Source organism: Sceloporus undulatus, chromosome 8 (genome assembly GCF_019175285.1).
Source record: "Sceloporus undulatus isolate JIND9_A2432 ecotype Alabama chromosome 8, SceUnd_v1.1, whole genome shotgun sequence".
Classification (NCBI taxonomy): domain Eukaryota; kingdom Metazoa; phylum Chordata; class Lepidosauria; order Squamata; family Phrynosomatidae; genus Sceloporus; species Sceloporus undulatus.
Window position 1 is genome coordinate 30,488,768 of NC_056529.1, and position 142,619 is coordinate 30,631,386.

A 142,619-nucleotide genomic window follows, 5' to 3' on the forward strand; every position below is an offset into this window, starting at 1 on the left:
AAGAAGCCAAAGCTAATACAGTATATGAATGCCTGCAAAGCTTGAAAAACCATCAACCTGATTTGGCGGTGAGCTACAAGTTGCTAGATACTCTACAGAAACAGAAAGACTTTACATACTCTGTGGTTTTCCTTGTACAACTGTGCAACTCTGGCTAGGCCAAGTCAAACAACATTGCTTCAGCGAGCACTTACAGCATTTTGAAAATGCTTGTTTCCAGCACATGAATTGGGACAGTTATTAAATCGACAGCAACTGTGCATGTCACACATCCTTTGGTTCAGGGAATGTGGCTGCAGTATTGTCATAGAGATTTCTTCGACAGTGCCCATAATGTCAACACAAATTACAGGTTCCAAGGTTCTTTTGCTTAGTAGTTTGCCAGCATGAACCTACTTACATTTCAAAATTTCAAAATATTCCTTCAAAGCCCTGTTTTGCTTTGGCTCACTGCTTACTTTTATTATTTAATTTAAATATTCATAAGCTGTCTTGGCAGGGATGCAGTGGCTTAGTGGTTAAGATGCCAATTCTGATGATTGGAAGGTGGGCTTGGCAGTTAAGGCATGATGGGATGAGCCCTGTTCACTGCCCCAGCTTCTGCCAACCTAGCAGTTTGAAAAGCAGCAATGCAAATAGATAAATGGTTACCACTTTCTCAGTGGGAAGGTAAACAGCATTTGGTACCGCATGATTACCACATGAGCACCGTATTCATCTCGGACAACATGGCTCTTGGAAATCAGTAACACCCTTACAGTCGGTTACAACTAGGACATTAATGTCAAGGCTACCTTACCTTTATCTTTAAGCTATCTTTCTCTATATATGTCCCCCCTGAAGTGACTAAGAATCTAAAGCATGGAATGCATAAATTAAAAACATTTTAGAACACATCCCAGCAATACTTTAAAATGTGAACACAATCCAAGTATACACTTCAATCTTCATTTGTGCTTTTTGCATCCGTCATGATATAATCTGCCTTTTCCACCCCTGTGCCCTCTAACGAATAATAAAATAATATTTGTTACCAGGCAGTCCAGTAACTTTTCCAGAATTGCTTTTTTATTCTGTGCATTAAAATGAAGTGATCTATTTCAATCTTCCTCAGGCTGGTTATAAAAGGGACACAGAGTGATCCGTAAATGATTCCAGATACTAGCACTAAAAGGAAGATTTAAAACAAGAATTCTGTGAAGAAAAATGTATCTCTCATAATACTGCAGACCCATTATGTGAGGAAGGGATCTTCATCCTCAGTCTCTCTCTGCCATTTTGGAGATATATTACTAATTTTGTTCAAAGTTTTGCAAAGATTACAATAAAATATGCATGTGAAGCAATTTGAACACTACAACATTTACACAGTTAGGTATTATTATTATTAAATGCATATGCTTTTGATTTTTTTATGTACCAGTAACTTCAGTATTTTTTCCGAAGATCATGGAAGAAGAGAAAAATTGGCACTGTAAGTCTCTATCATACTTCGTTTTCACACTTCACTCCTATTAAAGTTTTACAATTTGCTCCTATTAAAGATGATGAATTAAATTAAAAAAGAATAACTTACGAAGCAGCGCTAACAGGTTGGAAGTACAGATGTATTGGAAATGGCCCATTCCAAGCCAAGCAATTCATCTGTAATAAGATATTTAAATATCATCCTTGGCATGTCTAAATGTATAACAGGAACAATGCAACTACAAGTACAGGTATGCCCCAGTGCATTCCTGGGTATTCTTCTGTAACAGAAATTGGTGCCAGAGGCTGAAATACTATGGCAAGAATGGGGTAAATTCCTACACCAAAAAAAAAGCAGGTCAACGTTTCAGGAAACTTATTCAAACTAACAATGTACATAAAGGAAATGAAACAACCAGCCCACATAAGCTTGCCTATATATAAACCCACACATTTTGGATTTTATAGCACCATTGTAAGGCTCTTCCAAAATAATGCAGGCCATCCACAGATTCAACTTGCTTATGATTCCATTTTATCACCCAAAATTGTAGATCTATAATTTTTCACATGCGGGAGGAGTGGGAAGCAGCCTTATCTGCTCTCACTCTTCCCTGTTTTCTGTTCTTGAATACTTAGCAAGGGATTATGCTACAGCTGTGTTTACATTAAACTGTTTGTAGGTTAAGCACACCCAGCTAAAGTTGGACTGGTTTAGAATATAATCCCATTCTTTCCTTACAAGCTAAAAGCCAAAAGACCCCCGTTCCTCCTGGCCTTGTGTTATCTTGTACAGACAATGCAGGCCCCTGGCCTCAGACTGAATCAGACGGTTTGGGTGCCAATCTAGCACGTCCTTAGACCTATCTTTGGCCCAAAGCACCTGATCAAAAAAGACCATTGTTTCCATAGGTTTGCAGGAAATCTGTGGTGGCAATGGCAGATCAGACAGCCCCAAGATGCCCGGGCCCCTGTTGCATCTGTCCCAAAGGACCCTTCTGCAACTTTTCACAAGAGGACACCTGGCACATGAGGAAGAGGTACGACCATGATGGGCAAGTAGGGGCCATGGCAACAGTGACTCAATGTATGGCGTGGGCCGGTGTGAAAACAGCACCCATTGCCCGACCACGGCCCGGGACTGAACCGGGTTGGAACCAGGGGTAGGGTACCATAACTTGTCCCGTTGTATCCTGCCCATCTTCTCATGCCCTAATTCTTAGTTTGCCTTATGTATGCTGCTGCAAGCCAGCACCCAAGGTCTGTGTTTCTCCATCCCTCCCTGACAGATTCCCAGATAGATGGAGAAACAGAACTATAAGTTAAAATGCAAGAGTGCCAAAGGCAAGGATGGAGAAAGTTAACCCATTGCTCATAAAACAATGTTTGAAAATGGCAAAAGTCAGGATCCCAGAGATGACCTATCGCAAACAAAAATATACACTGTACTATGATGTTTTGTGTTTTTACCTGGTATGGTGAGAGCAATGAAGATTCTTTTCAAAAACTTTGAAAACGTTTATTTAAAAAAGAAATTGGATATACTTCTCAATTTGCCCGATGTTACTCCTTTCACCAATTGGTCAACACTGATTTGAGAAGAAAGTAAGCATTGGAGAATTCAGTAAGCATTTATGGATTTAAAATTTTAAGAAACATTTTAGGCTCGATTATTGCCAATTTAAAGATATGATTTTAACTTTACTGTTCTGTATGTCACAACATTATTCATTACATTCCTTGTATGTGGAAGACTATTTATGAATTAAGACTGATTCTTGACTCTCTGGTCCACAAATAGGAAACACAAGAATTAAATAATAGTAATCCTCAAGAGTAAAACACCTATTGAGGGGGCATGTGTTTTATATGTTGCATTGCTTGGGCTGCCAGATCCACAGAAATGGGAGCACGGAGGTATACCTCTTTCTCTAGACACACTGGTTAGGTGTTTGCTTCCTGAATGCACTGCTAGGGCTGCTTTAAGAGAGGACAAATTTTCAAGCATCTGACCCAACCTTAAAGAACAAGGAATGGATGCTGCCTCTTCTACACTGGTTTGTATTGTGTATTTGACTCAAACTACACGGATCCAACATCAAATTATCATGCATACCTTAAGAGTTCAGAAAAGAGAAGTCTTCTTTAATAATGATTCTACAGAAACAAGGCTGAAATGAAATTAATCTAGTCTTCACATTTAGGTTGCATATTATATATATATATGCACACACAAACCACACCCACACATACAAACGCCTATGTGGGGAAGGAGGAGATTATCCAACATATGTTGCAGTGTTGTATTATGCCAGTCCTAAGATGATAGCCACACCTGCCTTCTCCGCATATATTTGGGATCCCCATATTTCATATCTGGAGACATCATGACCTTGAGAGGCCACAATTCCTTTAGGAACATGAGTTCAGGTTTCCAAAAGGAATGAGTGAGACCCAAGGCATGTGTCATTCATTTATAGATCATCAAAGGGCACCGGCAGTCAGTCCTGAAGTGCCATGCCGCCAGCGATACTTAGGGTTAGGGACCGTTACACCAACTGCATGGTCCCTAAACCTAGCACAGCATTGCGGAGGCCTGATGGGCGGCATCTCGTCCACATGGGTGCCGCAGTCTTGACATAAAATTAGTTGCTGTGCATTGCTTACATCACTGAGGGTCCAGCGCGATGTTATGTGAAAGTGTTTGCGTGAACACTTTCACTACTTCTTCCAGAGCAGAGCTCTGGTGCCACAACAAACTACCATTCTCAGAATCCATAGCACTGAGCCATGGCAATTAAAGTAGTGTCAAACCAGATTTTTCTGCAGTGCAGATGCAGCCTCAGAAACACCCATGACGAAAAACCCATGCTCATCACTGAGCCTGATTCTCCTGCACCTTGCATCCACAAAACTTTAGTAAGAATATACCACAAAAATGATTCATTACCTGACTTGGCCTCCATTTCCTTTTTTTCAATAGGGAAGAGTTTGAAGCCCTCTCCGGTCCACAAATCAAAAGGACAGCTTTTGAAAAAAGGTTCTTGCATATCCGCAATCACAGATGACAGTTCTGTGGATGCAATAATCTTAGAAGAAGGTTTAAATAGGTGTGTTGTGTGCTCCAAGTCACTTTTGACTTATGGCAACCCTAATGCGAACTATCACTGGGTTTTCTTGGCCTGTTTCTTCAGAGGGGGTTGGCACATTGCCATCCCTGAGGTGAGAGAGGTGTGACTGCCCAAGGCCACCCAGTGGATTTTCATGGTTGAGCTGAGATTCGAACCTGGTCTCCAGAGTTGTAGTCCCAATGATGAAAACCACTACATCACGTTGGTGCTTCTCTCTCTGTTATTGAATATCTACCTTCTTCATTTTGCCTGAACAAAAGGAATTTGTCTGACGTTTAAAAGCAGCCATCTGAATATAGCTATTTGGAGGTCAATTGAAGAATTCATCAGCACTCAGTGAGAACAAGTCGTAGAGAATTTGCTCTGAAATGATGTAGAATCGCCATAAACAAGTTCCAGAAATGCATGACTCGATCAAAAACACTGTAGAAAATAATCCAGTTGAGACCACTTTAACTGCCTGGGAACCATGCAGAGTGTCCTGAAACTGTAGTTTATTGTTGCTCCGACTGGGAGACTAAATGTCTCACAAAACTACAATTCCCAGAATTCCATAACATTGAGCCATGGCAGTTAAAGTGAGTCAACTGGATTATTTCTGCAGTGTGGATGCACCATTGTTATCAGGTTAAAGATTAGTTCTCTGATGCTCTTTCAAGCTTTTGGGGAACTAGTGCTCTTGGGACCCTTTCACACTACACATATATAGCATTATATCCACTTTAACTTCCATGGTTGCATCCAAAGCATCCCAGAGTTTGTAGTCCATGAGGCACAACAGCTTTCCAGCTGAAATTTAATGCCCTTCCCTAAAGTCAAAATCCCATGATTCCATCGGACGTTGCCATTGCGTTTAAGTGGAACCGTAGTATTGATATAAAGTGTTTTCTATTGAAAAATGTGTGTATGCTGATTGATGCTTAAACAGCAGGAGATAGCTTTGAGACCCCATTTAGTTGCACATGTTGGACCTTGAACCGCCCACCAATCTCCCGCTATAACCTTTTGCGCTTACCTTCCGGGGATGCCTTGGCGTTGGGCTGGTGACAAATCAGCCTGCACGTTCAGCTATGTCCTTCATTACCTGGAGAGTCTTTGGGGTTCATGCTGTGGAATGACTGGGTGTCCCAGTGACCAAAGCACCCATCTGGCTGATATTATGAAAGGATAGCACCTACACGAGGAATGAAGGGAAGGCATGTGAGCAGATTAACTTTATCTTTGCAACAGTGTTTGGGCAGAGGCTCACCATGAATTGGGATTGACTCAAGGGCAGTTAAGAGTTAGGTTTAGAGAGAATGAATGGCCCAAGATCAACTAGTGGCTGAGCCATGCTGCCTTCTAACTCTTGCTTGCAGTAGGAGCAGCCAAATAGAGTTTGGAAAAGTAACTACTTCTTACTAGAGCTCCTAGAATCCCTTAGCCAAAGCCAGAACTTGACTGGGGCTCTGGATAAGTACCTCCTTGTTCCATTACAGTCTATCTAGTGTACCATCCTGTCTCTCTCTTGATCGTTCTGCTACAACCCATTACAATTTTTGTAACAAAAATAATCTGTCATAATATAAAACAAAATATAGTTTGCTTTCGTAGCAGTATGGAACAAACTGCTTCACAATTTGCTGATTTGGGTGAATTTAGCAATTGGATTATTTAACTGAGAAATTTGTTCCTGTGGGCCAAAATTTTAAAGCTCTTCCTCCCATTTACAATTTAATTTTTTTTAAATGAATCCACCAACGTACCTTTTCATACATCAGATATTTGCTGGATAAAATAATGATTTGGCTTTTTGCCCATCCAGAAACTTGGTTTAACGTTGGCATTGCATTGTGCACAGCCTCAGGGGAGAGAGATTCCAGCTGGCTGGTACTCAGTCCTACGACTGCATCCGAGAGTGAGCCAAGGGTGTCATTCAACGTCTGGTTATGCATCGCAACATCAAGCAGCTGGGATTTGAGCTGAAACCAGTTTGAGAAAGTTCCTTAAAGAGCTGATGATGAGATATTAAAAGTGATACATTTTGAAATGCAAGAGCCCATCAGAATGGTATAAGTTTGTGTGGGTGTGCATGTTTGTTTATGAATGACTAATATCCTGCAGCATCAGATGTAGCTACAATTATGGAGCTCCAGCATCATAGTTATGTCTGACGATGCCACACATCCCAAGCCACCTTGGGTCCAATGGGGTGCAGGGGGTGCGGACCTATGCAGAGATAAGGAGCTTCAAATGCCCTGAGCCCAAGCCATATACTGCTGGATCCTAAAACAGGACAGGTTTTCTGAGACCAGTATCATTTTATTTATCTGTCATTTCACCAGGTCAGCCTGCTTTTATGAAAAGCCCAGAGAGAAACCACCACCACTATTATCCTTCTACAAGATCAACATGACATGCCAAGGCCGATAAGAGTGAACTCTATACCGACCTTCTGAATGTCAGCTTGGAACCGTCTTAGCTGGTTGCATTTAATCATTTGGTGAAGTAAAACCCGAGCCACGCTGGCCTCCATCTGTAGCAGGTCATTGTAAAAACAAACCAACAAGCCCAATCTGTGTGAGAGAATGCAGAAGTTAGTTGTTATTTAGCACTTTTATTTCTAGCCTGCCTTTCCCTCCAAGATAGGGGCTCAAGGCAGCTTGCAAATTAAAATGACTACAGTGGGCCCTCAGTATTCACTGGGCTTTGTTTCCAAAATGAGACTTTTAAAAAGTTCCATTATAGACAACGGGGTAGTAAAATTATGTCTTCTATATAAAATGGCAAAATCAGGGTTTGCTTTTCAGAATTTTTCTTTGGTAACTATTTTTGAACCATGGTTAGTTAAATCTGTGGATACTGATTTCAGCGATACAAAGGGCCAACGGTACAGGGGCTTCCTTAAAGCCTTATCACACGAGAAAAGACAGCAAAAATGGAGTGAGAGAATAGTGGCTTTCTCCGTACCTCTTTGCATGCCATTGTAGCATTTCCATTTTCTTCCCAGGGAGACAGTCATAAAAGCGTGCCTTTTGTATCACTGGAAAAATCTGTTTGGCAAAAGGCATATTTTTACGACCATCTCCCTCATGAAGGAGAATGGAAGTGCTATGTATGACAGCATGTGGAGATGCATGAAGAAAACTGCTACTCTTCCATTCCGTATCGGCTTCCTTTTCTAATACGATAAGGTTCTTAGGCACATATGTGTAACTAAGGGCCCGAATGGAGAGGCCAAAATAAAGCTGCTTGCCTGTGAAGCGTTGATGTGTTTCTCATATCAAATCCTGATGCGTTTATTCTTTCCAAGAAAGCTTGTGCAAGATCTGGTGTGATATCGTACACGGTATCTAGTTGCTTTGTTGCATTGTCATAACTGATGAACAATCTCATCTAATTCATATATAAAAAAGGAGTGTGTTATCAGACGCTGAACCAACAAAGTACATTAAATATTCATATTCAGTGACAGATTAGATAGACAGACAGATTATATATATCTTGCAGCAAACCCCACAACAACCTCATTGCAGTGTTGTTAAAAGTTCAACTGGAATACCAGAGTTGGTGTGAAAAATTACATGCTGATCTGGTCCTGCAACAACATATCATCTGGAATTTTTAGTACTGTTCAATCAAAGAATACCTGACTAAATTCACTAGCAATGGGAAGACAGGTATGTTTTATTAGGGATGGAAACGAACTCCATAGCCTTCTAGATGTGGTTGAACTGCAGTTCCCAGCATTCCTCACTATCGACTGTACTGGCTAAGGCTGCCAGGAGTTGCAGTCCAGGACACAACTGGAGTATCATACAATTCCACTCTTGATTTGATGATCTTTTGAAGATAGCGAATTGTATATAAAACATAGGACGCAAACATTTTAAATCCAATACTTAAAGTATTTAATGTAGATGATCTAGCTATAATAGAAGTTTTCTAATGATCATGCTTCAACTACAGATATACTAGTGACATATATAGTTCACTTAATGAATCAACTTTCAGACACCTTTGTTTCCATTCATGCACATCAAATATTGTACAAATAGGACCTGTAATGAAATGTTGCAGTGTGGAGTTCTCCTGTTTGGCATTCTGGTCATCCATGCCCTCTTCTATTATAGTCTGTTCCATTCCTCCATCCTCCCCAAATTTTCATTTCCTCCCTTATCAATATTCCAGTCCTACTGAACATATTCAGTTCTTACTAACATGCAGGAGTAGCTGTGTTGGCCATTTAACAAATGCAAATAAAAATCCATCAGTGATAACATTATTGTCCAACCGAAAAGCACAATAAGTATATTGTGCCTTTCGGCAGTCCTTACTAAATTCACTTTCCCAACAGTATTTTCCCACCAACAAACCTTGCAATTTCCCCAGGCTTGCTCATATTGGCTCTTGTGTGCTGGTACTTCTGTTTCGGCTGCATAACCACTGAGGCTGGGAACCCAGGAGTTGGAATCTGTCGACATTCACAGTTGACGAACTTCAAACTCCATCAGCCCCAGCCCATGCTTATTCATGGGTTTTAAACCTTTTCAGAAACCGAGGGAATTCTGCAAATTATATTTGCACAAGCAATCTTTGGAAACAGAGTGTGAAAAGTTACTTTTTTGAACAATAACTCCAAGATTCTGGGGGTAGTTGTTTATAAAAGTAAATTCCCTGAGTTTTGGGATGTATGAGAATTGTGTCTACAGAGCACTATAGGTTCCACAAACATTATTCTGTTATATACTTTAATTTCTTACTTCATAAGGGCTAATTTTCCTGATTTCTTCCAATGGGAGATGAACCATATATCTTCCCAGAATCCAGAGGTTTTCTGCACTCACCCATGAAGTGAAATTTTCTGAATCTACGGGAAACACAACATGAAAACATTCATAAACAAGAATTAGAATACAATCCATATTATGAACAAATGTTAATGGGATCTGCAACTAAATGCGACAGTATAAAAGGATCTCATTTAGGTTTCCATAGCCAGCCAGTCATACTCTGTCATTATACTCTGTCCTTTCCTGTCTCTGCCATTTTTTCCCTTTCCTCTCTTCCATAGTTTTAGTGGACTTTCTTGGGGATTTTCCTCGTATAGAAAATAAACCTTTTAGAACCTTCTGTTGGTTTATTGATACTTAACCTACCACTGCTATTGTAGGATTTTTGTAGGATCCGCATCATCCAGTCATATAGAGCCCTTTGTGAACTTGCTGTTATTCTGTCATATAGATCTTTGAAAACTGAGGATCTGAAATATAAGAGGAGAGCGGGACAATGGATGGATTAGCAACATTTCCTTCTCTGGTCAGACAAAATGCGTAAGTACCTTCTAAAACAATTAAAACTAAATAAAGCCAAGAATGATGTGAAAGGAATCCATAGGGCCTGATTTAAAACCCATCATCACCTTCAGTTAATGACAACCGAGAAAGTAGCTTACAGGTTTCGAAATGCATCTTCCTGAAGATCTTTGGGAAGGTTCAATATGGTGTGGACTTGGAGATACATTATTGAAGATGACCGAAGGATCTGGCTTAATATGTCCACACATTCTGCAGGGTTCAAAGTTAGAAAGCACCTCTCCAAAGTAATAAGGAACAAGGTTCTGTTTCCTCCTGGACTTTGGAGAATTTTCTCTCTTATCGCCACCAGGTCAATAACAATGTCCCCCAGCTCCTGTTGGCACAAGTTATGTATGAATTAGCAATGGCAGGAAGAACCTACAACAAACTGTTGCAATGCCAACTGCTCACCTGTCAGCTGGTCATGTTCCTACACAGGACACTCCATTCCATTCCATTCTTCCCCGTTAGCAACCTTCCTCCTCACAGAGCTGCATCCGCACTGCATAAATAATCTGGTTTGACACCGCTTTAACTGCCATGGTTCATGGCTGTGGAATTCTGAGTACTGTAGTTTGTTGTGGCACCAGAGACCCCCCCTCCTGCCTTCGCTCTCAACCCTGCCTCCCTCCTGTTTGCCTTACCTGGCATGCTTTAGGGATTTTTAAAATTATTATTATTTCCCAACTTTTTTCATACTGCAGAGATCTGAAATTGTGCAAAAAAACTGGTGCGGAGGGATTAAAAAGACTACTGAAGGTCAATGGTATCGCTGGAGCAGTAAGTCATAGTGTCACACTCCTTCATTGACCTCCTTCCATTTCACACCATACAGAGTCCTTAGTAATGCTTTTTGCACTAATGTTACCTGTAAATCATACTTCCCATATACCTGTACCACTGAGTGTTATAATTAATAATTAATAATTTGTTTTATTTATATACCGCTATTCCAAAGACCATAGCGGTGAACAGCAAGTAAGCTAATTAGCAAGTAAGCTAATTTGCCCCCAACAGTCTGGGTACTCATTTTAGCTCCCTCCTCGGAAGGATGCAAGCCTGAGTCGAGCTTGGGCCCTTTTGCTGGTCTTGAACTCACAACCTTGTGGTTTTGAGTGAATGGCTGCAGTACAGGCATTTAACCACTGCGCCACCAGGGCTCTATTATGCTAATAGTTGTGACATAAATAGCTAGCAAAATTAAAACCATACCTTCAACTTACAGTATCATATGCACAGCCCAAATGTATTTACACACAGTGAACATTTGGGATGAAATGTTTGTAAAGAAAACGTCAAAAGAATACATTTTTAAAAATCATTTTTTATTTTTTTTGGTAAAAACTCAAAATTTGAAATTTGAATTTTAAAAGTTTCTGAGGTCTCCCCTTTCTCCTCCCACTGAGCTTCAGCCCACTCCCACCATTTCTTAATGCATTTTAAAGGGGAGCAGATGCATGCCACCACAGAGTAACACGGCTATATCTTTGACTTCTAAGAGATGCTGATTGACCCAATATCACCTGAAAGTTCCAAGGTGAAATGGGAATCTTGCTAATATATGTTATATAATTGTGGTGGAGAATGCTCGATCCTCCAAATCCTTTGGACTATAACTCCCATAACTTCTTCCCATTGGCCTTGTTAGTTAGGATGTTTGGCAATTGAAATCCAAAGCATCGGGAGAGCCAGAATGGTTCCTTGCTCCTGTTACATAGCGTACTATAAAAAAGAAACTAGGCCAATGTTGTTCCCATTTGGCGTGTGCTGTAACCAAAGCTGATTTACCAAATAGTCCTGCTTGTTGCCAAAGAGGTATTTCATTGCAGTCTCAAAACGTTGACGATTCATTTGTTGAAACTCAGACAGCAGCACTTTGGGGTGGTATAATAGGTTTTCCAGATAGTTTTTAACAGAAACCTAAAAAAAATATTATAGGATAGGGACAGGGGAAAACAAGGTTAATGTCTGATACAGTAATGTATGATTACAGTTTCCCAATTGTATTGAAAAGCTGAAGTAGGAAAAATATTAGAGCTACACAAACCTGTATGTTGCTGTAAGTAATTATAACATTCTGAGCATGGAAATATGCCAAGGCTTTGTTCAGGAGTTCTGTTGTCCACATATTAGTACTGTAAAAGGAAAGAAAAAGAGTCAAGAACAAGTATATTTCATATTTTATACTGCATGGATAATGGACCTAAAATTATATGATCATACAGTGGGACCTTGTTATCCGCTGAGGTTTGGTTCCAGGATCCCTTGTGGATAACAAAATCTGTGGATACTCAAGTCCCATTAAATATAATGGCAGAACAAAATGGTGTCCCTTATATAAAATGGAAAATCAAGGTTTGCTATTTGGAATGCATACATTTCAAGCGTCCTTTTGTTTGTGTGGACTTCGAATTCACGTCCCTTGCTTACTCATGAGGACTTAAATGGAGACCTCCATTCAAGCCAATACAGCTTGAATATCGGTGGATTTCTGTTTTCACGGGGGGGGGGGGGGTCCGTGAACGGATCCTCTGCGAAAACAGAATATTTTCAAGCCGTGGATGTTTGACTCCGTGGATAAAACATCTGTGGATAAGGAGGGCTAACTGTACTAATGTTTGGCATTACTACCATATATCCTCGACTATAACTAGTTATTTTCAAGCACCGCTCCCAACCAGTAATGAGACCTGAAATCTATTTCCCTCCCATTTTCCTGATGTTTGATGGGTTACAATTCTTGAAACGGATAAAATAAAAAGTGGGTAGTGATTCATGAAGAGCATAGATTAATATGTATCTTAAAATTATTTTGTTGTATGTTATCTTGATCCACTAGCATCTCTTCTAGCTTTATCATTCTCTAACTCCTATGTAATGAAAAGACTCTGATCATACATTACCTTTGGTAATGAAGTATATCGAGGAGGGCTACGGAGAAAAAGCACATTAAAAAAGTTAATATATGCACACATATATGCACAGTAGGAAGGAAAGTATCAATAATAAATAGAAAATTGGCACACATTTACCATTGAGATACTTTCCAGCTGTGACTTCTTCCTAAAAAGAAGAAGAAGAAATACATGCAATAATCCAAATATACATAGATTATTAAAGTGGCTAAAAAGGTAAAATGCTATAAAAATACTGACCACAATTTTTTGGAGTTGTGGTGGCAGATCTGGAAAAGAAAGTTTTAAAATGTGAGTCGAAATGACGGACATATCCACAGTTCAGTCCTAAATAATAATGCATTTTCCCACTGTCTTGGTTCTAATCTGCATCAAACATTTACCTGTCAAAAGTCAGTTACCAACTTCATACAGAATCTGGTACTTAGGTTCCCTAAATAATATCAAATTCCATTCTCAGCTATAGCATTCTTAATGCAGAAATGTTTTTAATTGTACAGAAGACATTTCATCTTACCTTGATTAATGTTCTGGTGTCTCTTAGCCTCTGCTTGGTTCATTAAAGCCAGCAAGAAAAATATCCTTAAGTGTGGTGGCATTTCTCTTGTTTGCTGGAGCAGAGACCTGTTAGATTATAGGAAAAGAAATGAAATATCAAACTAGGAAGAACTTCCACTAAACTCTAGAATGTACATAAATGGTATTTGTACTGTTTGCTTGGCTTGATAGTATTGCACAGGTTTTTCTCCTCTTATCTGATTCTTAATATTTGATGATCTTTGTTTAAACTTGCAATAAATTTATGACCCTAGACATAAATTTTGCTTTTCTGGAGCTGAAAGAGTGTGTGCCTTGCTCAAAGTCACCCAATGGGTTTCCATGGCTGAGCTGGGAATCGAACCCTGGTCTCTAGAATCATAGCCCAGTGCTCCAACCACTACATTATACTGGCTCTCAAAATGATATATAGTGTATTATGTATGCATTGTTATATAACTATATGCTGTCCTTTTAATTTTATTTTCAATTTTTATGTGTCTATATAGGCCCCATACAGACTGCCAAAATAAAAGCTGCTTCAGGTCACTTTGGAGATATGCTGTTTAAATGATGGATGCATCCTAAGAGTCTGGAAGCTGTGCCAAAGCTGTGCTCCAGTCCTAAGGACCAGAGTGTGGCTTTGGCATGGCTTCTGGACTCTTAGGACGCATGCATCATTTAAACAGCATACCTCCAAAGTGACCTGAAGCAGCTTCATTTTGGCCTGTCTGTATGGAGCCTAAGTAACCGCTGAAGAAGTGATCAGCCATCCAGTGAACCCCTGCATCTCCTTTTTCCCCCCTCTGGATTCCGACTGATCAATAAGCAATAACCCTGAAACTGATCAATAACAAATATAAATCAGTTCATCATAAAGGTGTTGCATGGTCCTTTTCTTTCTCCCTCTCCCTTTTTCCTTTTTGCGCTGCAACAGATGAACACATGTACTTCTTTGAGAAAACCTAAATCTGATTCATATTTTCATTTGCAACAGAAACGGCTACTCTTCCCATCAAGAGTGTTTTGGGGAAAGCGTATCAATAAAATAAAGTAGACATAAAGTCATAATTTAAAAAGTTAAATCCATTTCAGGGGAACAACTCTCGTAAACAGGCAAGCATTCAGTTCAAAATGGTTAAAGGGGAGAAGAAAACAACAGCAACAATAGTGCGATTGAAGATTAAAAGCATCTGATCTTGGGAACCAGCCTGGGTTTATTAGGCCCATCTGTCCTCACTGTGTTGAAAAGGTCCCTGTGCCTCTCATTCAGGGAGTTCTCCAGTCATTTATAGGTATCTGGTTCCCCAAACAATGGACTTGGTTGTGTTTGTTTCTGCCTTTGCCCTATTAATTTTACAGTAAGGTTTGCAATTACACCGCATGGCTTAACAAAATCCAATCCTCCACTGACTCTCATTCGTCCTGATTTATATTGCAATCCTGCACATATTTACTTAGAAGCAAATTGCACTGAGTTCAATGTGGCTTACACCCAAGTAAGCATGCACCAATTTGCAGGCACCATTTACCTAATGATGGTTGCATTTAATACAAATTCTTGCTTTCCTTTATAAGAACAAGAACTCTGCTAGGAAATGGCCAAGGGCATTTTATAAAATGAGTTTGAAAAATCATTTTCAGAGTCAAGATGAATGTGATGTCGTTCCAACACTTTGCAAGTGATTAAATTATTTTAAAGAGTAAATACTAATTGCAGGGCCTCCTGATCTGAGTTGTGTGTGTATGTGCCTTCCAAGTTCCCTCTTGACATATGGTGACCCCATGAATTTCATACAGCTCTGCAGTGATGTTGCCACTCACTTCCTCTGAGTTAGAGGATCTTTAAACCTTTGCCTCCTAGGGCTTTATCACACGAAGAAGATCGGGGGTTTATCCCATGAATATCCCAGAAAAGTTGCATAATTAAGTGAAATGATTTCACGCAACTTTGCACAAAACCCACCATTAAAGTGGTCGCAAAGAAGCATTATCGTACATCTTTTTACTTTGGGGATTTCAGCGGCAATGCATTTCCAATATCACTTTATTTGTGCAATTGTGTGTGATAATAATAATAATAATAATAATAATAATAATAATAATAATAATTATTATTATTCTTTATTTCCTTGTTTTGTTTTAAAAATAAATTCTCCATCCAGTAACGTATTCTCAATTTGCTTTCATTCACAGACTTCACTGAACTCTTCAAGTGCTCCTTGCTTCCAGGGGAATATCTTTTAAAGAGCACTGAACACAATCTGCCTTGTACCCAGAACTATAAAGTTTCCTTTGGGGGAAGTTTTCAATAGCAGTTTCAGAAGAGAGAAGGTAAGCAACTACGAGCTTTTATTGTACTTTTGAGGCCCGAGCGATAAAGCTAATGAATTCTTAGCCTTATCGCTGGATTGTTTGAGTAAAACAGTGCCCTCATGGAAACCTTAGTGCTGCTCTCTGGCTATGCTCAATGATACCCAAAAGGCACGATGAAGAATAATGGTGGATAGTGAACGATAGTTCCTTGCAATGTCTCCTTTCTGCCATTGCCAAATGAGTAGGAGAATATGAAATTTAGCAAGGCAGCTTTGTAGCTGGAGGGGATCAGGGAGAGGCAAAATGAGGGCATCACCCTTCCGTACGAATTCTGACTTCCAATGAAATTTTCATGCAGTCCCCACGTTTTTGGCATTATAGTAACTTCAAATTTTAGTTGAGTATTTAGACAAAGACTTTAGGCATGCCCAATCCTTGAACCCTCTGGTGTGGTAATACAATGTGCACTCACTCCCCTTTGCTTGAATCCGCATCACATGCCTTGCTTGGAATAGAACTGACTTCACTTCCCCCTCAATTCGGAAGGACAATGGAAAGGCAACCAGGTGTGGTAAAACATCACGTTTTAATGGGAATTTGCATTGCTAGACAGGAGTGACTCTGGATCTGGTGTGAAAAAACATCACGCTTTGCATTGCTAGAACAGGAGTGACTGCGGTTCTGAGCTGCAAACCCCCCACATGTGATAAGGTCCTAAGAATCTCTAGGTCAGTGATGGTGAACCTTTTACAGACCGAGTGCCCAAACTGCAACCCAGACCCCACTTATTTATTGCAAAGTGCCACCTCCCTCTGGCTTTCTAGTAAGAAACTCTGGCGAACTCTGCACTAGGGTGACAGCATGTGTGCCCACAGAGAGGGCTCTGAGTGTCACCTCTGGCATGCGTGCCATAGGTTTGCCATCACTGCTCTAGGTCCTGCAGTGCAGCACTGTGGTCAACTTCTGCCAGACATGGACCATACAGTCTCTCTAGAGGACCTACAAATGCCTAGAGAAGGGTTCTCTCTAGGGATTTCTAGGTCCTCCAGCACAATTTTATGGTCAACATCCAACCACAGAGTTGCGCTGTATGACCTAGAGATTCCTAGAGAGAACATTGATCAAATACACGAAGAATCAGATCCACAAAAGTCAAATCCACAAATGTGGAGGGCCAATTGTAGAAGAGCTGCAGGCATGGACTATATGAAATATAACTCTTTGCAATACTAGAAATTTGGGAACAAATGAAAATTTCACTTGGGGGTGAAGAATTTTTGAGTGGACAATGTCTTCATTTTTGCCTCCTCCCGCCATAGTTGTACTACTGGCAATGGGAGAGAAAACCATGGAAACTAGCTTATATTCTCCCTCTTTCCAGTTGCCTTTTCACACTACACAGTTATAGCATTGTGATTCCACTTTAAGTGCCGTGGCTGCATCCTGCTCAATCCTAGTTTGTAGTCTGGTGGGGCATGAATGCTCTCTGAATTAGGCTTACTATCCCTCCCTAAATTGCACATCCCAAGTTTCCACATGATGGAACCATGGCAGTTAAAGTGGAATCATAGCGCTATAGTTGCTAGTGAGGGTCCATGGGAAAGAGAGCATTTTCTGCCTAACCACTGGAAATTTCTAGCTGTGCTGACGACAATAAATTAAACAAATATGTCTTTTCAAATGAGAACAGATATCTGTTCATATTTTACTTCTTTTCATTAGTGCCAACATCCACAATGTCTCAGACGTCTCAGTTTAAAGTGTTTGCTCAATATTCTGAGCGACTCCCAGAAAATACTTCTTGTGATCCCAGTTCTTGTAATCTCATCCCCCTCTTCTTGTCTCACCATAGTGTCTGACAAAGAAAATAAATGGTTTTCATTTATATCACACATGGGAAGGAATTTTGTTTTGTGTACGATGGGAAAGCAAGCCCCTTACTATTGATTCTCCAGTGCCAGAATACAAAGTAAAGTGGGAAATCGGAGAATTTGATTGTATAACATACCGAACTTTTATCTGTAGCTGTTTTGTTTTAAATGGTTCCCAATTTTATGACGATTAAATTGCTTTTAAACTGTTGCATCCTGTTTAATTTTTAAACCATGTCTGTTTTAACTGTTGTAAGTCACCTTCAGTCCCAAAAAGGAAAAAATAGAGGCCGTTAATAATAACAATAACAGCAATAATAGCAAGGCAGTGGAAGATGCTAAACTGTGAACTGAGTGCCCAGATATTATATAAATGCAAACATACAAGAATCGGTATCAGCTGCATCACTGTCATCTCATAAATATCCAATTAAAAAAAAGTTATCACACAAGAAAGTTACAATTGCCCTCTGAAAAGTTATATTTTGGGAAGATGGTAAGTGGAAAGTGATTCTGACTCACCTTTTGCAAAATCCGTGAGGCCGGTCAAACTCTGAGGATCGCAGCAAGTATTTTGCTCAGGTCCACAGCTGCAGGTCGAAAAGGGTTACTTTCTGGAAGAAGAGATTGCTACAAAAGGCTAATTCTCTACCTTGAAAGGTGCTGAGGGAGAGTCTGAGAAAGGAAGGCACGGAAAGCGAGCCAGGAATGCAGAGGGAGAGAGATGGCTGTTGAAAGGCAAGTGAGGAGGTATGCAAGGAGGAAGAAGAAAAGAAGCACATGAATGTGAATCTGGGACCTGAGTGAGTGTGGAGTCCTACATTGTCTCTCTCACACACACCTGATTCTTGTTTGCTGTCTCTTTCCACGGGTGATCAAGGAATTGGGTGATCCTAGACCCTAAATCCAAGAAATGTGGACAGGCATGCCCCACAATGTACAATCCTATTCAGAATTTTGAAACATTTGCAGCTAACAACATTTAAGAGTTTTGCTAACTCAGACACCCAAACATTTAAAACGTAAGGCCTACATGTATGCAGAGTAATGATCTGATCAGGTTGCTTCCTCTCTTTCTGAGCTGCAAACTCTTGCTTTTATCTTAAGTGTCAATTATGTTCTATTTCATTATAGGAGGAAGCAAGCCCCACCATTAGGCACCATGAAGTGAATGCTGTGGATGCCCAAGGCAGTAGATTCTGGCTGCCATGAAACCCCTGACATGCAGGAATACACATTCAGCCTCTGTTTAAAAAAGGAGACCTTACCACTCTCCGAGGAAGGAGTGTGTTCTACTGCTGAACAGCTCTTACCATCAAGAAGTTTTTCCTAATGTTTAGTTGAAATCTAGCTTGATTCTATTGCTCTGGGTCCTAGTCTCTGGAGCAGCAGAAACCAAGCTTGATCCATCCTCGATATGGCATCCCTTCAAATATTTAAACAGGGCTATCGTATCACCTCTTAACTTTCTCTTCTCCAGGCTAAACATCCACAGCTCCCTAAGCTGATCTTCATAGCATACTGCTTCCAGACCTTTCACCATTTTGGTACCTTCTTTTGGACACATTCCAGCTTGTCCACATCCTTTTTGAACTGTGCTGCCCAGAACTAGACACAGTATTCCAGGTGAGGACTGACCAGAGCAGAATAGAGTGGCACTATTGCTTCCCTTGATCTAGACCAGTGGCTTCTGGCCTCTTAGGAGGCATACCCCCAAAGTGACCAAAAGCACCTTTATTTTGGCCTGTCTGTACCAGCTCTTAGTCATTATCTCACCAGCACAGTTTTTGTACCTGTATTCTTAGCCAAACCCAGAAGAAGCTGCTCTTCTTAGCCCCATATGTACCATATATAATCGGAGAACTTCGTGTATAAGTCAAGGGCAGGGTTTTTGGGCCAAAATTATGTATTTTGATATGACCCATGGATAAGTTGAGAGTAAAACTTAGGTTCATGTAACAAATGCTCTAAAAGATGAAGAAAAGGAAAACGATGCCAAAGAACTTACAAAATCCCAGCAGGCATAACTGTTTGTACTCACCTAAAGGCTGGATGGATGAGAGAGTAGAGTCAGTGCTTCCAGGACAGATTGCATTCACCAGGGATGGCTCCTTTTCAAATAAGAGTTAAGGTATGGTACATACATTGATCTATGGGTTGACTCAGGTTTTTCGAGGTCAATGTTCTACTAAAATTTCTAGACTTATACATGAGCATATACAGGAACTCATGAGGGTGCTAAAGATCAGAAATTGCCCCAACATTTATGTGTAAATTGAATATGACTCTTAAAAAAAAAGGGAAAGAGAGAGAGAGAATTTTATTTAATTGATGTATGCCCTTTTATTTAACACAATGACGGATCAGGAGGCAGCTGCTGCCTCTAGGATCTGTTGGTTGAGGAGGATGCCTTACTCTGCCTAACAGTAAGACTGGCCTCTAGGTCTGGATTATTCCTGACATTGTGTTCAGAGCCCTTACTTACGTAAGGTGACCCTGCAATTCCTCAAATTTACTAACTCTGAAAACAAATTCAAAACACTACAAACAACAGTGAGTTTCAACCTTAGGAGCCTTAAATCTTTTCATCTTAAGAAATGCGTAAAACTTAATCTTTTACGCCAGTCCACTCCATTGTGTTTCACCCCATTGTTTAAGGCAATCACACAGAAACTCTTGTTCGCCTTTTTGCCACAGCTTGTCCTGTATAAGAAAATAATTACTCAGCGTTTGCAGTACTGTACAGTACTTATAGTCACACAAAGCACAAAATATGAACGACACTGCCATCTACAGAGAAGGAAGCAGGATGACAGAGACTAAAATGCAAGTGTTAGTTTGTTCTTACGACTCTGGAGACCAGGGTTTGTATCCTGGCTTGGCCATGTAAACCCACTCGGTAACCTTGGGCAAGTCACATTCTCTCAGCCTCTGGAGGAACCTGCCAAGAAAACCTCATGATAGGGTTGCCTTAGGGTCGCCATAAATCGAAAACGACTTGAAGGTACACAACAACAACAATGGCCAATTTAGTAAGGTAGCAGATATCAAACCCAATGCACACATTTATTTGGGAGTAAGTTTGATGGAACATAGTGGTAAATCATGGTGTCAATTTCCTTGGGACGGTACCACAGTGAAGAATTGTGTTAACTATTTGCTTATTTAAAGATAAACTGAAGGGAAACAGATTCCAAAAATCTCCAAACAGATCTCAAGGCAGGTCTCAGTTCAAATGTAAAGGGGACGATGGATGTTATAATCACTGCTACTTAAAAGGTGACAGCACTTCAATCCTGCAAGCCCAGGATCTGCTACACGCTTGGTTGCAAGTCAGCATAGGCAACCCAGGGTTAGATGGACTAACTTGTTACAAGACAGCTTCATAACATTCATATGCATGCAGTGCACATAAGATGAAACGGCTCCATTTACACAAATAAACATTACACACAAGCTTCATGTCAAAAAAGTTTTATTAGGCATGATTAAAAACATGTGCTGAAGACCAACAGATAAAATAACTTCATAAACATGGAAGAAAATCTATCCCAACACTTCATCAACCCAAATTTTATACCAAGCAGACAGTTTTATGGCCAGTGTTCTTTTCCGATGTCCTGGAGATAAGCAAATGCACACTGGATCCGTTTTATGCAACATCCTGGCTATTGCTGGATTGTGAGTCCTACCGTTGTTAGGTATAAAAATATCTTCTAGTTATTGTTGGATTGCAGGAACCTCGCGGGGGTTTAAGAAACCGTCAACGGAAGAGCTCTGTCCTTTTTTGTTTAAAAAAGATGTCCTTTTTAAAAAAAAAACATACTACAAGGAAATTAGTATTTTTTTGACCTTTAGACTTCATACATGACGTCGATTTAGAATGGACAACCACAAATTTTCCTCCTTTTCTGTAATTAATAATAATAATAATAATAATAATAAAAAACAAAAAATTCGAAACGCTTCATTCACAGGCTGCTTCTTGGGTTTGACTCAGAAGATACATTTACACTGGTTTGAGGACGAAGACAGCATCATCTAAGACATAGTAGTCATTATACATATCGCCTTCACATAAGTAGGGCAGTCTAGTGAACGCCTCTATGGCAAAGCCAGCTTTCCTGAAAACGTCTGGCAGGCTGTTCACCTGTTCCTCCCATGTCTGTCCTTTGATTTCCAAAACTTCAGAAGGTTTGTCCCACTTGCCACCTACTGAGAGAAGACACGGACTTGGTTAGGCGTTTTGTTTTTTTGTATGTACAGAATATATAATAATAATCAACCTTCATCAAATGAGCCAAAATGTTTCAGAAAACAGAACGGTATGCTGTCATTAAGCTGCGTAAATACGCTCTTAGGAAGTTCCTCTGTTGAGCAATATGGAGAACGGTAACTAAGAAGAGTTTCCTACTTTGGTTCTATTTCAGGGTCGCTTAGTTCCACTTTTCGAAGCTGGAGCCCTTTCGGAGGAAACTCACAGGCAAAATGGCAACCTTCACAGAACGGCTTCTGATTCTGGTGCTTGAATTTACCTGGTTATCATGTTGTGCTGGTAAGGAATCTTTTTTCTTAATCCTTTCAATTATTATTAAGCTTTTTCATTTTTCTTGCTAGAGATGGGAAGAGATGCTTGAGGGATTTTCTGCTCAAATCAAAATAACTTGAGTATTATGTTCTCCAACTTGGATGGGGGACATTAGTTACCCTGCTTAAGCTTGGTCTTGGGTGCACATAAAATTCTTGCAAAGACTACTAGAATTTTACTGCTTTGAGTAAAATCTGAGCTAAAGTGAATGAAGCAAATACTCCTCTACTTTGAAACGATTTCCTAAGGTATTTCACAAAGATACATGAGGAATCTAGGAGGACACATCACATCCTGCCTCACCCTACCTTACAGAGCACTTCATGAATACACTGCACAGATGTGCGCAAATAAACCAAAAGGGTTCAAGGGGTTTGCTCCTTAATGAATATATTTGAGAGTGTACCACTAACATCAATAGTCCTACTTGGACGCAGTGGAAAAAGCAAGAATGACAGCAAATGTCAAACATATAAGTGACTTGGATGAAGGAATAGAGGGCATGCTTATGAAATTTAAAGATGACACCAAATTAGGAAGAGTAGCTAATAATCCAGAGGAGAGTATCAAAATTCAAAATGACCTTAACAGATTAGAAAGCTGGACCAAAAAGAACAAAATGAATTTCAGCAGAGAGAAATGTAAGGTACTGCACTTAGGCAGAAAAAAATGAAATGCATGGATATAGGATGGGGGACACCTGGCTTAACAAGACGACATGTGAAAGGGATCTAGGAGTGCTAGTAGACCTCAAACTGGACATGAGCCACAGTGTGATGCAGCAGCTAAGAAAGCCAATCTAATTCTCGGCTGCAGCAATAGAAGTACAGTGTTTAGATAAAGAAAAATAATAGTACCACTCTATTCTGCTGTGGAGGGGCCACACCTGGAATATCAGTTTAGGGCACCACCATTCAAAAAGGAGGTTGACAAGCTGGAGCATGTCCAAAATGGTGAGAGGTCTAGAAACCATGCCTTATGAGGAGAGACTTAGGGAGCTGGGTATGTTTAGCCTGGAGAAGAGAAGGTTAAGAGATGATATGACAGCCCTGTTTAAGTATTTGAAGGGGTGTCACATTGAGGAGGGAGCAAGCTTGTTTTCTGCAACTCCAGTAAACAGGACCCAATCAATGGATTCAAACTACAGGAAAAGAGATTCCCTCAACCTAAGAAGAACATCTTGACAGTAAAAGCTGTCTGACAGGTTGCTCCAAAGATTTTGGGGAGCTACAATTCAAAAACCTCATTTTCTAACTAAAGGCTTCAAAAGAGGCAGCTGGGCATAAAGCATGTGATTTTGGAAGGGCAGGGAACAAGAGTGCTTCCATACACATGACATTGAGGGAGAGAAAACAGCTGCATGAAAAGGCTGCAAAATGCCCCTTTCCACAGACCCTTAGAATATTCTACATCAGGAAAGAACTACGCTGCACAGTTGTTGTCATAAACAGAATTAGTTTGCAAAAGTGGAACAGACTTTAAACAGTTCTTGCCTTTCCCAGCCCAGAAGTTTATACTTCTAAAGAGAGAAAAGGTATTACAAAACAGTATTCACAGGCTTTGTGTGACTGAGGATGGAGGTAAGGACGTTGGTAGATCTGACCTTCAAAAAAGGAGTTAAAACAAAAATCCCCATATAATAACTGAAAAAGAATTAGCCTCATAGTTTTCAGTGGGTTTTCCAGGCTATGTGGCCATGTTCTGGCCTTCAGGGGAAATGCAGAATGCAGCCACACAACCAGGAAAATGCATAGAAAACGATGGATGCTGGCCATAAAAGCCTTTGACTTCACAAATTAGCATCTCTCACATATGCTCAGCCTGCATCCATATATTTAACATGTTATGTTAAATCTGAGACATGGGAAAAACAGTGTATTTGTCATTTTTAAAAAATGATTACTTTTTCTAGCTTCACAGTCTTTAATTTCCTATGTGTTGACAACAGACATTGCAATTGCTCTACTTACAATGGGAGAAAAAGCTCATACCTTTATATCTGGAGTCCTGAGATGGGCTGAGCATAAATATACAGCACTGAAACAAGTCTGGAGGTTACGTTTTTTAAAGACTACCACCACAGCCTCCAGGAAATCTGGGCGTTGCAGCTCAAAAATGAAACTTATCCATGTTCTTCACAGATCATATACATGCCTTAAAATACATCCTTTCAGAATAGTTGAATAATTAACACTTAAAGCTTCCCATTAGAAAAAAATGATCGTTGGATAAACACAGTCAAGGAAGCCACAGCCCTGAGTCTTCAGGACCTGAGCAAGACTGCTGCTAACAGGGGGTCTTGGAGGTCTCCCATTCATAGGGTTACTATAAGTTCAAGCCATCATGGCAGTCATTTACAACAAGGCCCCTGTCCTATGCATGGCTACTTTGGAGTAAGCTCACAGAATCAGTAAAAATAATTTCTCAGTGATCATATCTGAGTTTGTGTTAAAAAGTAAAATAGTGTTGGGCAGGAATAGAGCCTTTAAGTGTTGCACAGGTACATGAAATCAAAGCTATAATGCAAACTTATGCTTTCTCTGAAGATGCCAGCCAGAGATGCTGGCGAAATGTCAGGAATAAACTCTTCTAGAACATGGCCACACAGCCTGAAAAACCCACAAAAAACTAGGGATGCCAGCCATGAAAGCCTTCAACTTCACAAACTCATGCTGTTTTTGCTGTGCTGCAATTTTTATTCATGTTCTTTCTCATCAAGCTACACTTCTTCCTTTTCAACAGGTACTGATCGTTGTGATGTGACTGTAACACAACCTCAATTCATGGAGGCTTATAATGAATCCAGCAACATTACTATATCATGCACATTTACTGCTCAGTCTTGCCCCACATCTTCTCTTAACATTCTATGGTTTCGGTATCTTGCACAGACCCATGAGGATCTGTGTACCCCTATGTGCAACAACAGCAGCAAGTTCAAAGTTCTTCAGCCAGCAAAAGATCAGACGTCCCTTCAAATCAACAACCCCGGTGTGGAAGACAGTGCAATTTATTATTGTGGGATAGCATTTTCACATTCCAGTACTACTACCTCCAAGAAAACAGGGGCAGGAACATTGTTAGTGATCAGAGGTCAGTTGCACTTCTATTTTAAGAATGTTTAAATTTTATGTAAGATTTAAATTCCACCTTCCAGTCAAGGAGTGCACCCAAATATAGTTTACAGTATGTGTTTAGAAGCATAATCATACGGTACAGCACATGCTTTGCATGTAGAAGGCACTAGTTTCAATCTTTGGCATAACCAGCGAAAAGGTGATGGACAAAATTCCTTCCTGATACTCTAGAGAACCATTACCTATTGGGGAAAACCAGGGTGAGGAACCATCGCCTTGGATGTTTGACCTAAAACTCCCATCTGCACTATTCATTGTCATCAATGGTTTGGGACTATAGAAACCATAGTTCAAAACATCTGAGGGGGGAACATTCCCCACTCTGCAATATACTATTCCAAGTTAGCCAAGGCTAATGGACTAATCCTGTATAATAAAGTGGTCATATTGTCATAATGTGTGCATCTTTAGAGACCACATAACACTGGTCTATACCAACTGCTTGATTTCCAAGCTGAACTCAAGATGCTGGTATTGACTTACGTATCCTTAAACAGCCTGGAGGAAGGATATCTGAAAGGCTGCCTCTTGCCCAGATTTTAAGATCTTCAATGGAGGCTCTATTGTGTGTTTAACCACTTCAAATGACCATGCTGGTGGTTTCTCAGTAGAAGCACCTGGATTGTCCAGACTGCATTGATCTGCATAGCCTTCAGTTCTTCATTGTTTTAATTCCATGTATTTTTAAGACTGATTTTGCCATTTTATATAAGGGACACAATTTTTGCTATACCACTGTATTTAATAGGACTTGATCATCAACAGATTTTGTTATCCACAGGGTGTGTGTATCCTGGAACCAACCCCCAAAGGATAACAACATACTATAATTTATAAATTATAACATACTATAATTTATTTATTTATAATGATAATATTATTATAATAATAATATGAAATGAAAAACACACACAACCTGCATTCTTTTTTGTTAGTTATTAAAGAGGATAAGATATACTATAGCCAAGGAATTAACATCATGGTGGCCGTCTCATTGTTGCTGTTCTTATACCTCACTGCCATTTTGGGAATTTCAAAGTTCTTCTCCAAGGTATGTTCAAAATTATATACTATCTTTTTTTGATTCTGTACCAGTACAAAAAAATTAAAAAATAAAAACAAATTACAGTTGGCCCTCCATTTTCACAGCGGATCCATACTGGACTCCCTCACAAAAACAGGCTCAGGCATATTCAAGCCCCATAGGCTTGAATGGGGTGTGTGCCTGTGCATGCATGCCGGGCGCACGCCCCATTGAAAATAGTGGAGGCCACCCCTCTGCAGATTTTCGAGGACACAAATCCCAGGGGCAACTGTACACTGTTTTTGTAATGAATCTGAAAAAGTTAAATTTTTGGACTACAGTTCCTAGAATCCCTCAGCTAGCAAAGCTAATCTCCTTGTATGTTGTGTAAGAGATTCGTGTGTGCCTGTGGCTATGTACAAACATTTAGAGAAGGCATGTGACAATAATACCCTCTGCACTTCTGCAAATTCACTCTGTGGCATACTAGACCTCACAGCAGCAGATCGTCTTTTAAAAGCTGCAAATAAATGTTAAGAAAGCTCTCTTATGTAGCACAGGACTATTAGCCCATCTTCTTTGGACAACTGCAATATGCTGTCTTTCAGAACACACTTCACCGACTGCGCATCTGGCCCAAAATGTTCAGGCAAAACTGCTGCAAAGAACAACTTACAGGAAGAATGTGATGCTCTTGTTACAAAAATTGGCATCCCAAGTCCATTTCTGAACACAACCCTAACATCTTTGTTCTGATATTTAAAGCTCTAGGTGGCTTAGAATACAGATGGGGAAGGTGTGGGCTATGGGCCCCATATGTTTCCCGCATCCCACACTGGCATCCCCCAAAGCCTCCCAAACTTTTAGAACTGTTTTTGGCTTGTTTTTGCATGATTTTCACGCAAAACCTACACCCAAACATCCCCACATCACATGCAAATTGGGGTAGCAAATCCTCCCTCTCTCTCTCCTCAAACATCTTTCTTTAGCCAAAAATAGGCTACAAGTGGAACATCATCACTTATAATGTGCTGGGAAACACAGATGGAGCAGTGGGTGGAGAGGTCTGCAGAAGGCCTGCCCATCCCAGGTTTAGGACCCAGATATAAAGGATACCTGCTTCAACACTAGACCATCCAAGCATCAAGATCTGCAGGTGAGGTTCTCCTCCATGTCCTGTTGACCTTAAGAGCAAGGTGGCCAAGGACACGAGAGAGAGCCTGTTCACTTACTGTAACCAAACTCCTGAGAGGTTTCTTTGGTGGCATTCCACTGGGATGGATAAAAACCTCTCTATTTCAGGGGTGGTTTTTTTTGGTCATTGGTTGACTGATTTCTACTCACTGTTTCCTGCTGCTTGCAGATCTAATTTAATGCTATCATTGTTTTAGCACTAGTGGTCCCTCCTCGCTTGCTGGGGATAGGAGTGAAGGACCCATGTGAATGTGGAAAAACTGCAAATTAAAAAAGAGCGTATTCTTCATACCTATAACAACACCTCTCTAGGAATCTCCAGGTCCTCCAGTACAACTCTATGCTTAACATCTGCCAAAGGTTGACCATAAAATCATGTTGGAGGACCTACAAATGCCTAGAGAAGTGTTTTTTGTACGGTGAATTTCTGGCAGAGTTGCGTTGGGGGACCTAGAGAGTCCTAGAGATAACGTTTTAATCAAAACCACAAATAACCAAATCCACAAAAGTCAAAGCCTCAAAGGTGGAGAGCCAACTGTACTTACAATTTTGGTATATGACTTATGGTTGTTTTAGTATGTTTTAGTTTGTATTTCTTTTTCTTTTTTATAGCCAAAACTCAAGAGGTCAGAGAAAGAAGACCTGAGAGGGATGCACAATGTTTGTGTAAGTGTTAGTCATCTGAGAAACTGACAGCAAGTGCATTTTCTGGATGTGGCTTCTTTTGTAGCCCAAGCATCACTTGCAAAAAAGAAGGATTGGGAAAAAACAAGTTTAAAAAAAAAAACCCAAAATGCCGCAGTTTTGTTTGTTTGCTTTAATATTTTAATGATGGTGTAGAATTATGGGAGCTTCAGACCAGAAACCACTGGGAAAGCCAATTTCCTACCCTGGTTTACAGCATTCAATCCTCAGACGCCCTGTCAAAAGGCAACAGCAATCATCTTTCTTTTTAATTCTGCAACTTTCCCCCATAGTGTCTGTTTACACATTTCGGTGGGGAAGGACTCTATTCAAAATCTCTTTTAATTTCTCAGGCTAAAGGGAGCAAAGAAGCCATCTGTCAAGCAATCGCAAAGGAGCTCTACAAAAAGAAGCACAAAAGAAAGTTTTGGCCTGTAAGTAGCCAGAATAATCAAAATGAGTGGAACTGTGTTTACATGTATGTACAGTTGTCCCTGTGTATCTGCAGCAAGCGGTTATAGAAAAAACTGTGGGACTTCCAGTCCCACTGTCCCCAATCGCTGGCACGACATGCACACAGCTGTGTGCATGCACCTCCAATCAAAACAATGGGGCTTCTTGTCCACAGATGCTCAGACCCGCGCAAGAATCATGCCAAAACAATGAAAATGAATGAGATGCCTGTATTGCAGTTTGCTATCTGATTTCTAAAAAGAGTCAGAGAGGTGCAGTGGTTTGAGCACTGGACTATGACTCTGTAGACTCTAATCCCCGCTCAGCCACAGAAACCCACTGGGTGGCCTTGGGCATGTCACAATCTCTCAACCTCAGAGGACAGCAATGGCAAACACCATCTGAAGAGACTTGCCAAGAAAACCCAGTGACAGGTTCACTTTAGGGTCGCCGTAAGTCGGAAATGACCTGAAGGCACACAACAACAACAAACCTGGTTTCTACTATAGGGCAGGTGACACTCTGAAAACAGCATGATTCTTATTCTATCATGCAGCTCACAAATAAATGCATTCAGTATGAAAGGGAAGTAGGAATGCAAAGCAAGCAAAAATGTTGGCTTTTCCTAGAGCAAGTCCTGTGTAGGAATACTCTAAACAATAGCAAAAATTCATACAAAGCCGATATTTGGTTTTGTTGGTGAGTACTAGTGTGGTGTAAATGGGCCCTTGGTTAGTAGATCTTGGAAAATGTGCAAGCTCCAGAGTTTGTAATTTTGTTTGACTAATATAATGATGGTGCTGTATGTGGTATTTTTAAAATAACAAGTAAGAGGCAAAAAAAGTATGCTTTATTGCTGCAAATAATATGGTCCATTAAGATCATGCTACCTGATTAAATTGTAATTTAAATTGTTTGATGTTTTATTTATACTGTTGGACTCCGCTTTGATTCCTTTGTGAAAAAGCAGAATACAAATTAATACTGTTGTTGTTGAATGTGCTACTTTCTTTTCTTGCAGGGGAGTTTGGCTAACAGGCGTGCAAGAGATGAACCATCCTAGTTACTCCTTTTTATAGCAGAGTTCACACAGCTGAGGATGTGATTCAAATGCTGAACATTTGGAAGAAAAATCTGTTTAAAAACCGCTACTGGCCAGGATAGTATTTCACACAGAGACTGTATCCTATCTATAAAATTAAATAGTAACACAACATTTATCTGTTGGTCAGGAATTACCAGAACCAAGAGGCTTCATAGCTGTACACAGCTGCCTGGTGTGTAAGAGAAAAGACTAAACTATCAGACTTCTCCAGCTTAGTGCCTTCCAGATTTTTGTGGACTATTGCCCCAGCTAATATGGGGAATCAAAATATAGTCCAAAATATTTGGAGAGTGGCTGGGAAGGCACTGCCATAGTTACAAAAGGTCTTACATTCTGGAGTAACATGTTTAACAACTGACCAATAAAGGCTTTTATTCAGGCTTTCAGAAGCTTGACTTGGGAACAACATTTTGCCTCTTTATGATCTTTGCTTATTCTTTGGCTTTGATACTCTTGTATTGACATGTAGCTCTCTCACCTGATGGTGGCTTTCACATCAGTCCTATCAAATACATTTTAATTTTAATTACCCCTTAAACATTTTATTTGATGTGCATTCAAATCGGAAGAAACTGATATGTGAGAATTTGCATATGCGTGAACCACATAGTGTTTTTAAAACTATGGAAATTTAAACATGTCAGCATGGGATGTGGAGAGGAGGGTTACCGTGCAACTACAGCATGAATTCTTTGAAGCTGGAGAGATACTTCAGAAAGATAGAACATCAGACAAGAGCCTGTCCTTCTGTTCTGACTGTGGTCCATCATTGTCTGAAGCCTCTAAACAAAGGCTTTGTAAGGGCTGCTTTACATGTTATTCTAAGCAATGTATCTGCTTGTTCTATGGTCACTTTGATGCTATTCTGAGAACATGGTTTGTACTTCTTGGCATTAATTCTAAATGTTCCCACAGCAGTGGAGGAGCAGCCACAAAAGTGATGCCCACAGTGCTACCAGCAAAGCATAAAACAGCCTCAACTTGTATTCCACACCCAGTATTTCTCCATCTTCCTTTCCTCAATCATTTTCTCCTCGGACCCGCCTTTTATTTGGAGTGACACCAGTTTCTGAAACTTGTCTGACTGAACAGACTTAATATACATCCTGCTGAACTACATCCAACAAATAATAACACCCAGGCTGGACAGGCCTTAAGCATTATTAGAGACAAGGAAGCCATACTGTGACTAGGATAAAGCTTGGATGTTTCTAAAATGAGAATCGGATTAATTTAACCTGGTTATTTGCATAGGTTTGTTAGAAAAACATGAACTAACTTGTACTGAGTCATTTGGGAGTCAACTGTCCCTACGGCAAACAAAGTACGCCACACCTGAAGGATTCAAGGCATAGTCCTTTAACATGTAGCAATAGGAGGCAATGCTCTGAAGTCATGAGATAAATCAGATTTGCTGGACTAAAACAGTGATGAAGTTGAGTTAGCATCTAGATGGGAAACCACGCATGACTTAAGTCACCTTGAGCCCCAGAACAAGCAAAAGGTGATAAATGCAAATGCACTGTTTTACTACTATTTCTCAGAAATTTGAAAAATTTTCAGGGTGTGTTTTGTGGGGAGCCAAATCATTCGACAAGTCCTTTAAAAGCCACTTTGCATGTGGGATGAGGAGATAAATAAAAAAATAATGATAATAATCCAAAGAGGAAACTGCTTTAACACACAGTAAATAAAAGAGTGTAAGACTAAACACAACTAATAATTTTTCTTATATAGGGCTTGGATTACCATAGCCTTCTAAAAACGCTTTCATCAGAATGATAAGACAGGGAGGGAATAAACCTCACCTAGCAAGGAATTCTAGACCTGCTGCATTAGCTTTGAGAAAACCTTACTAGGCAAGCCTGACACCAGCATATGTCCTCTCATTTAGCCCCCTGGGACCTAGTATCCCAGGGTACTGCTTCAGTTACCTGCCCTGTGTATTCCTTTGACAAAAGGAGGGAAATGCCTGTGTCTGGGAGCTATTATTTTAATTTCCCACAATGCCCATGAATACCAGGCCCAACTGTCTGGTGTTACTGTTGCATAAGTTGGAGAAGCACTCAAGATACATGGCTATGGCAGGGTGTGATGGAGATCAACCAGAAATCTTTCAGTCTTGGTGGTGGCCTTGGCTGTTGTCCTCCTGACCAAATCCAAAGTACAGTGCACCTGCGTCATACGTGGGTGCCCTACACGCTTATTCTGAAAGCCACATGACAAGCAGGAAATGGCGAGTGTGTCCATTGGTGCGTGCATGCTACTGTGCCACCATGCCCAAGCCCCATTAGTTTCAATGGGGCTCAAGCATATGCGGAATTTGCCTTACATGAGGGGGGGGGAGCAGTCCAGACAAGGGCCCACTGTATAGATTAATCTGAGAAGTATTCTTCACATGTAAGAATTCATACAGCCCCTTTTTCCAACAAGCATCTTGTAGACACTTACCATTTTCCACATACGGATGAAAAGGCAGAACCAATGCCAGGATGACTCTGCCTCTTGTAGGTTCCAGTACGCTTCTAATATCTTTTAATACAGTCAATGGCTGATCACAGCGATCAAGCAGATTCAAGCAGCTGATGACATCGTACTGGAAGCCTGTATTTTGCCACTCGTTGATGCCAAGTACTCTGCACAAGTTTGGAAAAATGGACAGGTTTACACTTAGATAATGGCTGATTCTTCACTGGATATTCTGCTTACAGCAATCAGAAGAAGGTAAGGTATCTAAAGAAAGCGTTCACCTCATTACACTTAGGTGGAATGCATGTGAAACTTGACAACTTGAAGGAAATAATAATGTTTCCTTTTACATTATTAATATATATTAGCACTTGTAGCAGTTCTCAAACAAAAAAATTAAAAGAAAGAAAAACAACGAATTTGTAAATTCCAATCCATTTCATTTCACTATACATATACAGCCATCCATGGCCTTGCCATCCATGAATTTGAGAATCTGTGGATGGATATGAAGGTCAGACTGTATTAATAATTCAGTCCTCATAACGGTACATATAATAAAGGACTCTCCTCAAAGGAAGTTTTGGACTCTAAGGGAATTGACATTTAGTAAGTAGATATACGGCTTTCACATGTCAGTACTAACTGACAACTTTAAACACTTGGAAGACCTGTATTACCTGACATAGTTCTATGGAAACGTAGCCATGGTTACAATTTGCATCTTTTTGTATGCTATCATATTCTACCCCAGTCCCTATAATTGATTAATTGCACTTAAAATCTATGGCTTATCAGTTCATCAGGGCATCTCAGGAAGTGGACTGATATCCATGAAACCTCATGCTAATATAGGATTAGACTAACTAATTCATGTCAATCCAAAAAGAATATTTTTTTTGAACAGGGAATAAAATTATTGATAAGAAAATTTTAAAAGGAAGACCAACATTATCTGAATAATTGTTTCTTGGAAAGAAGTTCAATTCCTATGTCACCGGATTGTGAAACTCTTTCTAGTGCAAAAGTGTATTTCCCTGCCCACATCCTATTTCCAATCTATCACTGTGTTTCCTGCAGAGCAAGGAGCAATTTGACCTTCTTTGCATAAATCCTTTCTTTAAATGTTTTATCTTCCCTGGAAATCAGCAGCAGAATTATTGCAACAAGCTCCAAGAGAAGGCGAGGAATAAAAATAGCTAGGTCCCAATACTGATGCACTACCGATTTATGTCATACCTGTATTTCTTCTTCTGAAGTTGCCATATCATTGTTTCAGACAACTCTGTAGCATAGGTTTCTTCAAAATGGGGACTCATGACTTTTGTGACTTCTCCATCTCCGGCTCCTAAATCGAGAAGCCTGCGGGATTTCCAGTCTGGATTTATTTTGAGCAGTCTCTGAAATTGTTCGGGTGAAAACACAAACATTGAACCTCTTCCCAGCAACCTGAAATGTCAAAAGATACAGATTTATGTACTAATTTATTTATTTTGGAGGAAGGACAAATGCAGAATATGAATACTTAGCTTTCATTCAAGACAGGCATGGACTGAGTTGAGTGGCTGAGATACTGGATATTGCAAGATACAGTATTGGAACAATGTCTGAGAAGCTTACTCTTTTATTGAGTACAGCTTCCCAAATCCCTCAGCCTGCATGGCCATATAACTAGCTTTGGATTGGAACATGGGTAAAGAGATTAGAACATGCTGCTTTATGTCAGTTCAGACCAACCACTCATCTCTGGACTTCCCTGACTGACAATAGCTCTCCAAGCTTTCAATTTCTAGTTCCTTTTATGACTCTTATGGTCAGCTTCTGGCAGGAGCATACCATAGGATTACACTGGATAGCTAGAAGATGCTAGAGAGAACATTTTGTTGTCCATTTCAGGTTTTAAAAAAAGCATTCCAGATCATATATGAATTTCATATTACACAAAGGCACCTGAAATGGATCCCTCGATAATACAGCATCCAACTGTATTAATTTATTTTTAAAAAATTAATCCGAGTTTTCTCTTTGTACTCAAGGTACTTAAATAACAAGCAAACAAACCAAAATTGTGAAAATACAAAACCCAATTTTACATTGGGATAGCAGATCATATGAATAACGGTAGTGTGGAAGAGCCAACACCACACAGAGGAACACACTAAGCTTGTATTCACAAGGCATTTAGAGGCAGAAGAGAAAAGATCTGATTCAAAAGAGTGGCTTAAAAAAACAAAGGGACAAGGAAGATGTAAAAGAACAGAAACACCCAAGTGAAAGAGAGGCTGAAGGTGACATGGATAAAGCAGTGGGAGAGGAGATTAATATTTTAAAACGGTATAATCTAACAGCAAAGGACTGCAGTAGCTACCTGAGGCTCTCTTGTGATGGGAAAGAATGTAGAATAGCAAATGAGCTGTTCATTAAGGAATGTGTGGCAGGGGACAGGCAGGGTCTCTGTGGATCACGCCAAAGGCATCACGGCCTGCTCTACTTTGAAGACTATATTGTAAGATTACAGTAGCAGCGACAGAGGTTCAAGTGGATGAAAGGATACGCAGAATATACAGGGGGAAAGAAAATAATTGGTTAGCAAGAGAGACGAGAGGGAGCAATGCATTAGTTAGGTCGACCACAGCTAGAGAATCCAAACCGGAGTGTAAAAAGCAATTGGTGCCAAGGCATCTGCAGCTGCAAAGAGCAGATTCATGATCAAGGGAAAGGACAGAGGAAGGAGAAAGAATAGGTAGCGAAGACAATGAGGGCAGATGAAAAGTGAGAAAGCGCCATGGATTAATGTAGGTGGAATATAATGGTCCATAGGAAATGACCTGTTAAATGTTGATAACGGTGTTCAGGGAAAGCATTTTGTACAGAATACCACTCCGTTAAAAGACCAGCCCCCTGGCGGTACCTTTCTGTGTCAGATAAATTGGCTCAAGAACATTATTCCTAAAGCCATGGGGAGAAGGGGTTCAAAGCAACAGAAACCCTTTTTGAGCAGAGGAAAAATGACAAGGAAGGCAAGAGGGGGAAAGTACTACCTGACTGCTTACTCCACAGGAAATTTATAGCTGACAAGAATGATTGGCTCTCAATATAATATTCTCTCTCCCTCACACTCACTCACTCATTCACACACACACAGGCTTCAGCAGATCAAACTGCATAATAGGAAAACACGAAGAGGTGAGAAAGAAGGTCAGAAAGTGCAATGTGATAGTCATCCCGCTAAAGAAGATGTAAAACCTGCAAAACAGGATGTTTGAAATTTTAACAGGATTACTCAACATCCCTACATGATGCTCCACTGGGAACTTTATGCATTCCCTGCCAGCTAGGTGCTGTATGATGGCAGCCTTGGATCCTAGATTCAGGTTGCAAGGTAGGATCTTGGGAAGAGCACCTCAGGCAGACCCTACGTTCTGAATAATTTCCTTCCTTGCTCAGAACCTCTGCCCATAATGTTATTTTTTGGACTGGCCTGAATTGGTGCAGCAATATAGACCTCAGCAAGTGCCCAACACTGGAAATCCTTGCCATTGCTCCAGGTTACAAGGAAAGGATGGATCAAAAATGCTTTCTAACTGAGACAAAGGACAAAATGGTGCCTTGTTCCCTTCATACAGAAGCAAACTGGATTATCGGATGTTTTTAAACAATCTGATTTATCTTTAATTTACCTGTTCCTTTTTTAGTTAATGTTGTCGCAAGCTGCCCTTCTCCCAAAGGCAGCTTGCAACAACATCAACTAAAAACAAGTACAAGTCGAAAGCACATTATAATTGTGTTTTATAATGTTAAAACACAGCAATTGTAATATAAAAGAACAATGGAATTAAATGCAATTTAAAAGAACATCAATAAACAACAGCATAAATCCACACAAAAGTGTCTTCACTAGCAGGCACCTTTTGGGGAGAAAGTTTGGATGCAATTGCAATAAATAGATAAATAAATAGGTCCTCCTGAATAAAAAGGCTTCGCAACTGAGTTAGGGATTTGAATGTGGGTCTTTGCAGTGCATTGTGAAAATAATTTACATTGTGAAGAATGACTAGTGCATTTCAATCAAGTATCTGCCACAAGTGCAAAGGGCCTCCATTACCTTATTTCAGCACACCAAAATAAATAAATGAATAAATAAATAAAATGTGCAAAATGAACACTCTCAGAAACATAATTTTGTCTGTCAGAACAATACATGAAAACAATCTTATTCCAACATGTTAGATATTCTTCACAAAATAAATTTACTGCTGTCCCAGTCATGCTTCAACCCAAACGCTTCCAAATCTCGACGCACAATCCACTGCTTTCTTAAAATAAGATCTTTAGAGCAAATGTTGGGTTAGAAAAGGGCAAGCAATCCATGGCCCAGATGCTGGATGCCGCAACCCTCCAATTTCTACAACCTTTACTTCCTACTGTTCAGTTGGGTGGCACTGAAATCTGAAAGTGGTAAAATAAGGGGACATTTTTGGGTTAAAATAAGACATATACTCCCCATGTGTTTTGCTTCAATATAGAAATGGGATTTTAATGTGTTGTTATTGCCAGTATAGCATCACCTTCAGCTGTCTGTTTGTGTAGGCAATTGTTGGTGGATTACTGAAAGGACTAATTATCAGACCCACTAAGTTGCCCATCATGGATTAGATCAAAATGGGAAAATGTGGCCTCTGGGACACATGTAGCTTTTGGGGCCCTAACCTGCAGCCCCTGAAGCACCCTTAAGCTCCCAGACCTCTCACCAAAATTGGAAAAATTCAGGGGATTTTTCACCACCCAAAGCCCAAATGAGTCAAAACTACAACAAAACATGGCAATTTTGCCTCCACAACCTCCAAACCTCTCACATGTCTCAAAACCTTTAAATGCCCCCAAATCGGTTGAAAATCAGTCACAACTGAAACCAGAAGTGATATGACTTTCAAGCAAGAGTGAAAGCTCAGGATCATCCAAGACAGGTTGAATGACCTTATTGCAAGGGTGAGGGGCACTGTTTTTAGGGCCTACTTTGGTGTTTCATTTGTCTTTGTTTTTAATTAGAACCTCCGACTTCCACAAGCAGAGCCTGCTGCAAAAGAAATACATTTACAATTAAAGCAATCTGGTCTGTTTTGAGCACTAGAGCTGAGCAGAGCTCACAGTCTTTCTATACAAAAATATAATCCTGTCTGTCCTGGGATTTCTTCATTTCTGTATAACTTTGGGAAGGAAGTGTGTCATATTGTAGTAGTTATTAAATAACTGAATATTATAAATCTTTGTTGAGCTATTGAAGATCACCTTCTGACATAATGGTTAACAAGAACATTTTTTACTAACAAAAAAGCAGATCTCACAAGACTAACATTTGCATTAGAGGTTTACAAAGGTCAATTCTAAACGATTTAATCAGTAACTGACCTCCATCAATGATACTGAAATCACTAGAAATCTGCCTGATATCTGGGATTCTGATATAGTTCTCAGTTCAAGTGCACATTATGCATTATGTACACATAACACCGTTTGCCAGTCGATCCTGTGACTAGAACTTTTCCTGGCCCAAGCAGTGTAGTTATGTTACCTAGGGATGTGCTACAGTTCAGTGCACTTGCATAATGCCAAGCTGTCCCTTTGAATACTGACATGCCACAATAAGCTATGGGATGGTTTGCTGAAATCTGGCTTGTTGCAATGGGTCAACCTTTCTCAGAAAACTAGCTATGGCTTGTTAACCAGACTCAAATTAAAATCTGAGCCTACAGTTGTTTGTTGGTTTATTATCTCTGGTTTGTTTAAACCATGGCTTTTCCCAACTGTTTACCTTCAAATAGCTGAACTGGGCAAGAAGGGGAGGGAGACAAACCAGAAATGAGGTAGACAAGCCATGGCTTCTTTGGTCATCTGTCATGCAATCAGCAACTTAAATATAAATGGTTTCTCTTAACCAGTGTATGATGACATGCGACTGTGTCAAGTGGAGCAACCAGATGCAGTTTAGCCTAGACAGGTCACATAAAAGGCATGAAGGCAACAGCCCATCCCTTCTATGGCAATAACTGATGTTGAAAGAGATACTGCTTTTGAATATGGAGCTCTCAGACAGCCATCAGGACCAACTCAATTTATTCACTTCAGTTCAATTTGATATTTCTCCATGTGTTTTCCACAATTTTATGCATGTTTGACATTATAACAACATAAAAACTAATTAAAAATACCTCAATTTCCCCCCACTTACCCATTAATAGACGTCCTAGACATAAACAGGCTAAAAACGGAGGACACAAAAGAATGATAAAGTTGAATGAACAGCCAGCCAGATTTCTCAATGCTGTTATTTAAGAAGATCTGTGTTCCTTGGTCAAGGTAACTCTGGACGAAGACAGGCTGAAGAGATTCACATAGCTGCTCTGTATTGCACATGTACCACTACAGGTGAGCAAGGAAGAACAAAAAACAAGGATTATTATTCACATTTTGGTACAGCCAAATGAGAATCAACCAAAGGAAAATAGTCTTGAGAGCAGGGAGGAAGTGTGGCCCAACGCAGAGCATGTGTTTTGCACACAAAACTCCCCAGATTGGACCCTTTGCATTAATGATTTAAAAGATTAGGTAGCAAGGGATGGGTTAGAACTGTCTCTGAGAGTGAGTCTAAACAGTTGCTGCCAGTCAGAGCAGACAATATTGGGATGCATGGATACAGTTTGAGCTGATATAAAAGCTTATAAAGCTCAAAATGAAAAATAAATAAAGTTACATTGTAACATATATAATTATTATACTATTATTACATGCCTTTGTTTGTAAGCTGCTCCATTAGATAACAACTTTTAGTTACACACCTTCAAGTCAGCAATGCCTTGCAGTAACCCCATGTTCTCTCAGTATATATATATATTCAGAGGAGGTTCACTATTGCCTTCCTCGTATGCTGAGAGAGTGTGACTTGCCTAAGGTCACCCAGTAGGTTTTCATGACTAAGAAAGGACTCAAATCCTAGCCTCCCAAAGTCCTAGTCCAACATTCAAACCACCACACTAAGCTGGCTCTTAAATATACCAAAACATATATTATATAAAACATTTTTATTCCCTCTTTTTACCAATCTTGCCCAGGAAAATCCACAATGGAGAAATTTGAAACAAAACAGTAAATGAAATTCTATATAGCATACAGTCAAGACAAGCATACACACAAATATATATGTATGAATGCAAATAGAGTAGCTCCTCCCAATTCGAAAATGGCAACTTGCAAATATTCAAGTCCCATTGAAAATAGGTAACAGCGCGCATGCCAGCGCACACCACCATTTTGTCCCTCCCTGCTTGTCCCTCCCACAAAGAGCAAGACCGTGGACCTTGTGTTCACGAAAAGGGGGGGGGACAAGTGTATATGTTACTTATTTACTTACACACACCACACACACACACACACACACACACACACCCCAACAGCACTGAAATTAGAAGAAGACCATAATTTCACTAACATAAAAACTAGGGGAAAATAAAACAAAGATAAGCAGACAATAAACTGCCATTTGCTCACAATTAGTTTCAATCTCAATTTTGGTTACAGCATCAGAACATCTAGAGCATGAAGCTGACTCTTATGTCCAAACATACTGCAGAAATAATCCAGTTTGAGACTTTAACTGCCCTGGCTCAGTGCTAGGGAATTCTGGGAACTGTAGTTCTATGAGACATTTATCCTCCTGTCGGAGAGCCCTGGTGCCACAATAAACTACAGTTTCCAGTACTGCCTAGCATTGAGCCAGGGTTGTTAAAGTGGTCTCAACCAGATTATTTCTGCAGTGTGTTTTAGACCCAAGATTCCAGACTGCTAGAGAGTCCCACAAGAGACAGGCAGGAAGACTTAGACATCTTACTGCAAAGATCAAGAAGAAGCATCATTCAACTGTTCACATAGCATAGTTCACCTCTACTGCAGCAATACTACACAGACCAGAAGGGCAGAGAAACCTACAGACAGTTCTATCAGTCACAAAACAAAGCTTGGACAAGTTTGGTTTTGGACTACAGCTCCCAGAATCCCCAAGGAGTAAGGCAGATTACTCTCAAGGAAATGGATCCCTCAACAAAGAAAAGGTTCTTGACTGTTAGCTAGATGATTTAAATATAAGGCAGTTTTGAGCAACCTCAAATCATGCATCAAATAACCAAATTGTTTCAGCTGCCTCTTGATGAAAGTGGCACAGTTCTACATACCATCGCTGCTGAGGACTGAACTATCTCTCCTGGGCGCTAAAAAATGGTTCTAGTATACCTTGTCTTGAATTCCTTATATGTATGTAGACATGCAAATATATGTGTATATATATGCAAATATATGTACGCAATATATCTATATATATATATAGCTGTGACTCACGTTCCATCTCTCTAAGGTTCCCCATTCCAAGCAAGTGTGGACCCACCTTGCCAGCACTTCCTCTCAATGCCTGGAAATGTATTAATCTCTCACTGCCCACAAAGCTTGGAATGCTTCTGTCTTTGTCTAGGCTTTTAAAAGTAGGGGAGACTGGAATTTTACAAATAGCCTAATCAAACAGATTGGAGTTGTTACAATATCTCATGTGAGAAACTAACATTTACATACAACTAACATTTTTATCATTTCATCGTTTTAATTGACTTGGGGAATCTGTTTTATGTTTTAATTGGATTCATTTCACACGACGGTATCATCATTAGCCATCTTGAGAGCTGTACTTTCCAAAGCAAGGCGGGATATCAATCCGATAAATTAATAATCCCAAATTCTAATCCCACAAACTTCAGTGGCAGCTGGGAATGACCTTAATAAAGCAGGCTGGCATCCTGTTCAGTAGTTACAAGACTAGAAGATGGATTTACAATCTTGTAACAGCTGGGGATCCACATTTATGGGTCCTTAACATAACCCCCCAAAACTACCACTTTAACCTGGTAGCACCCCAACAGAAGAGTCTCCAAAGCACTACAGTCAGGGGCTCTGGGAAATGGTGTCTGCAATGCCCTCCTGGCTGTACAGTGCCTTGAGACAAGACCTTAAGGGGCCTCTCCAGCAGCATGCTTTCAATGTGTCCTGTGACTGGGAGAGCATTGGAGATGTCATTTCTCAGCGTCCCAATCTCCAGTACCTTAGAATCATGGAATCATAGAGTTGGAAAAGACCACAAGGTCCATCCAGTCCAACCTCCTGCCATGCAGGAACACTGAATCAAAGCACCACCGACAGATGGGCAAAGCGTAGTGGGGTCTCCTTCTTTAGAGGTCTTTAAACAGAGGCTGGATGGCCATTTGTCAAGGATGCTTTAATTGTGAGTTCCTGCATGGCAGAAGGGGGTTGGACTGGATGGCCCTTCAGGTCTTTTCCAACTCTATGATTCTATAACCCAAACTACAAGATGTGGGGGCCTTATCTACTGGGAAAAAGCTATCTAGACTTCTTCCTGAAATGCTTATTTTTTTACTTCCTATTCCAAATGGATGTCCTAGTAGCTTACAAGCCTCTAAGGCAAGCAGGGCAACTGTTGGCCACTGAATGCCACATTACCACCTCAAAGGGTCTTGTATTGACTAGACTCTAGAGAAAGGGGCCTGAGTACTTTGGAATGAGGCACTTCAATGAAGTGACCACTTCTGGTGATAAACCAGCCACCTGTATTTTGATTCTTAGTGCCATCCATCTTTGGACTATGACTCTCTTACTTTAGACAGAGACATAACTGTTATAAATTTTGGTTGTATATTTTAATTCATCGTGTTATTGTGACATCATTTCAGAATATTTCTAAAATGAAAAAGCAGCTGGATGTAGTGAGTATTCTCATAAATTACATATTGGCCCAAATACATTGCAATAAATTAAACTGCAAAGACAAATGTGTTTGACTATATCCTGAACCTGAAGCACTGCAGCTCAGATGAAAAGTTTGCTAGTGTCAAACAGAGAACTTAGGGCTGCATGTTGCAATGACTGGAGTAAGCCAAACTAAAGGTTTACAAGTGAAGACTGTTTATGCGCTTTCTTTCTGTGTCTGATTAATGTGATGGGTTATGGTCAAATAAAAAAAGAGAGAGATTCATAGTTCTCAGCTTTCACAAATGTCTTCTAACCTAGGTATGAGGAACACTGGGCCTCCAGATCATGGCAGACTACAGCTCCCATCACTACTGATGACTGTCTATGCTAATTTGGCTAGTGGTCTTGGACAACATCTAGAGAGCTATACTGTCCTCATCCATGTTCTAGCAAGCCACAGTAAGCCAGCTGGCATCTCTAAGAAAGAGGGAAGTCATATAGTCAAAACTACCAAAAATATTTACATTAGACAGCATTACATCACATTTCCCAGTTCATTTTTATCAGCTGAGAACAAAAAAAACCTGACATGCATAGATGTGGTTATGGGCATTATCAATGTGTCAATAAAAGCCCACAATTTCCCAATTTGTGCAATTCTATAAAGGATTTCAAGGGTACACTAAAAAGCACAAGAGGCTGTAACATTAACACACAGTTGAACAAGCCTGGGTTTAGACAACCAGAAACCATCAATAAAGTGCTTTAAATCTGACAAGACATCTGATTTGCAGAATGAAGATTGACACCCATAGCCTCTGACCATGTTATCATGCTCAGTATCACTGCTTCTCCATTTGGCTTGAATCTCTGCTTGGCAGTACGGAGGTGGTAGTGATCATGATAAGCATAACCATCCAGCCAGACAAAAGATTTCCCTTCATGCTTATAGGTGCCACACAATAGTGTGTGTGTGTGTGTGTGTGTGTGTGTAAAATCTACATTCTGCACCCTGCCTTATCACACATAGTTTCAAGGTGACTAACAATGTATAAGAAAATAATTGAATCAGAATAATAAATGTATCATAAAGAAAGAAAGCGGCTATCCTTTGAAAAATAAAGTCAGATACAAATGACTGGCAAGCAGGAAGGAAGGAAGGAAGGAAGGAAAGAAGGAAGAGTAAGGCAACAAATAGGAAAAAACAACAACCCCAGACCAGCTTATCGATAATAGATCTGGACAAACAGAAATGTTTTCACCTAGCAATGAATGCTCATGAACAGTTAGCTGGTGCTAGAAGAATTGCTCAGGACAAGGCATTCCAAAGCCTGGCTGTCACCATAAAGAATACCCAATCCTTGGTCAACATTCCTCACCTTAGTAGGAATTATACTCAAAGAAAAACCTCCCTAGATGTTCTCAAAGATTGAAGAGGATCATGGAGAAGAGAAGCAGGCAGGCACACTGATTTGATGCCACCACTTAGGACTGGAGTGTTGCTTTGGCATGTCTACTGGCCTCTTAGGACATATGCATCATTTAAACAGCATGCCTCCAAAGTGACCTGTGACAGCTTTATTTTGGCCTGTCTATACAGGCTCTAACTAAAGAAAGAAGTTGGCAGCATGAGTTTTCCTAGATGTAAGTCTACTTTCTCAGATGCATTTGGTCTATTGGGGAAGCAGACTCATGTCTACAAAAGCTCATGCTGCCAACTTCTTTCTTTAGGCCTGTTACAGACTGCCAAAATAAAGCTGCTTTGGGTCTCTTTGGAGGTATGCTATTTAAATGATGCATGGGTCCTAAGAGTCCGGAGGTCACGCCAAAGCCACACTCCATTCCTAAGCACTGGAGGGAAGCTTTTGGTGCAGCTTCCGGATTCTTAGGAGGCATGCATCATTTAAACAGCATACCTCCAAAGAGACCCAAAGCAGCTTTATTCTGGCAGTCTGTAACAGGCCTTAGTTAGTCTCAAGGGTGCTACAAGATCTCTCTATATACTGATTCTACAAACTAACATGGCTACATCTTTGAATTCTACCACTGTTGGTTTAAGTGTATACTTCACAGAATTTCTATCTCCATCTAAAGCTCCTTGGATTTTTTTGCTTGGAAATCTGCAGACTGAAATACTACCCTCCAAAAAACCCAAGGTCCAACAAAAATGTAGACTCCAAGTTGGTTTAGGTATTTTTCAACACAACTCCATTTGTCCCCACTTGGCTTTGAAACAAGTAACCCCAGTAGTCTGAATGTAATGTTCCACAGACTGGTTTCTCCCTCAGAGTTGCTCATTTACACCAAAAGGAGCCGAAGAGAGCCATAATTCACCTTTAGCCACATTAACAGTGTTTCCATTTCCTGGCAATGGCATTAGGTTTCCAGGTGCATTAAGTTATAAAACTCATGCTTTACAAACATGTGTCTAACACATTTCCATAATAAACCCCTCCTTTGCTGATTCTTGTCCTGTTTGCATATATCTCAATAGATCTCGGCCTACACATTTCTGCTGGGTAACATTATCCAGTATGACTAGGCTGGCTTGTGGGAGGCATATCTGAAGAGATGAATGAGACCACAGTCACCAACTCAAAGCAGAAAACCTGTCCCTTGAGAAAGGAGGAAATCTGGGGGCTTTATTAGAGGTTGGAGTGAAAAGTGGGTATACAAGACAGAGTGGCATAGCTATTGGACTACAGTTCTGGAGACCAGGATCTGAATGCCCACTTGCCCATAGAAACACACTGGGTGACTCTTGGCAAATCACACTCTCAGCCTCAGAGGAAGGCAAAGGCAAACTCCCTCTGAACACATGTCCAGACAACCTTGTGGTACGTGTCTTAGGCTCACTATAATTTGGAAACCACCTGAACAACAACAAGTGTACTTAGAATAGGCTGTCATGTTGAATTCACTCAAGGTGACAGTCAATCTGAGGTCCAAAACACACTGCAGAAATAATCCAGTTTGAGACCACTCTACCTGCTCTGGCTCAGTGCTAGGGAATCCTGGGAATTGTAGTTTATTGTGGCACCAGTGCCTCTGACAGAGAAGGCTACATGTGTCATAAAACTACAGTTGCTAGAATTGCCTAGCACTGAGCCACAACAGTTAAAGCGATCTCAAACTGGATTGTTTCTGAAGTGTGTTTTGAACCTTAGATCATAGATACATATAACTATCTGAGGCTGCATCCACACAGCAGAAATAATCTGGTCTGAAACAGCTTTAACTGCCATGGCTCAATGCTATGGGATTTTGGGAACTGTAGATTGTTGTACCACAAAGTCCAACAGAGGCTGGGTGACCATTTGTTGGGGTGCTTTGACTGAGAGTTCCTGCATGGCAGGATGGGGTTGGGCTGGATCAGGGCCCTTCTGGCCTCTCCCAACTCTGTGATTCTATGATTCCCAGGATTCCACAGCACTGAGCCATGATTGGGTTCTGAACATTTAGATCAATCTCTTTCCTTTCATTTCCACCCCCCTTTTTCCTCCTCTCCCCTAAACTTTCGTGGCGCATTCCCCCAAATCCCCGGAGGAGGTGCTCTAGTTCCGAGGCCCCGCTGCCCTTGGCTCCCAAAGGGTTCTGTGTGTTTGTGGGAAGGTTCTGACCAAGGAAGCCTTAGCCCTGCTTACCTTTTTGGCTCCGGGGGCCCCAAGGGCCACAGTCCCTGGCTTCCTAGGCTGCCCTCCTCCTCCCTCTCCTCTTAAGCCTGAAGACACAAAGCCAGACATCCAGAGCCCTTGCCCTCAAAGGGCCCACCTTCAGGCCTAGCCTGGGCGGGGGGTCCCCTTCCTCCCTGCCTGGGCCTCCGGGGACCTACCTGGTGGTGCTCCTTGGGGCCGGGCCCGCCCTGGCCGTGGCTGCCCATCATGTTGGCGTAGAGGGACCTGGACAAGGGGCTCCGGAGGGACCTGCCAGGCCCAGACCACATCCTCCTCCGCAGCGCCCACAGCGACAAGGTGTAGCAGCCCAGCCAGGCCAGGCACAGTCTCATGGGGGGCGTCCACCGGGGGAAGGGCCTCACCCCCGGCCCCCGCCGCAGCCGCCGCCGCTGCTTCCCTCCTTCTCCATGGCAGAGGCAGAGGCAGAGCAGGCGGCAGCCATTCAGCGACGCCCGACGCCTTCTCCGCCGCACAGCCGCGCACGCACATTCATTACAATGGCAACAGGGCGGAACCTGAACGCGGAGGGACAGGGACCCGGGCGGAAGGGAGAGAAGGGGACACGCGGTTGGCACGCACACCGCCACCGCCACCACGACGCCACGCTCACGACGGACGGACGTGCGCGCGCCCGCCTCTCCCGCTCAGCCAATCAGGGGGCGCCTCTGGGGGCGCCGCTTTTCAAACGCCGCTGAGGCACAATGGACGACGCTGCGAAATAAGGAAAAAGGGAGGGGGATGCCCGCGGGAGAGCGCGCCGCCGCACAACGCGCATGCGCAGAGGTACCTCTCTCTGTGGTTGGGACCATTCTCTATGGCAATCTTTGGTCCTTCAACTGTTTTGGACTTCATTTCCCAGAAGCTCTAGCCAGCTTAGCCGACAGACAGGAATTCTGGGAGTTGAAGTTCAAAACATCTGGAGAACTAAAGGTTGGGAAACCACTGCTCTATGGGCAAGCATTCCCCAATGATTCCCTATGGTCAGGTATTTCCCCAATGGTTCCTTATGGGCAAGCATTCCCCAATGATTCCCTATGGGCAAGCATTCCCCAATGATTCCCTATGGGCAAGCATTCCCCAATGATTCCCTATGGTCAGGTATTTCCCCAATGGTTCCTATGCGGCCAGCATTCCCAATTGATTCCCTATGGCAGGTATTTCCCCAATTGGTTCCCTAGGGCATGTATCCCAATGATTCCTATGGTCAGGTATTTCACCAATGCGTGACTTTATGGGCAAGCATGTCCCCATATGATTCCCTATGTTACAGGTTTTTCCCAATGGTTCCCTTGGTCCAGGTATTTCCCCAATGTTCCGTTTGTGGCGTCGCGCTATTGTCCCTTGCAAGCATTCCCCAATGATTCCCTATGGTCAGGTATTTCCCCAATGGTTCCTTATGGGCAGCATTCCCCATGATTCCCTTGGGCAGCATTCCCAATGATTCCCTATGGTCAGGTATTCCCCAATGGTTCCTATGGGCAAGCATTCCCCAATGATTCCCTATGGCAGGTATTTCCAAATGATTCCCTATGGCAAGCATTCCCATGTCCTATGGTCAGGTATTTCCCCAATGGTTCCCTATGGGCAAGCATTCCCCATGATTCCCTAGTCGGTATTTCCCATGGTTCCCATGGGCAAGCATTCCCCAATGGTTCCTTGGGCAAGGATTTCCCCAATGGTTCCTATGGGCAAGCATTCCCCAATGATTCCCTATGGTAGTATTCCCAATGTCCATATGGGCAAGATTCCCCCAATGTTCCTCTGGTCAGGTATTTCCCAATGGTTCCATATGGCAGTATTCCCCAATGTTCCTATGGGCAAGCGCTTCCCAATGGATTCCCTATGGGCAAGTATTCACAATGTCCTCTATGTCCAGGTATTCCCCAATGGTTCCCTATGGGCAAGATTCCCAATGATTCCCTATGGTCAGGTATTTCCCCACTGGTTCCCTATGGGTTTCCCAATGTGCATGTATTCCCCAATGGTTCCCTTATGGGCAAGTTCCCAATATCCCTATGGGCAAGCATTCCCCATGATTCCCTATTGGTAGGTATTTCCCCAGGTCCTTATGGCAAGCAATTTCCCATGATTCACTATCGTCAATGTGTATTCCCCAATGGTGGTGTTCCTATGGGCAAGCATTCCCCAAATGCTTCCCTATGGGCAGGTATTTCCCCAAGGTTCCCTATGGGGCAGATTCCCAATGATTCCCTATGGTCAGTATTTCCCCCATGTTCCTTAGGGATGATTCCCCATGATTCCCTATGGGCAGCATTCCCAAGCATTCTCTATGGTCAGGTATTTCCCCATGTTCTCCTATGGGCAAGCATTCCCAATGCTTCCCTTTATGGTCGGTATTTCCCCATGTTTCCTTATGGCAAGCATTTCCCCAATGATTTTTTTTTTTCCCTATGGGCAAGCATTTCCCAATGATTCCCTATGGTCAGGTCTTTTCCCCACTGGTTTCCCTTGGCAAGCATTCCCCACTGATTCCCTATGGTCAGGTTATTTCCCCAATGTTCCCTATGGGCAAGCATTCCCCCAATGGTTCCATCATTGACGTCTAGGTATTTCCCCACTGGTTCCTATGGAAAGCATTCCCAATGATTCCATATTGTCTTCCCCAATGGTTCCTTATGGGCAAGCATTCCCCAATGGTTCCCTATGGGCAAGCATTCCCCAATGATTCCCTATGGTCAGGTATTTCCCCAATGGTTCCCTATGGGCAAGCATTCCCCAATGGTTCCCTATGGTCAGGTATTTCCCCAATGGTTCCCTATGGGCAAGTATTTCCCCAATGGTTCCCTATGGGCAGGTATTTCCCCAATGGTTCCCTATGGGCAAGCATTCCCCAATGATTATGCAGTGGTTCCCAATCTTTGGTCCTTCAACTGTTTTGGACTTCACTTCCCAGAAGCCCTAGCCAGCTTTAGCCCACAGTCAGGAATTCTGGGAGCTGAAGTCCAAAACATCTGGAGGACCAAAGGTTGGGAAACCACTGCTCTATGTCTTCCCACCCGCAAAGGGAAGCCCTGAGGGGACCAACTGCAAACCCATGTGACAGTTGCCTTGTCTAGCCCACATTTGACAAGCTTGTTTGCAAGAATGTCATGGAGAACCTTGTCAAAGGCCTTGCTGAAATCAAGATATACTATATCCACACAGCATTCCCTTTATATATCAACTGGTTCAGTGGCACTCTATTATCATAAGGCTGCATACCTCCACAATAAAAAGGACCCTTTCCCCACGTAACTGAATGAGTTTACTTTAAGCCTTCACTAGTCTATTATCCCCTCTGTTGTAAGCCGCCCAGATTCCCAGTGATTGGGCGGTATATAAATAAAACCTATTATTATTACTAGTTACCGGTATACTACAATTTGTTCACTATTAATACAATTATTTTCTTAATATAGAAAACAGGAACATTACAAGCGGCTGGCAAGAACAAATTATTTATTGATAAACCAGAATAATTTATAGAGACGTTGAAATAATGTGTACGGATTTAGAAATAATTACTTTTTATATTCTCCACCTCAGTTCAAGTCAACGCTAATATATATAACAAAATCCCAAACCGATTCCCATAATTTAGGAGTTAAGTTTCTATTTTTTTTGTAATACACAAGTCGATTTATACAAATAAAAGGCACTAACGCATGAGTATTAGCAAATAAAAATGCAGAGATAATTGGCAGATTACAGGAGTGTGGCAATTCCATGATTGTTTGTGTGTACAAATTGCACTTTTGTGAACAGTTTAATTCAGAACATATAAACCTATGTTAAAAAGATACTGCTCAGATGTAGGATCTGTTCATGTTTTGAGGGATTTGAATGATAATAATTAAATGCGTTTCCTATGGATCTCCTATAATACACGCACAATAGCAAATCATTTTAGTTTACTAAGCAAATAGGAACATGAGGAAAAACAGTATTTTTCACAGAGTATCTCAGCAGCCAGACCAAAGTCCTTTAGACTACTGTTAGGTCCAACAGTATTTCACAGTATATTTACTTCTTTAAGAATGTGGAAGCAACCACCTTGGAGTTAAGCTAAGAAAAGAGGTAGACCGGCTTGCACTGCCTGACTGCGGGAAAGAAAACCCAAATCTCCTTTTAAACAAGCTTTCTAAGAAGTCATTTCCTTCTTCCGATGTCGTATTAAGAATTCAGCTTAAAAGGCTAGACTTTTTAAAAAATAAAATAAAGCACTGCATATATTAGGAAATGATTATATATAATCTATTGGGCCAAGATTAGGATGATAGGATTTATTATGGCATAATTTAGGCTTTGGGACATATCAAGTAGCATTAGCTTTTCATTAGTCATGAATTCCATCCAGAAAATGAAAACTGTAAATGTCTTTAACAAGGACAAATCCAAAGTGCTGTTTCCAGCTACTTGAAATAGTATAAGGGAAACTTGAAAGACATCGAAATAGTCTGTCAGAGCAAGTACAGAGTGTTATGGCATATCCCCCAAACTAGCCAGAGAGCCTTCCAGCCGCTAAGAGTATGCGTTGTGCATATATGCGCATGTACTACAAACTACCTCCAAGGGTTTTACCACTTGAGCCTCCTCTCCTGCCACAGTTGTGTTGTCTTTAAAAACGCTATTCAAGTAAGATTGCTTTCTTTACTATCACACCTTCATAACCACTGTGGGATTGTACCATATGATAGTCTTAAAGCCCTATCTCACAGCCTCCATGTTAAATTAACCTCTTTGGTACATGGGAGGGAACTGGGGAGCATGCATACATATGTGTACACACATACACACAAAATGCCCACCTAAGGCATGGGAACAGCAGGGAGGGAAGAAACTGGTCTATATGGATGAATTCCTTTGAATTATTTCCCCGATTGAGGGCTCCTGAAGGTGCAAGAGATGGAGAAGACAGGCCATCATCAGGGTCTATGAGATGGGAGAGACCAACCCAGCTGCAGCTTTCCAAGCCCTGGCTCCAATCCCTGGCCACCCTTCTCTTTCTTCTCCACTGTTACCTCAGGCTCCTTGCCCTGCTGTGCCCTCTGGTTGGAGAGGCATTTTGTGTGTATGCGCATCCCTGTAACTGCGCAGTCGAAGGAGTCTTGGAGTGTCCAATGCAATTCTGCTTTTTTGACCCACTGTTTCTGACAGGGCTGAGGTCCCTTAACCCCTTGAATAAGCAGGGGCTTCCTATAAAAGCACAATTGAAGTTTCACACTTAAATCGCAGCACATCCTAAGTGGGGCAAGAAGTCAACAACTGAATTTTTTTTAAAGTAAAAATAATAGCTTTTAAAACAATCTCCAATGCAGCAGCAGCAGCAGAAGAAGAACAGCAACAAGGTCATGCCATAGGCCAAACAGGGCACCATTTATACAACTGCAATTCTGCTTTACTTGCTTCATGTGATAAGCTCCTAAGAAAAACCTTTGAAGCCAATCCGCCTCCTCCAGTGTTACAGTGCCCTATTCCAAATAGTGTGATAGCAGGTTCGCTTTTCCAGATTTACTAGGTTTTAGAAGTCTCCCACCTCCTTTTAATTATTAAGCCTGCCCTATCAGGTTTGACAGAAGCTTCTGCTTTGTTTCAGGCAACAACCTGCCTTCAATCCTCCACCTGGATTTCCTACTTACTATCCTGCTTCTACTTCCTGCTACTCCCTTCCTTACAAATTGACACACTAATAAACTGTAGTGTTGCTAATGCAGAGAATTGTAACATAGGTTTTCCTGTATTTCCTCGAAAAATATGACATCTGATTTGCAAGTGTGAAAGCAACGCCCCACAGTTTTAGTGTTCAAATGCATCCTTTTGAGGTTATTTCAGGTCCTTACATCCTCTAAAAGGAATCAGATTTAAGGATGTGGGGACTGCTCACAGTATTCCAGTATGCCATTGTTTTTTAGTATGACACAGAAGCATTTTAGTATCCTCAAGTCTTTTTGAGATTTCTAAGATCTTTAGTTACCTGACATACTATTTCAACTAGAAAGAGATACTTGCTTCATGACAAGGTCCTCAATGACAGCATCTGCAGATCTAATAAGCAATAAATGGCTCAGTTTGCATTTGATCTATTCATTCACAGAAGTCCAGTGTTAGAGTTCACAGCTGAAAGTCATTGTCTGGTCCCCGATGGCCATGTTTACAATTTAGTAAGCAGACACTAGGTGACTATTCTGGATAGAAAAGCGAGTCCACGTCAAAATCTGTATGACTGCAATGCAAAGAGGAACCAGGCAAATCATGTAGAACATGGCATCATGGAGACCTAGAAACAATCTGGGGGGAAAGTCCAAATTTTTTAGAGTTCAGTAGTCACAGCACTCATGATAAAACCAAAGTAATTACAGTACATATATATCACAATTCTTTTCTCCTAACAGAATATTAAAAAGTCATATTAGCTTTCCTTTGCTGAATAAGTAAACAGTGCCTAAACGATGTGGAAAACATATCAATTCAACTTAAACAAATAATGGCATACTCAACTTTGAACAGGTAATGCTATCAAAGCTATGCATATAAATACATTTTTATAAAACATGTATTTCATCAAATTGTTTTTTTATTAATCTTTATTAAATTTTAATATATATAAAAATGAAGAAAGTCAAACACATTTCTATTCAATACGCTCATACATTATTCCTTTACTCTTCTCTCCCCTCCCCCCACCCCCCTTCCCCCTCTATTAGACTTGTGTTGCTGAGTTCTTAGCTATCCTTTTTTTAATTCCTCATAAAGTCCATCAATTGTTATCTCTTTATCTCTTATTTACCATTACTCTTCTGCTTTATTACTAAGACTATATTCCCGTACATCCTTTTCTTTCTCATTTTAACAAACCAAGTATTATCCCTTCACCTTACTTAATACATATTCTATATATTTACTATTATTTTTCTCTATATTGCTTAATTATTTTTCTATCTCTTATCAGATTGGTATATTTGCAGCAGCCTTGTCCAAATAACATTCCCTTCTTCATCTTCTTTCTCATTTAATGCCATTGTTAATTTATCCATTTCCCATACATCTAAACTTTTTTCTAACCAAATCTCTATATTTGGTACCTCTTTACTTTTCCATTGCGTTGCTAATACTATCCTTGCTATTGTAATCAGATATAATATGGTCTTCTTTTCTTTCCGTAATTCTTTATTTTCGATTATATTCAGCAGGCACATTTCCGGAAGCAATGGAAACTCCGTTTGGGTTATTTTCGTCAAAATCTTGTGTACTTTATTCCAAAATTTCTTAACTACGGGGCATGTCCACCACATATGATAGAAACTACCTATACCTTTTTCACATTTCCAACACAGTGCTCTGTCCTTTTTATATATTTTTGCTATTCTACTCGGGGTAAGATACCATCTATGTACCATTTTATAATAGTTTTCTTTAATGTCCATACATAATGTAAACTTAAGATCTTTCCCCCACGCTCTTTCCCAGCTTTCTAATTGTATATTATGCCCTATATTTTGTGCCCACTTCACCATTCCTTGTTTTATGTGATTTTGTTCTAGTTCCAACTTTAAAAAGATTTTATAAAATTTTGCTATCTTTTTATTGTTTTATAAAATATTTTCCCTATTTTGCTGACCTTGGATTGCACAGAAGAGTCCTGTAAAATGTGTGTCTAACATTTCATACAAATTATGGCATTCTCTGGAGGTGTATGTTTCTGAGATACTTGAGGCTTAGATAACAACATTTAGTGACAGTTCAAGAGAAGAAATTTACATCCCTGAATCATCACTCAGGACTGTTCTCTGACAAGAAGGAAGCAATTCTGTGGGGAAATGGAGCTTTGAATCAGGAACTCTTTTTCCCCCCAATTGCTGCAAACACAGGATTCACTGCAGTCATGGTCTGTATACAGTTCAATTTGCATTTTGGTTATGTGTTTAATATACTAAAGGACAGACTGGTCTGACTGCATTGAGAATGCAATTAGCTTATATGTGAATCTGCCTTTGGACTCTTAGTATTCTGGTAGTGATGGTGAAATCTGTAAGGTAATAAAACAAATCCCTTACACGTCTATCACTTACTGTGCATCAGGCTGAATGGCTTTATTATTCAGTTGCGCGTACCCAAATTGATTTAGTACTGTAACCACAAGCATAGGGGCTAAAGATTGGGCTGGTTTTGTAAACAGGGCATTTGTTCCAAAAACCATAGAGGAAAGTGGTGATCTGAAAAGTTAAGCAGAGATTTGTGTTATGAGCTATTATCACAGGAAATAAATTGTAAATTGTTATTTCACAATGTAACGATAATGGTTCAACAAGTATTAGAACGGGGGGAAATGTATCAGCCATTTGTACTTTAATGATTTGACCAACTAAGGCCCATTCACACTCAGAAATAACCTGGTGTGGAAACTGGCTATTTCCATGATTTGCCACGATTGAATCTCTCTGTGGCACTGATTTTCCACGATCGTGTCATTTTATCCCTAACTCCGTTCACATTGGCAACGGGATAAAATGCCATGGAGAGATTTGATTCTGGCAGGAGGGGGGGGGGGGAGAGGAAGAGGAAGAAGAGCGGAGGCGGTGGGATGCTCCGAATGGGATCACCTTTTGAGTTCCCATTGGCAGCTCCCGCAAAAACAACAACAACAACAAAAACCCAGTTCTTTTGAAAAGAACCACAGAAACCCCCATTTAAAAAAATCAGGTTAAGGGGGATTTGCACCATGCCCCCTGAAAACCAGGTCAGAAAACCCAAGCACAAGTGTAAATGACCCCCTAATTTGGGGCAGGAAAACTTGGCTCAAATGTGAACGACCCCAATTTAAACTGGTTTGGAGCCCAGTGTAAAATGTAGTGTGAATGGAGCCTAACTGTCCTTCTGAATGTGACCATAACCAAGGTCAGATATTGTTGTTGCTGCATGCCTTCACGTTGTCCACTTATGGTGACCTAAGGCAAACCTATCATGGGGTTTTCATGGCAGGTTTCCTCAGAGGGGCTTTGTCATTACCATCCTCTGAGGCGGAGGGACTGTGACGTTCCCAAAGTCAGTGCTGCACTCTAATTCTTCAAATCATGACAGAGGGGACATTTTTCTCTGAAGAATGAAAGGGCTACTTTTCCTCTCTAAGACCCACATAAAACAATATATTGTGTCCTATTGATTCCAATACATACATTTATTATTATCACTATTTTGTTATTGTTGTTAGCTGCCTTCAAGTCGACCTCGACTCATGGCGATTGTGTGAATGAGACATGTCCAAGACATCATGTCCTCAACTGCTCTAGTCCTGCACATTCAGGACTCTGTCCTCCTTGGTTAAGTCTATCCATCTTGTATGCAGTCTTTTTCTGTCTTCTACCTTTCCAAGCATTATAATTGCTTCTAATAAGTCATGCCTTATTAGAATGCACAAAATGCTCCATGCAAGCTTTCAAAGCTCCACTTCAAAAGCTTGCATGATGTATTTTGTTCATTTTTGGTTTGCCCAATAAAGCTATCACTGTTTTGTGCATTTTGGATATTACTATAAAAAGAAAAGGAAAAAATGTGTAATGGATTCCATATAAAGGAATTTACCAGCAACAGAATGCAGTGAGAAAAACTCTTCCCTGAGCTGGAACTTACCAATAGTACATAAAAAAATAATAATATAGCATTATTATCTATGATAAACATGTAGAAAGCATAAAAAACTTACCTTCTTTTATGTTTCTTTAAATCTTCATCCACAATATCAGCCAAAGGCAGATTAAACAAACTGAAAGAAGCTTGAACAATTACCCTAAACAAACAGGAAAGCAGGTTAGATATTCATTATTCTTGAGAAATAAAATTTGTATACCAAACATTTTAAATACCACAATATTTGCACTGTGTACCATTCACAAAAACATCAATAAAACTGAACAGCTGAAGATAAATATCAGAACTCAATTTGTAGCCAAAATAAACATTCCAGAACTGAGCAGATAAAAGTCCAAGGCATTTAAAATGTGTTAATCCTTGCTTTTCTAACCTCAAAATTTGTTGCTTAAATTTGTTGTGCTGCACTTAAATTACACGGTGAATCTATGTCCCTTATTTCCTTAAATTATCCCCAAAGAACAATAAATGGGGAAAGTAATAGTTAATACCCAGGAACTTTGCCAGTGATGCTAATAACTATTTACAATTAATATTTCCAATAATCAATATAAGAATATAAGAGTCCTGATAGTTCAGAGATCTTTCTATTCCAGCTTTCCACATCTTCCCAGGTGTTTCTGCCTATAATTTCCATCAATCCCAATTGCTGTTGTTGTGTGACTTCCTTCTGACTTATGGCAACCCTAAAATGAATCTACCATGGAGTTTTCCTGGCAGAATTTGTTCCCAGGAGATTTGCCCTTGCCTTCCTTTGAGGCGGAGAGAATATGACTTTCCCAAGTTCATCCATTGGATTTCCAGGACTGGGCAAGGATTCAAAACCTGGTCTCCAGAATCACAGTCCAACCCTCAAATAACTACACCATTTTGGCTCCCAGATTGTATGGCTAATGTAGGGATAATTGTATCTGTAGACCAAAACATGCGGTTTTCCAGAATGGAGGTGTCTGATCTTGTCCGGTACCCGTAGTCTGTTTCCCAAAAGTAGCCAAGGAAAAGTTTCCAGGAAGTTTACATTCAGGATATGAAAGCAACGGTCAATATTAAAGCCATCCAGAGGAACAGGTACAAACAGATCATTCCTATATGAATATGTCTAATCCCTTTTTAAAGGTACAGTGGCCTTCAGCAAGTAAATTTCTATACTGCTTATCAGTACACTTAAGCACTCCCTACGCGGTCCTGAATGTAAACTTCCTCGAAACTTTTTCTTGGCTACTCTTGCACCCAACAAGCTGGGTACTCATTTTAGCAACCTTGGAAGGATGCAAGCTTGAGTTGACCCTGAGCCCCTGGCTGATATTGAACTCACAATCTTGTGGTTTGTGAGTGAGTGGCTGCAGTACAGGCATCTAACCACTGCTCCACCGAAGCTAGGTCAATTAGCAGTGTAAAAATCATTACACATTGCCAGGACTAGGTATAGTACCAACAATATTCCCCACTGCCTGGTACAACTGTTTCCTCCACCATCCAGAGCACAGGAACCCACTGAGAGGATTTTGCTGAATCTACTACTGTGCCCCTGCAACCTTTAAGCTCACGGGGGCCTGTTACAGACTGCCCAGCCAAACCGTGCGACTCCTCTGCAAAGAAGGAGCGCGAAAATCGCGTTCCTTCCGGCAACCCGGAAGAGACGCCGCAAGTGTCAAAGCGTGCACTCGTGGCGTCACTTCCAGGCCACGACGTGCGGACGCAGAGCGTCCATTACATCAAAATGGTGGCGGCCGTGTGGAACAGCCGCCGCCATTTGTTACGGACTCTGTCCGTAACAGGGTAAGGGGCGTCTGGAAGAGACGCCTCTTTTTCAAAATGGGACGTCCTAAGGACTTCCCTTATGGCAGTCTGTAACCCGCCTTAGATGAGCTCTCTGAAGCGTGGGTCAAATAGCTAAATTCCTCAAGTGGAAAAATGCATTTTTACTTACATGTTTCCTGTGAGATAAATGGCCAAAATATAGTAGTGTTCTACGCCTAGAAAAATCATGGCAGCTGCAGCTATCCCTTCCAAGTAGAAGGAAAATAAGACAATCTTATAGTAACCAAATTTCCGCAACAATGCTTGACTGATGAGCACAAGGCACTGAAATGAAAGAGAAAATATTTATCTCTGTATGATGCTGTAATCTTGTTAAAGAGACGCTAAAGGTTTCTAGCGTTGCTTCACTGGATTTTAATAATTAAGAAATGTACATAAAAATATAGCTCAATAACAGAGAGTTCATCTCAGTAATGTGTCCAATGTCCCAGTATCAGGAAATAGGAAGTACCAGATGGAGTCACAGGAGTTTATCACACTGGGGCTAATTTCAGCATTAAAGAGAGATTCGGCTTACTTCTTTTACTATTTCTAAAAGGAGGGGGGGAGGTGATAGTAAGCTAGAGTTTTTCCCCTTGTAAAGGCTACATGAAAAGAAACAGATTATCTAAATTGATCACTGCAGGACATGTAAAAATTTAACAGCCCGTCTAATATCTAACTTGTGCCGTTTTCCCCTCCTACTCTCTCTTATAATTGGCACAAATGAATGCAAAATAACCGCACAAGGAAAATGGTATTAAAGGCTCCAAGAAGGCAATTAATGAATAACAGGAGGGTTCGCATTAGTGGCCCCTTTAAAGGAACTTATAAGTATCAATGCTACAGCTTACTTTCCAAGAGCAAGGGATGCTCCCCAACACTGCCACGCACCTCTTAAGCACATATGTTTTAGAATTTATACTTATTCCTGTCAGTCAACGGGAAGAATTTTCTGTGAATCAACACCTTTTCCTTTTAAGAGAAAACAAAGCCAGGTTTTCTGCCTACCTGAGGACAAATAAAGCCTGCTCCATACATGATGCTTCTGACAGAGGATGCAAGAACATCCTTTGGGATGAGGTTATCTGCAAAGATCATCATGAAGTTGTTGCAAAACGCCAAGTGGAAGACTTGGAAGAAGTTCATGGTCACAAACAGCAAAAAGTTCTTCTGAGTCATGATCTCCTTTGTCAACAAAATTACAGAAGACCAAGAGAGAGATCTCTCAGCACTTTCTGAAGCAAACTCCTCTGCCAAAGACTCCTTTTGTTCATACTCAGTAGTGCTATACAGTCCAGTGTAACACATGCAAGCTGTTGCTACTACTCCTACTAGAACGGTAAAGACTTGAAAAGAGATGAAGTTCTCCATGTTATCTGTAATTAAGCCACAGAAAAGGATGCTGGTCGATCCAACTAAGCTTGCTACCTGGTTATACTTAATAAGCTGGAGTCTACTTTCATGTCTAGTGGAAATTTCAGCAAAGAGTGCACATTGTGCGAGCAAAACAAATGTAAGGAGGCCATCAAAAGCACACAAAGCGACAATAAGATGAAGCCCGCTAAGCCAGTCATCTTCTTCATATTGTTTCCAAGGAAACCAAGGAAGCAGAAAGGCCAAGGCATACAACGGAGCTCCATATAAAATGGAAAGCTGACGTCTGGAGCAGCATGGTACTCTGGAGTTGTCTTGAATATACCCAAACAGAGGGTCATTAATGGCATTCCATATCATAAAAACAACCTGGGTAAAAACAAAATACAGACATTCATTTGTTAAAATGCTTTTCCCCACTTTGCAGAGCTCAACAAAAGTCACAAAGCAGCTTATGCAAATAAACACTGTATCAAAAAATGCAACATGAAATGGATTAAATAGATGAATTATTTGATACATTTGAGCAATTAAGCAATTCATCACTGATCAACAAAAACAGCAATATAGGCCTGTTACTGACTGCCAAAATAAAGCTGCTTTGGGTCTCTTGGAGGCATGCTATTTAAATGATGCATAGGTCCTAAGAGTCCGGAGGTTGCGCCAAAGCCACTCTCCATTCCTAAGCACTGGAGGGCAGCTTTGATGCAGCTTCCAGATTCTTAGGATGCATGCATCATTTAAACAGCATACCTCCAAAGAGACCCGAAGCAGCTTTATTTTGGCAGTCTGTAACAGGCCATAGAAAATATTAAAATGTAAAAAGAAATGTTAAAAGGCTTAGCTAATATTGCAACAATTTCTTGTAACACACTGTTTAATTCTGAATTCAAAAGAATTAACTGCTGAAAAATGAACGCACAAAAATCAAATGTGAAAGTTTAGTGTACCTGTGCTTGATGGAACGCGGCCTCTGAGATTTTGTATCGGATTAAAAACAGTTTAACGTAATAGAAATTGAAGATGCTATTCATCATCCCAGCGCCCAGCGTGGTCATGGAGTATGCCAAGGCATTGCGATGAATCCCGGAGATAAACTTCATTTCTCAAATGTGGTATTCTTTGTCTTCCCTAGGATAAAATATATACTAATAAAAAAGGCACAGGTGGTTGTAATTTCTATCAGTAGCTGAGCACTCAAATAATATTAGTCGCTCAGTCTTATACAGAAGTAAATCCTGCTTTGACAGAGGAATCAATAGAATACATAATACTGCAGTCCTGTGAGGGTTTACTTGGAAACATACGTTTATGTGTGCAGAATTCAAAGATCTGGCCATGGAAGAAGTCATAATGTGGACACTAGGGTTCAGAAAATGGTACAACATCAGAGAGAAGACAATCTAGCTGCACAGGCGGTGAAGAGAATGGTTGGGAATACAAGGCGCCATCCACTTCCCACATTTCAGACGGGAAAGATTGGTAACCTTGATAAAGGACCACTTCAGGAAAACAAGACAAAGTGTAGCATCATGCAACAGACAAATGGAGGTGTATCAATTCAGTAGATCAATTGCATCTTTAAGCCTTACAGAGAATCAGGTGATGAATTCTGAAGATACTTAAGACGTATGATGAAACAAAGCAAAATCATATTCAGTTACCATCTGAATTCCACAGCTTTTTTTTTAACTAGTAAACTTAATTGTCCATTAAAACAAAACAAAAAAAGATCTAGCCATGTCAGTCTGGAAAATCAGTATGTAAAGAGCTCTAGTCGCACCTTTGAGACTAACTGAAAGGAAGAAGCTGGTAGCCTGACCTTTCATAGACTTGAGCCTGCTTCCTCAGATGCATTTGGTGGAGTGGAGAGTTCAGAGACCAGAACTATATAAGCCAGTTGTGTTAGAGAACGTCAATTGAAATTCAAAACCTTGTGGGTATGGAGATGGACAGATATACAGAGCAAAAGGCTACACATGGCCACTCACTTAGAAAATGACAAATGAGCTCCTCGGAGCGCACAACCATTAAATGCATCGATGTAGCTATTTTGTGCAGCATTGGACAGATTGTGAAGCGTCAAGTAACACATTTATGTTAATAATAAACGTAACCAAGTTTGTGTGATCTTTTTACTAGGGACAATATGATTTTTATTATGAAGTTCCGCTATATGAATAACTTTCAGTAGCCTTACTAATATATTTTGAAGGGAGAAATTGTTGTCAGGAATGGGATTCATATTCCTAGTGGGATTGTACAATAAAGCGGCGACAATTCTGTCACAAATAAACAGTGTGACAGTTGTGGTAAAGTATTGCTGTATGTGACAGGATGTTGGGTTATGCTGCAGGCATACAAAGACAGCAGATGAAAAGGATTGGCAAGATTAAATTGGATGTATACATGATATATGATTTTAATCATCGCTTACACATGCTTTTCTTTTCCTTTGTTACTGCCCAGGTTTGAATATGGTGGAAGTGAAGTACTTTCCATTATCCTCGATGAGTTGAAACCATTTTTGCTTTCCCCATTTTGCTGCCCTAATCAAAGTGAATGTGGTCAGAACGGACATCTTTCCATAGTGACCCTCTGAACATGGTCCACAAGAGGGCAACATTTTCTCACCTATCTATCCTTGTAGCAAGTCACATTATGGACTTGGGGTCGCTATAACTCAGAAACAAAACAGTGTTGGTGAACCTGTTAAGAGACTAAGGGGCTCAACAGACTGCCCTAAAGGGGTGGCGGGACACCGCATGCCGCAGCCCTGATCTGGCCTTTCGAGGTCGCAAAAAGGGGCTTCTTTTTGCACCCTTGAACAGGTGCCATAACCGCGGCATGCGGTGGCACACTGGGGACGAAGTCAGGGCTGCGTCATCTGGACTTAACGCCCCAACTCTGCCCCCAGGCCGGTTTGTACAGGGCCTGAGTGCCCAAACTCAAAGACATTCCCGCATCGGATGTTACCCCGTGCCGAGGGGGGAGACATCTACCTTCTGGGGGCAAGACTTCCCCAGAGACAGTTGAAGGCCTGGGAGGGCAAGGGAAGAGGAGGAACAGAAGCACTCCTGCTCCTAATCTTCTCCCACCCTCCCGTCTCTCTGCATGCCCCCCAAAATGGCTTTGCATGCTGAGAGGGCACCCCGCGTGCCGTAGGGTCGCTACTATGGACTTAAAGGGAAAGGTGAAAAAGTCAGCCATAGATAGAGCATGAAGCATGTTTTGTGAAACAAGCCAAAAGAAAGATCAGATAGCAGAATTTATCTTTCTCAATACAGTCTGCCCTTGTCTCACACGGACTTTGCATACGCCGATTTGAGCGCATGTGGTCCACGGGTGGCAATGGGGAAAGCGCGCCACCATAACATTTAATGGGACTTGAGCATAGATAGTCTTTCCCACATGTGTGGGTGGCCCAGAAAGCATCCCATGTGTATGGGGAGAGGCGGGCTGTATTTAGATCCAATCTTAGGGTGAATTAGAGGCATAACAGCACCGACTGGACTGCTCTCTTTAAAGTGGTGCCGCCTGGAGGACACATTAAGAACACGGAACGCCATGGCAATTAGAAGTGGTACCAAACTGGATTATTTCTCCAGTATGGACAGAATTCTGCACCCCTAAACTGTATTATCCTCATAATTTTCAACACAAGTTAAGGAACATTTAGCGCCTTTTGGCCAAAACACGTGTCGCACCGCTCACAAAGCAACGCGACACGCGTTTAAGGGCCTCTATAAGCCCCCTTTTGGTCAAAGCTATGTACTCCCAAAAAGGCCTCAGTGCCGCCTGGGCCCGGTTTCCATGGCAACGGCCGCGCGACCCTCGCAGCCACCCTCCCCCTGAAAGCGCAAGAAAGCACTGACTGACCGGCTTTGTCGTTTCGAGCCGCGAGGAAAAACTCGGAAGGCGGGCCTTGGCATTGAAATCCCCGCCCCCTTTTATCCTATTGGTCAAGGGGAAAGGGGCTCCGCTTGTGATTGGCTGGAGGGGTGGTCCATGCCGGCGTGCGATTGGTCGCTCGCGGAAGGGAGCGGCGGCTGGGTTTTGAATCGGCGTCTCTGCCACGTTGCTGCTCGGGTCGGGCGTTCGGCCGTTTCCGGAAGCGTTCGGGAATCTTCGGGAGCGGCTTTAAAGGGGCGAGCGGAGCGGGGCGTCCCGGGCTGAGAGAAGAAAGAGGCGGCGACGGAGGTCCTGGCTCTCGGTCTCATCCTCCGCGATGCTCGCCGACAGTTTGGTGGAAGAGTTCGAGATCCGCGAGGATGAGCCTTGGTACGACCAGCAGGACCTGCAGCAAGGTAAGCAGGCGAGGGAGACAATGGGGCCCAGGAGGGAAGGGAAGGCAGGCAAGGAAGGAAGGAAGGGCCGGAGCCTCCCACAGTCTCGCTACATAAGCTGCGTCCGCACTGCAAACTTAACCCGGTTTCAGAGCGCTTCAACTACACTGTGCATTCTGGGAAGGGAATTGTGTGGCTGAGCCTCTTTTTCTCACAGAGACACACCTTTGGCATTGTCATAGATTGAATCCGCATTAGAGATAACCCGGTTTGGACCCGCTTTAACTGTATCTGGCTCTTTGCTATGGAATTCTGGGAGCTGGAGTTTGTTGTGGGGCCCTGGGCCCCACAACAAACTCCAACTCCCAGAATTCCATAGCAAAGGGACCAAACTGGGTTATTTCTAGCATGTGTCCGCACTAGAAATAACCCGCTTTCAAACCGCTTCTAGTCTTCAAGCTCAATGCGAGGGCATTCTGGGAACTGAATTGTGCGGTTGCGCCTCTTTTCCTCACCAACACACACCTTTGGCGTTGTCATAGGCTGCGTCCAGACTGCAAAGTTAACCCGGTTTCAGACCACTTGAACTTTCTTTCCTGTACATCAATTTTCTTGTATTGACCTGTTCTCCCACACTTTCATTCATATATTCCCTTCATGCTTCTCATACCCTTTGACTCTTTGGCAGCTCAAGCGGTCTCAAACCTGGCTATTTCCACAGTGCGGACATAGCGTTGTTTGTTTCACTTCATTCATATGCCATTCAGATCCTGCCCAGCGTTCAGATGCCCTTCAGAGAGAGAGAAAGTCCACAAGGGTCCCTGGAACAGATCCGATGATCCCACAAGGCGTTAGTGATGGACCTGAAGTGGATCTTGGGCCAGCGATCCCTCTCTTTCCCCAGGAGAACGGGAAGAGCTTTGGGAGGCAGCAAGCTGTGGAAAGGTGGCTGAAGGCTGGCTATGGAAGTTAAATGTGAAGAGAGTGATCTGGAGAAGAATTGGTGTGTTGTTGTCGAGGGAATCGCAAGGCTTAGTGCAGGGGAAGGAGCATTTCGGACCCACTGCCGTCGCCCTCAGGTAGTGGGGTCAGCGACAACACCACTCTGGAAGTTGCATTCTCAGACATCTGAGGGACCAACCGCTTCTTTTTGTCATGGTTAGCTGCCTTCGTGTCGACTCTGACTCTGACCCTCTGGATGAGACATCTCCAAGAATCCCTGCCCTCCTCTCAAAGACGGAGCTAGGATTTTAGGAAGGGGGGGTCCAGACTAAGTGCTACCATTATAATGGGGCTTGGGTGCGGTGGCACAGCAGCACACACCATTCATTTTTCTAATGGAAGGAGGGGGGTCCGGACCCCAAGAAACCCCCCCCCCCTTTGGCTACGTCCCTGCTCCTCTGCCTTGCCCAGATCCTGCCCATAATCCCCCGGATCGAGTCTATCCATCTAATTTGTGGCCATCCTCTCTTTCTTCTACCTTTCCTAGCAGCATTGTTTTTTCTAGCGATCCATGCCTTCTCATGACGTGGCCAAAGTACGACACCCTCAACTTGATCCTCTCAGCTTCCAAGGGGTCTGACCTGTTCAAGAACCCACTTGTTTGTCTTCTTGGCTGTCCATGGGATCATCCCAAGTACTCTTCTCCAGCAGAAACATTGGCCTGTTACAGACTGCCAAAATAAAGCTGCTTTGGATCTCTTGGGAGATATGCTGTTTAAATGATGCATGCATCCTAAGAATCTGGAAGCTGCACCAAAGCTGCACTACGGTGCTTAGGAATGGAGAGTGGCTTTGGCGCGACCTCCGGACTCTTAGGACCCATGCATCACTTAAATAGCATACCTCCAAAGAGACCCGAAGCAGCTTTATTCTGGCAGTCTGTAACAGGCCATAGCCAGGATTTTAGGAAGGGGGGGGCAGAGTAAGTGCCACCATTATAATGGGGCTTGGGTGCGGCGGTGGCGCAGCAGCACACACCATTTTTATAATGGAAGGAGGGGTCCAGACCCCAAGACCCCTTGGCTACATCCCTGTCTCCAGCATCACATTTTGATTCTCTTTCTATCTGCTTCCTTCTCTGCCCAGCCCTCACATCTGTATTCCATGGGGATGATGGGGAATACAGTGGCTCAAACTATTCTGACTTTAGTGCTCAGTTGTATGTCTTTGCTCTTCAGTCTCTTTTCCAGCTCTGCTTCCTACCCTTGGTAAAATCAAGTTAAAATGCCATGGAAGATGCAGTATGTTTTCTTCAGATACGCACTAGTTCCAGTTTGGGTTCATGACCATGAAGACCAAACTGTATTAATGAATCTGAGTTAACTTCTCTGGGAGGAAGCCTTCGCAGTTTTGCCTTTGTCCTCGCAACTTCATCTCAGTATGGCTAAATGAACAACACAAGGAATAAAACCTTTGTGTTTAGATTTAAAACTACCCCATGTATTTCATTGGGATTTCTGGATGTCTAATCTAAAACACAGATTTCCAAGGAATAAAATGGTAGGTGTTTATGGATATGCCATAAATCAGAGCTGTATGTACAGAGAAAAGGCAATGATATGAAGTCCGGAGGAGGCTTAGAGTCAGAACAAGTGCCTTTCGAATGGCAAATGCCGCTAATCCATTAAAGTGCAGCTCTGTGCTTGACTCTCTGAAGGACCAAGAGTTAGACTTTGCCTTATAACTAAGACGTCACAGAGAGCATCCCATTATCATGAAACCCTTGTCCTTGTTCACCTTTGGATGTTGAAGTGTAGCTCTTTTGAAATACTCTACCTGTGCAGATTTGTACCTATTAATGTTGCATAGGCTTCCACTAAAGGTGAGGTATAAAACCGATCCTTGTTCATTAGGATCACTTTGCACTTGATCTTAGCCAAAAGGCCAAGAAGCAATTGAGATAGCAATTAGAAGTATAAAGGAGGAGGGAAAATTACAAGGGATAAGGACCACTTCTTTACAACCTGTTAAGTTCCTGAATTAAACTGTTCATACTATGGTTGCATATACTTAAATGAAGTTGTCAGAAATCCTGCATGAAAACAAAACATGTGAAAAATAGATCTCTGCCAGGTAAGCCCACTTATTGTGGAGCCCCATTGAATATAATGGAGCTCATGCGCATGCCATTACTTCTTCCGGCGCAACTTTCAGCTTGTGTATATTGTGCCCGCATATGATGTGGGCACACTGTAATAGTGCCACTCTATTCTGCTTTGGTCAGGCCTCACCTGAAATACTGTGCACTGGGCACCACAATTAAAAAAGGATGTTGACAAACTGGAGCCATGTGTCCAAAGGAGGGTGACCAAAATAGCAAAGGGCCTGGAAACCATAAAGCCCTATGAGGAAAGACTTAGGGAGCTGGGGATGTTTACCATGGAGAAGAGAAAGTTAAGAGCTGATATGATTTAAATATTTGAAGGGATGTCATATTGAGGATGGAGCAAGCTTGTTTTCTGCTGCACAAGAGACTAGGACCCGGAGCAATGGATGCAAGCTGCAGGAAGAGCAATTCAACCTCAGCATTAGAAGGAACTTCCTGACTGTTTGAGACTGGAACACATTTCCTCAGAGGGTGATGGAGTCTCCCACCTTAGAAGTCTTTAAACAGAGACTGGATGGCCATCTGTCAATGGGGATGCTTTGATTCAGAGTTCCTGCATGGCAGAATGGGGTTGGACTGGATCAGGGCCCTTGAGCTCTCTTCCAACTCTAGGATTCTATGATTCTATGGCCTGTTACAGACTGCCAGAATAAAGCTGCTTCGGGTCTCTTTGGAGGTATGCTGTTTAAATGATGCATGGGTCCTAAGAGTCCGGAAGCTGCACCCTCCAGTGCTTAGGAATGGAGTGTGGTTTTGAGCAAACCTCCTCCGGACTCTTAAGGCCCTTGCATCATTTAAATAGCATACTCCAAAGAGACCCGAAGCAGCTTTTATTTGGGCAGTCTGTAACAGGCCTATGACTATTTAGGCATGGTCCAAACAATATGGATGAAGACTATAATATTATGATTAACAATTTACTAATGTAAAACTAAACTTTGAACTACTGAGCATGGGCAAATACATTTTAAGGAAGAATAATGACACAGTTCTATCTCAGACATCGGACTATTTAATTTTCTGCTATTGCCACTTTTCAGGGTGACATTTAAACCGCTGTGAGGTCTGCATTCTTTTAGCGGTTGTCTCCAAGCAAGTATGGCAGCAGCTGCATTCACGGCAGCTCCGAAGAATGTTAACAAGGATTGTGCTAAATCCTGACTTAAGATATCTTTTGAAGAGCATGAATGATCTTTACAGTAATTCTGGTGTAGGGAAAGGTTTGTTATTTATTTAAAGATGGTTTGACAGGAGGCAGCAGCTTTTGGCATCTCTGGCATTTTGGGTAATCCTTGTGGTTTTCCTGAAATTGTTTATGCTGCTCTTTATGCTCTTGTAAAGGAAATGCATTAAAGTGTCATTTTTGGAATACTTGGAAACTAGCCGTAAACTTGCAGTCAATAAAAAAGAATACAAAGCTATGGCTATGTTACTCTGTAGGATCAATATATAGAGAGAACACCTTTGAGACTCTCTGAAAGAAAGAATTTGGCAGCATGAGCTTTGGTGTTGTTGTTTTTTTTTACTGTGTCTACAAATCATTTGCAAACTGTCAACATTATAATAGGGTTTGCAATATTTTGGGACAAGTCTTGTCTTGAATGAGTTGCGTTAGGCCCTTTTCTCATGATAGTTCAGCCACAGATTCTCACAGTAGGAGCAGGGATGCTAGTGACTGGGAATGCCCTTCAGCTTGATACAAGTTAATGGGACAGGTTTTGATTTTACCAACTTCTCATGAGATCCTGAGCATGCAGGGTTCAGAAAATGCCTGCTCTCTGTAGGAAGGAACTTGTACGCACACACTTGATATCAACAGAAGTCAGCTTGTTTAAAAACAACTTGCATTTTCTAATATGGAGCCAGCACTTTGGGTCCGCACCAAAGTTTACTCAGCTAGGTAAGCGAATGAAAAGCACAGAGGTCTTGGCCGGGATTGAACAAATACTTGCAGGGAAAAATATATCCCAGGGATGAGGGAGCCATGTGTGTTGTAACAGATATGTCACCTTATGAACTAAAAAGTTTTATTTAGCCTAAGCTTTTGTTAGCAGCAGCCCAATTGTTTTGTTTCTTACAGTATAGTCAACTGAGTGCAAAGTATAGTATAGTAAAGTGCAAAGCAAGTTGGGAAGGAAATATGAAAACACCTGAAGTGCCGCCTTTTAAAAATGTATTTTTGCTGTATTTTTGACTTATTAAGGTGAACTTGTCACTGGGTTTTCTTGGCAGGTTTTGTACAGAGGGGGGTTTGCCTTTGTCTTCCTCTGAGGTTGAAATAGTGTGTCTTATCCAACATCACTCACTGGATTTCCATGGTCGAGTGGGGATTCGAACCCTGGTCTTGCAGTGTCCTACTCCAGGTCTCTAACCACTATGCCACACTGGCTCCAAAATGTATAGTAAGGAAATCTTTGAATGATTTCACTAAATGTGTACTTACTTTGATGTATTAGACCAGTGATGGCGAACCTATGGCATGCGTGCCAGAGGTGGCATGCAGAGCCCTCTCTGTGGGCACATGTGCTGTTACCCCTGCACAGAGTTTGCCAGAGTTTGTTACTAGAAAGCCAAAGGGACACGACACTTTGCAATATATAAGTGGGTTTTGGGTTGCAGTTTGGGCTCTCTGCCGCTAAAAGGTTCACCATCACTATATTAGACCAACCTTCCTCAGCTTTTCATGTCATCCAAAAATATGTCAAAATACATAATCCCAAAATCACCAGCCTTCATGCCCTAGTTGTACTTAAGGGACAAGAAGTATGTACCAAAGCTACTAACCTACAAAGAAGAAAATGGAGAAAAAGTCTTAGCTCTAATTAGTTTATCTCAAAGCATATACAGTGGTGCCTCGGGTTACGAAAATAATTCGTTCTGCGGCCGCTTTCGTAACCCGAAAAGCCTTCGTAAGCCGAATTGCCATAGGCGCTAATGGGGAAAAGCCGCGATTCCGTGTAAAATAGCGCCGAAAAGCACCAAAAGTTTTTTCGTAACCCGAAAAAACATTCGTAACCCGGAACAATAATTCCCTATGGGATTTTTTCGTATCCCGAAAATTTCGTAAGCTGGGTATTTCATATCCCGAGGTACCACTGTATAGAGGTTATTAAGGTGTAATGAGCAATAATCTGATAAAACAAACTTTACTGCTATAGTTCCATTTTTTCCTAGTTGTGAAACTTCAGTTTGGAATAAATGGATAGCCTTTGGTGTTAAGTAAAATGCTCATGGCTTATTTCAGATCTCCATCTTGCTGCTGAGCTTGGGAAGACGTTGTTGGACCGGAACACCGAGTTAGAAACTTCTCTGCAGCAGATGTATTCTACCAATCAAGAACAACTGCAGGAAATAGAGGTAACAACTCCGCATTGTCACATAAGAGGGACTAAAACAAGGCCGAAATGTTGCATTTTTTCCTGGTGCAGAGTGGCTAAAACTTACAGGTCCAAAACACAATGCAGAAATAATCCAGTTCGAGACCACTTTAACTGCTCTGGTTCAGTTCCCAAAATTGCCTAGCATTGAGCCAGGGCAGTTAAAACTGTCTCAAACTGGATTATTTCTACAATGTGTTGTGGACCCTAGTCTACCATAATCTCACTCAGTGGCCTTACTTAAATCACCCATCGAATCATAGAATCGTAGAGTTGGAAGAGACCACAAGGGCCCTGATCCAGCCCAACCCCATTCTGCCATGCAGGAAATCCAAATCAAAGCATCCCCAAAAGATGGCCATCCAGCCTCTGCTTAAAGACCTCCAAGGAAGGAGACTCCACTACACTCCTAGGAAGTGTGTTCCACTGTCAAACAGCCCTGTCAGGAAGTTCCTCCTAATGTTGAGGTGAAATCTCTTTTCCTGGAGCTTGCATCCACTGTTCCGGGTCCTGTTCTCTGGAGCAGCAGAAAACAAGCTTGCTCCCTCCTCAATATGACATCCCTTCAAATATTTAAACAAGGCTATCATATCACCTCTTAACCTTCTTTTCTCCAGGCTAAACATACCTAGCTCCCTAAGGTGATCCTCACAGAGCATGGTTTCCAGACCCTTCACCATTTTAGTTGACACTCTAATCCAGTGGTTCCCAAATTTTTGGTCCTTCAGATGTTTTGGACTTCAGTTCCCAGAATTCCTGACCTGGCTGGGGCTTCTGGGAGTTGAAGTCCAAAACACCTGGAAGACCGGAGTTTCGAAACCACTGCTCTAATCTTAAAATTGCAATATAATGCATGTGTAATATTCTCAACGTTCGCAAAGTCTATACCAGTATTAAAATTACTCCTCTTAAACTTGATTTGAGTAATTTATCTATAGCTCACGTTGATGTTTTAAACAAGGAGACCTTCAGTGCTGTTGTTTTTATGTTCATTAACTTTTGTATTATAAACTGTCCAGGAAATGTTAATAGAGAAAGGTGGGATATGACCTAAATAGCAGTGTATCCTACTGCTGAAGGAGTTGCTGGTGGTTGTGTTCTGCGTTCCATTTTAAATATGTCTGGATTAAGATTTTTATGCGCACAACGCAAGGCTGCGGTATGAGAAAAGTACAGAGTAAAATTCCAGCCCACTCATGCCTCAGTCCATTGTTCTAAGTAATCAGTACTAAAAGTACGAGAAGGTTAAGTAGAGAAAATAGGCCCACGTTGTACTAGTTGCACTTGTTCTTAACTGCATTCTGAAGCTTCTTAATTTGAAATAAAAGCCTAACTACTCAGTATGGGGTTCCTCCTACTAATATGTTCAGTATAAATACCTTTTTAATAGAGAATGCTTTGTTACAATACTGTCTTCCCCTTGTTTTCAGCCCAGTAGACGAAATTAATTTGTTTCAGGTTACACTAAGATTCTGGCTAATGCTGGCTTTGGCTAATCTCTGTTGTACACAGTCTGGTTATAAATGGCAACAGGTAATAGTGTCTAATTGACTCTCCTCGGGTGAAGGTTGTGGGTGGTTGAACTAGATCAAGGTGTAATCCTGCTTTATACTTTTCCAAATGTAAGCCTGCCAGCGTTTTTAATGAAGTGAACAGTCAAGTACCGAAGATTTGATTGCATAATCAATAGGCTACTTACAAGAGTAGTGACTCTGAAACCTTTAGGCTTTCTGAAAGGTTCACAGATTTCAGTTCTCACAGAAGTGGTGTTGGGGGGTTCAGATGCTGCAACTGGGTTTGTGCAACCTGTTTTGCACAGTTCATCTAAGAAAATATCCAAAACAGTACTGTTTCTACCAGGTATGAGAGAGACTAATGGAATTCTAGTGTATTTCATTCTCTCCTTCTTGGAACACAAGATTATGTAGTGTGAAGTGGAAATAGAAATCCAGGGCTTGACACTAAGGTGCCTCTTGCAAAGCAGCTTAAGGTTAAGGGTTTAGTGCTCTTACAGAGAAGACCTCTTAGCTGTGGCTTTCTGAAAGCAGTTTTCACAACTATAAACAACCTGTTGTGCTTCTTGAATAAAGAGGATTAGATTTCATACAGATTTAAACAAAACAGGAATACCCTGACTGAGATTAAAGAGACTATCTCCTTGAGTAATTCCCTCCAAGGGGAGGACAGGGACTCTTCTTTAGCTACTACAGGTCAGCTATAGGATGCTTTCTCATTTCATATAAATCGTGTAATATTTGTTGGTAAGATGTGAAGTGCCAGTGGCTCTTGTGGAAGTAAAAACTTGCTTAGCATTGGCCTGTTACAGACTGCCAAAATAAAGCTGCTTCGGGTCTCTTTAGAGATATGCTATTTAAATGATGCATGGGTCCTAAGAATCCGGAAGCTGCACCAAAGTTGCACTCCAGTGCTTAGAAATGGAGTGTGGCTTTGGCGCGACCTCTGGACTCTTAGGACCCATGCATCATTTAAATAGCATACCTCCAAAGAGACCTGAAGCAGCTTTATTTTGGCAGTCTGTAACAGGCCATTATTTCAGGTGTGCTCAGGAGGGGCACCTAGTGGGATCTTTTGTATTGAAACAGCAATATGTCAAGCCACTTCATCACCTTCCATTATAAATGTAGTAGCTAAAGAAGAGTCCCTGTCCTCCCCTTGGAGGGAATTACTCAAGGAGATACTGTACTCTCTTTAATCTTAGTCAGGGTATTCCTGTTTTCCATGCAGCGTAGAGCACATGCGGAAGAGGATCGTGTTTGGGAAGATCTAGTCAAGTGTCTCCTTGGCCAAGAAAAAGTACTTGCCTTTCTTAGGATCCTGGCTCTGATTTCTCTTATTATTATTATTATTAACTTTTATTTATAAAGCACTGTAAATTTACACAGCACTGTACATACAATCTTTTAGTTAGACGGTTCCCTGCCCTCAGGCTTACAATCTAAGAATTAGTATGCAAGCAGTATGCATTTAAAGCTGTAAAGGAAAAACTCAACATGTTTGCTTTTGTGTAAATCTATAGAGGTCTGTGAGATCACTCTGCCATATTTGTTTGAAGGTTACCTACATAGGCTGCATCCACACTGCAGAATTAATGCAGTTTGACGCTGCCTTATCTAACATGGCTCAATGCTGTGGAATTATGGAATTTGTAGTTTTATGATATTTAACCTTCTTTGTCAGAGGACTCTAGTGCCACTACAAATCCAATGAATCCATGGGATGGAGCCATGACAGTTAAAACGGCATCAAGCTGCATTCATTCTGAAGTGTGCCAGCAGCTTCACTGCCTCTTTGGATAACTTTATTCAGTGTTGTCTTCTGTGGAATACTCTTGCTACCATTATGTACCACTACAAGGAAAGCAGCAAAAATACTACCCATTTTAACTATTGGTTGAGTGGATATTTATCACGCTAATCATACATTACTTTTCAGTATCTTACAAAGCAAGTGGAACTTCTGCGTCAGATGAATGATCAGCATGCCAAAGTTTATGAGCAGCTTGATGTTACTGCCAGAGAACTAGAAGATACTAATCTAAAACTGGTTGCCGATAGTAGATCCTCACAGCAAAAGATACTAAGGTAACACTTGGTTTCCCCTCCCTTATCAACATGCACTGCAGCTATATACTGACAGAAAGGAAACCTTGTAGAATAGCTGTATTAAGGGGCTTATGCAATTGTAATACCCCCTTCCCTGGATTATTTTGGGGCTTGTTCCTTCTGTTAAAGGTTTTAGCAACTAAACTCTGAGATCAGTTTCTCTTAATGTGCATTTTCTCTCAAATGCTACGGGATGGAACCTTCTAGAAAAAGATAATCTTCCTGTAGTCAAGGGGCAAACAGGCCCTCCTGTCGGCAGCATAAGCAGGACTATGTGTAGGTTCTGCCTCCACATGTATTTTTTCAAAGCTAGCTAGTACCCACAAGCCCCTCTTCATCTTGCAACAACAGCTAGGGGACTCTGGGTTTGCCCATATTGGTTCTGGCTGTTCTTGAGCACAAAGAAAGGAAGGAACAGTGGGGTGAAGGCTAATCCTTTCCCCCTCAGTGCACAGGAGAAACCAAAATTAGACTAGCTGCACCCCAAAACTGATTGATGACTGGGAGAGAGCTATCCCCAGCAGTTTCCCAACTGTTGTTACACACTAGTTGGGCAAAGGGAATTGCCTCTCCTCATGCCATACCTATGGTGCTGGAAATGCGTTTTCCACCCTCATCATGTAAGATCTTGGTCCCAATCTCTAGTTAACCCAGAATCTTCTCCTTTGTTTACTGACCTTCTCCACATGTAGAAGTGGTGGTAAGGAAGGGTGCCTAATGTCTTCTCCCAGTTACGCTTTACACATCAAGTAATGACCAACAGGTCCTGCTAAATCAAGAACCTGAAACAAACATGTCTCAGAGAAGCTAGTCTGAAAAATTCTTGATGCACAAGTTACCCTGACAGCTTTTTGGATTCTTGTCATTACTTCTCTCTCTCTCTCTCTCTCTAGCTTAACAGAGACAATCGAAAGTCTTCAAACACACATTGATGACCTCCAGAGGCAAGTGGAGGAGTTGAAGAATTCTGGGCAAGGCCTTGTGAACCGTGAAAGGTCTGAGCAGCCAAGATCCGTTCACAGTTTTTCATGTCTAAAGGAACTGTACGACCTTCGCAAGTAAGGCACAAGCTTACTTTAAAAGCGTTTGCTTTCTGTGGAAGAAATTGTTTAAGTGTTGTTGTTTTTTGCTATGACTGAATCAAGAAACATGTGCAGAGACTGTTGCATCTTACAAAAGGTGAGTTTAATATGATTTCAGGATAGGAGAGTGGCAATAGGTAACACTTTTTAAGAACTGCGGTGCAGATGCTGCTTCTCTAAAGAAGAGTTTGGCTATGTTATATTGTTCACTCCAGAATGCTTAGCTATAAAGACAAAGCATGATCCTCTTGCTTTAGAGAGACAAAGTGCATCCATCCTACTTTAGTAATCATTTCCAGAAATAGAAGATTTTGGGGTAGGAATTGTGAAAAGTGGATTAATGCTTTTTATTGGCTCTTTTTTTAAATATCTGCCTAGGTATTTTGTTTATGATCATATCTTTGCGGAAAAGATTACCTCAATGGACAGTCAGCTAAGTCCTCTAGAGGAAGAAAACCAGAACCTAAAAAAGGCGGTAACTCTCTTGCAAGCTCAGCTCGGTCTGGAAAAAGAGAAGAGGATGACCATGGAGGAAGAGTATAGTCTCATGCTGAAGGAGAATTGTGATCTTGAACAAAAGCTGATGGATGTTGATCTGTACCGAGCCAGAGCTGAAGAGCTGGAGGTAGAAGTGGCAGAAATGAAGCAAATGTTTCAGTCTGAAAACACATTTGTTAATGGGGTGGAAAAGCTTGTTCCAGAGTCCTTCTTCATTTCCTTTAAAGACTCTATAGAGAGAGAGCTGAGTCAGAGCCCTTCAGATGGCTTGCCTTTTGCTGTCCCAGAACTTGACAAACGGGCTCTTAAAAGAAGCAGCAGCGAGACCTTCCTTGCTAGCGGCGCAGGTGGGGACCTTCTAAAAGGCCACGAAGAAACCTGTATTCGACGGGCAGAAGCTGTGAAGCAAAGGGGCATTTCTCTACTTAATGAGGTGGATGCACAGTATAATGCTCTGAAAGTCAAGTATGAGGAGCTCCTGAAGAAATGTCAAATGGACGAAGAGTCGCTGAAACATAAGGCTGTGCAGACCTCAAAGCAGTACTCCAAAGATGTAAATGTGGGGAATGTATCCTCGGACCCATGTACTAGAGCACCCGCTTCTACAAGTGCTGACCCAAACTGCTTATCTCCAAGTAGTCCACCTGAATACAAACTTCTCTTTAAGGAAATCTTCACGTGTATCAAGAAAACCAAACAGGAAATAGATGAACACCGGGCAAAGTATAAATCTTTCTCTTCTCAGCCTTAATTTCTTTCTTAATGAATGTACACGTTAATATTGCATTAGGAAACAACTTGTTCTTGAAATTGCCCTTTAACGTTTTGTATGAAATACGAGATTGCATGTTTGTCTTTTCCCAGGGTATGAGTAGGGTTTTTTTTGGTTAGGGTCCACCAGGATAGTTACGTCCATTTGGAACCATTGATTCCACTATATTGTAACCCAAGTTGCTCAGGGTCAGTTACTGACACTCTTTAATGAGCAAAGCTGAATTAATAAGCTTTCTCTATATGTAATTTCACCCTAAATTGCTTATTTAATGGTTTGAAATAACTGCTGTAGTCAATTTGTAAGAGATACGAGAACCAAGCAGTAGTTTCGTATGTACAGAGTTGTCACTATTGAAAGCCTGGGCTTAGATTTTTTTTCCCCCTGTGTCACGTGTTGAAAATTAGAAAGTCTTAAGTAGTATTCAGTGGCAATTCAGATGCCAAGCATGGTGTACCTTTACGTTGTTTACAAGACTGGCACTACTTTTATTTATTTTTCTCTCTGATTTAATGTTTGGCTCTGAATATTGTATGCTTTCGTCAGAAATACTATTGTAGAAGACTATGGCAAACAATTCCAGACAGATCAGCTGTTTGCTTGACTTGCTTAAATCGACGTGATATTGTTTCTTCTAAAAATCCAGTCTCTTCCCTGTCTTAAGAGGCAGAGGTATTCATAAGGGAATTCAGAGTATGGCCAATGATCCATGTTCATCTTTGACTTGCACACTTTAATGGTATTTCTATTGAATGTTTCTGAGTACTATAAACTCAGAATTGCTTCTGAAGGCAAGCAAACTGTCTCTATGTCTTACTAGGGTTTTGGAAACGCTTTTTGACCCACTGAAGAGGCAGCAAAAATTCTTCCTGTGAAGGGAGGGCACTGCTTTTTGTGTGTGTGTAGATAATGTGAATTAGGTCCCAGTGACACATCCTCAAACTCTTCCATTGCCTAAATAATTTGAACTGAGTATCTGATACTGGTATATAAAAATGCTAAGGGTGTTAACACACACACTCTAATTTCACAACAGATTAACAACTTAAGTTTATGAAAGCTATCTACCAGGTGGCTAACTTTAGCCTATGATCAGTAATGTTTCCTAAGTCATGATGCTCCAGCACAACCTGGGGAAGTATTACTGCAGTCTCAGTTAGATGTAGATTAAACCAGTAACCATTGCTCCTGTGCACTTGAAATGCCATTGTTGTAGCAAATGTTTCGCATGTAAAAGGGATTATGACGTAGTTATTTGAGGACTGACGGCAGGGGTATGGCCCAGTAGTAGTTGTTGTCCATTAGCCATAGCTAGTAGCAATGGGAGCTGTGTTCCAGGAGCACCTATAGGGTCACAAGTTATCCATCCCAACTGAAAGCCAAAGATGGACCCTGTACACAGTTCTAGTTTTGCTGCTAATGGGGCACTTGATGCAAAGTCTGTTTGGTTCATTTTTAGTGGTTTAAAAAAACAACAATCCTGCGATTAATTGAAGATGGGAAATAGCTTCCTCTTACACAGAAGGCCTTGAGAAAAGCTGTAAAAAGGGAGTAGGTACATTTTAATCATACACTATGTCTTGGCTGCTGAACCTGGGAGTACAGTTCGAGAACATAAAAGAACAACCATACAGTTATTGAAAAATTACTGGATATGGAGCAACTTCAGCAGGTAGAGGGTATGTTCTCAGAATACAAGAACAGGATGAGAGGACTTGCTCAAAATGAAGTTTAAAAAATTAGAAGGTGGAAAACAGTTAACTAGCACTACGAAGGATGAGTTGTTTTTTCCAAAACCGAAAACATGCTACACCTGCCAACAACAGTGATGCATAGTTATCACTTTCCTAGCTAGGAACAAGATGAAACTTGAGCTGCCCCAGAAATGGTATTGCAGCTTTAATTCAGTTGCTGCTATTTGCAAATTTCTCTGCCTTATGTACAGTGTCAAATGAGAATTGCGTGTTCCATTTGAATTAAGCTTTCTGTGTATGGAAACGTATCCCAAACGGCTTATTTAAGTTTATTTAAAGTGTTGTTAAAATATTGTGAATATTTTGTAAAAAGCAAATAAACCCCTTCAGCCACTAAGTTAGTGCTGCTGTTTTTTGTATGTCGGCACACAGGAGCCTAGGTAAGGTTTTTGGGGGACAAAAAGTGAGATTTCAGGTCAGACTCCGCCGATTGTATGCAGTATATTAAAAGCAATAGTACTCTCCTACATGGATTACAATGTTAGCTTGCTTGGCTTGACAAGTGGGCAATCTTTTAAATTTGCTGTCAAAAGGCCACTTGTACTGACAGATAAGCAAGTTTTCCTCCTATTTAGCGTTCACTTTTAACTAAAGTGTAAATATAGCTGTCTTACGTCAAAGTTATTTATTTACCCACCCCACCCCTGTTGTAATGTTTTTTCTGCTCTGATTCATTTCAAAAACAGACTTTTATAGCAAGGGTGGAAATGGTGACGGGGGAAACTAGAGCGACCAATGCTATGGCCATGCACATGCTCTGAGAGGCTGCTGGAGTGGTCTGACCACTTAGGATCTGAATTGAAAGACATTAAGGCAGGCCCTCACAAAACCCTCACAAAAATGGGGTGGGGGTGAGGGTGGTATAAGCAAATCAAATTGGATCATATGACTTACCTGCCTATTTTCTGGGCAATGATAGGTGGAACCCCTTTAGTCTGCAATTGGCACGGAAGATGTACACACTTGGAACCTACACAAGGTGAGGGGAGCAGCAACATGAACATCCTTCCCTGAAGAAGCTGCTTCTATAGAGAGCCATCTGGTTCTTCAGTGGCTGCCTTTGGTCTTTGAAGGCAAGTGCCTTGGGATTGAGGCCCTAAGTATTCCATCCACCAAAACTAGACAGGATCTTGGTTTTCACTTTCTTACGCTCTAGTGGAGTCTGTGAAAAGTCAAGCATAGGATCCAAAAGTCATAGGAGTTGGTATATTCTGCAACAGGCTAGGGAACTCCTGCCCCTCTGCTGCTCTTGATTCCAGCTCCCAAGTCCCAGCCAGCATAGGCAATAGTGGAAGTGCATTTAAATTGCAGCCCACATGACAGCAGTGGGGCAAAGGGTCCTACTCATGCTTTACTATGTATAGCTCTAAGTGACATTCAGGCAGTGCTCTCCATTATATTTTCATCACCCACTTTGAGCTGTCATTTATCCAGCTGGAGACTGTGTCACATACCATGCTAGGATTATCTCACATAGCATGGTAGGATTAGCTCTCATCTGTTCACAGAAAAAAGGGAGGAAGCAGTACACCTGAAAAATAATTCTCTCTGTAAACTGATTCTCTGAACAGAAGAAGAATGTAATACGATACCCCAAAACTAATAAGCATCACAACACAGCTGTTCTTCTCACCCACATACTTGCTAAACCGACACAATGCAAGAATTCTAACAACTTAAGTTGCAGAGTACAGTACATCTCTCCCTAAATCAACAAGCAGGAGTAGTAACCAAAGTCAGAATATTGGTTTTTTTTTATAAAAAATCTATATAAGTGTAAACTTGCAATTTATTGGCATTAGTTACAAAATAAAATGTTAGTTCATGATCTTTAACATTTGGGTCAGTCTAAGTTTTTGTTGTGGCTGTTGCTATAATCAGAATGAGATGCAAAATATATTAGGAATCCCAAACATTTCTAACAGGTTATCAAGGCCCACAGTTTCCTCTTTCTGTTCCATGGTGGCATTTCAGATGCCACGCAGACATGAGCAGCGCTGGGTCCATAGCGCCCTCCATCCACAGGGCATGAGCTGAACCAGTTCTGTCCTGTATGAAGGGAAAAGTAGGTAGGACGTTGGTGTGCTTTTCTTGTCTGCTCCATTTTTGCCTCTGGTCTTGGGAGTTAACCTGATGCAACAAGAAGCGAAGCCCATCTGTCAAGACTTTGGCTGTTGCACTGTCCCTTTAAGGTACCACATGCCGCCCTGACTTATGCAGCAGTCCTAGGAGAAAGGAAAAAGCGTTAAGAAGCATTCTTTATAATCTAATGTAATCGTGCCGAAAAAGAATTCTACTTCTAATTGCCTACTTCTAGAAATCAGCTCACTGACTAGTGCAGTGATTCCCAAACTTTGGTCCTGAATTTATTTTGGACTTCAACTCCCAGAAGCCTCAGCCAGCTTGACCAACAGTCAGGAATTCTGGGAGATGAAGTCCAAAACATCTGCAAGACCAAAGTTTGGGGATCACTGGACTAGAGAGAAGCAAAGAGAATGAAAAAGTAGCCAGTGTTCATTTCTACTTAATAGGCCAAGAGCAAGGGCTTCCTTTCAATGACATTAAGGCACAATTTTAATCACAAACTCTATATGACGCTTGGTGTTTTAAGAACATATATACCAGTTTGACAGCTACTCCAGATTCTAGGCACCATCAAAAACTGGGGGAAAGTCCTGACTCCTTAACTGGGTATGTTCCCTTTTGTTTCATTCTCCAAACGACATCTCAGCTATTGAAAGGAGATGAGAAAAATCTATTTCTCTCTCTATATGAAATATCTGTGTGCAGCGGGAATGGCTTTTCAAACCATAACACCCTGATTAAAATGCTGCTTGCAAGAGCTAGAAAGGAAACAGAAAGGATCCCAAGGGACCTATTTTCAGAGGGTGGCTTGACTGATCTTGGAAAGTGGTTCTTTTCAAAAGGATATCCCTCCCATTAACTGAAAATCTTGTGGAAGAGTAACAGCAATGAATTTGTGAGCATACTGCCTCTCCTCACTATGCACTTCAATGGGGAAAATTTTGCATGGGCTCCTGCCAGAGAACCTGCTGATTTTATGATTCTTTATGTATACATCTCTAACTTGTATGGCTGTAAAGGAACCCCTTATCTGGGTTACTGTTCCCCAAGAACAATAATGGGGGGCTCCTTTAAGAGACAAAGCATTCTCCGAAAACCACAAAGATAGCATGATGACAGATAAAAACAATCCTTTGGGGCTTGCAGATGACGGCAGACGGTAACTACAGTGATCCTCTGAGAACGCAACACGCTGCGTAACATTTCCAATGGGAATTGTTTGACGATCTCTCCTTGAACAGAAATACTTCAGCCTCAGTGTTTAAACTGATACCTAGTTAGCAGTGTAATTAGAGACAAGAAACCCACATTAATCTGCTAATTGGTGCAATTAACAAATTAACACTCTTAATGCGTAGGTCTTTTTCAAACAACCGAGGGCGCGCACATGTATTCTGAAGATTGTATCAGCCATCTGGGCTTTCCTGTCGCCTCCGCTGTCTGAAAGCTTAGAGCTCTTTCTTTATAGTTTCACAGGATCTGAATCTAGAGAAGTAGCCAATCAGATTAATGTACAAAACTTGAAATATCTTCCAAGATACTCCATTCCTTATCCCCTTTCCATCCTCTCTCTGGCAGCATTCTGTGAAATTCTTGTTCCTGTTGCCCTTAACAAAGGGAAGATGATATTGCCATGGTGAAAGGAATCATGGCTCCCAGATCGCACTGGGATCGCCAAAATGTATCTCCAAAAACATGGATGCTAGAGTCATGCCTTCTAGAAATAAAAAGACATGATTCTCTGTCCACTGTACATACAGATCTGGTGTGTTTGTGTGTGTGTGTGCACATGCATCTGCCTTTTCTTCTAACGTTTTGCTGCAATTCTCCCAAGCTTAGCAATACTTTCTCCCATGCATGGATGGTTCTGTGTTGGTTCCACATTATAAAAGAGTATCTTATACATAAAAACCCTGTGAGGAGGATCAGCCTGAGGGAAAATGACCTTCAAGGTCTTCTAGGGATTTCAAAGAGGGCTTGAAATACCACTTGCCAGCTGGCCTTAGGGCTGCTGCTTAAAAGGAGAAATAAATAGTCTTTAAAGGTGATTTTAATTAAAGTTTTCAAACTGTTGTTGCAGCAGGTAAAAGTGTGCAAATGCCACTGAGGAGATGGGATTTAATTTCAAACGGCGGCAGGAAAATCTTTCGGGCAAAGGAATCCAATAATCAAGCTAAGCGTGTTAGAGCCAATACCACCCAACTTATAATTGAATATACACAAGCGTGTGCATACACACCCCGGTGAGGATCGTGTTTTGCATCTGAAAGTGGTGGTTCGTTTGATGTCATTCCATATTCAAAATTATTAGGGATGAAAGCTTAAAGCTCAGATACATGCTATGCATACAGAAGATCCCAGGTTCAATCCCTGACATATTTAGGTGGGGCAGGGAAAGATTCCTGAGATGTGGGAGAGCACAGACAATACACAACCATGAACTAACTGCTATTTCCTTGATATGTTATATCTAACTCCCCTACTCTTCTTTGCAAAGCTGAATGCACACACTTTTGGTTTCTTTAATCCTACAAGGAATCCTGCATTCAACAAGAAAACTTGTAAACAAGCTCTACTTCAATGGGTCATAGGCATTTCAAGTTTCACTTACAAGCACACAGATTATTACCTTCAAGACTTTATCCACCTGCTGCTTCTCTAGATCGTCTCCATATTCCTGGGCCAGCCGACTCTGAATGACATTTCTACGCACTCTGTAGTTTTTGGAAAAAATTTCAAGCAAAATTTGCCTGTGCTTTGAGATCAAAAAAGAAGGAGAAAAGAAAGTAACTCCAGGTTAATATATATATAAAATAGCCTGTCAGAGGCAAAGAAGAAAGGAAAACTTGTGTATGCATAACACAAACCCTTGTGGAATAAGTTATCAGTTGCCTGCTTTTCTTTTTCTGGAGCATGCAGTTCTGTGATTAAACCAGGATACCATTTCAGAGCAAATGACCTGAAACTACTATCTGAACTTGGTTTAATATCCCATCTTGACTTCACCCAAAATTGATAACCACAGTCTGAGGATTGGAGCATGGCTTTGGTGTGGCTTCCGGACTCTTAGGATGCATGCATCACTTAAACAGAATACTTCTAAAGTGACCCGAAGCAGTTTTATTTGGGCCTGTCTGTTTGGGCCCTAAATGTTTATACTTTGCTGGAGGTGTCAAAGCACGGAGTCCGCTAGAGCTTACCTGGTCATACATGTCACCAGCTTCCCAAAGTGCAAAGACCTTTTGTTCATCCGGTAATGCGGCCGTCTGTGGAGGAAACTAAGAGCAGGTTGCACCAGTTAGGATTATTGGCTTTAGGGTACTTAAAAAAAAACAGGACAGGAAAAATACTAATTCAATTAAGATTTTGCATGAATCTGTATGCAGAAGGCAAAACAGAAGAGTTTGCAATCTCAGCTTCAACCAAATGCAGGAAAAACAACATAACATGGTATAACTCTCTTGTTTGGGAACAGAACAATCTGCAATCAAGTGTAGAACACATGTGAGCTGATCTTGGAGGCACAGAGAGAATTTAACGGGTTCACACCATTTCTTTTTTGGGTTCCAAGGCAAAGGATAGTCAATAACTCTACCTGTGTCTCCCCAACATGGCTTGCAGAACTTTCCTGACTGCTACTCCCATAATAGCCAAGGCAGCAATGGGCATGGTATTATGGGAGTTGTAGCACACAGAAAAATATTTCCAAGTTCTGATCCTGTCACATAGTATTTTATTCTTTTAAATGAAGAAAAACAATCCACCCTGATTAAAACAACCACAGACCACGTGGCTCCACGTTAACATTGGATCCTACACAGATCCAACACAATTTCACTCTGTTCATATTAAACATCCCTCACCCGTGTAGACAATCGGATTTTATACCCAGCACCCAATTCGCCTTGAACCTGGCTGAAAAAGGATTGGAAAAGATCTGCTCCTTTTTTGGCCGAGGAAAAGATGGCTTTGCTGTGCTGCCCCTGCCGCAGCCCCATGGCATGTCAATGCTGCGCCTGATGTTCGGGCACCTTCACAACGTGCACCGTCTAAATGCTGCACTCCAAAGCCACCTGGACCATGGCTTAAAAGGGCCATCTGTTTGGGCCCAAAGAAGTAATACGATAGCCCTGTTTAAGTATTTGAAAGAGTGTCACATCGAGGAGGGAGCAAGCTTGTTTTCTGCAGCTCCAGAGAATAGGACCCTGAACAATGGATTCAAACTAGAGGAAAAGAGAGCCCACCTCAACATTAGGAGGCGCTTCCTGACAGCAAGAGCTGTTTGACAATGGAACACACTCCCTTGGAGTGTGGTGAAGTCTCCTTCTCTGGAGGTTTTTAAACAGAGGCTGGATGGCCATCTCTTGGAGGTGCTTTGATTGTGAGTTCCTGCATGGCAGAATGGGGTTGGATTGGAGGATCCTTGAGATCTCTTCCAACTCCATGAGTCTTCCTATAAGGTGGCAAACAAACTAAAATGTCTTCAACCAGCCACTTTTCTGTTTTGTCCAAACTGGTTAAGAACTTTGGAACAAGGAAAGATATTAAATAAACAACAGTCGCCCCTTCTTTCTCGCAGACTTGAGGTTTGCGGTCTTGAATATTCATGGAAGGGTGACCTGTTACTTTCAATGAGGCGTGAGCACGTGCCTCATTCAAGCCTATGGGGCTTGAATATAGGCAAGTCTCCATTTTCGCAGGGGTGGTCCAGACTGGATCCCCCGTGAAAACGGAGGGCCGACTGTACAGTCCCATCAACATTTCCTAAAAATGGATCTTCACAAAGCTGAATGGATGCAAATTTATTTTTTAAAAAGAGGCAAATGCTAACAAACCCACTGCTGATTTTTTAAATAGAAGGGCTGGCACCCTGTTCAGCAATTACAACACTGTCAGCTGGACATAAAATATCGTAACTGCTAAGGATTCATGTTTATTGTTATGAACCACCCAATGTGACATCCTAAGCCACCGACTTCTGGAGCTTGGCAGCATCCAGACTAAAGTGTTTCCAGCAGGAACTGACTTCTAGCGTTTTGATAAGAATACATTGCCATTGTGGGTAACTCTCCTACCCTCTTTTAAACAAACACCATTTACATCTTGCATTTTGTATAAAACTAGTTTTTAGATCTCTGAAAAGACACAGATACACTCTTAACTATACCTGCTCGACTTTTTTTCTGATTTTCTCTGCTAAAAGCAAATTTGTATTATGTCTTTTCTCCTTCAGTGCAATTCAGGCAACATATCAAACTAGGATTTGAAAAAACAACAACCCATAGATTAGCCAGGGGCTTCAGATGAAACACCAAACTTAATATCCAAATCAGAATCATCTGACAACTATGGCTTGTAAGCAGCCACTGAGCCAGAAACTGTTTTACTTTCTATGAAGGTAACTTGTACCCATCAGGTTTGGGCAAACTGTAATTTGGAGGAACATACTAGCTAAGCAACTATGGTTTGGTCACTGCTTTGCCTTTGGAGTTCACTGCTTGGGACAGCTTCCTGGGATCTTCAGGGAAGGAAATGGGGCAAATTTAGCCATCCACATATCTGGAATATAAAGTAAAGTCTAAACTAAAACATGAATAACAAAGAATGGTTTCTTGTTATGCCTGAACAACTTGCAGAGAGACAACAGTTTAGAGTGGCTTGACTGTTTTTCTTTTCCATCAGCTTAGCATCCCATTTTCTGTGATGTCAGTCTATATAGCTTGGACTGTTAATGCAGCCTGTCAGTTCAAACCATTATGGCAAGCCACAACAGGTACCCAAAACAAAATCCATTTCAAACCATGACGTGTGTTGACATGACAGCACAAGTGGAAAATTCCACACCTGGCCTCAAGTGACAGGTCACAATCAAAATGCAGGAACACAACAGATGGTTTATTCAGTGTCCCCAAAGGAAAAAAGATCCTCTCAGCCACTTTCAGTAACAGATGCGGCATAAACCCCAGCCATAAGGTGTGCATTCTTAGGCTCCTGCACCTCCGGTAAGCCTGTCAGCTACTTGTGGCTGCCGCACACTTACTCATTTGTTTGCAAGCTGGACGTTAAGTGGCTGGGGGGCTCCCTGAAGGCATATTTAGGCTTTGTCTCATCTCCAAGATCTCATTATGTACATGCAAATCCTAAACACTTCTGGTCCGAAGCATTTTGGGTAAGAGGTACTCAACCTGTACTTTCCAAGAAAACACAAACAGAACCTTCCCTAGGTGACTCACAATCTTGTAAGATAACAGAGAAGAGAAAATGAAAGAACAAACAATATGCAAAGATACAAACACTGTATACTGGTTTAGCACAGCAACTAAGCCAATGGGCAGCCTGAAAGACTGTATCCTCACTTCTTACAATGGCTCCAAGTACACTTGCTACAGCTGTCGTTCTTAAAACTGTAATCTTTATAGCCTAGTGGTTCTGTATGCAAACCTGTTGTAAGTGAAGCGACACACCTCTCTCAGACTTAATGTATACCTTCTGAAGTCCCAGTCCCTACAATGTCTTGCAGAGAGAAGACACAAGTGAAGAGGTGTCTCCCCAGAGTCAGACACAAAATGATTACAACAGAACAGAGAACTCCTGGAGTCCTTGGAAAGTCTTAGTGCTGCTGTCATCATTTTTGTGTCTGGTTATGGGGACACAGCCAGATGGCTCCTCTGATCCTGCCCACTCTCCATGAAGCACAGAACAGCTTGTGTGATGGAGCCTCAGAGTCTGTATGGTAAGTCTGGGGTTGAGGGGGCAATGGGAGGGATGGTATACCAATTCCCAGTGTCCAAAAGAGGATATACACAGACATAAAGGAAATTGACATATACATATGCCACTATCAGGATGCCACTTTCAATCTGCTATTGTGATAGTAAATAACAGTAAAATAAAACATTAAAATAAAAACACTTACAGGCACCATTATTTGTTTGCAGCCCATGTCCAACACCATGTCCTGCAACATTTTGTCTGAAATACCGCTAAATAAGAGATTCCCAGGAGGCAGACTAGCCACGTGGAGATTGAACAACCGTTTCAGCTCATTCAGGGTTAGAACATATTGTTTCCTAAATGTTCCCACCAAAAAGGCTCTCAGTTCTTGGGTGACCCTTTCTTGGACTGGCAAGTGGCCGTTCAAGGAGTCCAATGAGTTCTCATCCAAATGGATACCATTGGCCAGTCCATTCAGGCCGTCGCAGACTGATATGTCCATTGGCTCCTCATCACTCACTGGCTCCTCCTTAATACGGACTCCAAGAACATCCATTGGGCAGGAGGCCTCATTTGCCCTACTTTCGGCCTTCCGCTTCTTAAAGTCTTGCTCCAGTTGTCCGTAGTTCTGCTTGACTTTTGCTATTGCCAGGTTGATCCTCTGTTCTCCGGAAACCAGCAAGGGAGCAGCTACACACAAAAGAAGAAAAGATGCCAAGGAAATTTAGGCAGATAACCTGGGAGGTTAAGCAGTGAATTCATTGCATCTAGTGAGGTGTGAGACTCATAACATCAATCATAATTGCAATTTGGTCACAAGAAGAGCTGCACTGGATCAGGCTGAAGACATATCCATTCTGGTCTCATAGCAGCCAACCTGAACCTTTAAACTGAAGAAGAGACGGTTAAGAGATAATATGATAGCCCTGTTTAAATATTTGAGGAGGTGTCATGCTGAGGATGGAGCAAGCTTGTTTTCTGTTGCTCCAGAGAATAGGACATGGAAAACAGATGGAAGATACAGGGAAAAAGATTCCACCTCAACATTAGGAGAAACTTCCTGACAGTAAAGAGTTGTTCAACAGTGGAACACACTCCCTCAGAGAGTGGTGGAGTCTACCCCCTTGGAGGTCTTTAAACAGAGGTTGGATGGCCATCTGTCAGGGATGCTTTGATTCAGAGTTCCTGCATGGCAGGGGGTTGGACTGGATGGCCCTTGAGGTCTCTTCCAACTCTATGATTCTGTGAAGCCTCTGGGTAGCAGATGAGCAGCATGTGAGTGCAACAGCACCCTCCAATTCAAGTTTCATAGTAATGGATAACTGCAAGGCATACTGCCTCTGATACTGGAAGTTATACACTGCCAGGATGATTAGTAACCATGGACAGACTAAGAAGGATGGAGGAACTGATGTCTAATGTGTCAACTAAATGACAATTCGAAACAGCTAAAGAAAGGAAGATGGCTTCTGGTCCTTTTTTGCCTGCTGCTCCATCCATAATCCTTTCGCTATTAAGGACATTTTTTTTAAAAAAAGGTACTATATGATACCAGAGATTCTCATCAAGCTCCCGTTTTCCTTTTTGTCTCTGACAGAGATTGTATAAATGAATTACAAGCAATCTTGACTATCCACAATGAGTTTGTTTTTGAAATGGAGGAAGAAAGTCGCATTCAAAAAATGATGTAGTGAGAATGACACTACTCTTTTGGGAGAGAGGATGTAACACTGTTCTGTTACTTTTAATTATACTTTTAAATGGCATTTTTAGAGGAATTTTGAGTGGAATTTTTCAAGCATTATGCCATTCTGTCACCCCTATAATGATGACATTGTCACTACTTCTTACCTAGTAGTGCCACCAGTGTATAATGAATGAATCCTGAAAAGCCTTTGCTTGGCTCACTGCAAAAATAGCAAGTAATAGAATGGGGGGGAAAAGTATGCAAGCAGTTCCTGCAAAAAAGTATTGTGTCTGTCTGTGTTAAATAATTTATTGGGGGAGAGCTTTGCAATCAGTTACATAATCAATGCTTTTTAAAAAGCAACTTCCCAACTCCAGATTCTGTCAGTCGTGCATGACTATTTCCTATCACACTTCCAAACACAGAAGAATTTCAAGTCTCAATACCATGGGAGCTGAAGAATAAAGCAACCGCCCTTGATAAAAGCTCAAGGTATATACGCAAGATAGACTCGCTTTAAGCCAGGGTTGCCATTAAGACTGCTAATCGCCTTTCAGACTGCCCAACTACTTAATCCTTCCAAGCAGATTTTGGGGGATGGTGGGAAGAAAAGCAGCAAGGGCAGAGAAGGAATAAAAGCAAGGTCCATTCATGTGCTCCATGGGATAATTCTCCTTATAGCCTCCAGAGACTGGAAAGGAGCCAAATGCTGAATTAGAAGTCGCCACATTCACTTATGTGAGTTCTATACTCAACTGCCACAAGTTCATTATCTTCTCACTCTGCTTTCAAAATCTCTCCCCAGGGAAGAGTAGCTTCGTGTGGGAGGAATGCTTTTGGAGACACTGCCCACTCCCACCTCCACAAGACCCTTGGCAAAGGACTGGTTGTTAAACCAATTTACAGTGCAAATGTGATTTATTTATTTTTAAAAAGAGCTTGGTTCACATTATGAAAAATAGTCATTAAATTTTCTTCTTCTTTCCCAGGAAAAGCAAAAGCAGAGCATGCTGGCATTCATGGGAAAATGGCCTCCATGTTTGACATTCACTAAATTCTCCTGCCCACAAATCAATTCCTGACTCCCAGGATGCCTTACCTGCTTGAGCAACCTGTTTCTTTGGTGCCATGTGTTCTTTCGCCAGGCTGTACACCTTTTCTAGCCTGAAGAAAAGACAAAAGAGTGTATTCGTTGTTGTGTCTCTTCAACCAATTTCTGACGTATGGCAGCCCTAAAGTGAACTGAGTGAGGATGCTTACTGTTTGATTAAACTAATGGCTTTCCATTGGCCCTTCAAATAAATTTGCCAATCTAGGCCCACCACCAAGTCTCCCTGGCACCAAGACAGATACTAACATTTATCACTCTCCCCTGCATCCCCTCCTCACCCCATTCCCTGTGGAAGGGAAAGCAAATCATTTACTTGGCTTGGATACCCATCCAGAGCATCTGCTGCCTTTGGACCACATCTGGATGCTTCCTGACAAAATCCTCATCGTACTGGAGCTTGAATTCCCAACCTCTGTTTATTCTCAAAAAAGACATGTGCTCCAAGAAGTCCTTCACATCTTCTGGACCAAGCTAGAAAAAACCAAGTATTTATATATGTATATATTGGTAAGATATACATTTCACTGTATATGTCACTGACTATATATCATTCACTGACTGACAAGTTGTCAAGCACTATGTGAGAGCAGCTCTTCAAATCTTAGTGTGTCCCAAAAAGAACACACAGAAACTGGACAACAACTGAACCTTAGCCTAGATAGAAGAATCTGTTGAAGCTTGCCTAGGCAATCCTGTTTGCTTAACATGTAAGATGAACACACACGCAAACATCATTTAAGCAAATGTGTTTGATGCACTAGTGCTGTTTGTGGGAGAAAAACGCATGATTTAAATTCCTTTCCAACTGCATCAAGATAAATTCTGGCAAAAATCTGCATTTTACCAGTCTTGGACAAAGTCCAAAGAGATGAGGACTGAGGCCCATACATTACAATGCAAATCTGGACTGTGGAAAAAAATTCCTTGCATTTTGCAGATCAATTGAAGTTTCACCCAGATCTTTTCAGAGTGAAATCCCAGAAGGACTAGTATAGAATCATAGAATCTTGTTTCATTTAAATAAACCAAAGTCAGAACTGAATGCTTTTCTTAGGGTGCCTGAAAAAGTCACCCTCTGTCTTTCATAGAACTTTCCATGTGGGTCAGCCACAAGGTTTGTCACATTTGGGGTGACTGGGAAAATGAGTCCTGCCTTGAGACAGAAGGTTGTGCTGAGTAGAACACCAAGCCTTAACATTATCAAGTAAATGTTTAAAAAGAAAGCTTACTTTTGTAACTGTTGCTACTTCTTTCCGTACCACCCAGCGGTCCTGTGTAAACTTCCACATCTGAGCAGGAGAAAGGAGGAGAAGAAGAGAAGATATCATCACAACTGAAGCTATTAAAAATAACTGTGTTTCTCTAGCCTTTACTATCCTCTCAACGTCAATGCTGTTTAAACCTTCAATCTGGGCATAGGACAAGGAGGAAAAGTGGGGCTACTTTTTAAAAGTATGTTGAGTCAGATCACTGACTGCGTATTACTGACACTGACTAGCAGGGGCATCCTGGGGATATCTGCATGCAAAGCATATGCTTTACCAATGAGCTACAACCCTTTCCTACTCAACACTCTAGGATTGGAAGGAACAGTTAAGAAAATAGGTGCCTTTCATACTCACAACAAAATCTCTTCCCCGGCAAAGCACTTCTGCTGGAACTCCACTGTGTGGGCTGGAGGTATCCTTTGGGTACAGGACATCACTGTTCAAGAAGATAAACGCTTGTTAGTTGTAGCTTTTCTTATTGCCAGTTGTTATTAATACAATAGCTCCAGATACCTGCCAAGTAGCATCTTGTAATGCAGTCTGGATTACAAGCTGCTCAAGTCATTGGAAAAAGAACCTAAAGCCCTTAGTATATTACATGCAAAAGGATTTTACAAAGTAAACAGTAGACTGAAACCGGTCATGGTTTTTTGAAGGAGATAGTAACAGTCTTTTATGTAAAAACCCTGAAGTATTTTCCATTTTGGCAGTTCAACTGATAATAACTCAAGGATGGAAAAAATGATAGTAAATAGTTGTTTACTATCTGTATGGTAAAAAGACATGGTTTATATTTATCATGGAAAAATTGCCCCATAATATCTTACTGAGTAAAGGAAAGGTTGAACCAGATCCATTTTATTTAAACTGGCACAGGTTGAGTGCTCCCTCATCCAAAATGCTTGGGACCTGACGTGTTTTGGATTTTAAAATTTATTTTGGAATGTATGCATATACATAATGAGGTATCTTGCAGATAGATCCCAAGTATAAATATGAAATTTATATGCAATATTTTTAATAATGTTGTGCATGAAACAACATTTATGTACACTGAACCATCAGAAAGCAAAGGTGCCATTGTCTCATCCACCTCCTCCTCTCCCTCCTGCTGAGTTAACTGAGTGCAAACTACGTTTTGCACCCTGAACTCAGTTTGCAGCAACTAAAGCGAGCTGAGGATGAAGGAAGAAAATCTGGAACTCTTTAAAATCAGCTGAGAAACAGAGGCAGCAGAAAATGAACCAGGACTGTCAAACATGCCAAATACCTAAAAGCATCAGATCAGATTTGGTCTGATCTTGGAAGCTAAGCAGAGTCAGACCTTGTTAATATCTGGCTAGGAGATCACCAATGAATACCAGGTGCTGTAGGCTCTATTTCAGAGGAAAGACCTGGCAGAACCACCTTCAAGTATTCCTTGACTAAGAAAACCCTATGACATTCATGGAGTCACCATAAATTGGCAAATGACTTAAACACACACACACGAAATAAAACTTTTGTAAATACACAATGAATACATGGCGTGTCAGAAGCTCTCCAATGAGTCTCTCAAGCATGGTAATAGTTTCTGCACCACACTGGACTCTACTTACTACTACTGCCCCCTCAAAACAAAAGAAAAAGCGCACCTGAACAGGAGAGTCTCTTTTGCAGGTAGAAGTAGGTCTAGAACAAAAGGCATGCTTACCTTTTCACAACCCAGTTTCCCTGCACCAGCAGTGCCATCTGCTGTATGCAACGCAAGGCTGCAGTAGGATCGGTCCCAGAAGCCAAGAGACTCATCAGGTTTGCAAATGCAATGACTTTCACTGCAGGGAAGGAAAAACAAAATAGAGTTGCAAAGCTGTTTCAAGAGATTCCTATACAGTGGGCCCTCCGCACTCACTGGGGTCAGTGAAAGTGGGAAAACTGCAAATAAAACAACTCATTACAGTGGGTGCTCCCGTTATGCGGGGATCCGTTCTGTATCTCCCGCGTCAGGGGAAATCTGCGTGTGCTCATGCCCCATTGAAAACAACGGGGCACGTGCTTGTGGCAACATATGCGCCATTATTTTCATTGCAGAGCAGCTTCTGCATAAGCTAAAAGCCACGTATAGTGAGACAACACCTGTCTAGACATTCCTAGGTCGTCCAGGGCAACTCTATGGTCAACATGAGCCAGACATTTACAGAATAATGTTGAGCCAGAGGTTGGCTGGAGAACCTACAAATGCCTAGAGAAAAGGAATTCATAGCAAACCTTGATTTTCCATTTTATATAAGGGACACCATTTTGTTCTGCCATTGTATTTAATGGGACTTGAGCATCCACAGATTTTGTTATTCACAGGGGATCCTGGAACCAAACTCCAGCGGATAACAAGGTCCCACTGTACTATGGGAAGATGCGTTTTCTCAGCAAAAAAATGCTGGTTTGAGCTTCCCCTGTTATAATGTATTCTGGGGTGGCTCAGTCTCTGAATTAAGACCCATCAATTTTACAAAAGACCTGTTCCTGATGGGAATGAAAACTGCCGAACGAATTCGTTAGTATGCATAAACACAACTGCCTACATTTTTAGATATTATCCTTAGGAACATGACTACGTCAAAGTCTGTCATTCTACCTCTCGATAAGGTTAATTTTTAGAAACATCAATAAGCCGAATAAATGCCAAAACAGCATACCATTTTTCATCAAGATCTTGATTTGGTCAGCAAGGGGCAGAGTCCTCAGCTGAGCCATGGAGAGTACATTGCTAGGAGCCACAGGTTTGTCCCTGCATACAAAAGGAAATGTATTAAGAAAACAAAAGACAACACCACCACATTGGCTTCTTCAATGGGTTGTCTCTGAAAAGCTGGAAGAATGAAGCAGGAGAGGACTTAACCATGCCTGCAAATAGGAAGATTTTCCCCCTAGCACCTTCCACTTTACCAAGCATTTGTTGCTGTGTGACTTCAAGTCATTTCTGACTTATGGCAACTCTAAGGTGAACTTATCACCGGGTTTTCTGAAGCTGAGTAGCAGAGATTTGAACCTTGGAGTCATAAATCCAAACTGCTATGCTGCACTGGTAAGCATATTTTACACCAAATCAAACCACTGCTCCATCTGGAGTTATATCAACCACACCTGAACAGGGGATGAAGGGGGTGGATGTTGGACTTCAACTCCCATCATCCCTAACCACCAAACACAGTGATAAGTATTGGGTTCCAGCTTCCCCAATGTAATCTACAGATAGCCAGCAATTCTCCAGTTTTTCAGATGTACCAGCAGAGAGCTTTCCCCAAATTTTTTTTGGACATGCTTTCTGAAGTGTTCAAGGAAGTGTGAAATCTAGGCCTTTTCTGTAAAGCAGAAGAGCCCTCTGCCCCCAGCCACTTACTTTTCCCCTTCCACGCTCGGAGGCACCAGCATCATCAAATATTCACTGCAGAAAGAGAAAGAATACATCCTTACAGCACTTCTATTGAGAGAACTGCCATACGACAAGTGACTTATTTCTCTATGGTCTTCTACAAAGAACACAAAAGAATCTATGTTGTCGGTACCCTTGGGTCCCATACTGTCATTTCACACATTCAGTTCAGTCCTGTGCATCTCTGCTCAGAAGATAAATCCCAGCAGGTTCAATTATGATTTAGCTCCAAGTAAGGTTATACAGTTGGCCCTCCACATTTGCAGCTCTGACTTTTGAGGATTTGATTATTTGTGGTTTTGATTAGTAAGTTATCTGTAGGAATCTCTAGGTCCTCCAGTGTAATTCTGCCAGAAGCTGACCGTAGAATTGTGCTGGAGAGCCTAGAAGTTCTAGAGGAAACACTTATCTAGGCATCTGTAGGTCCTCCAACATGATTCTATGATCAATCTCTGGCAGATGTTGATCACAGAGTTGCACTGGAGGGCCTAGAGATTCCTGAAGAGGTGGTCTCTCAGGTAACGTGAAGTGTTTTTTTATTTGTGGTTTTTCAATTCATGGGTTCTTCACCCCTAACCCCAAAGAATGTGGAGGGACCACTGTATATAGTCTTGAAGGTTTTTCTCTTCCAACTCTATGATTCTATGAACATAAGAGGCAGACCCAGCTCCACCAGGGCTAGCCTGGAAGAAGAGACTCCTCCTTCCATAACTGTCATCTTCTGGCCTATGAGGGAGTTGGTCAGGCAGGCCCAGCTCCATCAGTGCTAGCCTGGAAGAAGAGACTCCTCCCTCCATAACTGTCATCTTCCAGCCTGCGAGTGAGTTGACCAGGCAGGCCCAGCTCCACCAAGGCTAGCCTGAAGAAAGAGAGCCTTCCCTCCAGTCCATCTGCCTTGGTCCAGGCCTCAGAGGGAGAGAAGAATGCTGGACCTGATCCCCTCCCCCCCTCACTATTCCCTTCTCCTTTTGTGTCGTGTCTTTTTAGATTGTAAGCCTGAGGGCAGGGAATCGTCTATTATCCCCTCTGTTGTAAGCTGCCCAGATTCCCAGTGATTGGGCGGCATATAAATAAATCCTATTATTATTATTATTATTACTACTACTACTACTACTACTTCTCAGTAGATGCACACAGGACTATACTTTCAACCAAAACCAAGAAAGAATTAAAGGTGAGTAACTACAGACAAGGTTCAAGAAACCGTAAGGAAAAAAGTTCATCTGAGTTTTACTTGACAAAGTAATCAGGGTAGCAGAAGACAAGAGGGTCACCATTGCTTCCCATTTTGTGCCCTTGCCCCTTTCAATGTAAAGGATGCTGCTACAACTAGTATATAGGTTTCCCTTCAACTGAGACCTGTTCCCAACGAATAATCCAAAGAAGTAAGAGAAAGTTTTTACCTTGGAGATTTAATCAATTCAGTATTTCCAGCCATGCCATGACCCTGACTAAACAAATACTGGCGTTCATGTTCAGAGCGGCTGTCCTAAGAAAGATGGGAAGAAAGCCCAAGATTCATGATGAGGTCTGGATTCCAAGCAATATTTAATTGGCTTTTACATAAACAATTGGCCAGAGCACACTATGCTTAAATTTCCATGTAAGTACTGCGTAATGTCAAACAGAATAGCTGGAATTCTTTTCACATTGCTTTAAGAGTTGCACACCAATGTTTTCAAAGCTGTTCTTCCTTTCAGAAGCCTAGCATTTTTACTGCAAAAAAAAACCCAGTCAATTTTCACGTCTTTATGGATGCAACAAACACACTGGAAATGCAGAGACCCTTTGTGGACCAGTGTGTACAAGTGCCGATGCCGTATACATAAATTCACCAAAATATCATAAATATATAAAGGGTTCACAGTTCGCATTGAAGGTTTACTTGAAAGGCCCTCCCTCACTCTATTCAAGAGGAAGACTTGCTTCAAAGTAGAATGAGGTAGGTAAAGTGAGGCCTCCAGGACCATTTCTGTTGCCCCAGATACACACATACACACACACACACACAACCAAAATGTCTTCTACAGTATTGGGGGGGGGGCTTTCCTGACATATTTTGGGGTAACCCTGGGCCATTTTAGGCCTAGGAAAGTCTTTTTAAAAAACAGGAAATAAACAAGAAGTGATTTCATTCACAATGCAGAATTATAGTGCCACCATTACACTTTAACTACCATTGTTCCATGGCATGGAAGCCTGGGATCTATCATTTGGTGAGGCACCAGAGCTCTCTGGCTGAGAATTAGAAAGACCTTCCCTAAACTGCCAATTGCAGGATTCCATGGGATGAAACTATTGATATTAAAGTGGAATCATACCACTATTATTCTACACGTTCCTTGTGTCACTTCCAACTCTATTATTCTGTATGCCAGCCTTCCTCAAAGTGCATCCTCCAGATGGCATGGACAACAATGGTGGCTGGGGCATTTCTGTCACATTCCTGGATCTCCTTGGGCCATTTCACACCTGGGAGAGTCTTTTTTAAAACAGGAAGTGGCTTCCAATCACTTCTTTTTATTAAAGCCTTCCTCTCCTGGGCCTAAAATGGTATGAGGGGAGGCAAAAACATGTGGAAAATGTTCCGTGCCCTTAATGGGTATTTAGGGGCAAAAATTATTTTTGTCCAGGGGTGCACAGTCTAGGGTGCAACCCTACAACCCTCCTTCCCTTCTAGAAACAGGCAAAGTGTACATGATACAACTAGGTAAATATTCAATTAATTTAACAAACCACAACTACAGCTAGAAGATGCAAATACCTACCCTTAAACCGTAGTAATGGAGGTGGACCCAGTGCTCCTCAGCTTGCCTTTTCTGCAAGAACTCATAAGACTGAACCCGTCGCTGACGTGCCTGTTCTGACTCCGGACGGGAGAACCTCACCTGAAAAAATTATCCCCATTATCAGTTAGCAGGACCAGATCTCTCCAAAAGACTTAATAGAGAAGCAGCCTTGCTTTTCCTTGACACTAGAATTCTCTCTAGGCAAGATGCAGTGGGACTGCAATTCTCATCAGCGTCAGGACAGCCCATGGTGAAGTATGCTGGGAACTGCAGTTCAGGAATATCTGAAGGGCTATCTGTTCCCCATTCCTGTTTTGAATAACTATTGGCCTGTAAAGAACCAAAATATACTGAAACCAGAATGCTACTGAATGAGCCATCAATATTATTGCCCCCTTGGTACAGCAGCTGTTGGGTGGAATAACCATTTACTTTTTCCAGAACTGCTGGGATCAGATGACTGTGGTCAAAAAGATGGCATGTCACTAGTACTCATGACTGAAGGTTAAGGAGTCATACCATTATGAAGTTCTGTCTCCAATTTTCCATCCGTTTATTCTCATTCATTTTATACTCAAATGGTCTTTTATAATCTCTTCATGAAGGCCTGGTTACCTTTCCCCCTCTGACATGCTGCTTTTCTCAGGGCAGAACATTTTGCAGTGGAGGAGAATTCAGTGAGATAAGCTTTGCTTTGCTCCAGAATGAAAAAAGTAGTCACAATAAAAAAACTACATACCCAAGCGTGATACAGGCCGGCATGTATTCAGAACAGGAAAGGAATGGTGTGTGTGTGTGTGTATACATACATACATACATACATACATGATCAATGGCAAACCCTTTGTGTTTTAGAAATTGGTATCAGACTTAGTTAGTACAGTATTTGGACAGAAGCACTGTTTTTCTTATGTGCCTTCAAGCTGACTCTGACTTACGGTGACCCTATCCTAGGGTATTGGCATTGCCTTCTTCTGAGAATTAAGAGTGTGATTTGCCTAAAGCCACCCAGGTTTCTATGACTAAGCAGAGATTTCAACCCTGGTATCCCAGGGTCCTAGTCCACACTCAAATCATTATGCCACACTGGCTCTCCTTGGATAGGAGTTCAACTGGGAATATTAGGTGATGCATCATGGGAGAAAAAGCTGTTTTGCATATAAAAAGCTACAGATGCCATCTCCTGCCTCTCCAAGAAGGATCAGAAAATCTTGTGCCTGAAATGTTAGGCAAAACTAGTAGTACTGATGGTCTGGAATCTGGATTCAGTATAAAGCAGCGATGCAGACGAATCCAGTGCTCCGTGGCCTGTCATTTCTGCAAGAACTCATAAGACTGAACCAGCTCATGTTGCTAAATTAAGCATGACTAATAAGAAAGGGAGAGTAAGACTCATGCATTCAAGGGAAAGGGCTGGAAAAGCTGGATCTCATTAACCATCTGCCAGAAACCACTTTCTTTAATACAGGTAAAAGCTAACATGGTGAGGAAACCATAATTCAGTGGCAGAGCAATTACTTTGCATTCAGATTGTATTCCCAAATGCAACTGCAGCACCTCAAGATAAAGGTGGGAATCATGCATTTCAGCATTCTTCACCATTGGTAGTGCTGGCTGGGACTGACTGGACTCACAGTCCAATAACATCTAGAAAGCAGCACCATTCCCTCTACTACCTTAAAAAGATTCTAGATAGCAGGTGATGGGAAAGACCCCCTGGCTGAAACAGAGCAGAGCAGGCAATGCTGGATTAGATTTAGAACCTGTTTGTTCTTGTTTAAGACAGCTTTCTAGTCCCCTACATAACAAATGCCAAGCCAAGCTTACAGCTCCTGAAATAGTTATTGATAAGGAATTTCTGACATACCGTGATTTGCTTGACATCTTCTTCAGCTTCATCCTGGGAAGAATCGCCAGCTGTGGCAAGAAAAACATGAAATTCAGTAATAAAGTAACACAAGGATCTTCAAGACAAGACTGAATGTTCCAAGCCTGACTCTGCTGCCTTTCCTGGAACTACAGAAGGAACATCCATGTTGAGTCTCCTCTATCTGAAATACTTGGGACTAAATGTGTTTTGGATTTTTTAAACTTTATTTTGGAATACCTGTATTTGCATATATATGTACATAATGCGATACGTTGGAGATGGGACGCAAATAACAAAAAATTCACTTATGTTTCACATACACCTGCCTGATCTTCAGGGGAGGCCCTTCTCTCAAGAGAGAGAAGCTACTCACGCTCATTAGCAGCTTCTCTTTCCCGGTATTTAGCATCAGCTTTGTCCAAGTAGCTGAAACTGGGCCTCATTTGCAGGATTCCATGCAGTGGTGTAAGGTGGAGTTCACCTGAAGGAAAAACATAACATTTTTCTTCTCTTATAATATTTATATCCTGCCTTTCCTTTAATGATGTCAGAGCCATGTACTTTCTATTCCCTGAAAAATGTCTCCTTTTCTTCCCACTTCATCTTCACAACAACCCCTGTGAGGGAGGGCCACAGTGAGACAAAAAAGGGACTGGGTCTGGCAAATCTCCTCTGAACAGATCTTGCCCAGAAAATGCTATGATAGGTTTGCCTTAGGGTCCCCATAAGTCGGAAATGACTTGTAGGCACACAACACACACAAGATGAGTTGGTGTGATTCCCATGGCCCAGAAGGAATTAGAGCCAAGATCTTCTAAGTCCCAGCTCAACACTCTTCACCAGGTTTCACAGCATAGACTTTGAACGGAAGCAGAGACAAGGAGGGCATGGGTCTATAGGTTACACAAGGTATTACTGGGAAAGGGGGAGCAGGAGAGAAATATTATAGCCTCTCACTTTGAAGCCAGCATCTCTAAGGTTTAAAAATGACATTTCAAAAAGGCTTAGTTCAGTTTTTACTGATACTGAAAGTTTTTGTATAGTAGAAAGACAGGATAAGCATTTAATAATATAATGAATAAACATTAAAAAGTGCCTTTTCTTTTAAAAAGATGGTAGAAATCTTGAGATTTCAAGTTACCTTTCCTGTAGATAGCAGCAGCATATCGTGAAACGTTACTTGTGGTTTGCGAAGAGCAGAAAGATTGCTTATCCATCATTTTCCTGCAAAATATACAAAGCTGTTTTGATTGTGACTACTTGAGGAGAGTGATCATCTATTAACACCTCAGGAACAGACAGACGGTAGTTTTGGAACTACTGACAGATCTCTGGGTGATGCAAAGTAGATTATCAAGGAGTTCAGAACTTATGATCTATTGTGCTTTCAAATCATTTGGGAAAAAAACAAAACATTACTTCACTCCAAAGGTCCACTTGGGAAACATTTGGGGTAAAAATCTATACTGACAAAGAAGAGGTATGAAGCCATGCCTTAAGCATAGGCTGGCACAGACACCCAGCACCCTGGTAATACTTACGAGGAATACATGGTTGTTTCATCTGCACATGTGCCATCGACGTTGAGTGCAATCTGTTCCCCTTTGCTGCGACAGTAGTTGGGATTCAACGTATCAATAGCCATTTCCAGCTCGACCTAAGCAACAGTAGTTTAACAAGCAGAAAGTAACACTTTAAAAACAAGGCAACATCTAAGAGATTGTATCTTCCTATGCAAGTCAGCCTGAGTTCTAAGAACCTCAGTGGAAGCTTTTAACTTTTGTAACACAACCTTTTTAACATAACATTTTAGTTACACTTTTGTTTTAAATTATTGTAAGCCACCTTGGGCCTTATGGCAGGAGAATTTTATATATATATATATATATATATATATACACACACATATATACACACACACACACACACACACACACACCTAACGGGGAACTCAGTTATCAGTCAAGGACCCTGATAAACAAAGCTTAAACACTAATTTCAAATATGGAAGTGCAGACAGACTCCTTATTGGATCCTCTTCCTCTCAATGTCCTCCTCCTGTAAGGTGCAACCATTCCTCTGCAAATGTCTAACAGGTAGAATGCTAAAACAGGTGAATCACTAACTAAAACCAGCCATATATTGTAAATATTTGAATAGCATCAATTCCACATCCATTACAGAACTGTGATCCTACAAGAGTAGTGTCAAGTTTGCTAGTATTGCTGGCCCTGTATCATCTACAGTGGAGAGAGACTAAGGCCAAGGTCAGAATTATTCACTGTGCTCTTGATAAGAGTCTAGACTTGAACTGGGGCTTTTCCTCATGTGTAGCTGTGGCTGCCAACCCATGAAAATTTATCCAGGGAATACGCATCACCAACTACACCGGGCCTCCTTTTGGGGGAAAAAACACAAGATTGTGTTGTTGATTTCTTAGCTACTACATCACGGTTGACAAATGTGAGGTCCTTGAGATTGCAACTTCCATCAGCCCTAGCAGAGCCAACAGTGAAGAATGACTAGAGCTGCAGTCCAACATTTTGGAGGGCCATGTGCTTCCCATTCTAACAACTATGTTGGACCAGTAAGGCAATTAAATCTTTCAGTTAAATCTATTTTCTCTGGTAATTGATGGCAAAAACAGAAAAGTCTGACTCACTGAATCTTTCAGTGGTTAGTGCAAGAACTGGGAAGCAGCTGGATAGGCTTACAAGGTATTGTAAGCCCTCCTGCCCCACTAAGCCTTAATATTTCTAAGCAGGTTACTGTAATTTTGAAACATTTTCAAAAAGAAACAAGATTAAAATTATGCTCTACCTTTTGCTGTTTTGGCTTTATCCTCGCTGACAAGTGAGTCACTTCATCGTACGTCATCGAAGCGGGGCGAATGGGATACTACGAGAGAGAGAAATTGCTGAACTGATTCATGTTAAAAAGAAGATAATACTTTAATATATGGGTTTTCTTTTTCTTTTTTTAAAGCTAATCCAAAAATACCTGGAATAGATAGAGTTTCTCTGACAGACTTTTGGCCAAGTACACATCAATCTAGGAAACCGGGAACAAAATAAAAATAAAATGTAATCATGTCTTTTTATTTGCTTTTAATATTTCTATCAAGCGTACAAAATCGCACATAAAACCAATGCAGTGCCACACAGAGCAAATAAAGTAAAAATGATGGACCAACCTAAAAACAATGAAGAAAATACTTGATGGGAGAGACACCAGCCAACTAGTTCTCAGCCTGAAGTGTCTGCCTTTGTGGTAAGGCTGGCCCCAACTGCATTTACTGCTCTTCATCTTGGATGCTAACTTCAACACGCCTCCATTTTGAACTAATCATCAATTACTCAGGCCAGTAAGTCCGAAGACATGCAACATTCTTGGATCAGTGCAAAAGCTAATGCAAGAGATCTCAAAAGAAACAAGACTGGTCCATTTACCTCCTGTATAATTGGGTCATCTTCTTCATTTGCCATAGTAGCATCAAAAGAAAAATGGCTTTGGAGTATCACTTAGAGTTGGCTGAAAGAAACACACAGGAGTCTGCTAAGTCATCAGCATTCATTCCATAGTAAATACACAGGACTGGCAGTGGGTCACTGAAGAACTCGTTCAACCCCATCAATTGTTTACTCTTAACTTCTTGTTCAATGGGAGGAAGAGGCAGTAAGGTGTACAAGGAATTCTTTCCTTGCCCCCTTTACTCTCTCCTCTCTTGCTTTTCCAAGCAATATCTGGCTCATGAAGACAAGCGCTGGCAGAAGCAGAGAACTCTCTACACTCTTCTCTTCCCAAGGTACTTCCCAGATCCAAAAGCAGAAGTAGAAAAATGGATAAGGATGTGAGAAAGAAAATTTCAACCTTTTCTCATCCTAACTCAAACATCACAACTTTCTTAAAAGAGCCATTAAACATGTTTATGATATCCTCAGATATGGCTCCTGCTCGATGACTGTATGGTATGACGACATCACAGGAAAGTTTTTTGGACTACCATTGCATTGTCTTACTGGTGGCAGTCACGACTGGCAAGACCCTACAGATAACTAGGTCAACCATGACACTTATACAGTGGCATATAAGAGTTAGAGGCATGACATAGATTCCCTAATGTATCTATGAATTTCTTATTGTATGGAATTCCTGCAGATAAGTGGGGAAAATGCACAGAGGCATGCAGGCTTTGTATGCAAGAGCTTTCTACTTCAACTCCTCTGACAACAAAGGCATCGTTATTGAGAATCTGCCAGGAAATGGGGGAAATGGTCAATATAATGCAATGTCTAATTAAAGAAGTACACTTTTCCTTTGGTACAAGTGACCTCATAGTTACAAACAGTCTTTCTTACTTACATCAGGGGTAGCAGTGTTGGCCATTTAGCAAATTCAAACAAAAAAATCACCAAACTGTAATAAATCTATTAGCCAACTGAAATGCACAATATACTTGTTGCAAGCTTTCAAAGCTATTGGAGGCGGAGGGCAGTGAGGAGCATAGTTAGTCTCAAAGGTGCTACAAGCTCTCCCTATGTAACGTCTGAGGCATGAAGTTCTTACCAGGACCTTTCCCTTTCCTTCTCCAGATCAAAAATGGAAGACTACGGATACTGGAGGAGCTCTAGTTGGTTAAAACTTGGCTCATCATGTACAACCAGCATAATGGTATAGTATGCCTACTTGCTCATGCTTGCTTATTGTACCCTGTAATCTGTAATCTCACAGCTGCTCTTAGGTGAATATGGGCATTACAAAACTACTCAATTCAATTTTGTGCACATATAAGGCACACATAAGGTTTGAGTGCTGGGTTATAACTCTGGCGATCAATGTTCAAATCCCTGCTCAGCCATGCAAACTCACTAGGTGACCTTGAGCAAGTTACACACTCTCAGCCTCAAAGGAAGGCAAAAACAAAGCCCCTCTGATTAAGTCTTTTCAAGAAAACCCTGTGATAGTTTGCCTTAGGGTTCCTACAAGTCAGAAACGATTTGAAGGCACACAGCAACAAAGTCCCAAGAGGAATGCCAGCCATTGTTATTTGGTTTACAGTACATGTTTTCTTTTTAAAAAAATTATGCTCTGTCATCACAGAATTTAGTAATATGGTGACCTTAGCAAATAAATGAAAACAATCAAGGGGAAAATAGAAAATAGTAAGAAAATGTGACTAGAAGTTGTTAAGGAATGATAATAATAGGTCTGTGTCTTGGTTAGAGCACCCGCTTTGCAGGCTGAAGGCGTCAGGTTCAGTCCCTGATAGCTCCATTTAAGTGGATCATGAAACAGAAGACGGAAAATACCAGTTGGAAAAATGGCTACTACCCATTAGAACAGACACAACTGTAAGATGGGCAAATCTGTAATAAGGATAAAGCAGCTTCCTATGCCATGCAGATGAGAAAAGATCTGTTGAGTATGATGGAGTCTTCTTCTTTGGAAGTATTTAAACAGAAGCTAGATGACCATCTGTCATGAGTGCCTTGACTGTCTATTCTTGCATGGTAAGGGTTTGGACTAAATGCCCTTGTGGTCTCTTACAACTCTTTGACTCTATGAACCTGAAGACCACTGCAGACAATGCCTTAATAGGTTCAAATGTTATTAACATAATAAGGACTAGAGGCTTACATTTAGGGAAAATGTGGATGCTCCAGTTAGCTGGAAACAGATTGAGAATACGAAATTTCATTTCCAAGTTTTCTGCTATAGTCTGCCTGGTTTGATGTGTCGGTCCGGCTTCTGTGACTTCCACGCTGTTTGATGTGCAGACGCTGGTCGGCAATAATATTTTATCTTCATGTGGTAAAGAAGTTGCCTGTTAAGGTTTGAAGATCAAGATGCTTGTTTAAAAATAAAGAACCAACCCAGGCTGGCACAAGAAATGCACATACTAATCTATCTGGATCACAAAATTGTATTAAAAGTGATGCAATCAATTAAAACACACCACTCAAAAGCTAAAGTAGCCTATCTGGGAAGTGAGTCATTGAAAACCACACGGCAGATCAGAGGAATTAATGCTGTAACTGCTGAGCCAAGCTGGGCGTCTGCCACACAACCACTCTGTGGCCAAAAGTCATGTAGGAATCAACACCCCAAAGACAAACAGAACTCCACTCTTTCTCCCATAGACTGTATTTCACACATATCCCACAACCAGGAGATCTCAGTAAGACCATAATACTCCCTATATAAAACATCTTTACAGTGATACAGTTGGCCCTCCACATTTGTGGCTTTGACTTTGGCCGCTTTGATCATTCAGATTTGAGTAATATGTTCTCTCTAGTAATCAGTGGTCCCCAAACTGTGCTCCTTAAAGAATTTTAGACCTCAGCTCCCAGAATCACAGACTACTGGCCAACACAGCTGAGGCTTCTGGGAACTGAAGTCCAAAACCTCTTAAAGGGCACAGTTTGGGGACCAATGCTCTACATCAATGTTTCCCAAGCTTTGGTTCTCCAGGCTTTTTGGACTTCAGCTCCCAGAATCCCAGTCCACTGGCCAAGGCTTCTGTGAGCTGAAGTCCAAAACCCCTGGAGGACCAGAGTTTGGGGATCACTGCTCCAGACCCTCCAGTGTGACTCTATGGTCAATGTCTACCAGAAGGAAGACCTAGAGATTCCTAGAGAACCCTTCTCTAAACATTTGTAGGTCCTCCAACACAACTCTATCGTCACAATCTGGCAGATGTTGACCACAGAGTGGCACCGGAGGGCCTGAAGATCCCTACAGAGGTGTTCTCGTGTGTAAAATACATTGTGTTTTTAGTTGCGGTTTCCCCACTTTCACGGGGGTCCTGATCCTTTAAACCCAGCGAATGTGGAGGGTCCACTGCACAAAATCTTTCCCAGCAATGTTTCCTCTACAGGAGAGAAGCAGAAGAGGCCTTGGGTTTCACCTTGAGTTCCTGGCAGTGTCTAAGCTTCTCAAATAAAACACAATGATGAAACAACACAGCAATACAGCAACACTGAGAGAGATGGTGCAGACATAGGAGGTTTTTTGTGTCTTACTCCATATCATTCTCTCCTGATGGTCCAAAAACAGAACCTTCCTTATCCGCTTTTGCCAAAGGAATGGGTTTCAGGAATCCTGAAGACATGGTTAGGAAAGCCATTTTGTTTTAGAGCCTATGATTCTAGGGACAATTTTATTATTAAGGCTCATTGCTGATGTAATTCTGCAGAGGAGGCTTTGCAGAAACAGGAGGCAAAATCTGGGTTGGAGTAAGAGCTCCTCCAAACTGCCCACTTTCTAAACCTACTGCAGAAATAATCCGGTTTGAGGCCCCTTTGAGAGCCCTGGCTCAGTGCTAGGGAATCCTGGGAAGTGTAGTTTATGGTGGCCCTAAAGCTCTCTGGCAGAGAAGGCCCCATTCCAGCCCATGATAAGGAATGATGGGAACTGTAGCTTTGTGAGACCTTTAGCCTTCTCTGTCTGAGAGCCCTGGTGCCACAATGAACTACACTTCCCAGGATTCCATAGCAATGAGCCAGGGGCAGCCAAAGAGGTCTCAAACTGGGTTTATTATTGTTGTTGTTGTTGTTATTATTAGGAACGTCCCTTCCCAGAATTCCATAGAGGAAGAAGCTGAGGGAAAGCACCTCTGGAATTCTGGGAAAGGCCCCTGGCTGTGGAATTCTGGGAATGGTCGTTTGTTGTGGCCCAGAGGGGCCACAACAAACGACCATTCCCAGAATTCCACAGCCATGAGCCAGTTAAATCAAAGCGGTATCAAACCGGGTTAATTTTACAATGCGAATGAAGCCTGAAATTCCCCCCCAAAAGGCAAAAGAAGGGTAAAGGTTAAAGAAGACCATTCCCCCTCCTTTCCTACCTCTCTCTTCCCTGGCGCTTTCCCTTCTTCTTCTTCTTCCTCCTCCTCTTCAATTTAGGTCCACTTCGGAAGCGCTCAGCCGGCCGCCATTTTTGCCTGGCTCTAGGCGGACACGTGGGAAGCCCTGGCTCCGCCTTTTACCCACAATGCTCAGCGCTCGGTGCAAGGAGGCGCCGCGGGCGGCAGGTGGCGCTGCGGAGTTTGCGCATGCGCGGAGGAGGAGGAGGAGGAGGTGCTCTTGGTTAGAAAGGAGCCGCTGTTCTGAGGGGAATTGACTGAGTGGCCACGCCCCCAAAGAGGCTGGAACTTTAATCCAGCGCCTTTAGGCCGAATGAGGCAAAACCCCTCAGACATAGGCAGCCAATCAGAGCGCAGGAAGGGAATGGAGTCAAACACATACATAATATTAAACACAAGGTTATGTGTGTGTGTATATACTGTATATACATACATACATACACACAATTATATATACAAAATTATAATTTTATATATATATATGTGTGTGTGTGTATATATATATATATATGCATATATTACACAGTTATGTATACATATATATATATACACACACACATTTATTTATTTATTTATTTATTTATGTATTTATATCCCACCCTTCAGCCCTCTCATTATACATACACACACACACACACACACACATGCGTTAAATACAGTACTGACATTGACCCATGGATAAGTCCACTCAGTTTTTTGGGACAATTTTTTAACCTGAATCTCTAGATTTATACATGAATATATACATGTTAATCTCTGTGTTGAATGGCAAGGCCTCCTCAGGGTATCTATTTACTCAGCGATCCATTGCCTAATCTGAAGTCGAAGGGTTTCATGGCCGACATCCATAGTTCTTCATGTTTTTGGGGGGGCTATGAGGCCATGTCCTAGAAAAGTTTATTCCTGATGTTTCACCAGCATCTGTGGCTGGCATCTTCAGAGAACACTGGCATGGAAGAGACTATGGTGTGTATGTGTTTGTGTGTGTGTATATATATGGTTGCTGAAGAAATCAAAATACACTTGTCCCTCCATATTCACTAGGGTTAGGGGCACAAGACACCATGAATATGGAAAAACCACAAATAACACAAACATATGGTTTTTAACCTGAGAGGACACCTCTCTAGGAATATCTAGGTCCTCCGTTCCAACTCTGTGGTCAACGTCCGATAGACACTGACCACAGAGTTGCACTGGAGGAACTACAAATGCCTAGTAAAGTATTCTCCTTAGGAATCTCTAGGTCTTTCGATGTGACTTTTAGTTAAAGTTGACCATAGAGTTGCACTGGAGGATCTAGATATGCCTAGAAAGAACGTATTAATCAACTCCGTGAATAATCAAAGGTGCAAATATGGAGGGATGAGTGAAGTGAAAAGGGTCCCTGTACCTTGGGTCAAACACTGGTCAGAATGGAAACTGCAGTCAAGAAATCAGAAGATTAGGAATGGAAAGGGCAGCTATGAAGGAACCAGACAAGGTCTTAAAGAGTAAATACATTTTTGCAGGGGATCCGTTCTGGACATACACACCCCTGTGAAAACGGAGACTTAGAATCATAGAATCGTAGAGTTGGAAGAGACCCCAAGAAGGGCCCTGATCCAGCCCAGCCGCATTCTGCCATGCAGGAACTCTCAATCAAAGCATCCCCATTGACAGATGTCCATCCAGCCTCTGTTTAAAGACCTCCAAGGAAGGAGACTCCACTACTCTCCGAGGAAGGAGTTTGTTCCACTGTCGAACAGCCCTGACTGTCAGGAAGCTCCTCCTAATGTTGAGGTGGAATCTCTTTTCCTGTAGTTAGCACCCATTGCTCCATGCCCTATTCTATGGAGGAACACAAAACAAGCTTTCTCCATCCTCAATGTGACACCCCTTCATGCCTCTTTTTACGCCTGAAGGTCGATTGGGTTAAAGTTGTTTATTATCTCACTTTAGCTGCCATGGTTCCGTCCTGTGGGATCCTGGGATTTGTAGTTTGGTGAGGCGCTGGAGCTCTTTGGCTGAGATTTCTCTCAAGTGCCAATTGCTGGGTCCAACAGGGCAGACTATGATGGGTAAAGTGGAATCAGAGTGCCATAAGTGTGTGAATGGGCCCCATATGCATGAAGCATATTTTTACAATGAGAAATAGATGCTTTCACCTATGCACTGAGGCTGATCAACCAGAGCAATAAATAAGTCCACACTGATGAAGGAAATAAAAGTGCAAGCTTAGAAGAAATGTCATGTTCAGATCTTTATTGGAAATGTATGCATCACAGCATTTCTGTGCTTCCTCCTTTGCACAGGATTAATGTAAACATCATACAGGGACTCAGGCCTTTGGGGCTGGTGAGGATTCGATCCTTTGCAATGACTACAGCAAATCTGTAAGGAGTTCACACGATCTTGTGAGTAACAATCATTCGCCCTTTGTGTCTCTTATTTTGCATCTATACTGCGGAAATAATGCAGTTTGACATAGCTTTAACTGCCATGGCTCAATGTTATGGATTTCTAGGATGTGTAGTTTTCTGAGATATCTGACAGAGCATTCTGGTGCTACAACACACTACAAATCCCAGGATTCCATAGCACTGAGCCATAGCAATTAAAGCGATGTCACAACTGCATTATTTCTGCAATGCAGATACAGCCTTACTGTAAAAATATACTTCCAAAAGGCCTTAATATGAAGCAATGGTAGCGAGAAATAAGAGCGCAGCAGCACCTTTCAGGCTCATTCGTCAGTCCAGCAAAAAAGCCACAGATGCAATAAATGTAACGCCTGCAGTGTAAATTGATTATATAGTGACTCTTGACATGGATGAACACTGTCAACTTCTAGTAACAGGCAGAAGTATATGTTTCTATGGACAGAGAGGTAGTAAATGTGTACATCTAAATTGCTGTAACCTCTTCAAGGGTGCAACTCTTTGCAAACCGCAGCAAAAAAAGAATTAACAGTCTGACAAAAAACCTGACTGTGGACATCCACAAACCTAAATATTTATCAAGTAATGTATGAACTATTGGGCCATTGTAAAGTTAAAGTCCCAATGTAGTCTGGGGAGATGGTTAGGACTGGAGAAGCCATAGGCTTTGTTCTTAAATACAGAGGACACAAAATGCATGCACCTCTTGAGTTGCAGCCAGGTGCTTCTAATGCTAAAATACTAGGCCATAAGAATCTAGATAACACAGGGATAGGATCTAGCCCTAGCTTTGTCTCTGACGTTTACGTTTTTCCCCATCATAGGGATCAGTTTGAATGGAGGAATGTTCAACCGTGTGAGCTTTCACTTGTTATAAAGTGGTATCATCGAGCTACAAATGAACCACACCATCATCTGTCTTCACCACCCCAACAACCAGGTCTGAAGATCTTGATTTTTAAGGGATCATGCCTGTCCATCTACAGATCTTTTAAATACCACATAGGTCAACTTAATAGACGTGTCACTAGCGTAATTGAAGTGAGTACATAAAAAGATGCTATTATGGAAGCAGAAGCCTTAATTGCATAGATGAGCAAGCAAGACTACAGTACTGTCTTGCAGGATGTGATCAGAAGAACTGCAACCTAATCCTGAGCATATCCAGCTTGGAGTAAATCTCAGTGGATCCAACTGGACCTCCTTCCAAGTACTGTATGGGTGAGTAGTAGGATTGGCCATTTTTAACATATGTCTCCCAACTTTATATGAGAATTTGTTTAAATAGCAAAATGTAACCGCAATGCTAACTTGCCTGAGTGTCCACAGGCATAGTACTGTACCATTAAGGTTTTTAAGTACTAACATGTATTTAATTAAAGCTTCTCATTTGCAGTCTCTAGCTGTTTCATTGTATTCAGCTACTTAGGTTATTCACAAATTACATCTTAATTGGTTTTGATTCTGTTGGCTTTCTTTGCTGCAAGCTTTAGTGACTCGTTTCCTTGTTCTTAAACTCTATTGTTTCGCTACAAAAATATACACAGATCTGAGCATGATCAAACCAGCAAATAAAATCCTTCCCACCCAAGAACAGAATCTGACAAAAACAGGGGGCAACTAGGGTGACAGTTCCTAAGCAAACAAGGAGTAACAATGGATAAACCCCCAAGAAGCAAACATGCAAAATGCCTTTGTTGAAGGGATTCCTGAATAACACAGTACTTATCGAATGAGACCGAATTTCCCATTCACTCCAGCTAACTGTGCAAAGGCCTCAACGGTGCTAAGGGGCTCTGCTGTAATTCTCTCTATAGTTTTGAATTCCATCAGTCTTGCTGCACAAACATAGCATCTTATTTGCTACACTTACATCATTCTTACCAACTTTACTTTCTCCTTCTCACGACTATTGGAAAGATAATGCAGAAATAGAAGGAGAGATGTATTGATTTTCTGGAGAACACTCCAACAAGGAGGAATAAGGGAAATCCGCAACCAGTGTTTGCTTTTTCTCAGCATGGCCTTGCCAGAATTCCAGATGGCCGACAGCCAAGAAAGCCAACACAATAATTTGCTTTAACCAGGGCTCTACATAAACACCTAGGATCACTTCTCAGAACAGATTGGTGTTATGGCAATGCTGTTGTTTTTTCAAAATGTCATGGGCAGAATTCAGTTCCTTCTTATTCCAGTTTTTGAGTTTATTACTCTTGTTCATTAGGAACTGAAGGAAACTATTGCACATGTTAGGCTCCTCTTCTAGGACTATAACCACACAGGATTACACTTGTTTGGAAGAACAAGATCTCTTTACTCTCCAAAGTTTTGGAATTGTTAAGTAATCAAGAGGAAAGCTTTCAGCCTCATCTGATGCCAGATGAGTTTCTTGCCTCCTTCTCATACAAGAGATTAACAGGGTACTTTCAAATATGGATTCCAAGGCAGTACAGTTTACAAGTGGGCTGTTCTACATGAATGTCAAACCATGTCCCTTTGCTTTGGGGGATAAACTGGGAATGAGTAGCATCACCATAAATCCAGTCAGGAGGGTAGGAAGTGCCAGCCTGGTGTTAGGACAGAAGCATTCCTATTTCCAGTGATTCAATCCAAAGATTCAAGTGTTTTGGGGACAGAAAGGCCTCCTTCTCCAGCCTCACATTCCAGATCATCTTTCTTGACTATGTCTTCTATGGAACAAGCAACTGTTTCAACAATGAGTAGAACATCTGCATTTGTAACATAGCAAGGCTGGGATGGAAGTCAGAAGGGTACCTCAAGTAACCTTTAGTTGTTCCTTTACCATGAAGATGCAATTTAAACAGACATCAATTTTATTTCTTCCAAATGAAGAAGATGTTGGTGTCCCTGGTTTAACTATTTTACAAAAATATCAACAGCAGTTGATACTACAGCTCTGAAATGCCAGTAACAGTACATTTTACCATTTCTGTTCATCTTTCAGTTGGAACAGAGTTAGAAAAATCGTCATATGAAAAACACAAGTTAACAATACATAAAAAGATTATTTTCTCTTTCTTCCCCCCCCCCCCCTCACCCTCTTTGCCCCAAACAAAATAAGAATATTTTAAAAATCAGTCTGATATATACAAGTAAACAACTTCTTTTCAAGTTTCACTCCTCCATCATGGCCCAGGCTTCTTCCGCCTTCTGGTAATATTGGTTGGCCAGCCTGCCCTTCATGGCTTGCATAGCAGCTTCGGCGGCTTCTGTGTACAGCTCACCTGGGACAGTGGGATGGAAGGGGCCACATTGAGAGAGGGCAAAGACAAGGTCCATTCTTCTCACACAGATTCAGAACAAGCCACAGCCTGCTGCCTGTATTGGACTATAGATCCCATCATCCCCAGCCAGATGAATGACTACATGTTAGCACCATACCTGATCTCTGTGGATCCTTGTCCAGATTAAACCCTCCACTCATCAGCATCTCTGCTTCTCTTGCCAGGAGGAGATAGCGGGGTTCATCCTGTGTTCCATCATATTCCCCTCCTTCATCATAATCTGTCATGTTCAATGCTGCGTTGTACCAACACAGAGCTTCCTTCCAGTCTCGGCCTCTGAGTAATTAAAGAAGAAAAAGCAAACATGAAAAATTCCAGGAATATTATTGGATAAAGGCTTTTGTTCAGAGCTGCTTGCAAACTCTTGAATTTTGACATTCAACCCACCAAAACCTGAAGGAAGCTGTTTACATTCACAAGACTTGAATTAATGGTCTAAACTAAAACTCTGTCAAGTGGTTTATAAATTATTAAATTAGGCATTTTATTTGAGTAATTAACATTTTTAAAAAATGTTTGTATGTACATGTGTACTTACAAACAGATTGACTTAACTTCCATCCCTAACAACAAAATATCAAATGGGTTCATGTCCCTAACAGACAATATTATTTTGCAAGGATGTGGAAATTCCAGGCTATCAGTAAAGTAGGGGTGCCCAACTAGTGATCCCTGGCATAATTTCAAAAGCCCTCTCCTTTTCAGACCTCTGACAAAAGAGATCTGTGCTCCCCAAGCAACCCAAGCAGGCAGGGAGGAGGAGGAAGAGAACAAAGCCATTTCTCCTCCTGAACACTTTTAGTTCTGGCCACATTTAGTTCTGGCTACAGCTCTGCCTACTATTAGCATGCAGCCCTTGAGATATTACTCAAGGAAAGAAATTCAGGAGAGATTTCCAGCTACCAAGAGACCCTCCTCGGTTGTTGATTCCCATTGAAAAAACATCAGCTGATCATCCTGGACAACAAACCCTCCAAACTGGCTAACCAAGGAAGGACCAGCCAGCATCCCATACAATGCAATACCTGTCAGGAGCAAGGTTAAGGCCTGTATCATATGCTCTTGCAACAAGGATCATGGAAGGCCGGTCTCCAGCTGCTGCTGCTCTGCATAAATAATCAAACCCTTTGATTCTATTCTCTTCGATGTCCTACAAAAAACAAGAAAAAAAGAGCTTTCTTATCTAGTAAGACATTCCTATATCTGCTAGTATGAAAAGGATGACTTAGCACAGCAAGATTACTGTTCGGTATCTTAACCTTCTGAAATACTATTTAAGATCACTTTAGTGCAAGATGTGATTGCAGACAAACATTTTTGTTGCCTGAGTCAGAGCAATGAACAATGCTAGATGCTCACCCAAGTCATTGTGAAGTTATTTAGCTTTCACAGGCAGATAAATCCGATAAGCCCCTCTCTTGGGACTAAAATAACAAGCAACTAAAAAACTAGTGCTTTTGCTGCATGAGACAGCTGCCACACGCTGCAAAAAACAGGGCTATCCCTGGTGATAGGGCACTCATGGCATAGGAAGTTGATGGAGACATGGTTGTCAAGAGGACCACTGTGACCAGAAGTCCATATACTGTCTGGCCACAGTGCCTTTATTTTAATAAATGTTGTCATTTGTTATTGCTTTCAACCTGGCCCTATTCCAAAATCTTCAGACAGGGTGGTGCTAGCCAGTTTCTCAACTCTAACCATTTCTCAACTCATTTAACTATTCTAATCACCATGCTATCTGTTCATACTTCGAGAGAGAGAGAGAGAGAGAGAGAGAGAGAGAGAGAGAGAGAGAGGAGAAGTGGCCAGGAAAAGATTCTGCATCTGTTGGGTTACCTGAAAAATGTATACCAATAAATGTTTTTGCTCAACATTAACTTTTCTCATTTGCACTTCACATTTTTAGATATGCAGAAAATGTGTTAGGTGGGAGGGGGCCATAGCTCAGTGGCAAAGCATATGCTTTGCATGAAAAAGGTCCCAGGTTCAATCCCTGGCATCTCCAGGTGTGTCTGGAAACCAACTGAAACTCTTTCAAACTCTGGAAAGCTGCTGCCAGTCAACTGTCAATATTAGGCTAGGAAGGGGCTCCATAGGCCGTTGAGTCCAGTCAGCTACAGCATCCCATGGGTAGCCTTCCAGCCTCTTTTTGAAGACATACAGAGGAGACCCTAATATCTCTCTAGGCAATTTGTGTCATTGCTGAACCACTCTTACCACCAAGAAAGTCCTGCTTGAAACTATTATGTCTAATTTACAAATTGTAAGCCACTCTGATTGTCTTGGCTGAAGAGTGGGGTATAAATAAATATTATTATTGTTGTTGTTGTTGTTGTTGTTATTAGACCTGGTTCTACCCTCTGGGACACTCTCCTCTCTGTGACAGCCCTTTAGATATTTAAAGGGTGCAATCATGTCACTCCTCAACCTTCTCTTCACCAGGTTGAACAGGCTCAATTTTTCCTCATATGTTTGCTCTCCTTATCTCTTATCATCTTCTTGCCCTTCCCTGAACCTGCTCCAGCTTGTCTACATTCTTCTTAAAACGAGACATCCAGAACTGAATGTAGTACTCCAGATGAGGCCTGACCAGTGCAGAATATATAGGTGGATTATTATTTCCTTTGGTTTAAGGCACCTTCTTATGTTTCCAAGTGGATATGGAAAAATAATCTGTTTCTGCTTTAACACAAGAACATAAATGTAGAAGCATAGAAAGAAGGCTGCAAGGATTTACAGTGAATGTCTATCAACTTTATTCCTGTGCTGCTTACCTTTAGTGTGACCTCAGAAAGAATATGATGTGGCAGCTGAGAGTACATGAGTCCTAGCCCAACAATGGCTTCCAACTCTCCACAGTCAGCTGCATGCTCCAGGTGGAATATTGCAGATTCTTCATCCCACTCCTTGTCTTTCTCACAGAAACGGCCAGCTTCATGGTATCGAACCATGGCTAAATGAACCTACATGAGAAAGGAGAGAGAGAAAATTGGAGAAGAAAATGATTAAAATGAAGATAAACCTTATTGGCCACTTATGGACTCAGCTCCACCAAACTTTAAAAATTATTTTATTGTTATTTATATCTGCTTGTAGATGGACTCTGGTCCAGGTCATACCTGCTTTAGCAAAGCCACAACATCAAATACAGGTAGACCTCTCACTAGTTCAAGGGTGAAATACATGGCCTTTCAGATACAGTACTTTGTCTTACAACTCTCATCAGCCCAACCCAGCCTGGCTAGAACCCAATAAAAGATTGTGGAAATGATAAACCATTGTCTCTGGACAGCCTAATATCCCCCCCAACCCTGCATTAGGCTTTGCTCAAAGAAACACTTAAGCAACTGTTTCCCCTTGAGTGTGCAAGGTGCATTGAAGAAGTAGATTCACAAAGAGATTTAAGTATAGATGCCCTCTCTCTGGTTTCTTCTCTTCCAATTGGGGCAAAAGTGATATAGAACTGAGCATTAAGCATGCACTCTATCTCACTCTCAACAACTCTTGTTTTACAGATGCACATTGGAAAACTGAAACTTTTGGATAGTTTAACTAACCCAGTCTGATCGAGCCAGTGCTGGCATGTATGCGCACAGTTAAGAGGAATTACTCCACACTGACAGGTGCATCTGCTTGGTTGCCACACACAGACTTCTCACCTGAAGACTTAGTTCAGTGTGAAGAAGTGCAATTCAAATCAAAGGGGGGTTGGTGCTCAGCTCCAACTGATTAGGTGCTTGTGATGCCACAATTAACTTTTTAGCATTAAAAATAAATTAACTGATTGAATTGTGTGTATTTTTAAATGAACAGTTATTTAAATAACCCATCATACAAATGTCACTTTAAACAACATCAAAAACATCTACCAGGAGGAAGCACTGGATGAGGGGAAGCAAAAATGGTGATAAAACCAGTTGTTTCCTTGGAAGCAGGTGTGGGTATCACCTGAAGTGCAAAGGCAGGGCGGCTCATTCACAGGGACACCTTACATCATAAAAGCAACATATTGTTTTCTCTCTGTATGCCTGTCTGCATCCTGAAAAGAGACTTTTATGGCAAGGGAAAAGCAACAACAACAAGGGTTGCTTTTAAAACTGGGGAAGCAAGACTTCTTAAACTGAAAACAACACAACACAGTCCACCAAGTGGAGGAAGCAGATAGTGCAGAGTTTAGGAAGTAAAGCTCAGCATACAGCCCTTGTTCTGCATATTGAGTAGAGCTGTACCATATATCTTCTGTAACTGATATAATAATAAGGTACAAAAGGCTGACATGGATACTGAACACCTCTGAAAGTTCCTTTAAACATCAGACAAAAAACTGGATTTATTATCTGCCACTGATCCTAGGCATAAGAACAGTTCAGCTGTTCAGTCTTCTCTGCAATGGGAAAGGATAGTTCCCAGTTTTTGCTGCTACTAGTTAAATAGGAAGATTTGCTGCAGCATCCTCAGATTCTTAACAGACTGACAACTCAATTGAGATTGTTCTCCCAGGCCACTCATGTTGAGAAGGACCACATGCTGCAGTCTTACCGAGCATGACTTGAAAGAAGGTACAAGTATTATTATGATCATTATCATCCTTATTTATACCTGCTTTTCCCCTTGCGAGGCAAGGCGGTATTACAAGCAGACTTTTGTTCCTTAAATAACTTATTCCAAAGAAAACATATGGTATAGCTCTACCCAACATCTAAATGGAGGGGGGGCTGCATGCTCCCCCCACTCTACTATTACTTCTACTACTTGGTGGAATATGCTCTTACTTCTACAGTTTTCTACAATCTTACCTCCCTTGCTTTTTCTAAGACCTAAATCCTCCATCCCTTAAAAGTGCTATTAGCTTCATGGGTGGTAATAATGGTGGTATAGGATTGCTATAGTAAAACTCCACAAATGTTGAAGAGCCAGTAGTGGTAAAAAGCACTGTTGACAAAGGCTAAGAATTAATGGGTGCATACACAACATGGTCACTTTTTTCTGGACCCACAACCAGCCCTGCCCTATTTTTAAGGAAAGAGATGAGCCCTGTATAAGAACCCCTCATTCTTTCTGGAGGGTGAGTCACCAACTCGGATGATGGTTGGAGCCTGCCAGACGCAAGAGACTGTGGTGCTCAAACCTTCCCAAGGATGGATTTCCCAATTTTCTTCTCAAGCTCCAAGGCATTGAGCCTCTGCACTTCCACCGCAACACAGGAGGGTCTGTGAATGTGAACTCTGGCCGCGTTGTAGAGATTCCATTTCTCCACACTGACCTAAAATAGGGTGAACGCATCGGTGACTTGACTTTGAAATGTATATTTAAAGGAAAAAAAGAAAAGAAGTGTGTCATTCTATCAACACCACACTGCCATCCAGAACTGAGAAAGCCTTCTCAAGCTATGATTCTGTGCAATATTGGTTCTGAGTAACAAAGAAATCGAAACAAAACGTAAAACTTTCAGGCAGCATATACACATATTTTACCTGGGAGTTAGTCCCTACACACTGTGGAACTTACATCTAAATTAGACACACACATACACACAGGATCACACTGTAACTCAGGCATAGGAGCTGTGTTGCCCTTCAGATGTTGTTGAACTGCAAGTCCCACCAGCCCCAGCTAGTACAGTCAGTGGTGCAAATTGCTGGAAGCTGCTGTTCTCTACAACATCTGGAGGGCCACAGAGTTCCCATCCCTGCTGTAATTCATTCTCCACATGTAGAATTTCCTGTTTTGGGGAACAGGTAGATTGCACCCACATTCAAACTCCTAGTTACTACTTTTGTGGTCAGAGCAAAAGGCTAGCAAGAGAGGCAACACTGGTTCCCTATCAGCAGGATATGAAACATATGGATCTCCATAGGGAGAGATGCATCCTCTAGGGCCTGCTTTTAATGGCTTCAATAATTTGGAAATATAAAGCTAAATAGGCAATCATGATAACAGCCAAATGCAAAGGAGGGAAAGGCTTCTGCACCTTTAATAGTGTAGCATGCTGATATTCGCCACATATAGTCTGTGTGACAAGCTCCACCTGATATTCTCTCTTCTGCACAATGGTTAAAGGTTGAGGAGCTTTGTGGGTGTCTTATTAAGAATCAGAATTCTTCAACTCTAAAGGAAGGTGTTTTGTCCTAGGCACCAGTGGATGCTAGAGGTTTAGTAAAAAGCAAAGTACATCTGCCACCCTAATGTCTGTTCACCCCTACTCCAGGATACATTACTTCCATGCTTATTTAACAAAAAAAGTAAAGCCTTTAATAATTGTGCAGCTGTTCCCTTAAACAGACTGCCTTCACATATTAATATACTAAAATCACAGCAGAAGTCACAGCATATTTCCAGGCCTTAATCAAGCTAAGTGCTGAAGAGCATCTGTACATAAAAGCATGTGAAAAGAGTCCTAAGCCAGCTACATGCTTAAGAGAAATGGACTAGAGCCTTAAAAACAATCCTGGAGAATAATTAAAACCATCTCTGATTAAACACTCCAGACATCAGGTAATATCAAGATGTAAAAGTATACTGTTCCCTTTATGGCCCTTGCTTCGTCTCAAACTGAAACTTGTCAATAGCTATCAATAATATTATCCCAAAGTGCCCCCTCCAGCAAAGATGGATGCAAGGGGACTTCCAAGGCAATTTCAAAGACAAATGTTGTCATTTCAAGTTGTTCCTAATTCTTCTTGAGAACCAAACAAAATGGGTCTGCAATTTGAATGCTAAGGTCCTCAAATATATGTTTATATAGCATATTTATTTCACAGACGTTTGTAGCTAAGGAGAATTCCATAGAACATCAAGATCATCTTTCTTATCATCCACAATGAGTTGAATTTTTAAACCTAATGCTGAAATAAATGGACATGAAATAATGAAACGTTTGAAAATAAGTAAAATACATAGTAATGGCATGGAAGTCCACACTGTTTGCTTTGTAGAACAAAAGAAGTAGCAGTAGCAAGACATACTAACACACTCGAAGGCCGAGAAACATTCAAGCCATATAAACAGCAGCAGAACAGAACAAAAGCAAAATCTACCAGCAGGAAGAAAACAAATCCATCTAATGAAGGAATTCATGCAGAATCACCCGTTTGTTCCAGGGGCTGGGTTTAGTAGTTGAAGAGAGTTTATTTACAACAGCATTTCTCTAATTGAAGGGGGGAAAGAATTAAAAAGTGATGAAAAAAGAGATGTGAGTCATGAGAAACAGTATTTAGCAACTGAAAGAAAAATAGCTCCAAGAAAAATAGAGTTGGATAAGTGATAGAGAAGCAAACCAACACAAGTCAGATATTGTCTTCAGAGAGTTTCTGTCTTATTTACCCTTGCAGAACTGCCCAGACTGTCTTCATCATTTTCATGTCTTCGGATACCATTGGAATGCCCCTACGTTAAAGTAAAACACAAAATCACAAATGATTTACAGAATTTTAAAGTCAATAGTGAAGTCACTGAAAAAGTTCTCAGGGCATAAATTAAATGAGGAGAAACGTTACATGTTTAAATCTGGCTGTTCACAGCTTGGTCACTGATTTGTCAGATTATGGGTTTTATTTTGTTGACCTTAAAATGTTTTTATTAGGTTAAAGTGCTTAAATTGTTTTCATAGTTTAAATTGTTTTTAAAATAACTTCACTGACTGTACTCCTCCATGAGATCCATAATCAGTATTCAAAACTAATCGTTATTCAAAAAAGTAAATGGATTTTAAAACAATTGAAGGCACACTGGGGTTTCTGATATTGTCTACTCATTCTGCTCACAGTTCAAACGATGTCACACAAATTGTAAAGAAAGAAAACATAATTGAAGTAGGACATATCAAACAGGAATAAAAGGTGTTACTTTGTGATCCATGTCTTCCAGTTCACTCCTCTTTTCACTGGGGTATCCACTATCACCTCCATTTTCACAGTCCTATGACGAAAAAAAGACATAGGGTCAATTCTTTCTTATCTCCCTACGTGCAAAACAGAAACAGTTATCTTTGTTTGAGAGACTGAGCTGTGTCATTCCAGGACTGCTATGTCACACCTTTGTGCTTTCTTTACTGAATCCTCATGCTTTTAGAGCCCTGGTTTGAATCACAAAACATACCTTAAAATCACAAAACATACCTTAAAATCACTAAACCTTAAATCAGGACAGGAAACCTGTGGTCCTTCCAGTTATTGAATTACCACTCCCATCAGCCATAGCCAACATGGCAAATGGCTAGAGGCATATGATTTGGAGTCCATTAACACCTGGAGGGCCACAGGTTGCCTGTTACTGCCTTTAAAAAAAGATCCAGCAACAAGATACCATCAAATCAGCTCACAATACTAGTTGCACAAATGGTGAAAAATTAAGATTAATATGTAAATATTAGAAAATTAAACTTGGGCACAGAGAGAGAAGAGGTAGCAGCAGATCAAGCCCTTACTTGCAACCATATTGCTGGAAACTTCAACAAATGTTCTTTGGAGATTAAGATATTTGATCAGATCAAATATTCTATTCAAGTATGAGAGTTCGATGCCATTCTACATTGCAAGGGCTATGAATAGAGGTTTTTGCCCTGGCTAAACCTTTCAGTGTTCTGAAGAGAACATTAGGCTAAAACCAGGCATGGATGTGTTTGCTCTTGTGTGTCTAAGAATCAAGCTGCTGCAATCAAATCAAGGAAGTCTTCAGAAAGGAAGGCAGTGGGCCATGGCAAGAGCTCTATGGCTGTCATATATTTGCATACCCCACCTCACACTTTGTACGTAATTGAGGCAGTCCTATGTTTAAATAGTACACACAATTGGCATAGTCATTTCTGTTTGGTCGTTGGTAGAAACACTTACCCTCTGATTATCAAGGCCTTCATGATCATGATGAACCAAGTTGTCAACTTCATTGAATACAGGCCAGTCTAGAGGGAGGAAATGTAGAGACTGTATGTGTTAGGTCTTTCTTTGCCAAGAAAAACAGAGAAGCATAAGGGTCCAGCATGAAAACATTTATACCAAAAAATCCTATGTCTGCCCTAATTCTGTACAGAAAACAATCATGCTCATGATGTCCTTTCCCACTATCTGCAAACCATTCTAATTGATTAGGAATAACACTGGGGTTTTGGTCCACAAAGCACTTGGATTAAAATAATTGAATCTGAAAAGAACGGAAGCACAAACCAGTGGGTACTTGCATACACAAGTGTGGTTTTGCTTTAGGCTCAAAATTAAAGCACTCCACCAAAAGCCAACACTTTTAGTTTGTGCCTGAAATAAAGCAAAGGCGGCTCTGGAAGAATCCACAACTACAGAAAAGAATGTATCTTTGGTCCATCAGTATTGGAGAAGGACTTCCAACAATTATCCCCTCTGCTAGGCAGAAATCTAAACTGATGTTTTCAGGAGGCTCTTCAAAACAAGCCCAGGGAATTAAACCCTTGCCCTGATAGCATGTATACAGCTAATAAATCATTAGGGATATAAACAATATTTGCAAATGTTCTTCTGTTGAACAAGAGAGGGTGCCATGACACATTAAAAACACCCCATTGAGAAAATGTTGAACCACTGGAATACTTCTCAAATTTGATTTAAAGAGTTAACTATTTCATTTGCCTAGAAAAATATCAAAAATCACTGGTTTGTGCAAAGAAAACAGTGTTTTGTCAACATGCACTTTATTTACACAAACATGTTTTTCACTAAAAAGTACAAAAAAGGTCACTAGAAGTCTAAAATATGAAAAAAAAAATAAGGGGAAAATGGGGGGAAATTTATAATCTTGTCCAGCAAGGGGAAAAGATCTTGAATTCCTTTGTTCTAATTATGTGAGAACAAATGTGAAGATCTACACATCTTGGGTCACTTACGAAGATTCTCATTTTTTTGGCTATGGGGTGTTGCTGAAGACGGAGACGAAGGCAACGAGTCAAATGCCATATCGCTCATGCTCTCATCTCCTGAATTTTCAGACAATCGGAAAAGCAGAGGAGGCCGACTGCCTGAGATGGTCCTAACCCGGCTACTACCACATTTTTCTTCTGTGCCTCGCAGAACAGTCTGAGCAGATTCCTTGACAAAAAAGAACAACAAGTAACAAACATGAAACATTTAATATATTTTCCCATTTATGTCCCTACCTTTTCTCCAATGGGCTACAAACAGCATGCACAGCTCTCCTCCTCCTCCTCACCCTGTCTTTACAAATCTGTACTTACAAGCAGTTTGTTACTTCGAAATAAGGCATCTTTCTCTTTGGTGGAGAGATCAAATGGTGTCAGTCCCATACTTTTGCAAATCTTGTTGCAGGAGTGAGAATGAAAGAACAAGGCCATACCTCGTACACCTGGGGGATATCAAAAGAGGCCTGTGAAGAAACAGTTTCAATATGCAACACCCTAAATCATCCCTATGAATCTGTTCAAATGCTGCTATTCCTGTCACTGTTCCCAGATCTTTTTTAAGCTTTGAAAATGCTGCAGTCACATGCCTAATGTATGTTTACATAGGGCTCTGAAGCTTCTTAGAAACGTTGCTGCAGTTCTGAAAGCATGCAATCAAAACCACAAGGTTGTGAGTTCAAGACCAGCAAAAGGGCCCAAGCTCGACTCAGGCTTGCATCCTTCCGAGGTCGCTAAAATGAGTACCCAGACTGTTGGGGGCAAATTAGCTTACATGCTAATTAGCTTACTTGCTGTTCACCGCTATGATCTTTGGAATAGCGGTATATAAATAAAACAAATTAATTATTATCTATGAAATGCTGCCTCAAGACCTTTTGCTGGTCTTGAACTCGCAACCTTGTGGTTTTGAGTGAATGGCTGCAATACAGGCATTTAACCACTGCACCACCAGGGCTCCTTATTACTCAACACAATTCACTGCATAATTCAAAAACCTGAAAGGCTCAAAAATTTGAAAGCCTCTGATGCACACACATGAGGAGGACATGTAATACTCCTTCCAATTGTGTGTGTGCATATCTGTACTGTAACACTAAAAATGGAGCTATTTAAATCTGCACACTGTTCCCACTGTTTAGTTAGAGAATGTCAGTCCACTTAACTTTTAGATGTTGTACTAGGAAATCATGATTTGTCTGATCATGCCTGATACCTATTCCTGGCATCCATAGACAGTTTTTGGTGTTCAAGTGCCCACCAAGGTCCCTGATTGAAGGCTTAAATGGTGTCTGGGGTTAGGAGAGTTTGCATGTCACTATTCTAGCATGTCAGATCCACACCTTACTGTGGGGCTACTATTAGACTTAAAAACAGAGGAGATCTGACCACATTCCTTTCAACGTTACTTCCAGTCTGAACCTAAACAGCTTCAAGCCTAGGTTGTAGCAATGAGAACTGTTACTCGTTTTCTTGTGCTCTCTTCCAAGGGATGTCAACAAGCCCTGCTGGTGGGAAAATTAATCTTGGGGGAAAACACTTGAAAAATCAAATTTTATGCACATGCTGTTAAGACTTTCCTGCCCTCTGTGTTTTGGATAGAGTTTTGAGATTAGGCAGCAAATTTAAATGGACAAGGTCATTGTAGGTGGTTTATTAATTGTGGCACCATGCTGATTTATGAACAGAACTGGCAGAGAGTAAAAATTGTTTTGTTCCTCACCACCCCACTTCTTCAGATCAGAACTTGAAGTAAAAATAAATGTTTTCTATTTCTGAGTTTTCATGCTGCTCCACCGCAGTTAAATACCTGTACTGCAAGCCACAAGGTTGTGGGTTCGATCCCAGGGGCTCCAAGGTCCACTCAGCTTTGTATCCTTTCTTAGGTTGCTAAAATGGGTACCCAAGCTTGTTGGAGCAATTAGCTTATACATTGTAAACTGCTTAGGGAGTGTATGTTCACTGATAAGCATTACATAAATGTACTTGCTACTGCTAAAGAATGGTGTACACTTGCATAATCTAGTGGCAGAATTGCCACCCAGTCTAGCACATTCCACATGTAGGTGGTGTACTACAATACCCATCACCTCCAGTCAGGAATGTATGGAAGTAATATTTCAATATATGTGGCAGCAACAAGTTTTCAAAGACTAAGATAACCTATTAAGGAATGGCTTGAATGGATTACTCCTATTTATTATCTTTATAATATCTGGGGAGCGGGGAGAGGGAAGAACGACAACATTCTTTATGTACTCCTTTATACCACAACTCCTATGTGTACCTAGAAGGAAAATTAATCCAGAAATCTTTAGTGGTGATTGCTTACACTGTGGAATTTGCCTGCTGATCAACCGTATTCCTCTACCAAGTCATCATGCTTATAACGCGTAAACATTTACCAAGGTTGCCATCACCAAAGTCTGTGCCACTCTCTGTGTGAATCTGAGGGTCGGTGTAAAGGTCTCCAACTCCTTGGATATCAACAATGATGAGCTGGTGTCCTGAGCGTTCAAACGTGAAATGGCTAAAAGCCTGCAGTGAATCATAAGGTTTATCAGCCATGAGAGAAGAGAAGCTGGGCCTGCTTCAGATATGCTAGCACAACTACTGGAATGCAGAATCATGTGAGCAACTTTCTTCTTAGGAGAGGGATGAAAACTATGAGATTGCCCAGACATCATAGAAATGTAACTCCCAACATACTGGCTTCCCAACCTAGCTATCAACCCAATGTCACCAGGAAAGGCTCACCTGTGGGGTGAGGCGGATGTTGTCATCCCGTACAAATCCTGAGTTTGAGTTGTATTTGATGTATTTGCCCTCAATGTAATGTTCCAAGTGAAACAAAGGTTTGCCTGGTCTGTTCTTCATTTCAATGATGCAGGTCTGGACTATGTCCACCTAGAAAAGGAAAGAAGCGAGACAGATCTGATAAATGGAGCACATCTCATTTGAATCAAACACAAAACAGGTTAGGTAAACTCTAACCAAGAAAGAATAATGTACACAATGTATTTAAGGAGGGTTTTCTTATCATACATGAACTAGTATGGGACATTTTAGTCTCTCAGAGTAAAGCAGGAATGGATAGGAAAGAATGCTTGAGCAGGAGGCTTGTTCTGATTCATTCCCACAGCAGAAATTCATGATTTTCCACTACATTTTAACCAAGGAACATACACACAAAAAACATGACAGGCCTTTCTTTTTGCTAAAATGATTGGAACAAACCTCATCTCCAGCCACAATTCATACAAAAAATATATCCAATTAAACATATTGCTCAATAGTGGTTCAGGAATTATTACATTTATATGGCTGCCCATCAACATATATTCTCTGGGTACTTTACTTATGCCAATGTATTTGTGTTTCAATAGAACAAGCTTCACAGCTGAGATCAGTCCAGTTAAGGAACACACCACTCTACCTTAAGTGGTTTGAAGAACACAGTCACAACAAGCCTTCTACTCAGCATTTTATTAGAATTCAGTACCTAATGAGCTGTTAATGGAACATAACTGGTTTTATCTGTAGTAAATTAACTTATCTTTAATGGATCTACACCAATAAAACCCCATAGCAGTTCCTTTGCAATTTCAGAGGATTGTTACTGATCATTGTTTTTTTCCTATCTTCTCTTGAAGGAAGTACCTGTTTTGGAGGTTTGTGCCGGTTATATTCTTCTCCCCACAACTTGGCCTCCATTTGGAGTCTTACGTCCTCAAAGTAGACATCTCTGTTCACTGATTCTATGTATCGCTTGGCCACATAGTTAAAGGCACCTTTCCAGTTCTGAGTGTGCAAAAAATTGGATAGCTTTTTCCTACAGGAGAAAAATAAATAAAAATGATACGAGAAATTGGGCTCTGCAAAAACATGATCGCATGGGAGCAGGGAAGTATAGAGGAGCCCCCACAACTAGAACAAACAGGTTGACTCTCCCTTATTGGAAATTCTCAAATTCAAAATGCCCCCCCCCCTAAAAAAATAACCTTCATGGATAGTGACACCTTTGATTTCTGATGGTTCAATGCACACAAACCTCATTTCATGCACAAAAATTCAAATTATTGAATTAAATTACCTCCAGGCTATGTGTCTAAGGTCTATGTGAAATAAAAATGAATGCTGTGTTTAGACTTGGGTCCCATCTCCAAGATATCTATTGGGCTGTAAATGTATCCTTCCTATTAGTGATATGTGTTCCCCTGTAATTCCATGATTGAATATGTACAGTATTATTTTCTTCCTTGAAACTTGCCAAAAGAGAAACAAGTACTTGAGCACATAAGGAGGGCTTGAAATATTTGTATTTTCTCTTGATGGAGAAAAGGGCACCACAGACTTTGTGACTTGCAAGATATTAACTGACAGTCATTGTCCTGTTTCTTTTTTGATACACAGAGCAAACTGTAGCCACCACCTAAAAGCAGCAACTCACAAAGCAGTCTTGTGCACATTTACTTGCAGGAGTTACACTGTGTTTGATAAGATTTACTCCCATGATTTCTGAAGGCTGTACCTAAAAATACTCACATGTAAATCACAGAATCATACACTTGTACAGTTGGAAGGGACCACAAGGGCCATCTACTCCAAGCCCCTGCCATGCAGGAACAAACAACTAAGGCATTCCTAAAAGATACTCATCCAACCTGCTTAAAGTCCTCTTTTTTCCTACTGTTTTCTACTGCCTTCTACTTTCCCCAGCTTTATCTATTTTCCAGTGAGTCATAATGTCTCATGTTATCTCCAAAGTATAACAGCATTAGTTTATTCACTTTGCCTTCAAGTGAAAGTTCAGGTGAAACTGGCCAACAGAAAATGTTAGCTATCACCCTTCTTATGTGTGGCACCATTACTTGCCTTGTGCAGTTCTCCTTCCTCTGGTGAACATGTGTGACTCTGAATTAATACTGACTGAGCTCACATCTTAACGGAAAATGATTCATATTTTCCCTTTCTGCAACAGCCAAACAAGGAAAATCAAAAGCAACAGTAGCAACACTTACGTTCTGAAGCATTCCCGCATCGCTCCACGACCAAAAGGCTGAAAAGCAAGAGATGATTGCTCATCTGAAGGCGGCCTAGATGTCAAAATTTCTGCATGTACTACAGAAACACTAAAACCCAGTGAAGTTTACAAATGTTTATCAAGAATCATTAAATTTGATGTCAATGAAGTTATAAATAAATAACAAATAGAACTTTTATTTATAGATGTGAACATGCCCAGTGGGCACTTTTTTCAAACAAAGGTTGGAACTTAACTAATGGTCATCATTGTTGACATCCATATGCTTTTGCTAAAGATAAGAGACCCATACTCCAAAGGCAGATATGGGTCTCTTATCTCACGGCTCCTTGGGGGCGGAGTCAGGGCATGCGTCATGTGGATGCCACGCCTCGACTCCGGCACCAGGTTGGCCTTAATGGCCAGTCTGCACAGGGCCTCATTCTTCTCACCTTACTTCTTTGCATTCCTTGTTGTTGTATGTATTCAGGTATTTATGGCAACGTTATCAAGTGGCTTTCTTGACACAGTTTTTTCCTCTGATGCTGAAACAGGGTGAATTGCTCAAGGGTGGGTTTCCATGGCCAAGCAGGAAATTGAACTCTGGTCTCCCAGAGTCCCAGTCCAGTAACCAAACCACTCCATCATTCTGGCTTTCTCCTCTTTGTGTTTACATTTTAAAAATTCAATAAAACCATTTTAAGTCAGTTGCTATGTCTAGGCCTAACCCTCTTTACAGCATTTATGTGACGTTAAAACAGTTAGATTACTTCATAAGCCATATTCAGGATGGATGGAAGAAGAAAGGATAAAGACACAATGGTGTAAAATTATAGTGTTAAAAATAAACTTAAGTGACAGATGCATGCCTGTCCTCACCTGTGAAGCCATTTTGATCAGAACCTCATCTTCAATCCATTCCCCAGTAACAGCATTGTATCTGTCAAAGAAATGAAATATTGAAGTCTGATAATTAAGATGCACATAGGAAGAAAACACTTCATTTTCTCTCCCGCTGCCAGGTCTTGAATGAGGAAATCAGAGAAATCAATACCAGGAGTTGCCATTTTATATTCCCACGATGCCCTGGAACAATGCTATATCAGGGGCATTGTGGGAAATTAAGTAAACAACATAATGTACACCAGAAGCCTACTTCCAGTATCACACTTCCTACAGGACACCTCTGCTATTGCTCTCAGCAAACTGGTATTCATGGCCATCAAAAACCCTCTAATGAGGTTTTCTACTGTTTAAAAAACAACAGTGTAAGACAGGCAAAGGTCAAATCTTATCAGACTATAGTGAGGTGGTATATTTTCCTTCACAAGCTATTTTCCTAACTGCATTTGTGTGGATGTGCAAAAAATGCGTTCAACAGGGCAAACCCCATAGGAACTACATCTGTGTGGGCTAGACATGACAGAATTAATCCTTAGTCCCATGGCCTTTTTCTGGGCAAAATTATTCCCTCAGTGGCTATGAACAAATAGGATTTGGGAGGAAAGAACAAAAACACTGAAGAAAGGATGAAATGCCATCTCTCATTGGGCTGGAGTACTGACTGGATTCACACACAATCTTCTGCAAAATCTCAGAACAAAACACAGAGAATTTCTCTTGATCATATAGGATTTGCTTTGGCCCACATGTACTTTGTGCCCTTTCACGCTCCACAGTTATAGCCCTTTCATACCACTTGGAATGTAAGGGCTCCATTATGTTGAAGCCTGTGATTTGTAGTTTCATCAGAAATTTAGTAAGAGAGCTTTAGTACCTCACCAAACTAGGATTCTACAGGCTGTTGCCATGGCAGCTAAAGTGGAATCAAAGTGCTATAAACTTTTGTTGTGTTAACATTCAGGGGCCCTTTCACTTTACATAATGAATGCACTACGATTCCACTGTGGTTTACAGTTCAGTGAGATGCTAGAGTCCTCTGGCAGAAAAATCTGTATACTGTTTCCTGAACTCCAGATCCCAGGATCCCATAGGATGGAATTATGGATGTTAATTATGGCATGCTATAAATGCTATAATTGTGTAGTGCAGGGGTTTCCAACCTTTTTGACTTGAGGAGCCCCAAGGGCTCCATGGAGCACAGTTGGGAACAACTGGTGTAGTGTGAAAGGTCCATAGTGATAGTGAGAACATGCATTTTAACTGGCAACATCTATGTACCAAGTCTTTAAAGTCCATATACAGTCACAGTTTCTGCACCAGCCCTCTCCAACTCCAATGTGTTCGATGTTCTCTGGAGATAATGGGATACGCAAGATCACTCACTTTTGTGCATGTGAGAGCAAACAGGTTTTTCTGGCCCACGAAAGGCGAGGCAACATGTAGATGCATTATTATTCCCTGCCCCAGGGCTTTCTTTTATCATCTAAACAAAACAGCTACAGGTAGCTAGCTATAAGGTGAGCTGAAACGCCAATGCCACTAGATTTATTAGCATCAGTGTAAGTGAAGCACCAGCAAATATGAGCAATGCTGACTAATTATTTTCTTTGAACTGTTGCAAGAGCACATGTCGCTGCACATTAGAGATGTGCACATACTGTGCTTTTTCGGGAATAGATTTTACTTTCTTTTACTTGTGTATCCATGTTCCTCTGTTAAGCATGGTTAAAATATAAACCTTTAAAAAAGAACAGCACAGCAAAGCTAAGAGCAAGCTTGACCAAGTCTAACCTTTATGAACTCCAGAGCAGGGAAAAGTTAATTGGGGGGGGGGGATTACAGTTTCCAAAACATGGTGGATTCTGAGATCTGTAGTACATATGTAAAATTACTGGAAATTTTGAAGCTATGGGGGATAAACTGTGAGGAAACCACAAAAAATGTAACTTTGATAAACTGTATAGAAATGTACTGTACTTGCTATTGCTATTTAAAATCATTTAGGTGAGTGGGCAAAAGAGATAGGGTTTTTTCAGTAGTGACTCCTAAATTGTGGAACTCTCTTTGTACTGACTTAAATCTCTTTCAAAATACAAAATTCTATCACTTTGATCCAACTACTATGGCTATTTAGAATTTATTGAGTCACTAAAACTCTTTAGGAGAGACTTCTAAGTCCCGACTGGATCCCACAGTTGGAACCATGGTCCAAGACACATCACAGTAATAATCCAGTTTGAGATCACCTTAACTGACCCGGCTCAGTGCTAGGTATTGAAATTTCATGATACATTTAGGTTTCTCTGTCAGAGGGCTCTGGTGACACAATAATTCCCAAGCACTCAGCCAGGGCAGTTAAAGCAGTCTCACACTGGATTATTTCCGTAGTGTGTTTTGGCCCCATAAGAGTTAAAGCAGCATCAAAGTTCTACAGTTATGTAGCATCAAAGAGACCTTACATCTTGGACTTCTCTCCATGCATTCAGAACAGCGTTGAAGACTGTCCACATCAAGGCTGTTTTTAAACTGTGGTAATAACTAATTTGGTAATTTAGAAGAGCCCCACAATGTATTGTGTATATTTGTTAAAGACACTCTGTTTCTGTTTGTTCACATCGTGTTAAGTAATAAAAGCTTATGACAACAACTCACATACAAGCAAGCAAAAAACAAAACAAAAAAACCCTATCTCAAGATTAAATGCAAAGGCCATAAACAAAATTGCTAATTAAAACAAGCCATGTGGTTATCACTCATTTCATTTAATCAGTCTGCAGCAACCTGTTATGGCTTCCTGTTCATTTCTCCCCTTATGGTGCCTCAAAGCCCAGGTCTTGCTGAACAGAAGATGCCAGCCATGGCTGCTGGCGAAACATCAGGAATAAACTCTACCAGAACATGGCCACATAGCCCAAAAAACCCACAAAAAACTATTGTATGGGTTCAGTTCCATACCTATATAGGCCAAAGGCATGAACTTAGTGTCAGTCGTAGAATCAGAAATAGCTACAGACCTGTGACGTGTGGCATTTTCCGTTTCAATCTCCTCCAGATGAAATTCTGCCCAAGGGTCCGGCATGTGTTTGGCTTTCTCAATGGCGTGCTTCCAAGCTTCCTGCAGGAGGTGAAAAATTAGGATGCTTTCAGATGAATGGCTCCAAGAACCAGCAACAGGGCTGCCAGAGTGAAAACTGGAGAGGGCTCCTGCACCTTTAATGGTTGTGCAGAAGAGGGAATTTCAGCTCTTCAGATAACAAGCAACACCTCCTGAAAATTCCCGCTTCTGAACAACTGATAAAACTGCAGGGGCCCTCTCCTGTTTTCAGTCTGCTAACCCTAGCCACCAGGTGAAATGTGTTCACAGCTATCCTGTCTTGCTTTCACTAATGGATGTTGTTTATTGTAAAGACAGAGTAAGTGATGGGAAAACTCAGGAGAGCTATAAATGGAAGGCAGCAGATGTTTCCAGAAAGGGAGCTCATCAAACAAGCAATTAGAAGCCAGCATTCAACTCAGTCTTTTTCTCCTTAATGGATTTTCTGCAGTTATGAACTTTGGAGCAGGACTACGAGATACAATGAATGGGACCTCTCCTTCAGAGGGCGAGAACCACAGCAGTCCATTGCAAACATCTTGGTCTAAAAAGTACTGGGTTGAAGAACAGTGAATGTGAAGACAGCCTCCCAACACATATGCTTTCTTTTACAACATTTTGACTTATGCCACTGAGTCAGCTGGTCCTTTTCCAGAACAGTTCCTGAACTATTGCTGTCCTCAGATAAATGCCTCCTTATTTGGCCAAGTATTCTTAATGCATTTTTATTCTTTTAAGGTCATGTAGTCAAGCTGAAACACGCAAAAACAAAAGCTTCCCTGTCCCATAAGCATAAAACACAGAAGAATATTAAGAAGCAAACCCTTTTACAACACTAGCTTTAAACCACAAGCTCACTGTCACCAAGCAGCAAAAGCAGATGTTAGTACCTGAGAGATGCAGATGAATATTACAACTCCAGATGAATCATTGATTCCAATACTATACAGGTCTAATTCAGCTTTAATAATCTATACTTCAAGCAGAGTCATTGAAATTAATGGGACTTAATTTAATTGTGAATAGTTTAAGTCCTACAGATTTCAAAGTCTGACTACATCTAGATTCAAATCTGTTACTGTGGGAATGCAAGTATTAAATATTGAAGTGATTTCTTCCATCTGCGTCAATTTTTTATTTTGCATTTTCCTCTTCAAGGAAATACTCCTCTTTTTTTAAAAAAAACATTATAAATTCTTAGAAAGAAAAGAAAAAAGCAGAAGTATTTTGACATCTCAGTCAATGCTACTGCAAACAGGACAACAATCTAATGCAGAAACTACACCTATATAGAAAATCTAAGACCAGATTGTTTAGAAATCACCTCTAGTAACAATTGCACACGTGACTTTTAATGTGTGGGTATGACTTCCTAATGCATACTTTGTAGCTGCAAATCAATACCCATTTACAGTACCTGGGAATAAGTAAACTCAGTAGCACTTTCTTCTGAATAGACTTGTACAGGGTTGCATTTAAATTACCATATTCTCAAAACTGACATTCTACTTTATTGATTTTGAGGGGTTACAATTTTATGAAATGGAGATAATTTTAAATAAAGCAAAATGAACAAACATCTGCAAGAATCTTGCAAGAAATATTAACACATTATTTTTGACCTACCCGGCTACGGTCAACCACAGAGCCATGCTTAGAATGCCGCTGAGTGCCATTCTAAAGGACATACATGAGAAACAATCAAGCAGAGGACACAGACAGAAGATGCAAAATAAACAGTCATTTAAGCTGAACCACATACTAAAGTCACATAGCAACGACTTCTCAAAAGGCTTCGAACAAATGCTTCTGAAAGTAGTAATCTAAGGAACAACATACTAATGCTTAGAATGATAAAAATCCTCATATTCCAAGTTTGGATTGGCACCTTTGACTTGACCCTTGCATGTTAGTGAAAGAGGCATTAATGATTAACAGTATAATAATAATAAAGAATGGGGAGTGGTTAACTACTACTGCAGTTACAATAATTTTCAGCCACTGAATATCCTGCATTAAATGCAGCTCCATGTATAGTGCAGCCTGGTTCAACCCAGATGCCAAATGATAGGCAAAGGAGATGGTACTAGTTGGTGGTACTATCAGGCCATTTGGGTATGTATGAAGTTGAGCAGGTGGCTCAACACTCTTGCTTGGTTCTCAAAATTCCCCCTGGGTGATATTGCCTATAAATGGGGTACACTATATTATTTCATGCAGCTGGCTAGGGTTCATGCTCGTTTCTCAAGTCGTGGTGTCTACTGTGTACAGTCTTTCCTATGTGCAGCAACCATGCATGCTGAAGAAAGTGCAAGTTGGTCAGAACATGAAAAAGTAGACCAGAGCATTGACTAAGAGTAGTAACAGGTCCAGATAAACATATCAGAGCTGTAATGTTCATCACAGTAGTTAGTACAAGAGAAGACGCTGTTAAAAAAGATTCAGACTTGCATGCCATGCCAGTGCAAGAGAGAACAGGTTAGACAGGATAGATGCTTACCCTGAAATGGAAAGAATTTCGAGGAGAAGCACTTGAAGAATATTGCTCATTTTTAGCCAAGTTACTGTAATAGTTACTGACTTTGCCATTCCCTGCCTTATTTGAGATAGGGTCATGATCATCTGTTATTGAGCAGATATAATAGTTATCTTCATCCTCACTATCAGCGTCATGGTAACTTCCAGCTTTTGTTAACTTGGCATTCTCGATGCATTCGATGTGAAAGATAAGATCTTCCTCCGCCATGCTGGTAGAAGAGCCTTGCTCGTGTGATGATTGAAGTAGCCAGTATTACAGATGGAAGAACCTAGCAGAGAGAAGAGGTTGGGAGGAAAAACAATATTCAAATTATTTTTGTGATGGGTTACAGAGGAGATTGCATGTGGAAATGAGAGTTTAGGCACTTTTACCATTTCCATCAGGCCTAAAAAGATAAAAGGTTTAGCTTTTCCCTTGACATGATTGTCTAGTTGTGACCAACTGTAAGGGGCAGTGCTCATCTCCATTACTAAGCTGAAGAGCCAGCATTGTCAAAGACAATTCTGTGATCATGTGGCCAGCATGACTCCACAGAACACTGTTACCTTTCCATTAAAATGGCACCTATTTATCTACTTGCACTTGCATGCTTTCAATCTAAGTTGGCAGAAGCTGGGACTAGCGATAGGAGCTCACTCCGTCACATGGCGCCCGGTTTCTAACTGCTGACCTGCTGATCTTGCAATCGTGAGAGTCAGTGTCTTAACCACTGAGCCACTGTGTCCTTTGCATGCTGCAAAATATTGATCAAAATGGACTACTCTGGCAGGAATGGGGGCTATATACATTCAACTGGCTGCATTGTTGCATATTGGGTCGAAAATGTGACCCAGAAATGTTCAGAGATTCATCAACAATTTGATTTTTTTATATCATCAGCCACTGTTTGATCAGCTTTTTGGAACTTAAGAGGAGCAATGGGTTGCACAGTAGGCAAACAGTTACATTTTATTTATGCAGGTTTGTCATGTTTGGAGCCATTTTCATGTGACATTCTGGGTCGGTATATGATCCATCTTTCTCTTCCTTCAATTTTCTCTCTTCTTTTTAAGTGCTCTTATTAGATCAGGAACCTGAGAGCAGTATGATGTGATGAGTATGTGCTCTGCATGCAAAAGGTCCCACGTCCAATTCCTGACATCTTTAAATAGAGCTGGCAGGGACCACTGTCTGAGAGCCCATTAGCATTCTGTCAGTCGAACAGTATTGACTAAAAGTGGACAAAAGGAAAATCCAGATTTACAGTAGACCAGTGTAATGGGAATTCTGTCCACCGGATAATATTGCTGTTTACAATCTTGGGAGCCGAGGTGAACTAAACAATAAACTCTAAAGAATTCTAGTTAGGTACAGATTGACACAAATAAGGCAAAGTACCTTCAATCCCTTACCAAAGATATAGGAGTGTGGGAAGCATACCTGTTTCATCATCAGCAAATATTTCTGACATTTCAATGTTTTCCAATAGCAGCAAAAAAAAAATGAACACACACACTCCATTACATTATACTGCTAAATTTAACCATTTCCAGGGCTCAGGATTTATGAATTCTAAGCATACATCTTTTGACCAAGATCATCACTGGGATTCTTGTAAAATACAACACAAATCCTGCAAGGCTACCCACTCTTGGAAGGCTAAGCTAGATGAGAGCAACAACCAGATGGGAAAACTCAGTCTCAAAGATGCTTTTGCTCAAGATCATCCGGCAAATTCAGAGAGTATAAAATATATGCTGTAAACCGCTTTGATCGTAGGAAAAGCGGTATACAAATAAATCATATTATTATTATTATTATTATTATTATATTAAAAGAGGGGGAAAGGGGGGGTATTACCTCTTGTGGACCAGCTTCCAATGGAGGAAGCTGAACGCAGGCCTCCACGTTTCGCAGAACTCTTCTCCAGGTAGTCTCCAGGAATCAGGCGGAGCAGAAAGCCACACGTTCTATCAGAACAACAGCCCTGCAAGAAATACAGGCCTGTTACCTCCAGTGCTGAGAACTGGCTCACGCCAACAAACCGTCCTGTCAAGTACAGCGCAATAATTCAACTTCATCTGAGCTCAGTCATAAGCTAAAATTAGAGACAGTATTTCCCCCCAACAACACAGTGTACATAGTTCTCTGAAGACTAAAAGCCTATGCGTTGACCTAGCTTGAGAAGAAAATGTTAAGTATAGCGATGTCTATCTGTATCCCACCACAGTGAATTATTTCAGGCCATCAGGGCAGGACTTTGGGGCAAGGTCCAGAGCTTGGTTCCTTCTGCAAAATAACACCATGACTGATAAGGTCATTATTTGAGCTTTACTTTTTAAGAATATAAACATTTGCTAGATCCTTCTAAAACAGTTTGGCCAGTTTGCTATTTTAAGCATATATTTGGAACAAGAAGAAAGTGAGTAACTGAAAAGAAACACATTCTTAACACCTTACCCAAAAAGCTATACACAAGTACTGTCTAATAATGTATTACTCTGAAAAAGCAACAAAGAACATCAGGTAATGTTAACCAAGTGACATTACAGCTGAGTAACATTAGCTTTTTGTTTAAATGCTCCAAACTGAAATCCTTCTGGTGACTTGTGTCAGCTTATTTTGGGAGCAGTGAAAGCAGCAGCTAGAAACAGCTCTGCCAGCTCCTGAAGACAACTATGCCACCCTTCCTGCTGCCACAGTAGCTGCAACCATATCACCCATCAAAGTACTCTCACTCGTGATGCCATCTGAACCTACAATCGCACAAGTACACTTACCAACAAAATTATGGCCCATAGTTCACAAATAGTCTCTTATCTGGGCACTAACCAAACCCAGACCTGTATAACTGTGGCAAGATGGCTACATCATCTGTCCTAAGAACATGTCAACAGTTCCCGCTCTGAGGCATTTTACCATATATACTTGACTATACAGTAAGTAGCTGAATCAAGACACGGCTGGACAGTAGTTGCCTACTTTATCCTTATAGAGAAAACCTGCTTTTATAAAGAACCCCAAACACACACAGAACACTTAATTCCCTGATACATGACAGGCGCTCCAAACTTAAGTAATGAGTAACTTTCTGTTCCCAGTAGAACACGTTCACTTGTTTGCTTTCTTCCCTTCCTGACCATAAACTATGCAACTCATCACAAGAGAAGGCACACAAAGAGACTAAGGAAAGAAGCCAGAGAAATATGTGTATGTTTACACGCTACATACAAACCAACCAGCCCCAATATAGCCTTATCTGAGGGATTGGGGAAGCAGCATTACAATCAGTTTGCACACACATCACACACAAATATCACGTTACTTGAAAATGGGTGGGTGGTGGGTGCTTAAAATCAGCCATGCATGTGCATATACAGACACGTATGCGCACAAATACAGCTTCCCTTGAGGAAATATTGTGGGGATAAAGTTGCACTCATCTATACTGTGCCATCTAAAGAAAACAAGGTGTTGGTGGTGTTAGAATTATTTGTAATCATTTATACAGGTATATCTCACTTAATAAAATGCATGTTCCTGGACATTACTTCTTTAGCAAGAAACCTGGTACTAGAGGGAAGAACAACATGGAAAGAATAAAGATAGGTTCTTAACCCACAGAAAAGAAGAGCTGTTCTAGAGGTTTCAATCAATAATTCCCCCTTTTTAAAATGCAAAACTATGCACATGTGAAATGAAACAACCAGGCCAGGTAAGCATTGCAATGCTAACCAAAACATTTCCAACCTTCTAGAGACTATGTGAAGGCCTCTTCCAACATGCATTTAGGGATTCTCTTTTTTCTTTCACCAGCCTTCTTTTTTCTCATGATTTCAATTTTGTTGGCCAGACTTACAGATCCTTAACATACTGGGTATATTCAATGAGGCAGATTTATTTTCTCTCCCAGTTTAAGCTGTTCGCACATGCTCAGTAAGGAATGCCTGTTGCAACAACCCCACAAAGCTACTCTACAAACAGCTACTGCAAATCCCATTCTTTCCCAGTGCTACACTTTATTGTGGTGTTTACAGCAGAAACGTTGCAGTACCCTGACACTGAAGAGACTAAGGCCTTCTAGCCCTTCTTCACCATCCATGATGTTAAAACATCCAGCTAGAGAGAGGATCTGAAGAAAGAGGAGCTGGGGGTATAAAATGACTTTGTAAAAAGAAACTTCACTGTCAAGAGGCTTTATTAACAGAGGTATGCCTGTACCATACACACAAAGCACACAGCTAAATACAATTGGTTACTCACACACATGAAACACAGTATGTAGAAAGATCTCGTAGCACCTTTGAGACTAAATGAAAGGAAAAAAAATGGCAGCATGAGCTTTTGTACAAAACACAGTCTTTGCAACTGAAAGCCCATTCAAAATGGAAATATCATAGGCAAGAAATTCCAGCAGACTTCTCATATGCTCCAGCCCCTAAAGAAGAATATGAATGTTGTGCCGTCAGCAAAGCGGGGACATTGCTGAAACAAATCCAGCTGTCCTCCTTCAGGCGTTATCTCTGACAAGTAGAGGCTGTGCAGCAAGCTGTTCGCTTCCCTGAGCACTCCCTGTACTTTCTCTGTTTCAACAACATCCACACACAGCCAAAGGAGCAGATTCTCAAACCAATGATTCTGCTGCCACCATATGAGACCTCATTGGACCTATTGGGAGGGTGGGGGAAAGTGATCGGACTTTGTGGTGCCAATAGGAAGACAGAGAGACTTTTATCCAATCTCAGTGGTGGTGCAAAGTCCTTCTATTGGGATGGGATTTTGCTCATACACAAAATGGAGTTGCTGGCAGCTCTAAAACAGTGCACTTGGTCCTCAACATTTGCCGCTTTCACTTTTGCAGCTCTGATTATTCACAGATGTCATTACTATGTTCTCTCTAGGAATCTTTAAGTCCTCCAGTGTGACTCTTCTGGAATTTGACCACAGAGTGATGCTGGAGGACCTAGAGATTCCAAGAGAGAAGACTTCTCTTGGCATTTGTAGGTCTTCCAGCAGAGCTCTATGGTCAAATTCCCACAGATGTTGACCACAAAGTTGCATCAGAGATTCTTAGAGAGGTGTTCTCTCAGGTTGAAAAACCTATCAGTTTCTTATTTGTGGTTTTTCCACTTTCATGGGGGTCCTGAGCCCCCAACCCCAGCAAATGTGGAGGGCCCACTGTACTGTATTTATTGGGATGATCAATCAGACACTTGTCCTGTTCTGATGTCTCTACAGAACTGTATGACACACTAGCTAGCATCCTATTAGTGACATGAGTGCACATGTGTGGATTTAGGTTGTCTGCAGACTTATGACACCCTATGATTCTCCTAGGATTTTCTCTGGCAAGTTCCACCTGGAGGTGGTTTTGCCAGTTCCTTCCTCTGAAATATAGCCTACAGCACCTGGTATGTGTTGGCAGTCTCCCATCCAAATACTAACCAGAGTTGATCCTGCTAAGCTTCCAAGATCAGAAGGCTTAAGTCCACCTTATACCTGTATGCATCTCTTTTTGGTTGCTGTGGAAACTGGTATTCTCTTCCGTCCTCCACAATGACCAAAATATCCCTTGCAATATTTTGCAATGGAGAGTGTGTGGGATGGGAGAAGCTTCTGTCTATGGCCTTTTACAGACTGCCAAAATAAAGCTGCTTCGGGTCTCTTTGGAGGTATGCTATTTAAATGATGCATGGGTCCTACGAGTCCGGAGGTCGCGCCAAAGCCACACTCCATTCCTAAGCACTGGAGGGCAGCTTTCGGACTCTTAGGACCCATGCATCATTTAAACAGCATACCTCCAAAGAGACCCGAAGCAGCTTTATTATGGCAGTCTGTAACAGGCCTATGTCTCTGTAACTAGATGCAGAATGATTATATCATCCATTGATGCCTCCAGAGAACCTCAGCTGATCTCACCAGGTAAAGTTATCATTTGGCACCTGGCTACAGGAACACAGCCTGACACTTCTCCAAACCCAACAACTCCTGCAGCTACAAAAAGGGGCTGAAGAGAAGAGTTGAGAGGCTATTTGTAATGTAGTTCTGCATAGGGCACTATTATCCTATGTTGTGCCCTACAGGATCATTGCTACTCTCTCAGGGTGACCAGATGTCCTAACTACCAAGAACGCTGACTGGAGCCAGTTATAGGGATCATGTAACTCCCTTGTTAAAACAGCTTCAACGGCTATTGGTTTATTTCTGGACACAATTCAAAGTGCTGGTCAGACCTATAAAGTCTAGACCAGTGATTCCCAAACTTTGGTCCTCCAGATGTTTTGGACTTCAGCTCTCAGAATCCCTGACTGTTGGCCAAGCTTATGGGAGTTGAAGTTGGGAACAAATGGAGGAGCAAAGGTTGGAAACCACTAGTCTACAGCAGTGTTTCCTAAGCAGTGCTTTCCCCACATAAACCTACTAGAGTTTGAAGAGCTGGAGGAGTAGCTCTCAGTCCCACCGTCTTGGGTCCCACTCTGGGAGAAAGGCATCATACAAATGGAACAAACATCCATGGCTCTTCCCTTTCCCAAAGAAAGCCGCCATCCAAATTCTGCACCAAGAAAAGCTGGATTCAAGTTCTATGAACCAATGACAAATAAATCCTAGCTGTGTGTTCTTATTTTTTGCATTATTTATCCCCTGGTGCTAGGTTTCAAAAAGGGCTTTTCCAGTCTCTCTGCAGCCTCAAAGGACTAGAAACCATCAGCGATATTAAATCCACAGAGAAAACAACAATTACTTTCTCCTTTCGGCCACTGAACCAATTGTTCTCATAATCCCAGTTGTAATGTGCATTTCTTCTTCCCTGAATGTGTAGAATAGAACAATACTATAATTGTAAGAGATTTTAACTGTGCATTGAGAATAGACAGTGTTATTTTGCATACTATTCCAACAAACACTATCTCAAATTATTTCCACCATTACTATTCTATATTAGAAAATTAATTTTACTACTAATTTAGGGCTTGACGCAAGCATGCATCTCCCTTTAGACAATTTAGCACTGAGAAAGCAATCTGGAAGGCAAAATAGTCTCTACACAAAGGGATGTAATACAGATTCACATTCTTATGCATTTTGCACACAGGCCACAACCTCTAAACATACAGGCCTTTATTTGAACTAAACAGACATAGATTTGTTGGTTATCATGTGCTTTCCTCATGAAACTGTAACCCATATTATTTTTACAACAGTTCAGTGTAATGACACAACCTAATTACATAATTCTTAGCAGCAGTATGAAAGTGGTTGCTATCGTGTCGCTGTGTTTGCTGGAAGGTTTTTTCTTTTTGGTTGTCGTATTTCAGCTGTTGCCCTCTCTAGATCTCCATTTTCATGCGCACCAAAAACATGTGATTTTGTCAATAAACAGATCTGCTGACAGAGTCAATCTGAGTGCCATTGCCTTACATCAACACTCTGCAATCTAAGAGCACAGCAAAATCCTCTACAGTACTAACAAATGAGAGCTCAACCACAATCTCATTATCCACGCTCCGGTTAAGAGCAGCCCGCTTTTGCCTGTGCATTGTTTGGGTGAAAAGCATTCATAACCCTTTCTTGACAAGCACTCAAATCATCCCTGCCATGAGTTCCATTTCAAAACAGCGAGTTCTCTTACAGCGACGACATCAAATCCACAACCTCCTACGACAAAGACTCCATTACAGCAGGATCCTATTAATCACTGTTCAAATGAAAAACTCACTGTGTTCAGAGGTGCATTTTCCCCTGAGAGTAGCTGCAGAAGGGCTTATTTCCCAAGTAAAAACAGTCCAGTTGGCCCTCTGCATTTGCGGCTTTGACTTTTACGGTGTCGATTATTTGCAATTTAGATTAATATGTTATTTCTGGAAATGTATAGGTCCTCCAGTGCAACTCTGCCAGACGTTGGCCATAGAGTCTACTCTAGGCATTTGTAGGTCCTCCAGCACGATTCTCTATGATCAATTTGTAGCAGATGTTGGCCACAGAGTTGCACTGGAGCAGCTTTTCCACATTCGTGGGGACCTTCATGCCTAACCCCAGCAATTGTGGAAGGACCAATGTATAGTCAGAACACCAAGTAGCTTCCTCCATGGACTTGTAAAATGTTTCAGTGCTCTTTGGACACAGTTCATATAGTCCAGAGGAGCAAAATGAGGGCGTTCCGCCTCCTGCAAGAGACCTTTTCCATCAATCCCCAAATTTTCAGCATTGCTGTAAATTAAAAGCAACCAGAAATAAGAATGTAAGCATCCAAAAAGGGGTAGGAGGCAAAGGAGCCTTGGGAATGCAATCACAGCAAATATAAGGATTCTGGGTGTGAATGATTTTCTCTTTCTCATTCTCAGCAATGCTAGAAATTTGAGGACAGCAGGAAAATTTCACTGGATGAGGGCAAATTCTTATGTGAAGGAGGAAGGCCCCCATTTTGTCCTTCCTGTACAAACAGCATACTAGGAAAAGAGCAGCCGGAGAGGAAGACCTTTTTCTGATGCTCAGGTTTGAGTAGGACAAAGGAAGGATATTCAAAATGCAGAACATGATATTTGGTTTCTAATTAACAAGATCTAGATTGCTTAGCAGAAAAGAAACATTCACTTTCCTTATTCCTGTACCATCCCCTGATTCCCTTAGCGGTGGAGAACAGATGCCACCGAACCCTTCTCTCTCCCTCCTCCTGCACTCCTTGCGCAGACATTAAATGGCATGGAAACATGTTTCAGTGCGAGTACATTTCAAAGCAACAGAACATAAGGATTATAATTCTCTGCCTGACAAGCAAGCATGGCTATGGGCACAATATGCGCACCCAGGCTTCCAGAAAAGACCACAGGCCTGTGCTTTTTCCATATGAACATAATTTGATACCCAATGCAATTGAGAACTCTGAACGACAACAAAAACATCCATTCACAAAAAATCCTTTCAAAATGTTAAAGGCTGATGGTAAACCAAGGTAAATTGTTTTTTACATAAGATGTATTATTATTGTATTTACAAAAGGTGCATTATTGCTGTTAGCCTTCATGGGCTTTGTCTAAAGTAGACGATGATACAAAGCAAAGTGAATAAACGCAGTGTCCTATTACCTTAATGGCAAACCCAGCATTCGCACAAACTGGGACATCTAAATAATTGAATAGCAGTTAAGTGCGCCGCAGCTGCTACAATTGCAGGGACTGTCAGTCTCACAAACCTCCCACTGTGGCACTGAAATGAGGAGCATTTGGCCCGTTAAAGTGTTTATAACACAGGTCACACAATACACTCCAGGGGAAACCACAAAGCAAGGAGGTGGACAACATACTAAGGGTCTCCATGAATAGGTCACTCAAACATGCAAACCAGGTGTAGGAGCAGAGCAAGATAGGAAACTGCCTTACACTGAGTCAAAAGCCAGGTGCATCTAAGTCAGTACTCTTCACATGTAAAGATCACAGAATCCTAGAGTTGGAAGAGACCAGAGAGATTCCTAGAGAAGTGTTCCCTCAGTTTTACATTGGCATTTTTTCCACATTCACGGGAGTCCTTTGCCCCTAATCCCAGCAAATGTGGAGGAACCACTGTATACTGGGCAATGATTTCCAACACCTCTCAAACTTCAAGTCAGATGAGGCCAGGGTGCTCAAGGATGTTGGGAGTTGTATT

General features: G+C 41.3%; 7 protein-coding genes across 15 annotated transcripts in view; 2 read left to right on the plus strand and 5 right to left on the minus strand.

Moving 5' to 3' along the window:
- Positions 1–18,179, minus strand: part of OTOA (otoancorin) — a 34,772-nt gene extending 16,593 nt beyond the window's left edge. The window contains exons 1-13 of the mRNA XM_042437842.1: positions 18,096–18,179; positions 13,367–13,473; positions 13,090–13,118; positions 12,967–12,997; positions 12,838–12,865; positions 11,982–12,069; positions 11,723–11,854; positions 10,033–10,268; positions 9,737–9,840; positions 9,341–9,447; positions 7,834–7,973; positions 7,030–7,153; positions 6,344–6,559 (exon numbers count right to left, since the gene is read on the minus strand). Coding sequence (XP_042293776.1) covers positions 6,344–6,559; positions 7,030–7,153; positions 7,834–7,973; positions 9,341–9,447; positions 9,737–9,840; positions 10,033–10,268; positions 11,723–11,854; positions 11,982–12,069; positions 12,838–12,865; positions 12,967–12,997; positions 13,090–13,118; positions 13,367–13,448 — 1,317 coding nt within the window. The 5' untranslated portion in view covers positions 13,449–13,473; positions 18,096–18,179. The remainder of the gene's footprint in view (positions 1–6,343; positions 6,560–7,029; positions 7,154–7,833; positions 7,974–9,340; positions 9,448–9,736; positions 9,841–10,032; positions 10,269–11,722; positions 11,855–11,981; positions 12,070–12,837; positions 12,866–12,966; positions 12,998–13,089; positions 13,119–13,366; positions 13,474–18,095) is intronic.
- Positions 18,180–21,031: 2,852 nt separating this feature from the next.
- On the minus strand, positions 21,032–46,253 carry METTL9 (methyltransferase like 9). 2 transcript variants are annotated; one of them, XM_042438332.1, is made up of 5 exons: positions 45,864–46,253; positions 38,457–38,647; positions 33,467–33,676; positions 32,210–32,394; positions 21,032–21,785 (listed from the first exon to the last, which is right to left on the minus strand). In XM_042438332.1, the coding sequence occupies exons 1-5, from the start codon at positions 46,035–46,037 to the stop codon at positions 21,583–21,585; spliced, it is 963 nt and encodes a 320-aa protein (XP_042294266.1). In that variant the 5' UTR covers positions 46,038–46,253; the 3' UTR covers positions 21,032–21,582. The 2 variants fall into 2 exon arrangements, with proteins under 2 accessions (XP_042294266.1, XP_042294265.1); XM_042438331.1 differs by having other exon boundaries at positions 21,032–21,788; positions 45,864–46,250.
- Positions 21,998–30,166, plus strand: IGSF6 (immunoglobulin superfamily member 6). The gene is made up of 6 exons (XM_042438333.1): positions 21,998–22,128; positions 24,904–25,254; positions 26,234–26,349; positions 28,129–28,182; positions 28,554–28,634; positions 29,675–30,166. Exons 1-6 carry the CDS (start codon positions 22,062–22,064, stop codon positions 29,714–29,716), a joined length of 711 nt encoding a protein of 236 aa, XP_042294267.1. The 5' UTR covers positions 21,998–22,061; the 3' UTR covers positions 29,717–30,166.
- Positions 46,254–49,147: 2,894 nt separating the features above from the next.
- On the minus strand, positions 49,148–62,467 carry LOC121937471 (transmembrane protein 180-like). 2 transcript variants are annotated; one of them, XM_042480672.1, is made up of 8 exons: positions 61,162–61,346; positions 60,965–61,076; positions 59,478–59,658; positions 58,162–58,896; positions 57,281–57,435; positions 55,406–55,489; positions 53,775–53,918; positions 49,148–51,993 (listed from the first exon to the last, which is right to left on the minus strand). In XM_042480672.1, exons 3-8 carry the CDS (start codon positions 59,628–59,630, stop codon positions 51,864–51,866), a joined length of 1,401 nt encoding a protein of 466 aa, XP_042336606.1. In that variant the 5' UTR covers positions 59,631–59,658; positions 60,965–61,076; positions 61,162–61,346; the 3' UTR covers positions 49,148–51,863. The 2 variants fall into 2 exon arrangements, with proteins under 2 accessions (XP_042336606.1, XP_042336605.1); XM_042480671.1 differs by lacking the exons at positions 60,965–61,076; positions 61,162–61,346 and adding an exon at positions 62,407–62,467.
- A 158-nt stretch (positions 62,468–62,625) lies between these two features.
- Positions 62,626–77,827, plus strand: CDR2 (cerebellar degeneration related protein 2). Its single transcript, XM_042437707.1, has 5 exons — positions 62,626–62,834; positions 69,167–69,279; positions 72,753–72,901; positions 73,816–73,980; positions 74,383–77,827. The coding sequence occupies exons 1-5, from the start codon at positions 62,756–62,758 to the stop codon at positions 75,251–75,253; spliced, it is 1,377 nt and encodes a 458-aa protein (XP_042293641.1). The 5' UTR covers positions 62,626–62,755; the 3' UTR covers positions 75,254–77,827.
- Positions 77,828–78,799: 972 nt separating this feature from the next.
- POLR3E (RNA polymerase III subunit E) lies at positions 78,800–105,942 on the minus strand. 2 transcript variants are annotated; one of them, XM_042437708.1, is made up of 22 exons: positions 105,814–105,942; positions 103,602–103,788; positions 101,414–101,495; positions 100,965–101,015; positions 100,785–100,862; positions 99,506–99,621; positions 99,106–99,188; positions 98,338–98,445; positions 97,962–98,011; positions 96,074–96,193; positions 94,709–94,794; positions 93,273–93,317; positions 92,569–92,660; positions 91,587–91,707; positions 90,248–90,329; positions 89,855–89,914; positions 88,939–89,096; positions 88,614–88,678; positions 86,030–86,517; positions 82,314–82,391; positions 81,743–81,868; positions 78,800–79,253 (listed from the first exon to the last, which is right to left on the minus strand). In XM_042437708.1, exons 3-22 carry the CDS (start codon positions 101,447–101,449, stop codon positions 79,188–79,190), a joined length of 2,109 nt encoding a protein of 702 aa, XP_042293642.1. In that variant the 5' UTR covers positions 101,450–101,495; positions 103,602–103,788; positions 105,814–105,942; the 3' UTR covers positions 78,800–79,187. The 2 variants fall into 2 exon arrangements, with proteins under 2 accessions (XP_042293642.1, XP_042293643.1); XM_042437709.1 differs by lacking the exon at positions 100,965–101,015.
- A 2,106-nt stretch (positions 105,943–108,048) lies between these two features.
- EEF2K (eukaryotic elongation factor 2 kinase) overlaps positions 108,049–142,619 on the minus strand; it is a 36,285-nt gene continuing 1,714 nt past the window's right edge. The window contains exons 2-21 of one of the 6 annotated variants that reach the window (XM_042480909.1): positions 134,838–134,964; positions 132,960–133,266; positions 132,086–132,136; positions 130,380–130,480; positions 127,342–127,402; positions 126,461–126,498; positions 125,100–125,271; positions 124,197–124,346; positions 123,845–123,977; positions 121,758–121,885; positions 121,410–121,611; positions 120,391–120,458; positions 119,405–119,476; positions 118,883–118,945; positions 116,688–116,822; positions 114,334–114,522; positions 112,582–112,706; positions 111,654–111,832; positions 111,363–111,496; positions 108,049–108,204 (exon numbers count right to left, since the gene is read on the minus strand). In XM_042480909.1, the coding sequence (XP_042336843.1) occupies positions 111,387–111,496; positions 111,654–111,832; positions 112,582–112,706; positions 114,334–114,522; positions 116,688–116,822; positions 118,883–118,945; positions 119,405–119,476; positions 120,391–120,458; positions 121,410–121,611; positions 121,758–121,885; positions 123,845–123,977; positions 124,197–124,346; positions 125,100–125,271; positions 126,461–126,498; positions 127,342–127,402; positions 130,380–130,480; positions 132,086–132,136; positions 132,960–133,205 (2,223 nt within the window). In that variant the 5' untranslated portion in view covers positions 133,206–133,266; positions 134,838–134,964 and the 3' untranslated portion in view covers positions 108,049–108,204; positions 111,363–111,386. Of the gene's footprint in view, positions 108,205–111,067; positions 111,497–111,653; positions 111,833–112,581; positions 112,707–114,333; positions 114,523–116,687; positions 116,823–118,882; positions 118,946–119,404; positions 119,477–120,390; positions 120,459–121,409; positions 121,612–121,757; positions 121,886–123,844; positions 123,978–124,196; positions 124,347–125,099; positions 125,272–126,460; positions 126,499–127,341; positions 127,403–130,379; positions 130,481–132,085; positions 132,137–132,959; positions 133,267–134,837; positions 134,965–137,240; positions 137,569–142,619 lie in introns of those variants that run through there. The other 5 variants (XM_042480910.1, XM_042480908.1, XM_042480907.1 and 2 more) reach the window with 5 other exon arrangements.

Bases quoted from the DNA above. Each gene is read 5' to 3' on its own strand.
- METTL9 (XM_042438331.1), bottom strand. From the start codon at position 46,037: ATGAGACTGTGCCTGGCCTGGCTGGGCTGCTACACCTTGTCGCTGTGG. The intron at 38,648-45,863 runs GTAGGTCCCCGG...GCTCACCTGTAG, and splicing joins GCCCCAAGGAGCACCACCAG to TGGTACATGTGCAATACAGA. The intron at 32,395-33,466 runs GTATGACATAAA...AAACTTGTGCAG, and splicing joins CTTCAGAAGAAGAAATACAG to AGTACTTGGCATCAACGAGT.
- CDR2 (XM_042437707.1), top strand. From the start codon at position 62,756: ATGCTCGCCGACAGTTTGGTGGAAGAGTTCGAGATCCGCGAGGATGAG. The intron at 62,835-69,166 runs GTAAGCAGGCGA...GGCTTATTTCAG, and splicing joins CCAGCAGGACCTGCAGCAAG to ATCTCCATCTTGCTGCTGAG. The intron at 69,280-72,752 runs GTAACAACTCCG...ATTACTTTTCAG, and splicing joins AACAACTGCAGGAAATAGAG to TATCTTACAAAGCAAGTGGA.
- IGSF6 (XM_042438333.1), top strand. From the start codon at position 22,062: ATGGCAACCTTCACAGAACGGCTTCTGATTCTGGTGCTTGAATTTACC. The intron at 22,129-24,903 runs GTAAGGAATCTT...CCTTTTCAACAG, and splicing joins CTGGTTATCATGTTGTGCTG to GTACTGATCGTTGTGATGTG. The intron at 28,635-29,674 runs GTAAGTAGCCAG...CTTTTCTTGCAG, and splicing joins ACAAAAGAAAGTTTTGGCCT to GGGAGTTTGGCTAACAGGCG.
- LOC121937471 (XM_042480671.1), bottom strand. From the start codon at position 59,630: ATGAAGTTTATCTCCGGGATTCATCGCAATGCCTTGGCATACTCCATG. The intron at 58,897-59,477 runs GTACACTAAACT...GTTTTTACCCAG, and splicing joins CCGCGTTCCATCAAGCACAG to GTTGTTTTTATGATATGGAA. The intron at 55,490-57,280 runs GTAAGTAAAAAT...CTGTTTGTTTAG, and splicing joins ATTTATCTCACAGGAAACAT to GGTAATTGTTCAAGCTTCTT.
- POLR3E (XM_042437708.1), bottom strand. From the start codon at position 101,449: ATGGCAAATGAAGAAGATGACCCAATTATACAGGAG. The intron at 99,622-100,784 runs GTAGAGCATAAT...ACTGTTGCTTAG, and splicing joins TAAAGCCAAAACAGCAAAAG to GTCGAGCTGGAAATGGCTAT. The intron at 90,330-91,586 runs GTAAGCATGCCT...CTTCTTGAACAG, and splicing joins GGAAACTGGGTTGTGAAAAG to TGATGTCCTGTACCCAAAGG.